The 144,179-nt window shown below is 41.6% G+C and overlaps 1 protein-coding gene across 1 annotated transcript; it reads right to left on the reverse strand.

Annotated features, from left to right (window-relative positions):
- Positions 1-40,422: 40,422 nt before the first annotated feature.
- Positions 40,423-91,468, reverse strand: dph1 (diphthamide biosynthesis 1). Its single transcript, XM_034548779.1, has 12 exons — positions 91,364-91,468; positions 90,318-90,467; positions 83,076-83,139; positions 63,127-63,248; positions 60,370-60,524; positions 59,163-59,284; positions 56,507-56,575; positions 55,894-56,050; positions 52,823-52,923; positions 44,481-44,559; positions 40,997-41,131; positions 40,423-40,626 (listed from the first exon to the last, which is right to left on the reverse strand). The coding sequence occupies exons 1-12, from the start codon at positions 91,413-91,415 to the stop codon at positions 40,546-40,548; spliced, it is 1,287 nt and encodes a 428-aa protein (XP_034404670.1). The 5' UTR covers positions 91,416-91,468; the 3' UTR covers positions 40,423-40,545.
- Between the last annotated feature and the right edge of the window lie 52,711 nt (positions 91,469-144,179).

Raw genomic sequence — 144,179 nt, forward strand, 5'->3', positions numbered from 1 at the left:
CACTTTCAGTGACACAGTTTCCCAGGCTTTGCTCCGGCGTGCGTCTTGCGTCACTACTTCTGGTCTCATGTGGTTTTTCTGTGGTTGCAATTGCTCCAGTTCAGAGAGAGAGCACTAAGCTTCTAAAAGAGCTCTCATGATCCTGGATCCATCCTTGTATACTCACTCACTGTGTAAAGCCTTAAAAAAAAAACATTTGTAGACTACCAATCGGATCAAAAAGAACTGAGAGAAATTATTTCAGGCCCGGCATTCCCACGTGGGAAATCTCCTCAAGATTTCCCTGAATGAAGTCCAGAGCCACTTGAGTTCGGACTTGGGCCCAGTCTGAATGACCTTAGCAGATGCTTCAGTCGGAATGCTGGAGTCACCGTGGTACTGTCTTGTGCTCCGGCCCTCCTCCGTACGGATGTGAGCCACAGCCATTTCATTACCCCTCTGCCCTGTGAGACTTAGCCCTAAGGAGCAAAGTGAGTGATGAAACCTGCTCCCTTCCCCAGAGTACCTGCCGTCTGGCCATCCTGTGTGTGGATCCAGAACGACAGTGTAAGACAGCTCACAGCTAGTGATGAAACAATCCTTTGGCTCTGTCGTTTAGGATATATGTGTGTCAATAGTTTTCATATGTGTCAATCGAGAAATGAAACATTACCGGCTCTGATCGAACAGCCATTATTTTCTCAATACACTGTCACTCTTGTCAAATACAGACGGTTGGTTGGTCATTTAACTAACTTAAATGATAATAGTTGGACATTTCTACTATTAAAACAAATGATTTTAAGTTGCTTTAGTACACAACCAGAAGATATGGAGCGAGTCATATGTATAACCACCTGCCAAATGGAAGTCTCCACAAGTCCTGAAGAAAATCTTGCTCTTTTGCAGTTAGTTGTGCCACTATATTTAATAGCTATTTGCTAAATGTTGGAAACAACACTGCAAAAAGCAGTAGAATAAGCCGAGCTGATTAAAGTTGTTACAGCTAAATGCAAAACCATGATTGGAAATACGCTAAAATGTTGAGTCAAACAGTTCATTTCCTGAATTCTGGCTTGGCAACTCCTCTCTTCTCTACAAATGTAAATCTGTTAATTCCTTTCACAATGAGCTTGCGGAAGTAAGAGAAATTGTGAGGCTCCACGGGATGTGTTGACAGATTACACTTAAATTTTTTGTTTTTGCAAGTTAGAACAAATATTAGAGCAACTTTGCTCTGTTTGTGGCGCAGAAGCTTCCGCCAGCTCTCCCTGCACTATCTGTCAAAGTAGAGCCTCTTCTTCTTTGTGCTTTATGGCAGATTGCAACCATTGTTTTTGAGGTTGTATAATGCCCCCCACTTTACAGGAGACGCTATGGGCATTCTAGCAATTCTTCAAAATAAAAGTTCTCTGCTAATTTCATCTTTTTATTTGGGGGGTAAAATGCACGTGTTCTAAATATAAAGGGGGGGGGGGGGACATGCCCTCTGCATCCTCCCGAGAATCTACACCAATGTGTATGCATGCTCATGCATCAAATGAAGCAAGAATAAACACAATAAAAGTGCACCTCTGTCTTTTGTAGACAGCTCCTCAAACCTGGGCGCCCTCAGACGGGGCAGTCAGCCAGGATGAGCTATCGCCCTGCAGAATGAGTCCATCCACCAACCATGTGTCTGTCCCAAGCAGTAAAGAGAGAAATGAGACTACCCAGTGACCGCTGGTTTATATTCAGTCAAACACAGGCGTGTCAGCTCTGCACCCCGCGACACTGTACTGTGCACATTAAGCAGAGCTGGCGTCCCAGCGAAGTCCCGAAGTTGCTAGATTGAATCAATTCATTCTCGTGACCCATGGCAAGTCATCGGGACCAATGTGCTGTCTCAGCCGTTCCTGTCAGCGCAGCCCCTCTGGTACATCAGGCAGAGATACAGGTACTGCCAGAGATGACAGTGTGGAATTTAAACATTTCAAATCGTGGAAAGTGTAATATTCATTTTTCTCGTAACTTTGTCCATACGGGATTTGGCACATTCATCACAGAGACAGTAGAGGAGGACTAATGCAGCTGTGGCATGGCACTTATCACAGTGTGGATTATTATTGGACCGTGACACAAAACTCTGGATTATGTCTTAGTCCTCTCTTGTAATGTAAAACTTGGATTGGATGTTAAGAGAGAAATCTCTAGCCATCTTCTTCTTACAGTGTAGCTCTTCTGCCCCAGACACTTACAGGCACAGATATTAGTATGATCAGGTTACATTCTCTGCAGGCTTTAAATGGTAAAACTGACCTTACATGACAGCTTAGGACCAAGTTGAAATATCCAGGCATTCATCTGTGTTTGTGAGAGAGCTGAGGGGTAGAGAAAGCAGAAGGAGTAAGGGAATAAACACAGCTAATGGGATTGAGCAAAGAGGGATGAGAAGGGAAAATCCAACAGCGGATGGCCGCTGAGAGAGAAGACGTACAATCAGAGGCATATTCAGATGAGTTCCTTCATAAGAGGTAGCTGCTGCACTTGTTTGTGTGTGTGTGTGTGTGTGTGTGAATACATGTGTCACTTGAAGGGAACAAATCATTCAAAAGGAAAAAACTGTGCAGAGAAAATAGCATGTGTACCGGCTCTGATATGCTGATACAATTTACACATGTGTACAACTCCACATCTTAGAATAGAGGACTCTCATGAAGAAACAGTGTGCGCTGTGAACACACTCATAATGCATGTTGCAATGTCTGTGAGTTTTGTCTTGTGTGTCTGACTGATTGAGAGAGTTGCCTTTTCGTGTGTGTGTTATGTTTTGCATTGTGTGTGAATATGTGTGATTAAGGAGGGAGGGGGGACTGCAGGTGGCTCGCTCCGGTGTTCTGCCAAGAAAGCAGAATACCCTGGGGGTGAGGTGGAATACATGTGAGTGGGAGAGGTGAGGGAGTGGAGGAGGAGTGCAGCAGGGGAGGAAGGGAGAGCAGAGGGGACTTGATTTAGATGGTGGTTATCATAATCGATTAAAAACTGTTTTCTCTTTAGTTTCAGCACTGTGTCTCTTGCTGGGACTCGGGTGGGGCTTCCAGGGAAGGGCCGGGCCAGGCCAGATGACTTCATTGCCATATGGTATCTAACCTCTCAGTCACACTCATTTACAACAATACAGCGCATTCCCATTCTCCAAACACTCCCTTTGTTATGCAGCACTCAGTGATTCTGATAAAACCATGCCCATACTCACCGCTCAGTCAGCCTAGGTGGAACCTACAGTGAGTGGCCTCTAACCACAGTCAGCCTCCCTGATAGATTACTGGTACCTCCTGTGAGTTTCTCAAAGATCAGTTTCCTCGTGCTTTTGCAATCTGTTGTGTCTGAAGCCACACTGTTCGAGGTCTGCCTGATCTCGCAAGCAACATTTCCTGTAGTCTAGTCATGGCTGAATTAGACAGTCATGGGGCCTCAAGCCAAACCGTTGCTGTTTGGACCCTCACCTTCCTTATTTGCTCAGACATCAACTAGAATATTACGTTTTCATCGATTTTTTCCCTCTAACTTTCAGCAAGATACTGAATAAGCCTATTAAATTTCATTGGTGCAAATTCACAAAAAAATGGCAATTACTAAATGCCATTTTTTTGGGGGGGAGATTCTGGTGTTGTGTTGTAGCCCTCCTAACTTGGTTGGTAGTCCAGCCTTGTGTAGAGTGCAGGCTGAGATAACAAGTCAAAAGTCAATCCGGTCCTCTGCGGATTTAGTCATTTAGTGTCTCTATTTATTCCTTCAAGGCCTCCACCATCCAGCTGGCTACTGGCATCTATTCAGCAACTGGTCCAGCAGTGTTATCGCATGATACAAGATTGTTTACACCTAAATAAAGGAAACCACATAATTGTACAGCACAAAGTATACCTGAATATTACCAACCACACAGCCACAGCATATCTAATCCAAATCACAGCATTTGCCTCAACTGCTGTCATAACCCCAAACCAAAAGATCACAAAGTGTACAGTTAAAGCATTCCATACTTCTGTAATTACTATGTGTTTTAAAGAAAGTCTTGCCTCTATAGAAGTCAATAGCATTAGGTGTTACAGTAGGCTGTGGGTATTAAGTGGGGAGAGAGAGAAGAGTAAAAACGCTTTGAAATGCTACAGCACGCCAATGAACTCTTGTTGGTAACAGCAGAAAATATGGAATGCATTACGGAAGTGACAGAGTTGAGGATGAAGACAAAAAAACACATAGAAAACTGACACATAGACGGTTTTGGACGCAGACTCATTGCTGTCTCTCTACATCTGCTCAGTCACTCCTTCTCTCTCTGACTGTATCACACCATCTTGCAGCCCTATCCCTCACATCATTGGTATTGCTCTCTCTCTCCCTTTTGTGCCCCAAATCATCTATCTTGGGTTTCCGTCTCCAGTGCCCAGGGTGGACTGGGTCCCACTCCCGTTGTCCATCTTCCTCCTCTTGTTTTCCAGCCTGAGGCCCAGAGAGAGAGAGACAGAGAAAGTATTTGCCCTGTCTCTCCCTCTCTTTGGCTGTGTCTTGGCTGCTCTATAAAGGTTAGTGAGAGCATGGTGTGGGTGTTGGTGTCTCAGGGTGAGTTATGGGTACTACAGCCAGGGGACCCCAGAAAAGAATCGAGTGAGCGTACTGTTGGGAGAAGGATGAAAGAGAAAAAGAAAGAGGGAAGGATGGAGTTAGGGCAATTTAAAGGTTCAGAATGCCAAGTGCTGATGTGTTTGTTTTCAATCATTGCTGTTCCGGGCAATGACAGAGAGAGAAAACAAACGGCAACACTGATATATTACATACAGACGTTCAACTCTATTCTCAAAACATTATTTCTACGATGGAAGTGTCTCGCTTTCGTCTTCAAACGTTGGTTATTTCTTCATATCAAATCTTCACACGTGGAAACTTGGAAACAGTTCTACAAAACAATGCTTAATAGTTTTGCTCACAGGAAGAAAGAAGAAAACCTAAACAACCAATGTGTAAACCCTTAACTGTGAGTGCGTCTTCACAGCAGACTGCAGCTGCAGAGATGAACATGAACAGACTGGTGGTGTTGGTTACATTAACCATCACAGAGGCTTGACCAGAGCGCACATATTCACGGCATGGCGTCTGTTCAAAACCGTGACTTTTACTGTATCATTTCAATGGTGCCTGTCAACTTTTACACTGTGCAGTAGGGCGTTATGCTAAGTGTGAATACCTGTCTTTATAAGGTAGTGTGTTGTTCCTGTTGCGTGCAGAGACAGCTCCAGGCACGCTGATATGTCTAGCCGTGGCGCTGTAAGGTAATGTATGGGACAGATCGGAGGGCGGAGGAAGAGGTGGAGAAAACATTGGAGCAGTAGAGATGGGGAGAGAAGAGGGAGGCTTGGCTCTATCAGTCCCTGCAGTTCGATGAAGGGAGGAAAGAGGGAAAGAACAGGGGGATGAGGGGGAAAGGAAACAAAGGAGACAAGAAAGTGAATATATCGTATACCCAACGACCTGCCGCTTGGGTCAGTCATTGGATAAGTCCAAACATTGTTCAAACCCACACAACTTTATTTTAAATTGTATAGTGGCGACCCCAAACTTTCCAAGGATACCGAATATTACAGGCTGACTTTTGGGAAAACATGCAGAAAATGATGCACACGGTTTTTAGGTTTAAACAAACATTTAGCTTCAATAATGAGCCGGAGCATTTAGCTTCAATAATTTCCCATAAATGTGCTTTATGGGAAAGGAAAAAGGGGAAACTGGATTTTAAAGTGTAGAAGATGAAAAAAAGATGAAAAATAAGTAAATGGGACAAGGAGACAGAAGAAGGGGAAGACCCCCAGCAGCCCACACAGACCCAACCTGTGTGCTGTCTGACCCACAGCATTTCTTATGAATGGAAGGAAATTGTATCCTGAAAAAAAGCCTATTCAAAAAGAACAAGTAATAATAATAGAATCAAGCCAGCTTCTGAGAGCAGGACAACAGTATATGGGACACAATACGTGGGGCAAGTTGACAGGAAGTAAAGAAAGAGGATAAAAAGGTAAAATGCCAACAAGTGAGGTTTATTTGATTAGGCTTAAATACATAACTGACAGATTTCCTGAGGAAATATTGGAGATCACATGTAAAATAGTTTAAGACTGATGTCAACTGCAGCAACATATGAAATCTATTAGCGAGAGCAACAGCAGACACAGAGTGAGAGGGAGTGAGAGAGCAACAGAGGAACAGAGAGAAAGAGAGTGAGCACTGCTGAAAGTCATGCAGGAGAAAAAATCTCACAGCCTTTCCAAATTCTTCGAGAGGTAAAAAAGTCAGCCAAGACGCAAAATCAGAAAAAGGAGGAAAAAAGAAAAGAACAGAAGCACATGCCCGCGCTCACACACACACACACACATGCACGCACACACACACACACACACAGATCTCCACATCCTGCTGGGTCCAGGGCCAGCAGTGAAACGAGTGCCCAGACACCGCTGCCAGCCCCAGGGAGGGATGGAGAATGGAGGCACACACACACACATACACACACACATGCGCACGCACGCACACACGCACACACACACGCACAGAAAAACAGAGAGAGGAAGAAAAAAAGGGTTGGCAGCAGGAGTAGCCTGCCAAGAGTGCTACCATCTGTAAAATAACATGACTTCAGGGCAACTTTTTGAAATGTACCTCTACAATTTAGTGTTAACCTTTCACCTACTATTGTTTACATGAAAATTAGAGCTCACTGTCATCAACTCCGAGAGATTCTATATGCAAAACTCATTTAATGATATCAGTTTAAAGACAGAGATACTGAAAGCCACACAGGCAAACACTAAAATCTGAAGATGGTTCACACACACATACACACACACACACACACACACACACAGCGTGGTGGTTCCGTATTTTGGAAAGGGGAACTTGTAGTGGCTCAGTGGTGCCAGTATGTCTGTGGCAGTGTGGCAGCCACGGTGTTCCGCCACCCTCACCCTTGCTCTCACTAAGACCAAACCACAACCCATTTCCCACAAGCCAGAGACACACACACACACACACACACACACACACACACACACACACACACACACACACACACATACAGTTAACCAACCACACATACCAAGTAAAGAGGTAGAGTTCTAGAAAATGAGAATGAGTGAGGTTTTTGTCTTCCTTCTATTCCCCCCTTTTTTGATCATCCAGGCCTGAAAGGGCACTCAGAGTTCAGCGGGGACAAGCAGGCGTGTAGGCGGGGAGGTGCCGCTACAGAGATGAGCAACAGCCTTATGACATACTACACTGCCTAGCCTAGGAAACAGAGGTGATGACTGTTCTTATATACGTCTCTTACAGGGCATGAGGGTGACAGTGTGTGTGTGCGTGTGTGTGCGTGTGTGTGTGTGTGTGTGTGTGTGCTCAGTTGATGTATATAGACATCTGTGTTGCTTCCATCCCATTCATCTCAGTGTCCCCGTGTCAGAGTCCCTTTGGTGGGGAAACAAGCGGAGGGAAGCTAGTCAACATCACATCTTTTTTTTATCAAACCACAAGGGGGCGCCAACGTTAGAAATTTGCAAATTATAGCGTAGTGGAGTAATAAACTTGCAACATAAATTTCTCTGGAATAGTGAAGCGAAAGATGGTCCAGATCCAACTAATATATTGGTTGATAATCAATTTTATCGCAACATATGTCTCAACATATTTCATGAGCTTATCGTATTTTTTTTGTTGTGAAATCCTGACCTGCAAAGTAACTGAATTCTTAAATGGGGTGCAATAGAGTTTAAATGTAAATGTAAAGTAAGCTACAAATCCCTAAAAATTAGACTTAGTACTTGAGTAAACTGTGTTTGTTACTTCCCAGCTCTGCATCTTGTTTGCATAAGAAGCAAAGCAGCACCTGCATCATTTCCCTTCAGAATGGAAAAGAGTGTACACTACCCAAGGTGTCCATTTAAATCTACACCCAGAACTCCACAGCTCACTAGTGTGTATGTGTGTGTGAGCGTGTATAGTAAGTGTTGAAGATTAGGGTTCCTGTATGTGTTCCCCAAGTTGTGTAATGGCCCAGTGGAGTAGAAAGTGATGAGAAGCCGGTGTTCGAGCCCAAACAGGCCCTTATATGGAGCGCTGGAGCTGTTTTCTCTCCTCTACGCTGTCTTGCTTCTCTCCAAAAGTGCTACAAGGTCGGAAGAGAAGAGGACATCCTTCCAAGTCAACATATTTACATATTTGCAGCGATGTGGGGATATTCAGCCAAGTGTTGGCAGGCGAGGCAGTGGTCAGCCAGGACAGCTTAAAGTGGACATCTGGACCTGGCCTTGGCTGCGACTCACTCCCTCACCCTTATCACCTTATCATCCCTTACAGCCGAAACAGCACTCGTTTGACAGCTTTGTACAGTTCACTGGACAGTTTAAGATTTTATCTTAATGAAAACTTGGAATGAACTTAGGCATGTAGAACTAGACCTAATATATGATTATCATCCATAACATACTGTGAAACCACAGAGGGCATATTGTATGTGTTTTCCTGATGACATGTAGCAAGTTTTACACCAACAAAGATTTTCTCTTGTGATCCACGCACCAGGTTATGCCTCGTATCTTATACATATTTTGGCGACGGCTCTGGAAAGTGCCCCAGGGAACCCCTCATCTCCCTACCTCCCCGCACACGCCTTCTTTCCTCTCTCTCTCTCTCTTTTGCCCATCTCCCTCCCCTCTCGCCCCCATAGCTCTTGCAAGGAACACAGCTCCATGTTTCTCTTGGCAGAACTCTGCAGGCTGTCCCTGCGTGCCTGAAAAACCATCGTTCTCCCCTTGTCCCTGCATCCAACGTGCACATTTCTCACATTTTCTGACTGCTCTCTGTGAACAGTTCACTTCAGCCTCCTCTTATCCTCCAGGTTCCCAGGCACTGCAGGACAGGGTGGGACAAATACGTCCTCTCGCTTACATTATACTTTCACATCCTCCCACGTCTCTCTTCCTTTGTCTCCAAAGTCTCTTTATAATTCGCTTTCACTCTATCCAAATCCATCTCCCAAGTGGTTGCTTGCCTTTTTTTACTTTGTCTGAGCGAGCCAGCTGAGCGCAGGTGTGAGGGTGTATACGTTAGTTTGATGAGGGAAGGTTGTTAATATGAAAGTGTCTGAGCTAATAGGGAGGAAACCGGGTGTCTGGCAGGCACTGTCTCAGAGACAAGTGTCAGTTTGGGGGCACACAGATGTCTCAGCCAGTTAAGGAACTGACTCAGATTAGTCCAGCAGCACAGGTGCAAGCTAAGATACAAGTCATATGCAGGAAGTGGCGTATACGACAATAAAGAGGGTAAGCTTACAAGAGCTGAATGAAATAAAGAGAGAGGCAGGATGAACGTGTGGTCGACTGCACAGATGAACACATTTGAGATGAACTGGGCTTGATTCAAACAGCTGGAGTTGAATACATTTGCTTCCAACTCTAGAGGATGGATGTTTAACCTCTATCCCACAAACCGGGCAGTTTAGCAGTGGATCACCATTTGTATTTATTATTCAATTTATTTCTTCATTTAAACTTTATTTCCTCTGTGAGTCTTTGGTGTGGGTCTGGGCATTGCTACATAAAGGAACATTCTCAAAAAACAGCGATGGGGGGGGGGGGGGGGGGGGGGGGGTGAAGGAGGAGAGGGGGGAGAAAAAAAGAAAAAAAGTGCAGCCTGTCTCTTGGGTGCCCTTTTTGCCATCCCATTTCCTATGCATCTGGTCTGTGTTTGTGCGGAGAGGGAAAGGGGGAGCAAATGGGGGACGGCCGTCTGGGGCCGATTAATAACCAGTGATTTATAGGAACTTTTATAGAATAATACAGAAAAAATGTGTGCGTACGTGTGTGCAAGCGCATGTGTGTGTGCGTGTGTGCACGCGTTTGTATGTGTGCTTGCCTTAGTGAGAGTGCACACAATGCTTTTATAATTCTGAGGAATCAAAAACAAATTATCGGGAAAAAACACAGGCTGTGCTCAGGATAAATTGGGCACAGATGGAGGCAGGAAACAAAAACGAGAAACGCAGAGAAGACACTACGAGAAAAGAGTGTAAAATGAGGACCACGAGGAAGAATGGGGGTACCAGAGAGAGAGAGAGAAAGAGAGAGAGAGAGAGAGAGAGAGAGAGAGAGGGCAGGACAAGGTGACGGTGTGATGGAGAGAGGTAAAAACTAAAATATAGGAGAGAGATGGAGAGAGAGGGTGAGCAAGAGGACAGGGATGATGTGGAGGAAAGGAGGAGAGTGGGAGGAGAGAGATCAGGGGAGTTCCCATGCCCCGTGCAAAGGAAATGGGCTTAAGAGAGGGGGTTAGCATGTGTATGTACTGCATATGTGTGTGTGTGTGTGTGTGTGTGTGTGTGTGTGTGTGTGTGTGTGTGTGTGTGTGTGTGTGTGTCTGTGTGTGAGAGCGGGCAATGAGATGAGCAGACCCCTCTCTGGCACAGAATACAACTTCCTTGCCAAAGAGCAAACTGTCCCCTCAAAATCCTTGTTCATACCCATCCATTTTCACACACACACACATACACACACACACACACACACACACACACACAGAGCTTTTACAGTTAGCTCATTAAGCTTAATGTTGCACTGCTAACAGCAACAAAATCTCTCTCATTTAAACCTAACTAAGCATTTGTGAAAAGATGACCAAACTGGAGTGTGATCAATGCATTTGAATGGTCATTTTATCGGCAAATTCTAGTTTAGGAGAGATACAGTCAACATACATGTTTGCTGATGATACAATTACACCACAGCAGTGACAAAATACAATAAGTTTAAAGTTATTTAGAAACAGAACACCAGAGTGAATTGTAATAGGAATGTAATGTTTAATGTACGTGTTCAATTGAAAAATCCATATCGCCTGATCATCATTATAACATCATTATCTAATCTTGTAAACTTTAAAATATTAATATTGGTATTCGGATCAAAATAAAGTTCCTGTCGAGCGCTACCCAAAACCCATTGCATGACCTGAGAATTGTGGCCTGCGATTCTAATCACGAACTGAATAGAAATTACAGCGTGACTTTATTAGAAATGCAGTGAGTATATTGATGAATGTCATATTTCGGTGTCAATGACTAGTCTGATGCATTGAGTGGGAGCTGTTTAGTCACAGGATCATCTAAAGTTGTGTAACTGTGCACTCTTACTTTGCTCTGGAGTGGACAGTGGGAGCCAGCAACAAGTACTTCCCAATATGAATGACTTCCTGTGCTGTGGGCCTGGACTGTGGCATCTGTCAGCCCTCCACCCCTCCCTGCTCCGTCACTCCCTCCAACTCACCCCTCCGCTTTGCCTCTCCTCCTCCCTCCCCCTCTCCATCCCTTTGCCCTCTCGCCCACTTCCACTGAGGCCTGAATCACATAATGTTTCACTCAAGTTGCTGGTAAATACTCCCCCTCCCCAAGTCTCTGGAGTACCCTCCTTATTTTCTCTTCTTCCTCTCCTTCCCTTCGTCCATCCCTTGGCACTGCCACCCACACTCCGGTTCCCGTTGATCCCTCTGACCTCGTCGGAGCCCGCCCCCCCCCCCCGAGCCCAATTCTGGTTACCCCCGGGTAGTAGCTAGAGCCAGGAAAGAGAGAGGGGTTGCTGGTTGTTGGCAGGGCAGCAGAAAACTGAGAGGTCCATCACTGGAAACTCCATCAGTGGCTGAATCACTCTCAGCTGCGCTGTACTGAGAAGTGAAAAGCTGGCCATGCACTTCTAGCCCTCGAGTATTTGTCTTTCTGTCCAATTTTTATTTCTTCATATCAATTCAAGTGGCCAAATATGGCATTTTATTATTTTCTCTAGAGAGTGCATATATTAATGAATGAGTCATAATGAATTGCCAACCCCCCCAAAAATTGACATAAAACTTTTTTATTTTTAAATAGTTTTAGTTTTTTCACAGATCCCAAAGGTAGGTACCAAGAGTATCATGTGGCAATATTGCTTTATGGACTCTGAAGTCTAATGAGTAAAGTCAAGTCAGAAAGTGAAGGTAAGTAGATGTGAGGTTTTGGTTTCCTTTCATACACGTCTTGCACTAAATGTGTTTATTTATAAAAGCATTGGAAATTACAGACAATACATAAATATATATATAAAACCAATGCAGCATTAATTGTTTTTCAACAAATAAAGCCACGATAAACAAGCATTTTATTCTCTCAACTTATGTTGGAAATATTTTTTTGATTTAATATAATCTACATTTGACCAATTAACTGCAAAAAGAGTCCGTCTGTACAAGTTGCCCAACAGCATGTGTACATGTAATTACACCACGTGCACTTTGCTTGACAGTTGATAAATTATTATCAAAACACCTCGCTTCTCAACTGGTTTCCAAGAGATACTGACAACAAACATTCAAACAAAGGTTTTCAACCAACTGTCACATTGTATTCAAGGTTACCTTAGTTCTGTAATGTTCTCTTTTGATCTACATGACATGGGAAAGAAACAGAGGCATTCAACATTCTCTGTTTCTGTTTTTCTCTCACACTGATAGAGGCCAATGGACAGCTCATATTTCTCCATTTACCACAACAACACATGACAACTGCTATCTTTCTGTGGACATGAAAAACAAATCATGCTGCATGTTAGGCATAGAGTTGAACTCGCTTTCATAACCACTGGACTGACAGTAAATGAGCATGTGAAAGTGTACACTTGTGCCTCCCCATGCAACGGTGGCTGCTGCGACTCAAAAGGGGCAAAGGAGAGTACGTGTGCAAATCAGGTTGAGTACGTGCCGACCTGCCACTGTGTGTATGCGAAAGTGTGTGCATGCGACTTTCAGCCCCAGTAAGACCACAAAAGTGTACGTATTTGTGACCACACTGAAGTGAACGTGCCCGCCACAGAGACAGAACATTAGAGAGAATTGGAGAACAAAAAGAGAGCCGAGGCGTCAGAGATGCAGCAGAGTGCCGTCTGTACGAATGTGGGTATGAACAGACACACACGTATCGGCACATGTTTAGAAATACACACACAGCAGGCTGACACAAAGCCTCACACCCACAGGTTTCACTTCTGCCTGGTGTGGCAGCACTCTTGAAACACCAGTGCACCGAGGTTAAGGTTCATATAAAGTTCAGGGCACACACACACACACACATAGAAAAAACACACTTAGAAGATCTTATTAGGATTTTTATTAATCCATGTAACACAATTATAGAGTAAAAGGTTATACAAGGTCACAAAAATATAGACAGGGTTAGGGTTACAGACAGTAAAACTGAACCTGCTACTCTGCATGTATCATTACAAGTATGGATTTGAAGTGTCTGTTAAGTACTATTGAGAATACAGTTCATTTCAATAGAAGATGGTGAGACGGCCAGCAGGGCACCAAGGGAGGCACACACACCCACACGGACACAAAAAGACCAACAGAAGAGTGTTGATTACTTCGCCAGTGTGTGCATGCCGCTCATTATTCAGCAGGAGAGTCCAAATCTGTCCAAATCAGTTTGGGAAGCAAAGCTCGTGAAAGTGCTAATACTCGCCCACGTTGCTACAGGGGAAACAAGCGCATGAGAAAATGTGTTTGTGGTGACGTTTCAGAGTTAAACTGAGATGAGGAACTTGACCCTGGGAAATGAGCATGAGCATTGTTGTGCCTCATTTGCATGGTAGTTATGTATTTATGAGTATTTCGCAATAAACCCATGGTGCTTATCTGTAATGCTGCAACTTGTAGTTATGAAAAAGTAGTAGAGTATGTGACTTCTGCTGCAGATTAGATGATTCTTTTTTAGCAGTTTGATACAAGTAAGTGTGTGTGTGTGTGTGTGTGCTTCTGTTTGTGTTCAGTGCATGTGACAGGCTAAGTGTGTGTGTGTGTGTGTGTGTGTGTGTGTCGGAGTGTCGGCAGGGGTGAGAGCAGCGCTGGTTAAGGAGGGAGAGGTTGCGGGCGTTGGACGGGTAGGCGAGTCGTTCTCATGGCCTCCGAGCCCTCTTTGGACCAAGTCCTCGTCTTGTGATTGGTTAATTCCCAGACACTGTCACCGAGACCAGACAGAGCATGCATACACACACACACACACACACACACGCACACGTACCACAGAGAGCGAGAGAGGGGAAGAGAGGGGAAGAGAGACAGTTAGGCAGGCTGACACAAAGACAAGAGGACAGAGAGAGAAAGTGAGCCGTGAAGACAGGGCGGCAGTAAAAGAACATGACTGAACGTCAAAGAGTCAATGTGTCAATCAGTGTCACAGTTTATGCAGCAGGGCAGCCAGTGCGGCCAACACGACCAGAGTGTTTATCTCTGTCAAAGGAGGAGTCTGCCCTCTGCTGACCACATTCTTGAACTACATTTGTAACACTTTAACTTGAGTATGCAGCTTGACGTTGACTGTGAGACGAGAGGGCCCGTTCTCATGAGTGAACTTGCTGTAAGCAGAAGTAGCGCACACAGGAAGGACTCCTTATCTTTGATGTCAAACTCTTTGCAGCGAGCAGAAAGCTTGACAAGACAGCTGGCCCACACTATTTTTAAAACCTTTTAATGCCACAAAAACAAAAAGAGACAAACATTTAGTTGAAAGCTCCAATTAGGTAAGAGAGCAGCTTGAGAATGACACATGGGAAAAATGTTCTGGTTGCTGATTTATTGCTGTTTGCCATGTGTGCAGGAAGATAATCCTGGTGAAAGTTATGCTGGTATATGGCCGGTAGTCACTCATTCAGAACCAAATTTGTAGGAATGGAAAGACTACCACAAATACAACTCAAGTAGCAGCACTGGTAGTAGTCAAATACAGGTTTGAAAAATACTTTAAAAAATACTGTGGAAAAAGCACAAATATGAGCTTTACGCTGACTAACATTTCTTAGGAAATGCATATTTAATCACCACGGAGGGCCAATGTGGTTGTGACCATTTCAAATGAAATACTACTGATGGGATATTCTTGTTTTTGTGCACCAGGAGAGGCTTACCCTGTAATTCCAGTCGTTCCTGAAGTAGGTAAGAACAGTACTTAATACAATGCCATGTGTCAAAATATCCTCCTGTTAACCTGACAATCTCTCAGTAGACTGAACTACAAGCAGGGCGGCCATCAGCGGTAATACTGCACCTTCATGTGTCACACACTGCTGAGCCAAAGCTGCTTCAGGAGACAGGAGTCTGTTTAAGCGTAGCCTCGGGCACCGAGGACCAGCCATTAGTCAAAAGCTAATGGCTGTCTTTAATATGTAGAGTCATATAGACAGACATTAACAAGGCAGTGACCCTTAGCAGGCCGGATTAAAACAATAGTTTATGCTGTAGTCTCTGTTGAGCCGGCTATATATCACCTTCAGTATCAACACACCATAAGAGTGTTTCCATAGATTATACACACTCTCTTGTAGGTGTGTATACAGACGCCCTCAAGCAGGTCTGGCACTTTAGTGTTAGCACAAATGGCAAGGTTGTTTATGCCATAGTCAGCTGGTGATCCCTCTGTAAGGCTAAGCGCTGCCCTCAGAAGTAAGAGATGCACACACGCGCCACACGTGGGCACACACACAAGATCGTGTGTTTAAAATACAGTGAGGGGATGCGTAATCTACTTCAAAAAGGTCATTATGATTAACACGAGTTAGAGAATGGACTGGAGTTATTCTACATGTATCTTATTGTCCATGAAAAAATAAAAACCCTCAATACCTTACTTTAACTCACCACTAGAGGCTAAACTCTAACACTAACTCATAATCCCCAACCTTATGTTATGTAATTGTAAATCTCGTTTTACAAAAATGCCCCCATTACAAAAGTGTAAACATCAAGCAAACGATAAAACAAACACATGCAATGTACGGACATTAACCCCGCAAACATGTACAATACAGACTCTGATGCAGCACAACAACAACATGACATCAACAATGTTAAGAAGCATGCTGGCCTTGTAAGAGCAACTCTCTTGTGTGTGTTTGTCAGTGCTGACGAGTGGCGGTAACCCTGGCAACAGCTGCCGAGGTACCGCTCTTCTCCCTGCCCACTGTTACCCATCTCTCTACCTCTCTACCTCTCTCTCTCTCTCTCTCTCTCTCATGTAGTGAGTCATGATGGTGCTCGTAAACTTCCTGTAGAACAACTGACAGCGCACCAAGGATATGTTTTGTGTTGTACACACTTGTCAACATGTGCTCGTCACAAATGAGTCTCTTTTTTCCAATTAAAATATGACTAATTCGTTTCACGATTTCATAATTTAGTTCAGTTAAACTGGCACAAAATGTGTTTCATAACCACCCCACTTAAAAAAAACTATTCCTTTACAAGAGTCAACCTCAGACGTCTCCAATAATGCATCACTTCTTCTAATGTGGTTTTCTACTTCCTCTGACGTTTCCCAACAGGTGACACGAGGTACGTGTCAAGAAGTGTTGATCTGTGTGTTTCCGCTCCCAAGCAGGCCACTATATGGCTGTCACTGAAAATAGACCACACGTTAAAGATTGATTTTTGTTACTGCTGAGGATGTTAAAACCAATGGAAAAGGTTATTGGTTTAAGCATCACAGTTAAACGGACCGTAACACATACAATACATTTATATGTGTGAGCTTTAACACAAAGAACAATATTGATACATAGATCATAATGATATACAAACTTGTGTGTGAACACGTATTCTCACACTCTTAAGAATACCTGCACAATTTTCCCTCTTCTTACGCTTCAAGGGATTTTTCTCTTGAGACCAGCCGTCTATGCGTCTGTGTGATACATGTGTACAGGTGGAAGATTGCTATATGGTTTTGAGCCAGCGCTGTGAGCCAGGGACTTCCAGTATCAGATCTGCAGAGACGATAAGGTCTGCTTGAAAGGCTAGCCACTCTGGTTAGCCAAGAACCTTTCATGGCCAATAACAGCTGGCTTGGCATACACACACCTTCTCATCCATCTGATCTTGCCCCAGACTCTGACAGCAGATCATAATCACGTACATTCAAGATTCAATCGCTGTTTCTGGAACAGCGGGACGGGCGAATGAAATGTGTGCGTTTTAGCTGAAGCACGGTGCCTTTTCATCGACGTTGAATGACTTCTTAGAGCATAGTGTACTTTTTGTTGGTGGGATACACACGTACAAATGCAATGAAATTGTAGATCAAGGGTCTGTGTCAGTGTGCACGTGTGTGTGACCTACTACCACGAAGTGTGAGCACAGTTCGGAATAAAAGAAAACTCCAGAAACAGGTCACCAAATGCTACCAAAGATAAGTGAACACAGAAGCAGATCGAGATGCCAGAAAGCAGCACTGCTTCCCTTTGCTCAGAGACACCCAGAGATAACATGCCAAACCTACTTTAGGGCATCTGTATTTATTATGAACAGTAATGTCTATTTATACAATTATAAATGTTTTTGCACAAATAAATTCAATGATGATTCAATCAATCAATTCAAAAACTGACACGTGTCCATTATTAAACTTTTTGCAGTTCTCCAGTCATGCCATTACAGTTTTGACAATCTTAGATGCCAGTTCATTTGCAAGTTGAGATTTTACATACAAAGCATTTAATCAACAAATAAAATGTCATGCATTTTTATAGATGGAACCACCCATGAGCATAAAGTAGTTCAAATCAGCCACACCTAGATGTGTATCCATCAATAATAATAATCCATTGATTTATCATAGTATAAAATGTTGGGACATTTAGTACAATAAGAACTTTTGTAACACATTTTACTTGTATTTCTATAGTATTGTAATTCTAATTTTACTTAAGGGATTAAGGGTTTGAGTACTTCTTCCACCATTGCTCATTTTGTATACCTTTCTTTGGATAGTATTGTGGTAAAAATAGCTTTCTTCAGATCATCACCATTCTTGTTTTAATGATTTGGCCTCTGACCTTGTGCTCTGCTTTTGCCCTCCTGTCGTTGTTGCGGTGGAACTGTGTGTTTACCTTCGTAGACCCTCCCTGTGTTATCTGTTGTATAGATGACGTGCTATGTATATTGTGTCTCTGTCTTCGTCGATGTGTTGTGTATGTCCTTGTTTTTTGGTGACAAACCAGTTTCCCATTTGGAGATGAAAAAAGTTCATCCTGTCCAAACCTGAAGTAACATGTTTTAGTGGAGAAAAATATATATCCATGCAACACCTGAGATGGGCAACTTACTTTCACACCTGAGTGTCTTGCACTTGGAGTAGGAGAAAAGGAGAGGCCTAACTGTAGGTGTAGTGTCATTTATAATTTGGTCCATGGATGCCTATAATACCAACATTATAATACCCTGTGCAATTTAACTAATCACCCTACCGCAGTGAAGGAAATGTACATGCGTATCAGCTGGTATATCAACTATATCTTTTTGCCTCGAGGTAGAGAAGCGAGAATATGTGCATGATCCACTTCTGTGCCAAACAACACTTATAAACATTGAGCACAATCTTTGCCACATGACCTGAGACATTTATATTCCTCAAAATATGATAAACTAATCTTTTTTCAGAAATATAAATTTGCTTCAAGCTATGCAATTCATCATTCCTTACACAACAAAGTTCTCTTAAGATCATCATTTACAAAACGGATATGAAAACACCACGAAAGAGGTATGTTTACACAGATTGAAAACTCCTAACTACATCCTGTGGAGCAAAAAAGAACGCATCACAAAAAGATAGAAGGTACGAGAAGATGCTGCTAATGATTTTAGATTATATCTATTGGCTCATGACTAAGTTAATTTATCTTGTGAGAGAGGATTGTGACATTTATGGCAGGAAGAAGGCCTTCCAAGGGTTTGAGGGCAGAGCATAGTTTTGGGACCTCTGGAAATTGGTGAAGCCCCGTGGAGCCAATCACACACACACACACACACACACACACACACACACACACACACACACACACACACACAAACACATTCACACTTACACACAAACCTAGCATGTGGCGTCATCGTTGCATTTGCACAACAAGCAAACAACATGCATGCACACACTGAAACACACACACACACACACACACACACACTGTATATGGGTACAGTGAAGTCTCGATTTAGCTTCCACACTTATAGAAGCTAAATCAGTTCTATGGTCAGCAATGAGTTCCATGGACTGTAATGATGATTAAAACATCCAACAACCACTGATTTACTTTTGCTTGTAATTATTGCTTGGCCCATACACTGTGTGTGCGTGTGTTTGTTTGTGTGTGTGTGTGTGTGTGTGTGTGTGTGTGTGTGGGAGTGGGACCCACAGAGTGCACTGACAGGGCAGAGATACTTCCACCCTCATTTGTGCATCGCAACACAACAGCAGACCACACACAAAGTCACTTCTGCTACCTCTGCTGGAACAAAAGGTCAAATATGATCCTAAACCTTCTTTTAGTTAAGTCAAGTTCCCTTTGACAACAGATCTTATCTGTAAGATGTTTAGTTTCTATTTTTTTATTTGATGTACAGATTCTTTGCAATCCTTTAAAAAGACTGTTACATTCGCATTAAGAATGAAAAGAAAAGAAACGGACTTCGTAAACTAGAATAATGCACCTTTTGACTGTTAAATGGCTTTTTTATATTTGTTTTTAGGTTTTGGGTCTATATTTTGTTTCTCACTTGCTTATCATATCTTATATTTTTGTTGTCTGCTTTCATATCTTCTCCACTCATTCAGAAGCTGCTTTAGGACACTGAGTATGACTGTGACCGTCATACTGTACTAATCTATCATGTTGCAACATGCAAACATGCAAGAATGATTTGATCAAGTGAAGTGAGCAAAAGCATCTTTCATAAGAACTTCATTCTTCTCTATCGAGGTGAAGTGAAACTGGTCACAGAGACACCGCAGCAGCCAAAAGCTAAAGGTCCTGACCCCCGGGTCAGCTGAGCAGCGACATGTGTGGGACTGAAAAAAGCAGCAATAGAGAGAAGCTCCTGACGCTTGCCTCCTGTGTGGCTTCCCCATCGGTTGCTGCTTCCCTGTCTGCAGGGGAAGCAGCACAGTGCCAGGGTGCAGTGTTTTATGAGCTGGTCTCAACCAAACTCACCACATTCCCACAAGCATTGCACTGGAGGACGTGACTCTGGGCACGCAGCCGCTGCAGTCAGACCACGGGGAGCGTGCACCGTGTATCACAACACATACACACACATATACTTTATATATATATATATATTTTTTTTTTTTTTTTGATGTGTGTGTGTGTATGTGTGCACATTTCAGACTGGGGCAGAAGGGTTGACTCACCAGACTTTCCATAGAATCCAAAGAAATTGCTCTTGTTTTGTTTAATTAGTGAGGAATAATGAATCCTCAGGCCCTTGAAGTACTGGATTCGGTAAATGGACGTGATCCGGGTCCCCTTCACCAAGCTCCGCACTATGGACGACCGGCCTTTTGCCTTTTGCTCAGCAGAGCCGGGCTTATGGACCAGTCTCCCTGACCACCTGAAGGCAACACAGACCCTGGACTCTTTTAAGACTGGCCTAAATAATTATTCAGGAAGGCATTCATGACTTTGAGTTGAGTTTTATGATTTGTCAACTATTCCTTTTTTATTATAGTTGATTTTAACTATGTACTGGCTCTGTGGCACTCTGAGATTCTTGAATGAAGAGTGCCTTACAAATAGAATGCATTATTATTATTATTATTATTATTATTATTATAAAGTGCTTTAAACTCAAGATTCACTAACTGGCTTATTCTAGAGCTTTCAGTTGTATCGCTGATATTTTTACAATTTTACATACAGATTACCTGTATGTTTTCCAACCGCTCATTTTGTTTGTGGTGTTCTATCTTTTTTTTATTTGGGGTATAACTTATGAGTCATCCCCTGCATGTCATTTTGTTTACTTTTCAGACTGTGACTTCGGGCTTGACTGACTCACTATTGATTTTTTGAGTTTTTGGTCTTTATTTAAAAGAAGGTAATTATTCAATTTCCACAAGTACATTTTTGTATTGGAAAGAGAAAAGGCCAAAAAAGCAAGACTATCACTATATATCATGTTTTATATTTCAAAGCAGCATTTGAAAGAAGCTGACGAGAAATCTTTAAATAATTCATTGTAGAGTAGCTTCTATGTCTGTAGATTTCCATGAGGCAACTTTCAGTTGACAGCATCAGCTTACTAGATAGCAAGTTATCCTGTGGAGTGTATGACAAGCAATAGCACAATGTGCATGATATATACAGAAATATCCCCATATCGTGCACGCTTATAAGGACGCCAATAAAGTATGATGCCTGCTTACTTGATGTTTTCTTGCTTGTTTGACCTTCTTTCGCTACCTAACCTTTGAGCTCCAGGACTCTCTGGTTGAAAAGAGCTGGTATTGAGATAATGTTGTCCCCCTCACCATGTGAGAATCCTATGTACCTTAACTCAGGACAAATATTGCTCCCATCTAGCATAAACTAGTCTATAAATCTATGAAGGGTCATATACTTAATTTCTGTCCATGTGCGTTCTCTGCAACATACTGTACTCAAACAAAGCGATAATTACTTGACAGTGCAGTGAAAATAATGAGGGCAAATCACTATAATCTACCCCCCACCCCACTGGCTCAGATTGCAAAGTATGAAGCAGATTTGAAAAAGGAAGGCATTCAGTGGGTTTTGAGTGTGTGTTGGCATATCCTGTGTGAGGTTGACCAGATATAGATTACACACATATAGATTGCTCTCAGAGAGTGTGGTGACCTGTGCTGCAGCCAACCAGTAGTGTTTTAGATTGTAAGTAATAATTTCATATCACAGCCATATCTGCTCTTCTCATGCAGTTAGGAGCCTCAACAACCGTCTCAACCCACACAGTCACTACAAGAATGTACGATTACAAAAACTGGGTTTCAACAACTTTAACAAGAAAATTCATGCTATTCACACACATCAAAAATTAGTGTATGGTACTTCCAACTAGCACCTATAAGCTAACTGCTGACACAATGACACGCTGTAGCAACATACACCTGCAGCGCTCCGTGCATTAAATACACATTAACGTGACAGTGACAGGCTTTCCACTGCAGGTGCCTGGAGCCCAGAGTTCTTGCTAGATGCATCCAAACAACATGTTGCTGTTCTCAGTTGAACATGCATCACTATTCGAAAAAGGTCTGTGGGTTTATGGTGTACCTATTTCTTCTTTTAAAGGGATGTATTAAAACGTAATAATGTACTGGAGCTCTCAGTAAAAAGTTGTCAGACCAACACTGACATCTGTTGGTGGCTTATATCTTAACATGTAGAAATAAAGAGGTTCCATCAATGCCTCTCCATTCATATATTCATATGTGGGGTTAGCCCAATTTAATTTGGCATGTGGCATTATGACAAGAAAATTAAAAAAATATTGAAATGTAGTATCCCAAGAGTTTGAAAAACATCTCACAGTGAACTGGAGATACGAGTAGATCACACTGTACTTGTTGTCTGGCTTAAAAATGGATTGATTCAGAAATGAACAAAATGTGTGAACAAAGACGTATTTTGTCTACACAGAATTTAAATGGCAACAAATCAAAGGTGAGGGTATCATTTACTGCATTAGCAATATGTGTCAGTTCTTAATACATGCAGTTCAAAAGTACCTGAATTAAAAATAATGTTGAACATTGAAAATTGCTCCAGATGCCCAAACAGACACTTACGTTGCTGAAATCGTGGACAATTTTGCATTTGTCGCCTACAATATTTATATCACAAAGTTTATTTGACAACATAAGCTATTTTTAAGAGGGTGATAAAAATGCTAATATTTGGCATTTGTGGGCTTGTTCTGTGGGCCACTTATGTAAAACATGGAGGTGGCATATAGCAGCAAATCTCCAGCTCCGTCTTACAATACTAGTGCCTTTCTGTGCTCCTCTGTCAAGGTTAGCTTGGGGAAATAATACAAAGATGTGTGTGCGTGTGAGGGAGGAAGGAGAGGGGGGAGGCGGGGGGGGCGCTGAGTCATCTGGATGAGTCATATACGGTGTGTGTGGACAGCTCTGGGAAGGATGGATATGGAGACGCAGACTGGGGTGTGGAGGCCAGAGTGGAATAGCTGAGGTGTCACAGTGCTCCATGTGACTTAAACGAACTATAGGTAAAGATAACCGACATGTTAAGTGACTGTTGTTGAACAAATAAGTATTGCTGCCTGTTACATTTGTTATGTATTCCTGAGAGACAGAATGACGAATACAGTTTAATATCATAACAGCTCTGGCTTGCAGTTTGTGTGTGTAACCAGCAGGGGGCACCTGAATATGTAGATTCAAGGCAACATCTCAAAGGGAGCCATGCAGAAGAGGAACAGAAAGAGTCTGGGGACTGTGAGAAAGTTTCACTAGAAAAAAAGCAGCCAGATAAGAGAAATAAGATATGTTGTTTTTCAAGACAAGCTGCTGAAGAGAATTTGGATAGCTGGAAATTGTCATGGCAGTATTTTATTGATACAGGGTTTCTGGATTTCATTCTGAGCTCATTCTTATCCTCTCCACATTTTCTCACCTCTCTTTCTCTCCCCTGTCCTTTCCCACCCTTGGAGAATAGTTTCACATCAACGAGTGCTGTATTTCCCTGATGCTATACGCCTCTCACTTCCCATTACATAACCTACAGTAGACATGTTGTATGTCACTCATTCAAACAACATGCAACACACAACCAAACCGATTTAACCTCAGTGGAAGACATTAGGTCTATACCTCGATCGAATAGCCCTCTGCCTTCAAACGTTCAATGACCAACTACTGTATCCATAGGCACAAGGCAGGAGAGCAAGTTTACATGCTGCAGCTGACTTCAGGCATTATGATGCACTGGCTGCTGATAGGACGACACATTCGGATGGGTTACAGAGACCCCCCCCCCCCCCCCCCCCCCCCCCCCCCCCCCCCCCCCCCCCCCCCTCTCTCTCTTCGACAGAACCCACACCTGTATCGGTGAATGAACAGTCACGTTTGATGGAATCAAACTGCCTTCGGGTGATCCTGTTTAATTAATTCTCACCCAGTTACAATGACTTTCTAAAAGGTGGGGGTGGGGTGGGGGGGTTAGGGGTGTCATGAAAGAGTCATGAGCAGTGGTGATGTTAAAATGAAGATAGGGGCTGTGACCACGACTCACCAAATAAATATGCATGAGAACTATACATATTCATCACAATGCATATAATTCAGAGGAATGAGTATGTGGAACAGTACATAGTGGGGAAAAATACCCTCATTGCTTTGCTTTATTGTTGCATTGAGCAACGAGTAATTCTCTTTTTTGACACATACTGTAGCACCACTTTTGACATGCTTCAGGCTTTCAGTTCTAACAAGCTGCAGATTGAAAACCAGGCTGAATCATTGTCAATGTTGCGCCTCAGTGCATGTAAAACCATGCAGCTGTGGTGAAATGAGGTACAGAGATGAGGAAAGAAGGACCAAGTGGGAAGGGAAGAGGAAGAAAAAAAAGGGAAAACGAGCAGGAAGAGGAAGAGTGGTAAAGCAGAATACTGATTAGTGGTGTGTGCGAGAAAGGGGGGGGTAGGACAGGAGCTGCACTCTGCAGGTGAATTCCGAGCCCTGTGGGGTCTCGCTCTCCCTTTCTTTCTATCTGCAAAACAATGCTTGTGTAACCGGCCCGCAAAGAAATTAACAGATATGCGCCGGATATGAAGAGATGAAGAAATAGATAACGAGGGAGTGTGGAGAATTGCAAAAGAATTAAAAGACTGTAGTAGTGGAGGGGGAGAATCACTTACACTTTCAGAATAAAAATGACACAAGGGATCAGAGAATGTGAACAGAGACGTTCCCACAGAGGCATCCCCACAGGCCCTCCTTTAGCTCTAGCTGTCTCTTCTTTTTCTCCCTCTGACACTGTTGCCTTGGAGATCAGATACAAAATTACAATGAACACATGAACAATAAACACGTGAACAATGAACACATGAACAATGAACACATAAACAATAAACACGTGAACAATGAACACATGAACAATGAACACATGAACAATAAACACGTGAACAATGAACACATGAACACACATGAACAATGAACACATGAACAATAAACATGTGAACAATGAACACGTGAACAATGAACACAGGAACAATGAACACATGAACACATGAACAATGAACACATGAACAATAAACACGTGAACAATGAACACAGGAACAATGAACACATGAACACATGAACAATGAACACATGAACAATGAACACGTGAACAATGAACACGTGAACAATAAACACGTGAACAATGAACACATGAACAATAAACACGTGAACAATGAACACAGGAACAATGAACACATGAACAATAAACACGTGAACAATGAACACATGAACAATGAACACATGAACAATGAACACATGAACAATGAACACAGGAACACAGGAACACAGGAACAATGAACACATGAACAATGAACACATGAACAGTGAACCCATGAACAATGAACACATGAACAATGAACACATGAACAATGAACACAGGAACAATGAACACATGAACAATGAAGACAAGGCTCGGCCAAGTGGAGAGCAGCGGACTGCAGGCCGCTTCCTGTAGAGGAAGATGTCGGTCTGAGGAGCGTCCTGAGAATCACAACGAAAGACGGAGCGTACGAGCCTCAAGACGCACCGTCGATGTGTATGAAACGGAGCGGACTACAAAGATGGCGGCGTTACAACGGGCACCAACTGTTGCTCTCACTGGAGACGACTGGACATCGCTGGGTACCACAGTTATCTCTGAGTCACAGTTCATTATATTGATGAACTGGGAGCTGCATTCACGTGCTTTGACTGTCATGGCAACAGAAGACAGACATGCTTCAGAAACGTGGACGGAACATTGTAATCATGTTGGAGAGCAGTGGACCGTTTATAATAAAGTCAGAACACTTAGCGGTGAAAGAAATATGATTGCAGGGCGTTTGACAAAGTTCTGAACAATTCAGAAAGGTTATGAAACACTTAAACTCACTGTTGGTAACTGTTCACTCTATATTTATCTTTCTTTGACTGAGATTCTCAAAAGGAAATCAACAGGCTGTACAGACTAAAGGTCCCTGCACAGTCAATTCCAGCTGTGTACTTTCTTTAGTGCTAGACCACTTAATGTCACTCTACAGGGACCCTAACTACTGAACAGAGACTGTAATGATGTTCTCTGATAAAAGACAAATGTTTCTTCTGGTACCTGTACTTGCAATACACTAGTTTTTAATTCATTATTGAATTGTGCTCATTATTGAATTTTGCTCGCTGTTAATCACAGAAAAATCATGCGATTAATCGATTACATTTGTTTATCTTTGCCCAGCACTATATATATATATATATATATATATATATATATATATACAGTACATACATAGATATATGTACTGTATATAGTTAAGAGATGATACTGTACATTGTAAGAAATAAGGGAATCTGAAATTAAGCCTTAGGGTGAAACAAGCATAGGAAGCATAAGCATAAATCATTTCTACTCCCAGTGACGTACTACATGTTCATACTTAATTCATGTGAGAGTATCGATGGCTGGTTCTGGTATTTGTGTGATGTGTAAGCATATGGACCATCCTGTATGACTTATTAATGTTTGGTTCATTAGTTTGTATAACTCATCACATCGTTACGTCTCCCTTCATGATAACTTTCAGGGCCTCAGGATAAAACGACCATCTGGAGGGAGATGGTGAAGGAATCGCTTGTAGAAAACGGAAATCTAAATCATTAACATCTTTGAATCATTAGTAGGATATTTAACCAACGTGCATCAAATAAGTAATCACGTTGGTAAAGTGCTGGTATACTATAATGTTACAGGGATACCACAATTATTGTTCTGATTAGGTACATTTTGTATTAGGCAAAACATTAAGAAGTTTCTTTGTCAATGTCATTATAAAAATTAATTATCTATAATACAGTTTATAATATAATACAATATAGCACAACAATGCCTGCAAATACGATATCATGGTGATGGAGTTAATGCTCAATTTGAGACTTAATTTAAGAACCAGATTTTGTTGAGTTGTTGGTTTTTATTTTATTGTAAGGTGTTTCTGTTATTTTGTCTAGCCCAATGATATCCCGAACACAAAGTAATCCATTTAATTCAGGTGAAGAAACAGCTTCGCAGGACATACTGTTAACATGATAAGCGAAGAAGCTCCATAGGATGAACATTCCTGTCAGTCACATACTGTCGGGTTACTCTGTCCATGCCCAGTATTTTTCTGTCAGCCCCACATGTGATGGCCCTCTTTATTATAATGCTTATGAAGTGTTTGTTCATCAGCCCATCCTACCTCTTGTTCCTTATCCCGTAGATATGTATCTCCTCTGTGTCGCTCTCCTGCTTACCCTAAACAAGTGAATCATCCCTGTCACTCCCTCCCTCTTCCGCTAACTGCAGCTTTCTGGCTTGTACACGCACGCATGGAAACTCAGCCATCAGCAGCCAGTCAAGCAACACCACCTATGAGAAGGAGAGACGTACGTGAGAGAAGCTGAATGCTAGAAAACAGGGAAGGTATTGCAAACGTGTTGAGAACGCATCGTAGATCATTATATAATTATATACTGTTTACACCTTTTTTTAAATTTACAAGTCATTTTGTATGATGGGTTCTTACATCCTCCAACAATTTATAGTAAAACAAGTTTCACTAAGTTCAGTTAATGTTTAACCGTTCTGTAAAGACATCATGAAAAAACAAAAAACAAATAACACAACTGCCTAATTCCAGAACAATACTTTCAAAGAGATATTCATGAATAATCATTCATTCTTCTTTTGTTTTTTTAATGATGTCGGGGCCTGAATAGGTAAAAGTATCCAGTCCATAACCACTGATATGAATGACTTTTTAAAAGCTGAACAGTGACACACACTTAGAGATTTGCAGGTGGATAGAGTGTCAAGTAGGGTGGTTGTTTTGGTTTTTGGTTCATGCGTTTCTATTGGCTGAATCCTCATTCCAAATTGCCTGCTTCTGGCAGCAGACTCTGTAACTGTGTGTGAAATTGGTGCTTGAGGCACAATAATCTGTTATGTGGGTCATATTGTTCCTTTACTGCATAAACTATTGAACTCAGTGCTTCTAGTGAGTTCTAGATTCTGACTTAAATCATGAGTTTTCCCCAAACAAAGAATTTCTTCAATATCCAAAAAAGAGAGAGACACCAAATTAGGACCGTGAAGAGACCACAGACCTTTATAAAAGCAGACAATAGGAGTTGTTAAACACAGCTGTAACCTGATGATGTTAATAAGTCAAAGAGTTTAGAAAAAGTCTTATTGAAATTGGCTCAATCTCCACTCAAGGTCCACTTGTGTGTTTGTTCTAAAGCTTCCAAACATGTGCAATATTATTTCTAAAATCATCTTACTTTACTGTTTTCTAATAAGCACTAGTGTTAATAATATCCCTGTCACACTTTATAGTTGTACTCTTGTTTTTATTATCATGTTGCTGTAATACATCTTTTTATTTTGGTTTACTTCCATTACATTATCCAAACCGCTATTTAGGGTCGCGGGGTGCGGAGCCGATCCCAGCTGACCTTGGTGGGGGCAAGACATGAACAATACACACTGGAGAACTTGGTCCTCAAAACACAAGACAATCTGGCAGAGGACAAGTGCAAGTGAGGGAACCTAAGTAGTGAGTGACTAACGAGGGGAATGGGCTGCAGGTGAGATGGCCGTGAGAACCAGGTGAAGGGAAATGAAGGATGATCAGGTGTGAATGACCGGGTCTGAAATGACAAGAGAGTTAATAGACAAACAGATCTAATGAAAACAACTATTAACAGAAAGAAGGTGTGGAGCTGAACTGTTACAGAAGGAAGATCATTACTGATTATTTACTTGGCACAAAACACACAAACGTATCCACACAAGTCAAGTAGACAAATAGTTTAAGAAGTCAAACAACAACATAGTCGAGGTGACTAATAGTTCAGTCCACTTCGAAAGCCACTTCCTGGGGGACAATTAATCCACTCGTCTGAATACGAGCTTGACGAATTGGACTAGTTATCATCACCGTACCCAATAAGAAGTCAAAGAATGTCCCCCATCTCCCCTACACAATCGCTTCTCCACTTTTTTCCCCCTCCCGCCCCCTCACGGAACCCTGAGCATCCTCCTGTTGACTACATTTCCTCGATGACGTAGGAGTCCACGTACGTCGTACATGTAGGTGGATGCTTCCATCTCCATTACTCGTACTACGAGATGTCTATAAGAGCAGATCGCCGGGACAGCCCGCTGAATCTCACGGACACAGGCTGTGAGCTGCGAGAGCAAGAAGCGAGATTGAATAATAAATCAACATTTGAACTACTTTCGGCGAACATTACGCACCAGTGCTGACCACGAGGTGGGGTAGGAGAAGAGTTTGATATATGAACACATTCGCCGCCGGTAAGTTATAATGTAACGAGGTAGGAAATGGTAAATATGTGCTTTCTTTACAGTTTTATTCAAGTCGTAAACTGAAGAAATCTCAGCTGGGCCGAAGAAGACCAATAGGTAAGTTTTCCTTTTCATTGTGCCATTTTTTTTATTTCTTTTCTTGTCGTACACACATTTTGATTACAGCAGCGGTCTTGATCCACGTGTGGCAATCAATGACACGGATGAGCTCGTTAAATCGGTGTAAACTCACTCCTTTTTTTCCCCCCGTCAGCGAATTTTCCTCTGCGTACCATGTCGTGAATCTACGACAGATTACGGCTGCTGGAAGTTACTGCAGTGTGAGTCACTTTGGCGCACATGGGCAGTGACAGCTGTAGAAAAGGATGGAATGGCTTGTAGGGTGTAGGCTGCGCGGACTGCATGTCGACCAGGGCTGCACGGCCGCAGAAAGTCAATATTCGGTTCATTTCTTTCTTCTTCTTCGTCGTCGTCGTCTTCTTCTTTTAAGGGTATTAGCCGTGTGGGACGTGTCCTGTCGAGTTGCTTCTAGGACTCATTAATACCCAACACAGCCAAGAGCGCTTTGTAAGAGTTAAGCTGAACCTAAACATAAAACACACAGAATGAATCGTACGGTATCCGTTTAGGGAATGACGATGTGTGCACCCTCGATGGAAAGACCTACTTTAAATAAAGTGACTTATTATTCATTGCTTTGGCGGCTAGATGATCTCTTCCTTGGTTCGGCAGTTGTTATTTTACCCCTTTTTTTTCATGTTGCAATGACATCGTGACGCGTTCTTGAGATGAAGTCAATTTTGCGTCATTCCTGCGCACATGCAGACGAACTCCCGATCCCCCGTCAGAGGGCTTTAAAGAGACAGCGCGAGTCGCCTCTTCAACCTGTATTGCGATGTGTCTCCATACGAGGGGAGAAGACGAGTCAGGTGAGGGGGTGGGGAAGCACTGGGGGTCTAATGAAAACTCCCCAGTGTAACTCCTGGTGGGGCTGTGACCAGAATGTCAATGAGCATGGTTCAATAACCTCTCCAACTGTCTATATCGTTATTGTTATTGTGTATGCTGTGGATATGCTCTAGCAGCCATGTCCGGCTGCTAGAGCATATCCACAGCATACACAACACGGGGCATAACTAAAAGATCTGCTCTACACTGAAGATCTTTCAAAAAAGCTGGAATAACCAGCGGCTACAAACGCCACGTGGCGCTGTCCACGGTGCTGAACGTGGTCAGTGGGTTGACCCTCATGGGGGTTGAATTAAAACCACATTGTAATAAACTACGAAGCGGCAGTTTCCGATATACAAGCACTAACAATTATACTGAGCTGACTTGTGTCCATACAGTCAGTTCATTTGACATTTCGCCATATAGACGTTTTAGAGGTTTTGTTACCAGGGTTCCTTATCAGTTCACTAGTAGTAATATTGTAAACTTCCCAGCCTCTACCGAGCATGTGCAAGCCTCTTACAGATAGAGAGACATTTACGGGTCACGCAGCAGCACTGTTTGTCGGTCAGCAGAACATCTTCAGGAAAATGGAGAGCGACAGTCTACTTTCGATTGACAAGAATAACAAAGATCAGATTTTCAAATGTAGTTCAGAGCTACGCTTTGTTAGTCCTAATGAAGTATGGCCTAAGTGGTAGTGACGCAGACACAAATATGACAAGTCCTGTGGTAACCTCTGCTTTTGCACTTGCTCACTCACAGTGCTCCTTTCCTTTCTTCATCACCAAACTAGATTTCTTCAAGAGAAAAATAGTTCACATGAGAACACACAAATCCCCACAGTCAACACTTTACACATCGTCAAACTGCCTAAACAGCCATCATATAAACATCAGCTTGTGAGCCCTCAATATCTGGACAGCTGACGTCAGTCCTAGAGTTACTCAGCTGAGCTTGCATATGCCACCAATCCCTTTGTTCCATATCCTGTGGCGGACTCATAGATAAATCGGCTATGGACATTAATACTACAAACAAAACAAGTGGGCCATCTGACCATCAGGCTGGCCATATCCTCAGGCCTCTGACCGGAAAGGCCACTGTAAGCTCTGTGTCAAGGTGGATAATCTGATTTGGCTGAAGTAGTGCACCTCAGAGATATGCCAGGTGATTATAAAGAGCACGTAAAGAGCTAATTTCCCCTTTGCACCTGACACCTTTAATTTTGTTATGAATTGTAATCACCAATGACATTTAATTGTATAATGAAGGGCAGCATCATGGTGTCTCTCTCACTCTGCACGGCCCACCTTTCCTTCTGCATGTTGCTCCCAGCTTGTATGCTTTCTTAGTCTAATTTAACTCCATACTGTTGCTCTGTTCTATCAGTCAGTGCATCAATACCTTGGCTCTAGACTGCTTTACTGCTAAAAAACTCCTCCAAAGTACAGTAACAGTCTACAGTCATGGCTACTGACGTCTGGCAAACCTCTGCTCTGTGTGCTACAATTCACCTTTGTGACTATAAGAGTTAAGACGAGTGGGAAGATGCTGCTGTACTGTATGACGTTTCCTTTCGCAGCCCAGCACTACTGACGGCTGCATCACCAACATCATCAAACCACGAGGACGTCAGCGGTTACCACAGCCAATCATATTTCTCCCACTGTCTCCATGGTGACCGTGGCATTAGATTGTTACTGTAGCAACACCACCAGTGGTAACAGTCTACAGCCATGGTCGCTATGGGGCAAAACACACATCTGAACCAGAGTGGTGAAAAAGAGCGAGCTGTTGAAAAAGACACACAAGACACATAAGAATCAGCAAAGGTGGGAAAATGACCAAATAAATAGTACTGTTTGAATCAATGAAACAAATTGTATTGTATTATAGATTTGGAGTGTATCATTTACGTAATTCAATTGATCAACAAACCACCTGAATTCCGGTGGTAGGAAATACAATTACATAATGTACATCTATCTATATATCTATATATAAGTAACTGACCTGACCATAATTTAAGCACAGGGGTAGAAATATGGACAACATATTTCAATATCGTTAAGAAAAGGCTTCACATATCTGCTGTAGATTTGAGAAGGAAAACTTGGCAGGAAAAGAATTCAGGGAACCTCCTGAAACTACGGTTAATGCCGATATTCACTCCTTATCAAAGGAGAATTTCTTAGGAAGGTTGTTGGTTTGAATGATTCCCAAATGTATTTCCCCTGTTTGAATAAGACTCATGTAATGTCTGATTTCCTATTAATAAATTGATTAATCATTAACATATGAGACTTTGTATTTTTGTAGGTAATAACGATTTAAACTGCTTTTTAACAATGAAGTGAAAGCTGATGGTCAGCCACACAGCAGTGCCTTTGAGTTTGTCAGACACTTCAGCAGCCCGGCCAATATGGATGTGCTGGTCATCAGAAACATCAAACCTCATCCTGAGGTTGAAGTCGCCACCCTCCGGTTGAGGGTCCCTCCTGTCGATGAGTGTTTATTTCTCTGCACTGTAAGACTACATGCTGAACTCCTTTCCAGCAGCACATTCAGTCTTACTGTTCAGAGACCAAGACTGGTTAAAATAATCAACTTGACTTTAATTTCCAAGATTTACTTGGTAAAGTTTTAATAACTGTACCTTACATTATCAGCCGTCTTGGGCACCACAGATGGAGTAAATGCTAATTGACGATATACAGATTTTTACGACACATACACATTTCTTAGTGTTTAAACGTGTTGCTCTCAGAGGTACATAACCTTTATGTCAGAGCATTTCCACAAACTGACCTTATCCAGTAGCATTAGAGCTTCCACTCATCAGGATAAGAGAGAGCGAATTTAAGAATAACTTCTAATGCCTCTTTAGTAAACAATGAGATCATGATGAATTCATAATGAACTATAAATTCCTTAATATGTATTATTATATTTGATTAACCAATTATATCTAACAGATTAGTACATCATTAGTAAATTACACACTACAGATAGTTTAATGAATAATCCTGTTTAAAGCACATTTACATTAATATTCACATCCATATGGCATTGTTAGCCAACACAGCCACACTAATGGTGAGCTGGTAAAGGAACATAACTTCCAACAGCTGCATACTTATTCCAGCTTTTTAACAATGAGTCAGGGTCTGCTGCCCCCATTAAACTACATCAGTGGTTCTCAAACTTTTTCTGTCGCGCCCCACAGAAAAATATTCGTGCCCCAACAAAATTGTAACTAAATGGTCTATGTTGAATTTTTATTGAAATAACAACTTTTTGTGACTCCTCCATCTATGCTTTTTCAAATAAAAGAATAAAGAAAATTGCAATCACTTTTAATTAAACCAAATTGCTCCATCAGACAAAAACAAATAAAAAGTGCAATCACTTTGTTAGAACAATGCAAATAAAGTTGTGCAAAAAAGAACTAATATTTGGCAAATAGCTTATTGTGGCTGCATTAACATGTTTTACACTGAATATCTTTACAAGATAATAACAATAAGTGCAACTTGTGAAAAACTAAATAAAACAAGTTCAAATATTTGGCAATAAAGAGTTTTACACTAAATATCTTTTCAAAACAATAACGTGCAACCGGCGCAAAACAAACTTAATGCAGATATGTGTGAGCCATCGAGTTGTATCAGTATTAGTTCAAATTCACAATTCATATTCCCTGATCGAGTCGCCTGACCCACATCTCCAGCTTCCTGAGGAAGGTGCTGCTCTCTGCCTTGAAGATGAAGATTTAATTCATTAAGATTTCAAAATATGTCACTGAGATAGGCCAATTTCATCAGAAAACTTGCCTGCAAATTAATAATTATAATTGAATTAATAAATTTGACTCCAAAAGGTATATGTGTAACGTTACAAAGATACAAATAAATAATACACTGAGTCCACCTCCTCTTTGTACACATATTATTCTGCAATTTCAATTATATTGTACTGTCCTGTATGACATTTGTCATGCATATGACGCATATGAACCCTTTCCCTCGTGAGAGCCAGAGCTTCGTTATGAAGCAGCTGAAAGCTCCGCTCCCGTCTCCACAGAGAGAAAACAGTGGTGCGTTCAGGGGTCTTGTTTTTATGAACATGTCCACGCTGATAGCATCGGTCAAAACCTTGTGTAGTTCACGGCTCATCTGTCTGGCTGCTAGCGCCTCTCTGTGAATGACAGTGTGTCCATTGCACATTTGGAGAGACTCTTGACCAGCGCCTGCACGCCCTTCCTGTTCCCTGCCGTGGTCTTGACCACCGTCTGTGCAGAAACCCACAACTCCCTGTAGTGACTCCTGCGATATGCCCTCCAGCCTGTATGTTAATATCTTGAAGGGAAAAACACACACTATTGGGCTACCTGCTGGTCTGTTTTCAAAACAAAATCCGAATCACTTTTAAGGATTTAAGTTGATTTTGTTACTTTACTTTCTCTAAAAAAGTTATCAGTTATTCACTTTTCACTTCAGTGATTTTCGTTTCTTTTGTCTTTTAGGCTTTGTTCAGTGTTATCTTGTTGGTAAATGTTGTTGTGGTTGTCTTCAGACTAAAAGGTACGTCCTGCAGACACCTCAACTCAGGGCTAGAAAAAGCACTTCACCGTCTCTGGATGCTTTTAGGTTGAAAACAGTACAGGGGTGTTTGTAATAAAGTTAAAATGCAACATTATCTATCAGAACAAAATATATCTCGAACAAGGAAACTCAACATAATGTTTAGTGTCAATACATGATAACCAATTTCATCTTAATTTGTTAATTCATTATAGATTTGTCCCGTAACCCAACACCTAAAACAAAACCTCTACCCATGTGTTCAATTCAATTCAGTTTATTTTGTATAGCCCAATATCACAATTTTTTCTCAGAGGGCTTTACAATCTGTACACATACGACATCCCTGACCTTTGACCTCACATCGGATCAGGAAAACTCCCCAAAAATTACCTTTCAGGGGGAAAAAAGGGAAGAAACCTTCAGGAGAGCAACAGAGGAGGATCCCTCTCCCCGGATGGACAGAAGCAATAGATGTCATGTGTACAGATGAACAGAGTTACAGAGTTACATAAACACATTACATGAATATGACAATGTATGAATGGACCTCCACAGTCCATGGAACAGAAGGAGGTAGAGAGGAGGGGGGGCGGGGCGATCAGCAGGGCCATGGCATGGTCCATGTATAGATGAGAGAAAATAAAGTATCCAGTCGGCACAAATTGACCTTAATTGGTACATTAGACAGCTTGAGAACATAGCAGTAAATGGTGGAGATGTGGATTGTTCTTGTATGGTCCTGCATTGTCTCTGCAGCTTTTACATGGCCAAATTGCTTTAAAACAGGTCGGCAGGCATGAGCATAAGTATGGAGGAGAGTTTTCTTTTGAAATGTTGAAGTGCCCCCTCATGCACTAATTACCTCTTTTACAGCCATTAGCAGCTGAACAGCCTGTCGATCAGGTGAGTTTGGTATGTTTCCTTTGTTGTTGGTACGTAGTGAGTCATAGGTTGAAGCCTTGGAGCACTGACCGAGTGGAAGTTTCTGATGCCCTGAGGTGATAATGTCTGGAACTTCATATCAAAAGATTTTTTCCGACCCCAGCTTTAGAAGGTCGTTTAACCCTAAATAGAGCATTTGTTTGTTGCATTGTCCACATGAAAAAATGTAATTAAAATAAATTCAAGTATTAAAATGTTTGTGTGTGCATGTTTGTGTTTCTGCAACAATGTAGCAACAATAAAGTCTTTTGAGGATATATTTTGCTGAAGTTGCTTCCAGAGCAGAATGTCACTCAATACCAGACTCACACAGAGATTTACAAATGCAAACACAAAGATTTACAAATGCGCACAGAACAATTTACAAATATGTTTGATTTACAAATGCACACAGAAGGATTTACAAATAAATTAGACATCTGAGGGCGACATCTGATTGGCTACAGCTAGGTCTATGTTGAAAAAACGCATTTGCGGATCTAGCCACGGCAGGGGAGTCTCATAAATCCACACACACATGTGAAGAATTCACAAACAAATGCAGTGCGATTGACAAATAAATAAACACAGACATGTCGTTCTGCGTGCATTTGTGAGTCTAATTTATTTGTAAATCTCTCTGTGTGCATTTGTAAATCAAACATATTTCTAAATTGTTCTGTGCGCATTTGTAAATCTTGTGTTTGCATTTGTAAATCTCTCTGTGTGCATTTGCAATTATTTAGACTGATCTGACCCCATAGACCTCCCACGCAGAATTAGTCATCTCTTTACACCACTTCTTTTTCCCACTAAAGACTCTTAATCAACCTTCTAGTAACCTCACACGCACGCACGCACGCACGCACGCACGCACGCACGCACGCACGCACGAACGCACGCACACACAACTCGAGACATCATTATGTCATTTTTCAAATTTCCACAGGGATGCAGATCAGGGGTTGTTAAACACATAACTGCTAATCTCCAACGTGAGGATAGAATTACCAAACTAAATCAAAGACACACTTGCAATTAGACTATTTTTAACATGAACACAACACGCTGATTGGTTTGATTAAGTTAACTGTTCTCCTTTCTGTTTAATTCTGCCTTCAAGGGACCCGTTACCTTCTTTTAGCTTTTTATGTATACAGGTCTCATTTCCTCTTCTCTTGCACACCTGATGCTTTGTAGCAACACATGAAAACAGGACACAATACGAGGGCTCAGCAAATCCAGTTTACTCAAGAACAAGCTACTTCTTGAGTTACACAAAATATGTGTAAACGCAAGGACAAGCTTTTTTTAAAAATTCATCATGCCTCTTCAGATAAATGTTTACTGAAATAGCCAGATCATGCAGACACATTTTGTACACTAACAACATGTAGCTCTTCTTCCTAGGCCCTTCCTCTGAAATTGAAATTACTGGTGCACTGTCACATGAGGTCCATTATTATCGCCAAAGCCCACTCAAAGAAACCTTTCAAACTGCATATTCCTCTGCAAACAAGCATTGATTTATTTTTCCTTCATACATTTATCGAAGCAGTTTCTCACCGACCTCGTGTCTCGACAAAAGTGAATAAAAAAATATAATGTGCAAGAAAAAACTCTGTCTCTTCCGTTTATTTTTGTTGTCATAAAAATAAAAAAATAAAAATATATTCAAAAACTTCTGTCTCTTTTCCACCCATGCCAGATTTCCCGTTTTGTCAGAAAAGTAAATGCTAGAGTATGATAACAAGGTATAGGATAATGCATTTACTAAGCGAGTAAATGTAAAGTTGCCGGACATTCAAGAAGGAACCGACTTGTGAAAGACTGCTCCGACTCCATGGTTAGATAAAGGAATTTAAAAACATCTTGGGTGCTTACATACAGTATTTCTTTCGCAGGTATAGCAGACAAAGACATTGAACCAGGCAAACAGTTCATATTTACTGAAATATATTATTTCAATTAACATCTCTGAATGTTTAATGTGTGGTTGTTGAGGGTGCATTAGCTGATGTCTTTTGAGTCATATCACAGCTTCCTGCTTCTACGCAAACAAGTGCTGGGGCACCAATGGCAACCAGCTGACCGTGCCGTCAGGGTATATCGGTATCACCTGAGCACCTGCTGTGTAAAGTACAGCCTCTAACCCGCGTCCTAATAAACAAGTCACAAATTCGCAATGGTGAGCTGTGCCCTCTGAACAAGAAAGTGGGGGCTGATGACAGAGGAAGTGTGATGGCCAACACATTCAGAGCAAGCAGGGTGCAGCCTGGGAGACCAAGGAGCATGAAAGAGCGTGGAATCAAATTCCAACCACATCTGGAAAGAATTGCGTACACCAGTTACAGAGGTACGCTGGGTTCTTGCACCTTCCAAGCACACTCACTCCCATGCTGCCATGCCCAGCAGAGCCTTTCCACACTGTAGTATGTGACTTGAATGCCTTATAGGACTGCAAATAAGGTATGCAAACAGTGCCATCTAGTGGTCACTTAGCTGTCTGCATAGCTGGAAAGGAATCCGAGACGAGACAAGACTGATTGGGGTTTATGCTACTCACAAAGCTGTCTGTCAGCGACTGGTAGAGTTAAAACGGATCTGTGGATCAGAGCCTCAGTCAAGTGAACACAAGATGCTTTGAAATAGAGCCACCCGACTGCTCAGAAATGCACTTTTATTGAGTTTAATTGGTGCAACTTTACCATTTTGTGTTTTCTAAATTTTCCATGTTTCCACATTGTCAGAGCAATTCTGACTGAACAAATGTTCATTAGTTTTATTAAAATAAATGGTTATTACAACAAGAACAAACACTGCAGCATGTTGATAAGTAGGAAAGGCTGGGTCACATACGGCACCGCAATGCAACGACAAATAAACAAACCAACAATACATTTATGTACATATTCAGCCATACATTGTACAATATTTCCAGAATTTGTATATTTAACTGTAATATTTCGCAATAAATTACACGATCATTCCTTTCTTACTTTTACTGAAATATTTCCAAATACTGTACATATGATTCGTGATATCAATGCAGGGGAATTATTACACAAAAAATGTCAGTTTGAACTTCGTGAAGCATTATGGGATGACTACTGTAAATATACAACAGGATACCGCTTTGTCTGTTTCGAAATGTCTACACTTCTACTATTGTCTAATATTGTTAACAATGTAATGGCCCTATTTGACTTCAATTACAATATTTAAATCCCCATTAGTTCCATCTCTAAAATTGTGTAAATTCTACACCTATCGAACAAAATGTCTTGCCAGCTCGGACATTTTGTTTTTAAACACATCCTTTTTTTCTGTTGTGCAAATCAGCAAGTTATTAATATCTCAAGCAAAACAAATCCTTTGGTTTTGAGATTAAAAACTGCACATATAGATGGGGAGAAGAGAGGATGTATTAAACTTCTCTTTTCTTTCCCCCTGATAGAGTGTGCCACAAAATAAGTCAAACATCAGCTGCGAGTGAGCTCTGCTGCCCAATAATTTATTCTTGGCCGCATCACACACTGTACTGTAGCAAGTACTGAGATCTTTAAAATAACAGCCAGTAGTGGGACACGTGAGACACATCATGAGAAAGATATCTGGCGTGACGGGCTGCATCATAATGGCCTCTGTTGCCAAGGAGATATGACGGTGGAAAGTAGAAGGAAGGTCTGACTGGAGAAGCCGAGTTGTTGTAGGCGAATAACAAAACTCATGTGCTGCAATCTGGGGAGAATTTGTAAATTCTCGGGATCACATGAAGCCACAGTCGCTGCTGTCAATCAGTTTCTACCGTGGCAGCCAAAATAGAAGGTTAACTACTTATTTATTGACAGCCTCCTCCATCAATAAATAATGAGAATGGAGAAGAGTCGTGACTACAGTAGCACTGCACTCACCGAGGAACCAAGACAGAGGGCTTAAGAACAAACCCATCCCTTCAGCATGGCACTGACTTCATCAAAAACACTCAAACAAGAAGCAAGGTTCTGTTTCGGATTTATTGTTTCAGAGTTTGACTAGAAAAGCAAAACGGAGAAACAAGGGTATCTCTGCATTTTAGTAGAATAATCTCGAGGAAAGTCATAGCATGAGGGGAGACATACAGTACTTTATCCAAGGACACGTAGACTGCGTTTGACGAGATCCACCCAGATTAACACTTTAATTCTATTTAACATACTCAAGGTCACCTCACATGTTCTCTCTATCACAAAAGCTGCATGTGCATTACAGAAATACCCACACGTTTCTTAGCACCCAGCCGAGAGCAGCTCCTTCATGGGAATGTGACTCACATGACCTCAAACACACAAGCTATTCTCTCAGTTGCTTGCATTTTGAGCTCTGAACACACGCAGAAAATGTGATAAATTAATTTGGTTTGATCTGCTGTTCTGTAAAATGAGGGATTATTTGTGGCTGGTAATCCATTTGAGGAGTGGCTGCTCTGGCTTTAGCGCTGCTCACTGATAGACTGTCTGGACAAATACCCACTCTCCTCTTCTGGCCTGACCTCCCTCCAGCCATTAGCAGAGGCAGAGGCACCGGCAGGCACGAGGCGAGTCAAAGACTGAGCTGGACACGATGTATCATTCCCCTTGACAGCCACAGGGGGCGCACTGGTTCTGCGCACACTGCTTGGTAGGAAGAGCAGGCTCCGAGCCTTGTTTCTGCAGGCAGGCAGAGGGATAGTATTAACACTTGGAATAGTGACAGTATCTACCTCAGACAGATTAGTGGTAATATTAGGCAAAATGGCGTCTGCACGGTGTATTCACATTGCAGCAATTAAATGCATATCTATCTGTCTATTTTACATTTCTTAAATAAAGGAGAACATTCGTGATGCAAATCAAGGTCACAACCACGCCCTTTGAGGGAGACACCCAGATACATATTTTGCTGTCATTATGCCACTGGGTGTCAGTGTGGCGACGTACTTGTAAAAGTAGCTTCACTCTTTCACAGCGTTTCTTCTCCATCCCCTCTCTCCTCTATTTCCTCTGCCACTCACTCTTTTATCTCCCACCCCTTGCTTACCCGAGTCTGTCTTTGCGTGGACCGCACAGGTTGGTTGTCAGGGTGGTTGGGCGCCCATGGCCCGAGGCTCTGATTGGAGTAGAAGTCCATGGGGTAGACTTCCTTCCAGCCAACCTCCTGTAGAGCTACAGCTGCCTGAGAGATAGTGAGACAGATAATCACAAATAAGGTAAAAACAAAAAAAGAAGCTTGACAACCTAAAAGTGCAATACCAGCCCACTTGAATGGCCATACACAATTCTGAAGTCCCCCCTCCCCCCTCCTTGTTATCTAGGACTGTATTTGTAGTTTTTGGGCAAAGCAGCTGCAGGAAACCACACAGTAATGAGAAGTCGCCAAAGACAAGACAGGTGTCATAATATTAAGCTTGGATAAGAGGCAGAGTTGTCATGTTATCCCTATGCAGCTGCACTGCATGGCACAACAGCTGTTGGAGGAGAGCAGCAGCACAGGCATGACAGTGCAGTGACACAAGTGCAGACTGCTCCATATGGAAGACAAGTGCCTGTGAATATTGATTCTAAATGACTGAAGGAGCAGCCGAATGTCTGAACAGATTAATAAACAAGTGTGCTGAATGAAAGAACAAATCGTTTGATTGCTCATTTATTAAGTCTTCCAACTTCTCATACATCTTTCAGACTAGTTCGATGCCAAGACCTAACTTGAGCTTCATAAAATACGGGAGCATTTCAATGATGTATGGAAGTGTGATGTGAAAACAAGTCCTGTGACGCATTAGAGAATTCAGTTCAAAGAAAACAAGAACATGCTTGAAAGTGATGAAACCTCTATTCAAGTGGGATGTAATTCATCACTGATATTGTGTTGGTATGGTGTGTACAAACAGTGACACTACTAACGAAGGTAGGGTACCGGCTGTAACTTCAAATAGAAACACTTCCCGAAACATGCTAAACATATTTTTATACATCCATGTAAACAAGAAACAAAGGATAATTACAACGGCTGTGGAGATAGAGATATTATTTTACTTTCTCCAACCAAAAATTAAGCTAATATGTTATTCTTTCTATGGTTCCATATTTTACAAGTGTAACACAGGTGTCTACCAAACTTCGACCACTTCCCGCCAGAGAACTAAAGGCCTATTTCTAAACCCCTTTTCTTTCATCAACATTTTAGAAAGGGTTGTTGAAAAGCAACTTGTTCAAATACTGGAACACAGGGTGTTTGATATATATACATACAAACTGTACTCCTTGAGATCTAAAATTATATTTGAATTTGCGCTGCAGATGATGTAGATTGTAAAGTCTTGTTCGATTGGACCCCTTTTGATAATGTTGACCACCACATTGTAATCTACAGGCTAAATCTTGAGTATTTATGGGATGGCATTTGAGTAGTTCTCAGATAGGACTTCGTCGGGGTCTTTAGGTGAATTTGTGCTGGACATGGCTGCTTTTCCATTTGGTGTTCCCCAGGGATCGATCATGGGAACCATTCCATTTTCCATATACATGCTGGCACTAGGGCAGATAATCAGTTGTTGTTAGCAACATCTCCCCTTATTGTACGCTGATGACACCCATCTGTAATTTTCATTTAAACCTGATGAGCCTGATACCATTTTTGAAGTTTATCTGCAGACTCCTATCATGTTTCTTTTGACTAAAACACATAGGCAAAATAAGGTCTGTTGTGTCCAAATAAATACTAATGCTAATACATGTTCTTATCTCATCATGTGGACTACTATTTACCTGCCTTCACTTACAAAATGCTGCCGCATGGCTCCCAACACAATCCTGTTAACAGATGGTCAGATATTACACCTATTTCCACCTCTCTATAATTGGCTTCTTTAGTATTCAATTTAAAATGTTGGTGCTTACTTATATAGCCCTACATGGCCTAGCTCCACAGTACATCATGGACCCGGTGCACCCCCATGCCACGAGCTGAGCTCTTAGGTCCTCTATCCTCCAGCACATTTTAAGACTCAGGAAGAACTCTATGAACTCTACAAGCAACTTTGTGACAGGTGTCTGTGAAAGGTGCTATATGAATATAACTTGCTTGCTTGCTTACTCTGCTTCATTCTATGTCGAGTCATTTATATAAAAGGGTAAATGTAGCATATATCTTCTTTTGTATGCATGCGTCGTTGAGGTAGAACAAAAATAATTACAAAGTTCTTCCTTAATATCCAGCTATTCAAAAAACTATATGTTGCTCAAATTCCATAGTGTTTCCTCCTAATTAAACAATATGTATGCTGGGATACATCTTTCTTTCCTGTCCGCAAACATTCTTCTGCTAGAGTTTTCTGAATTTTCTTTTCCTCTGCCCCCATTCCACCCGGCTCTCTTTTCTTTAGCTTTTACCCTTTTATCCTCTCTCCCCTTTCACACCAACTGCCTCTCGTTGGAACTAGCTTCTTGCTAATCCCTGCTCCGACAGGAGAGCCAAGTGTGTCTTATTGACTATAAATATAACATGAGACGCACTGAAAATAAATGCTGCTGCCCCCCCCATCCCCCATCCCTCTCCTTGCTCACTCCACCCTCTCATCTCGTTCCTCCTCGTCTTCATAGTAAATGCCGTAGCACAGTGCACTGAGACATATAACACTCAGAGGTATGAGATGTGGGTGAATTAAGACTCATCACAACCACATATATAGACAGCGGCAAATTATTTAAATGTGCAGACATTGTTCCCAAATAGCTAGCGGGTAGAGCAAAGTGAGCTTGAACAGAAAAGGCTTCAGAAAACAGATTGCTGCTTTTCCTCATTACAGCGGGGTGAGTTCAGACTTCACATGAACCAGGATAGACCTCAGTCAGAAACAAAACAAAATGATCATCACGTTTTCTCCTTAGGTGAACGCTATCATTATTCTTAATGGCCTCATACTGAAATGTATGAGCAGCACAAGCGGTGCACACGGATGTGTAGTCGGAGGGAAACAGCGGCCATTTGAAATCACACTCCAATATCCAAGGCAGCAATTCCCCTCAGAGCCATTTCACCAGGTTTTAAATCAGTAATTTTGGAGGAAAATCATTGAATGAATTACTAGTTGACATCAAACGCTAACCAGTCAAGTCACATAATGGCACATAACTGCCAGCACATCACAGTGTCTACACCAGCTGCAGCGGCACACAAACAAATGCTTGTTTTGAATTGGATCTTTATGGGTTGCTGTCCAATCTCTCGCTCTCTCTTTAGAAAAACAAGACAGCTGCAGGAGGGGAGGGGGGGCTGTATGGTCCTGTGGCCAGAAGGGGGGGCTAGTCTTCTGCTGATGCTGTTTTCTGTGCACGTGTTTGAGTGCTGTTGAGTTTTATAGCAGGGATAGAGGGAGAGAAAGAAAGAGGGAGAGAAGTAGGCACGATTCCTCATCCCCAGCACAAGCAGGCCTTGATGAGTCCTATACAAATGCATAACTCTTCCCCATAACATTGCAGTAGTTCCTTTATCTCATGAGACTATAAAAAAGGTGCAGGTTTACCTCATATGGAGACAGCAAGGGCTTCGAGAAGGCTGTGCCCCAATCGATAGAAAGGCGCGGACAAGCGATCTGGACCCACCTGTAGGGAGGAGATGGAACAGATTTGTGCTCCAATGTACATCCGTGAGAGAGTGCAAATGTGTGTGTGCAAAACAGAAGCAGTCAGAGAGGGCGAGACCAAGATCCTACTCAACAGGCAGGGCACATCTTTGACTGCACGCTGCATGTGGATAAGTGATGCAATGGGTTGTGCAGGGAGCCTCCCTCCACCTGATCTACAACATTTGTTGGAGAGATCTGTCACGATTTGCAAAAGCTCTAAAGACAGCCACGCTACAGAGTCTGAAGGCATAGCCAGCCAGGGAAAGAGGGCGGCTGAAGAGAGAGGGAGGAAGTTGTGTGGCGGTGGTGCTGGGACGGCGGGGGCTAGAGGGAGGATTGGTTGCAGGAGGAATACAAACAATAAAACAGGGAAAGAAGTGATCGGAGGTGAAAATAGAGAAAATGCACGGAAAGAAAAGAGGGAGAGGTTAGGTGAGTGTGAATGGAAAAACGCTGCACCAGCCCGGTCTCCACGGAGGTAGCCTACATAGTTGGCAGACAGGGTAAGAGGGGGCTAGGGGGTGGGGGGTTGTATATGAGAGACGTGGGGAGAGCGGGGTGAGAAAAAGAGAGAGAAGGATACAGATATACAGCGATAGGAAGAAAGTGGAGGGAGGGGGATTGAGAAGGCACACGCACAAAGAGAAGAGAGAACAGAGGCAGAAGAGAGGAGGAAGATTGGCAGGGAGAAAAGTGTTTACTCTAGAAAATGCATGAGAGGGATGAGAAGGGCGTGGACGTAAACAGCTGGAGGGAAAAAATGAACAATGGAAAAATGAAGACGAGAGAAGCGTCCGGGGCTACGGTGGTTAGCTTTCACGGATCAATGCTATCCATTGCTCCATCTTCACTCAGGGACCGGACCCTCCCTTGTCCCTAATCCTAATGATGTATTGACGAATGTCAATTGAGTTGCAGTGCTTTTAGATATCCTGTAGATGATGTTAGAACTAGGTAAAGAAAATGTTTTGCCGTAATTACTTGAATATGTACGCTAATGCGTCAAAAATCCCCATCTGTCTAGTATTCATCTTCCGACTTTCACACAATTTCTGCAGAATTGATTGCACTGTTGATGCTTCTCCCCCCCTCCCCTCAGAAACTGTAAGCCAGCTGAGTCAGAGGTATTTGCACCAATCTCCTCAGACCTACAGTTTTCTGAGTGGAGATCGTGTGACGGTTCACTAGCCTGTTTACTGGTCTGTCTGTCTCCTGCACCCAACAGGTAACTGGAGGCGTGGAAAGCCCTACTTGGAAGCGCCTGGGCCCGATGCGCTCCGAGGATACAGCACATGTATCAAAACCACTTTAGCCCAAACACACAGGAAAAAAAATTATGAATAGTGTGTAATTATAACGGGGGAGTCTGACAGTTTCACTTTGTGTGTGCTCTTAAATGTGCGTCGATGTATATATGCACTTCTGCTGTAAGCATTTGTCTATAGTGTGTAGAATGAGCTGAAAAGAACACAGGAGAGGTTAAAAGAGGGAGAGTTATTAATAAAGCAAACCAAGACTCCTCTCCTAAATCCTTGGGGCTGGCGTTGAAAGAAAAGTAAGGTAGAAAGCATGAAAGAGAGCAGATAGCTGATTGGCACATAGACCCAGCAGGGACATTTCTAATATAAGCACTGAGACTGAGTGAATAGTGCAGTTCAGTAAAATGCATGCTGCCATGGCAGGTAGTGCCCACCAGAATTTGGCCCAAATTGTATTTTCCAGCCCTTCTTTGGCCTTTAATTTCAGCACAGTTGAAATTCCACATCATGGGGTGCAGTGGTACAAAGAGAGCTGGAGGAAAAAATATGTGGAGAGACAAAGCAAAAAGATGGGCTCTCGCAGTGGAGCCTTACAACTTTTTCCAAGACAAAGATTTACCGAAATGATGAAACCTCGTCTCTTCAGTCCCTGCAGGAACTGTTTACTTAAATAGAAAGAAGAACCCTTCGAGACATGCAAGGAGTTAGAAGAACAGGATGCAGGACTGGCGCAGATTACTCTGTGATATATAAAAGGTAAGGTTGCATGACATTTATCTCTGCTATGCAATGTGAGCTCCATGCCTGTCCGAGCTGCATTACCTGCTGTGGCCCATTACACCCTGATAGTGTTCGGGAGACCTCCACCTGCATGGCTTCGGTTCAATTACACAGTCTTGACCTGGCAAAAAGCACGTACGACCAACCTTTAAGCACTACCGGGCAATGTAGAAGGCTCAGCTTTAATCGCAAACCTGATTGAATGAGAAAACTTTCATTTCAGTGGAGTCAAAAAATACAATTCATACAGAAAGATAAAAGACTGCAATGCACAGGGTGGCATTTGAGTCTAGTTGAGATAAGTGTGTGGGTGTACAGATATCTGTACAATAGTTTAAAGCCTGCTTGGGGAAAGCCTAATTACACACTTAAGAGCATATGCTAATGTAGCCCCTCTGTTTGTATGAGTCTAATGACAGAGACAGCCTGGGGGTGGGCTCTGTGCAGGGTGCTTTGCCAGCTTGTGCTGAGCACTAATGTGTCCTCTACCACCCGACTGTCTAACTCTCATTCGCCATCTCTCTCCTCCTTTTCTTCCTTCAACACAGCTACACAGACCTGGTGGTTTGTAATATATATTGTATTGCCTAAGTATTTAGCTGTGATGGGGGGGAAATTAAACATTGACAAAGGCATTATTATGATAAATAAATGCAATGGTTTCCAACACAGCTGGACATTGAACTTCCCTACATTTTTTGCTGTCGACCAAAATGTGGTTGTTCAGATTCTTTTAATTTTAAATTAGATTCTGGTACATTTTAAGACAATTATTTGAAGCTTAATATCACTCTATACACGCTATAAATAAGGGCTGGGCATGTTAACGCAGCAATCCATTAACGCCGACAATAATTATATCATACCAAAGCTGCCAACTCTCACGGTTTTGCCGTGTGACACACGCATTTGATTGTTTTCACACGCACTCACACCACACAACCAATTTCTCACTGCAAAAAAAATTCTGATTTTGGGCAAAGTGGGGGGTCTGTCCCCGAGACGCGTTCGTTCCTTTTCAAACTCCCCGACGATAGGTGGCGCTAAGGAGCGCATCTGTAACCCTGTTCGCTGCATAGACATCCTATTTATCCCAAAGAGTCCCGAAGTTAGCAACAGAAGAAGATTTTCAAAGAGACACTCTGGAGAAGCAGAGACTAAGGTATGTTAACTCTCTTAAACTTAGAGACTACGGTATGCAGCAGGAGAGCACCTTGTTAACCTCTTGGTATACTGCATGCTCAAAACATCATACAATTGTTTATTAAGGCTGCTCACATAGCATTTATCTTTTTATTTACAGGCCAAAGAAAAGGACCCTCTTGAACAAGTAAGATGTATTCCAAAGCATTTAACATAAAGACAGGAAATGTGTGCAATAGAATTAGGCATGTTTTTGTAAATGAGAGTAGTTAATAAAAAACATTGTAATTCTTTAAGGTAGCAAAGATGTCTCGTAAAAGACCTTTGCCAGGCCGAGGACAAAAGCAAAATGTATTATATTATTTAAAGAACCAGCCACTGTCAGAACAGCTAGAACAATTTATAGAAACAACAGTGCAACAGACAGGACAGAGAGAGATATGGACAGATATGGACAGCTTCTGGGCTGGAATGGCAACAAGGAAACATAAGGTATACATTTTGTTTGGCAGGTGTGGCTTGACTACATCCGTTGCTTTAATTGATGCATGCATATATTGTGTCATACATGATGCAAACTATGCATGTTGTATCTGAAGTTTGTTACAGTACACTTACAGTATTAATGAAAACAAAATATGGTATGTTTTCCCATTTTGTTCTTGGTTCATTTTCAATAGGTGACAGGAGCCAAAGAATTTCAGAGGCTTGCTGCCGTCGCCAAGCTGGTCCTGGTGTTGCCCCATTCAAATGCAGATGCTGAGAGGGTGTTTTCAGTTGTGGGACTAAATAAAACAAAGACCAGAAATAGCCTGGCATTGGATGGCACCATGTCCTCCATCATGGCCATAAAGAAGGCCGACCTGGAGCCCTGCTTCAGATGGGAGCCCCCCTCAGCGGTCATCAAGGCCTCCAAGAAGGCCACAGGCCAGTACAACCTTGCCCACAAATCGTAAAATATTCTGATCTCTGATACCTCATTTTTTGTTATTTTATTTATGTGTTGAACCATTGTTTTGGTTAAAAAGGCTACTGTTTAAGCACTTTATTTGTTGCACTTTTTTGTTTCATAATGAAAAATATTTCTCCCTAACTAATCTTGTGTCATTTTTTGCTTTTTTGCTCTTAAGAATACAATTATTAACAAATAGGTTAGGTTTCAGTTAAGAATTAGTTGAATACCATTGTAATCAAAATGTGAATCAACCTATCTTGGTCAAATCTTAAACACAGGTCTATGAATTTGGCTATATTGTGGTACATAGACAGACAGTCATTGAGGCACAACAATAGTTTTCTGGTTGAATGTTCAGATTAAGTCTAAAAGGCCCTGCAAGTCATGAGCAGATGGACATGAATCAGAATAAGTTCAGGTATTGCACATCTTTAGCATACCACCCAAAAATCCACTAGAATGCATGAAATAACATCTACTTAAACCAACATTTCCTGGAGGCGGACCACCATGTCTTTGCTTCACAGAATGTAACCAATGTTGTCCATCTCCAGTAGGCCGCCCCTATCAACGACTATGGGCCCCACAAACCACCAGAATGCAGGGCACAACATGGGTACAACGCCAAATTAATTCAAATTTCCTGATAGTTGAGCCACCAACATGTGTAAATGTTGGTCACCCCCGACAAAATCTCATTCCAAGGTTTTTTGAAAAGTTGGCAGCTCTGGTTAACAGCATTTTTTTTGCATTGGGAGGGGCTTAATGCTGCACACATTAACTGAGAACATGGAGAAATGTACTTTTAAATGGACATTTTCATTTTAAATCTCTACCAGACGGCGTACTACGAGCATTAAGTACCACAAGCATGAAGTACGTCTTAAAGGCGTCACACAGCATTGATGCCAACGAGCTACCAAACAACCAGTGGAGCGAAACCTCGTCAGACTACTTTGGATGCGGCGTGCGGGAGAACTGTGGATAAACCAACGCAGGAACAATGAACACATGAACAAAGAACACATGAACAATGAACACGTGAACAATGAACACGTGAACAATGAACACGTGAACAATGAACACATGAACACGTGAACAATGAACACATGCCTCGGCCAAGTGGAGAGCAGCGGACTGCAGGCCGCTTCCTGTAGAGGAAGATGTCGGTCTGAGGAGCGTCCTGAGAATCACAACGAAAGACGGAGCGTACGAGCCTCAAGACGCACCGTCGATGTGTATGAAACGGAGCGGACTACAAAGATGGCGGCGTTACAACGGGCACCAACTGTTGCTCTCACTGGAGACGACTGGACATCGCTGGGTACCACAGTTATCTCTGAGTCACAGTTCATGATATTGATGAACTGGGAGCTGCATTCACGTGCTTTGACTGTCATGGCAACAGAAGACAGACATGCTTCAGAAACGTGGACGGAACATTGTAATCATGTTGCACAGCAGTGGTCCGTTTATAATAAAGTCAGAACACTTAGCGGTGACAGAAATATGATTGCAGGGCATTTGACAAAGTTCTGAACAATGCAGAAAAGGTTATGAGACACTTAAACTAACTGTTGGTAACTGTTCACCCTATATTTATCTTTCTTTGACTGAGATTCACTAAAAGGAAATCCACAGGCTGTAAAGGCTAAAAGGTCCCCTGCACAGTAAATTCCAGCTGTGGAGGGACCATAACTACTGAACAGAGACTGTAATGATGTTCTCTGATACAAGACAAATGTTTCTTCTGGTACCTGTTCAGAAAAAAAAAAGAAAACAGATTTAAATACTCTATGTTAATTTGCTGTTGCTGCGAGAGTGCCTGTTATATTGTTCTGATAACATTACTTTAAAATAAAAGCGTGTAATACACTATTTTTTAATTCATTATTGAATTTTGCACATAATGCGAATAATCGCTCTTAATCACAGAAAAATCATGCGATTAATCGATTAAATTTGTTCATCTTTGCCCAGCACTAATATATATATATATAATATTTATTTTTTTAAGAACGGTATGGACACTTGAGTAGTGTTAGTCACTATTCTTGAACGTTTTCGAACAAAACCCAGCCATAGTCTTTAAAAGTACAAAGAAAAAATGATTGTTGCCTTCTGATGAATATAGTTTCCTGTTTATTTGGTACACCTCACTAAAAACTGATGCAGTCTCCAACAACAGCACCACTGCAGTAAATGCTATGTTCATGAAGCTTATAATGTTCAGTGTTGGTTGAAACTGTTGAAGTGTTAGTTCAACTTCATGATCATTTTGGAGGCTGTGGTGTAATTACATTTTCATGAGTTACACTGAGATATCATATACATTATATATGATATATTAAAGGGTTATTAATAAAGGAAAATGAATTAGCTAGTTGTACTTTTTAAACTGGCCACTGACTATAAAATTATATAGTGTATTTCTCAGATGTTACACGATACAGATAAAATGGGCCTCATTTAGTATCTTAACACTTTAGTTTTCTTGACAATGCCATGAATGCCTTGTCAGACCTTGTTGAAAAGCTTTTGTCTGTAATAGTTTGTTTTGGTTGGGTGAATCGTGGCTGACTTACATCATTTCAGAGTTTAACTCATACGTCAGTCTAAAGAGGAGAGCCAAAAAACAAAGAAAAACATTACTTCTACCACAATCGCGTGCTTTCCAAACACAGCCCCCTCAACTACCTCTGCATCTCTCTCTTTGTCTCCAACTCACTCTCGATCTCACTCAGACCTTCTGTCCTCTCTCACCCACTCCTCCCTCACACATCACACTTCTCATTACTCCACAGTGAGAGGCCAGTCCGAGGGAGTGTGAGGAGTGTGTGTGAGTGTGTGTGTGTGTGTGTGTGTGTGTGTGTGTGTGTGTGTGTGCATGTGCGAGTGCGAGTGCGAGTGGAGATGTTTCACATCAACGTCTCACTAACCGCTTGTCCATCTTGGAAGTCAGATAAATTGGAGAAGCTGCACCTTGAAGCCTGAGCACTTGATATTTCTTTCAGGAAACTTAAAGAGTGAATTTCTTTGAAACCTGTAATAAGTGTTGTTGGGTTCATAACAGCGTTAAGTGACAGGGCTTTGATCAGAACCTGCCACTAATTATCATGCATTAATAACAAGATCAGCAAGTCCATCGATAATGTAATCATGTAGTCATAGTATGTGAGTAAATGAGTAAGTGTTGCTTATGTCTGATGGGTTTGTAGTTTCTATGGGTTGCAGGAATGTTGTTTTAATCATGGTAAGATTAAATTAAAAATAAAAACACATAAAAAGCAAGGGGCATTTTAGTTTTTACAAAAGTACATAGTGAAAAGTAAGCACTTTAATAGATTATTCATGAACAAAATCCCCCTTTCTGCCTTTGTCTAAATTGAAGAAATTGTGCATTATGCTCAACTATTAGTTGTTGCTACAAGGGCAAAACTATGGACTCTCACAAACACATGAATGCCAATTTAATTTATGAGGCAATAGACTCCAGACTTCTGTGTTTCTGCCACTTGTTATAGTGTTCACTTGGAAGTTAAGCTGAATCGCAAGTTGTGTGCAATGATGCTTACAGAATACATTAAAAAAGTTGTTGATTGAAACTTTTAGGTGAGTACTTGGTGTTGAACATAACAGTCCTGTCAGTATCCATGATGTGAAAGATAAACTAGCCATTATTTTAACAAAGGCACAGCAGTGATTAAGAATTTGCAATTGAAGAAAACAATGAGCCAAAGGAAGAAGTGTTTTAATGATGTGTGGAAGACAATGAAAGTAATCCAAACTGTAAGGTCATGGCAGGTGGTACCAAATGAGGCTCGTCAAGTCTTTGCATTAACAAAAATAACATGGCAACCTTTTCACTGTATAAGAAAAAATCTTAGCCTTCAATGGTTCATGCATTGCAGCGTCGCTCAAACGCTTTGGAGGTGTTGTCAAGGAGAACAGACTAAATCACTAGCTTCTGCAAGGCTAGGAGAATATGGGCCATTGATGATAATCCATCTGCCAAGGTCAAGCTGTTCTGATTCACTGAATAGGACGTGTCCTAACTGTGTGTGTGTGTGTTCGATTATGTATAGGTGCATCTTCATACTCACGCATCTACATCCTGCATCAAATCCAGCTTGCCTGGGAAAATCTCAGACAGTAGCACTCGAGTGAAGGATTTGCCCAATGACTGGAGCCTTGACTCCAGGTGCTAGGGGGAGAAAGAAGTAAAATAAAATGGACAAATGGAAAGGTTAGCAATCCACACGTCAAGCAGAATTCTTTCCAGTATTGTGAAACTTAACAGAATCAAATGAGAAGTTACAACTCCCAAAAACCCATGACTCCCTCCCACAAAGACAGTGCAATCTATATACGCAATCTAGGGTTGTCCAGAAGTTTCTGCTTTACTGTTAATAATCTCAGCAGGAAGACTATTTCATCCAGCTGTTTCTGAAGCCTCATATATCCATTGCAAGGTAGCAGACAGATTTGTGTCCTCAGCCTTGTCCTCCAGCTTCTCCTGCATTCTCACGCCAGGTGGGATGTGTAATCCGTGTAGCACCAATAATGTAATAATATCCTGAAATGTATTAACACCTGAAAATGTAATAGCATTTGCACTTGATGTGATCTAAAATATAATAAAACCCAATAATGTAGCCCAATTAGGCGAGTCATTTTTGTTAAAAACTGTTAATGTACTCATTTTGACAGATAATGTAATGTCAAAAAGTATGCTTTTTTTAAAATCTTAATTGTAAAGTGCACAAGGTTGCAACATTTATGATACAGTGTCATGATAGCTTATTGAAGACCTAACATTTGACATGGATATAAATGTAAACTCTAAGCTTTATGTAGAATTAGAAATATATGACTGATGGCAAGTAGTACATTGTTATGGGAAGATGAAACTAAAATCCCCATCAATGGGAAATTAACCCTCCCATTCGCATGCTGATGGGATTTTATGGAACCAGTTTCCACTTTCTCTCCTCTTCTCTCTCTCCTTATGGACATTACTAACTCTACTTCTTCCCCGGAGTCTTTGTGCCTTCTCGCCTGATAGGGTCCATTGGACCTGGCTGTGTCTGAAGCTGGTCCTGGGTGCTGGCTCCTGACTCCTTGCCCCTGCTTCCTGCATCCAGCCCCTGATCTGGGCCTGGCCTCCCTCCCAATGGCCCTGCCTCCTTATCTGTGCCTCCTGCCTCAAGGGCCTGGCCTCATTGGTCCGGCCTCTTTCACGATGCCTCCTGCCTGGTCGGCCCTGCTGATGCCCCCCCTTCTGTTTCATGGATTGTGGAGGTCTGGATCGTGGTCCATGCCTACTACTCATTATTAATAATTTCTGTCATATTCATGTGTTTATGTAACTCTGTTCATCTGTACTCATGACGTCTATTGCATCTGTCCATCCGGGGAGAGGGATCCTCCTCTGTTGCTCTCCTGAAGGGTTCTTCCCTTTTTTCGCTGTGAAAGGGTTTTTCCGATGTGAGATTTTGGGCTATACAAAATAAACTGAATTGAATCTTAAACTCAACACCATCAGTATTCCATTTCCCGCATGTTAAACAAAGGCAAACCAGTAGATTCAATATCCATGAAACAACCAATCCAGAATGTTAGTTTAATGAGATAGTTAGTGAGGGAAACTGTTTGGGCACTTGTATAGCCACAATCCCATTCTCTCAGTTTCCCCCTGGAGTTTAAAACTGCAGGTGAAGGGAGGTCAGAATTTCAGATCAGGCACTGCTCCAGACTCCCTCTTCACAATGCCCACATTACTACGAACACGCAGCAAATTCACCTGTCAAGATCATACTGCATTTCATGTTCACAAATGAACAAGACCCTGTGGTACTCCTTCACTTTGGACAGCAATTTAATTCCCAACCTAAAGAGAGGAATCCCGAGTGCCCAGCCTGGAGATTGGCTCCAGAATTGATGCCATGTGTACAGGTGAGCCAAACTACAGTATGTTTTCATAAGCATAAGCATTTTGCAATTCACCAGATTCCAACACCACCCTGGTGGATAGTGGGCCCACTTTACTTCCTCACATTGAGCTGGATCGGGCACCTTGGGTACAAGCTCAGACACCAGGACGTATATAGCATATCAAACAATTAAACTGTTTAGCCACTTCAAGGAATTCTTCACTTTGCTGTCTCTGCCTTGAAGTTTTGGGCTTTGCTACTTGGACTAAGGTGTTATTCAGGGATGCATAAGTCAGCCAAACCATGTGAAGAAACCCCATACATGTTCTTTTAGTAAGATAAAGGTATGAGAGTTGCTGATATCCACTGTCCTTGGGAGTATCATGAGACGTTTCTACCACTGTGCTCTTATCAGAGATAGTTCTGTCCCCTAATTTGAGAGGATATCCGACACTGTACTTCCTAATCTCGAAAGATCGTTATGGGAGAGCTGGTGGGTCTTTTTATACATCCTCTCCTGCCTACTCTTTTGGCTCTCTGGTTGACATTTCTACATCAATGTTAACTTCATCTTTCATGTCTGGATATATTCAAACAGGAGAAGTGCACCAATAAAAGCCAAACAAATATATACTGCAGGCCTAGATCTGGAGTGTTTTTGTTTTAACCGTTTACATCTAAAAGGTGCATGCATTCTACCAATTATATAAAGCCGGTATAGCTACTACACAAAGTCAACCACACAACAGTACATAAAACAAAGGAGAAAGAATAAAGAGAATGGGCAGTGGAGGGAAAGCAGCAGGAGAAGAAACAGTGGGTTAGTAGTGACCGAGGAGGGCTTCTTCGATCAATCAGTACTCCCAGTCATGGACAGACTTGTGGGCATGCTAATGCATAATCGCTCATACATGCAAAGACTTTGAGTTTCTCACTCGACACATTACTGGACCAGCAGTAGCGTACACACGTAAAGAATCTATGAATACATTTCATGGGATTATTACAATGAGATTATTATAACATGAGAAGCTATTTTAAATGACAGAATTGTTCATTTACTATAAATTACTATGTTGTGCTGGGAAGAAAGGCAATTGTCAATTCCACTGAGGAAAAGCCTGGATTTCATATGGTATATTTTAACCTTATAAATAATTATTTGTAATTATTGCTGAATAGTACAAGCCATTGCACAAGTGGCCTCAGGACATGTAGACTGTGAGGATGCAGACTCTCACCTCCATGACTTTGGGGCTGCCCTGCCGGCCCAGGGTTCCCATGATCAGGCCCCATCTGTGGGCAGACCGAGCCTTGTTAATAGCCTGGAGCCTCAAGGCACGCATGGCTTCGTGGTCATAGTACTCCCTGGAGAAGACCTTACTGTATGGGTCATATCTAAAAAGAACACAGGCAGGAAAAGGTAAAGACGCACCGATGTCAATGGAATGTACACACATAAAATGACCATATTATAAACAGTACCAACTATTGTTCAGCTATCTGTCTTGAAAACAGAAATGAAAAAAAAGATGAAAAAAATCCAATCATGAAAAGGTATCAAGTATGACAGGAGTTAGTGTATTTTAGAAAAAATGTAGGTATTGCTGAGCATCTAATCTCCTTTTCTCCGGTACAAGAGGATCACTTGAGATTAGAATCTTGTTTATGAGAGAGACCTGTGATCTGTGCAGCAGTGCATATGTGTATAATGACACAATTTCACTTTGCATACAAACACGACCTCATCAAAACAGAACTTCATCCTCCTCACAAAATGGGATTATGACACTGCAATAAGTAATATAATCGGAAATATTTGACAACAAATGGCGTCATTTTGTTCCACAATACCTGTAAGCAGGGATGTCTGGGTTTGCGATCATGATTGACTCCAGGTGAAATCTTCCATCTCCCAGATAACTATAGAAAAACACCATGCAATTCAATGTTAGAGGTAAAAAAAAAGAGGTAAAAAAAAAGAAGAAAAAAAAAGGAAAATAAACAACCCTCCAGACAATAAAATTCAATGTGAAACCATAATAAATACTGGCCTATTATTCTCCTACACCGGCTTTCTCCATTCCTCTATGCACAGCCTTTTTAACAGAAGACCAAAGTGTTACCAGGCCTGAGGCTGGGGTGGAGGGTCTTCCCATCTCTGCTGTCTGGGAACATGAACCCAACGATTGGGGCATGCTGTTTACAGAAAATGCAAGCCCTCGCAATTAACCCAGGGTCTGGTGCTGGGGATTCGCCAGAGCCCGAGTGGAGGCAGAGTTCATCAACCATAAGTACACGGAGGAATGTAGGTGCCTGAAAACACAAGCTCAGGCGGAACGGTCTCACATAAACTCCCTTCTCAGAGTCGGCTGAGAAGAATCCTACTGATAGTGTGAGGGGGGCTTAGATCGGTACCCCTGCTCATTAATGTACAGTCTCAGTGGGCCTATTGAGACTGGACATGCAATTCAATCCACTAATTGGTCAACTATTAGAGCAGCTTGAATCAGGCTGTGGTTGGTTTACCATGTAGGCTACCTGGAGACATGTCAAAACAATACTTTATTTTTAAGTGTGTGTGTGTGTGTGTGTGTGTGTGTGTGTCATCCAAGGCCTTTATACAATTATGTTCACAATACACCTGTTGCACCGTAGCCTTAGGTGGACCTCAGCTCCCTGAAGCTTCAAGAGGCTGGTGTGCTCAACTCTAGCTTAAACTACCACCCCCGCCCATTCATATTCTACTGTTCTTTGAAAAAGTGCTCTCGCTATAATGGTGATGCTACTTATGTGTCTTTGAATTATGCAACGCCATAGCTTCAGATTCACATCTTCATATTGTTATATTACGAGCAGGAGCTGGAGTGGAGGCGGCGGATATGAATGGTTAACTGATCGTAGCTCGTTTCATTGCAGCTTTTAAAAACAATTTTCTTCATTATAGAAATGAGACAGCTTGGGACATTTCTAAAGCTTCAAGATGGGCCTCAAAGACTAATACACCACTGCTCATTTTCCATAAAGCTCAAGTAGCTCAAAGCTTATGCAATTACAACAATAGAAAGTTGGAGCACTGACTCATAGCTAATTAATGTAAGATAACACAATGTTAAATATGAATTTACTGTGAAAAATCATGCACCGTTTAAAAGCGTTTGCTCTGTGCTGCAATTGTGTCAATACCTCAACAGTGATTCATTGAGGTAGAAAGAAGCTTGTTAATAGAGGGGAACTATGAATTAAGCTTTGGAATGCTTTTACAGCTGAATAGAACAATAACGTATATTTATGTTTATTATTAAAATTGTACATAGTGGTTGGATTAGGGAAGGAGGTAGATACAGCCCACTTCAGGAGGGTTGAAATCCTGACTACGTCTGCAATTTGTACATGTGTACTGAATGTCTGTGAAGATTCTGAGTGTGTGTGAGAGAGAGCAAGTGAGCATGCAGTTTAATCGATTCTTTCTCCCATCACACCACTACACCCCCCGACTCACACATCAAAGACAACGCACATTGGATTAGTAGGTGAAGCACACCCTAACCCTTCCACTTCCAGGTCTTTCACAAGTACAAATTACACTAAGAAAGACACACACACCACCTTTGCCTGGCTTATGCATATAGCAAAGCTTGTCCTTGTGTAGCCATTTTAATCTCATGCACTGAGAGGTTTGAATCACATGGACTAACACTAGATGTGTGCAGATCAGACATACCAGGTGATGCACTTGAGACACCCGTGGTATTACTTCAACTCACTGTGCACCACAGAGCATCAATGGATTCTCTCTCCTCGACTGCAGAGCTGCACGAGATGCATAGTCACAAAGTGGCTGCGGAGGCGTTGCTGTTGTTACTTTGCCAGAGCAGTCTCTTCCCTAAGCTTCACTTTGACAAGTCGTGCATGCGCACAGCATTCATTTTGATGTAAAAACGCAGATGAGCTAGTCTGTTATTACCCATCATACCTTTCCCCTTTAGAGGAAATAAGACGTTATAAAACAGGAAATTGCACAAGCTGAAACAAATGTCCAGACGAATGGCTGTTTATCAATTCTCAGCATTAACGAGCCACAGTAGGTGTCATACTCCGTGGTAACATTTCTTAAAACATAGACGTGGATGTGTGCCGTTTGTTTGAAACAGCCAAAGGTTTCTGGGTCTGTCTGGCTTTACACCATTGGATGCTTTGCCCGGCATGAATTTATTTTTAGTCTTGCTGTTAGAGATCAGCATCTGGCCGGATATAATAGAAGCCTGATTGGAAGCGCACAGACACAGCTATATGTCACTGCTGGCTATGTCGGGTGTGAATGGTCATACTGATCATTCCAAATGTCACATGGGTGGGCAGGGGTAAATATAGCACCTGGTGGGCTCTGGATGAGTCAAGGCTGAATGTCTTTGGTAATCCGAATATCTCTCTGCTGACTAACAGGAAGAAATAATAGAATATGTGCTGAAATTGTGAAGTGGGAGACAGGAGGATGGAGGCGTCTTACATTATGGCATTTACATTGCGATCCAAGCGAGGTGAGGTACAGCCCAAAATTTCTCCTGGTGAAAGTGGTCGGCACTGTGGTACCAGCACATCATACTCTGGCTTGAGGGCTGCACTCACAGCCTGCAGCATAGAGGAGGGAAGAAGAAAAGACAGATAGAAATGTACATGTTTTTGGGTGCTCACATTTGACCCTTTCTCTTGTTTTAGAGTAGCACAAGGTTTGGAATGCTTCCCCAAACAAGAGAGCTTTGAGATAGTCTTTAAGTAACCCTTGAAACCATGAACTAAAATGGACACATTTGTTTTTCTTTTTGTCCTCATCTTATGATGACACAATAAAAAAAAAAAGTGTGAGCCATCAAACGCAAGAACATTACAAATGCAGAAAATATGTGCACAAATACAGACACTCAGTGCCATGATGCATTTGCTTAATGGGGAATTAGAAATGTTGTTTCATCTAAACCAAACATACAGTATAACCTATGTGTAATACGATTGTACTGTAATTTTGTATATTTGCTTTGATATCTACACACACACAAATGTACTGTACATATATACACAGACGTATATATATATATATATATATATATATATATATATATATATATATATATATATATATATATATATATACACACACACACACACACAGATATACAAATGTACACACACACACACACACACACGTATATTTGTAAAGGCAGAGCATGGTGTAAAAATAGTGAAGGCCCAAAGTGGTGATTGTTCAACATGATAAACGACAACAACAGAATGCATTATAGAACAGATTCTGAAAATAAATAAATAACACATTACTTAATACTATAGCTGCTGCCGCTGCCACTGCTTATGTAAACGGATCACGACGCTGCACCGAGAGGCCTTCCGAGTTCATTCCACCTTTCAAATCCAAAATAACTGCTGCCGGATTTCTCAAACCCACACTTGAGCTGAGCTTAAGTGCGGAGTACGAGCTTGTTATAAAAGAAAAGCCAGGAACCAGATCAAGTATACTGTACAAGTACACAGAAGAATGTATATATGTGTGTGTTCCTATACTGCACACACAAAAAAGGATAGATGTAAAACAGAAAATACACACGTGGCTATGACCATTCAGGTCAAACCCCAGAACCACACCCTGACTGAAACATGGACTCATCCATACAGACAATCAGACAGACCCAGTGCTTGATCACCTGCAGTGCTGCCACAAACTGAATAGTGCTGACGAGTGCCAGAGATTGTGCAGGAGGGAAGTTGAACTTGACCGTGTCCAGGAAGTGTGCGTTGTCCATCTGGATATCCACAAACACATACAGCATCTTAATACCTGCCGTGGAGTCTATGGGGACTGCAGGGAGACAAAAACAAAAGAAACACGGATGAATAATTCACTCTGTGATGCTGGCTCAAATATATAGCACATGCTCAGCAATAGTGCTGTATGCGAACACATCACATGCTCACATATACATCTCAGCGGATGGCCCTGTGACATAAGTGAAGCTCATTCACCGTGAATCTCCAGCACATGCAGGAACTGATGCAAAAACCTCATTTATTTAAGGAAGGAGAGGGACACATGCGCTTACTATTTCCGGCATTCAATTTCACAGGCCATTTTATACGCACCCGGGCCTAGGAGAGTTAGCTGGAACACGTGCCGAGTAAGATGCTGAAAAAGTTGGCGAGAGTCCAAGAAAATAGGGGCAAGGGAGAATTATCGTTGTCGCTGATCAGCGTAAGTATTCTTCCTCTTGTGTTAAATTTAATTTGGAGATCAGGTGTGAAGGGACTTTTTTGTTGTTGTTAAGATTAAGAAAATGGCCCATTATGATGAGGATGTTTTATGAGCGAGTGCAGCTTGATGTCAAGATTAAAGCAACATTGATGTCAATTAACTGGAAAGAGAAGTGATGAATTGGCTCACATCTCAGCAGAGGAGGGAGGGAAGAAGATGGATAAGGATTTTTTAATTTTTTAAAGGGAAGGGGAGGTGGGAGGTTGGCTTTGCTGCAGCCTGCAGGCCACATGTTGAGTGAGAAACCAATGAGTTAAATATATCATCAGACTAAAAAGGACCAAAGGAGTTGAGGAAAAATCCAGCCTGCTTGTTTATAGGCACTCCCAAAACGTAAAAGGGCAAAGAAAAGTGACATCGATCTGTGTTCACATTAGCATGGTAGCCTGAGAGCACTTGCACACTGCAATTAGAGTCAGTCAATGAGATAGACAGGACTCACTTGCCCCGTCGGTGGTTTTATATATCCATGTGTTATAGCAATAAGGTCACTCAGTACAGCTGCTTATTAGCGGCCAATCGTAAACAAAAACACAGGCACATTCATGACAAGTGAGACTGAGAAAAGGTTGAACATCAGGGTATACTGGCTTATTTACAAATCAATATGTACTAACAGGTTCCATTCTATATTGTGCTTCGGTGGAACTTCATGAATAATGCAGCAATCACTTGGTGTCTGAACTGATCTATATCAAATTTGTGGCAGTACGACAGAAGACTTATCAGAATTCAACTTCTACGTCTCTCTAATGCAAACGTTTGCTCTCAGCCTTTGTAAAGCACTAAGGGCCGTTGTAGCGGAGCTGTTCTGTGGTGAAAACAAGACTTTCGGCCCCATAATTATGTGTAATAGGCTAACTGTTTACTGGCCTTTTATGTCACCCTATGGCAACTTTATGGACTCATGCTGGACCACGTCAATAACACTAGCTCAAACTAAAGCTGGTGCCAAGTTTTGCTTTGCAAAGCTCCTCCAAAATGAGTCCATCCACCAAACTATTGAAAGCCTGCCTGTGATGTGGAAGAGGGTCCAGTAATACTAACAGCTATGGCAGCAGGCCTGACATCTCAGCACGGCTTCTGTGGCTCGCCAGTTCTTTTTCTCTTTTCTCAACTAACTCCGACTCCCTTCTTGTCGTGTTTTATTTTTATTCAGACTAGTCACACACAAAAATGTTGTTAAAACATCAAGGAGGTTTAATAAAAAATAAAATATCAACAAATATTATTATAACTTCCAAACATACAAAAACATGATTTTATTATGTTGCCCATATTGCCCTGCACTAGATGGGTGTGCTTTATGACGACAAAAGATGAGATGGCACCAATATTCGCAAAAGCAGATACCGCAGAGGAAATGAAAGGGATGCAGGGGAGAAAGGTTCTCGATGAGTCAGTGAGAACACAGTGTCTTTAATCTCACACAGGTAGCTGGCATCATGGGGCACAGTGCATATGATGTCCTCATGATTGAGTGATGAAGGTCAGGAACACAAACAGTGGCTCACGGAAACACAAGGATTCTTTGAGAATCTGTAGGTCATCTCATTTCTTTGAAAATCTCTTCCATCAATTAACATCTGGTCGAACTTTACAACCCGCAATAAATTGATCTTCGGGGCCTTAACCTTTGCTTTCCTCAGAGTACACATACCATCTCTTTTATAAACATGCACACATGCAATCAGAGAAAGAGAGCTTTTCTGTGTATTAAAATTGGTCATTTCTGGTATTTGGGAGAGGTTGTTCTGGCCAGGATAGATATCAAAACTATTGATTTAGCATTTCCTCGCATGTTCTGCAAGAGACAGACGGGGGCGAGGTTGAAGGTCCTCAAGAACTGCTTGAGGTTTTCAAAAGGACAGCACTAACGCATGTTCTCTATTGATCTGATGGGTAAATGTGATGTTCAGGATCCAAAGGTCCGATATGCCTTCGATACTAGAGCTGGCCGGGCTCCACTAACTAGTTACATTTTAACACCGTCTGTCGGCCCGTCTGAAGTCCCGGACTTCTTTCTTGTGCATCCTACGCTCAGGAGGTGGAAGTCCTTGATACTCGCCCACTTCACGTTCCTTTGTGTGGTACAATCATGCATGCAGAGCGACGGAGAGACACAGGCAAACGGACAGGTGATGGTACTCACTGAGACAACTGTGGCCATAGTGCACCATGAAATCAGCTCCGAGGGCTCGAGCGGTGAAGTCGTCTACGCAGCAGGCCCCGTACGTCACGTCCCCCATCACAATGGTATCTGCCTCTGTGAACCTAGGATGTAATAATAATAATAATAATAATAACCCATTTAATTTATATAGCGCTTTTTAAGACACTTTACATGTTATATTATACACCGTAGACACAGCTACGGGGAGCAATGCAGGGTTAAGTGTCTTGCTCAAGGACACATCGACTAGGACGGGGATTGAACTGCCAACCCCCTGATTGAAAGACGGACATGCTAACCACTGACCCACAGTCACCCTATGCACACGCACACACACACACACACACACGTTTGGCACATAGCGATCAATAGAGAGCATGCCAAGCACGATGTGATTATGAGAGCGCTGAATAGGATCGATCCCTATCTACCGACTACAAATAGAGTGCATTATCTAGTATCTGAAAGCATTGTCAGTCAATGACTGACTCACAGATTAAAAGCATGACACACTCCCTGTGACCGGCAGCCAAAGGCCTGAGTGCGTCACAAGTTGTCCGGTAGTTTAAGACCTGCCAGACAAGGGTTACTATGTCATCAGTCAGCCTGGTCAAAGAAAAGAGGCTACACAAAAAGAAGAAGCGGACGTAGAGGGGGTGAGGACTGCTACACATAAGCAGATCAGACTTTGTAGGGGACTGGGAGTTTCTATCTGTGGCCCGGATTTACAGCACATCTGTCTGGGAAGAGGAGAAACAATCTCAGCAAAAGTTAATGCTTGCAGCATTCTAATACACTATTTAGACAAGATGCCTGATGCCACAACTGGAATGTGAGAGTGGCGCACTGATCGTGTGGCGCTAATGTTCCACTTTGCGCCTGTAATAGAGAGAAACAAATTCATGGCATTCTTAAAGAAAATTACACAGGCATCGGTGGACCCAGACCTGTTAGAATGAATTGCTGTTCACGTTGCTGATCACTTTCTTTTATTGCCCTTTATGGCCGAATAAAATGCTAAGTAAACTCGTACAGGCGAAATGAATAAAGGCTGAAAAGTAGCAGGGAGGAAGAGCAAATGAACAGAACCTTCATGCATTGTTGGGGAGGAAAGATGGGTAGATGAGGGGGTGGTTGTCAATGGTGGTTGTTGCCAGGTATTTGTGGCTGTATTCTGACAGATTTAGGCTAGACATAAGGGGGCGAATAGAGATGAGACAGAGGGCTTGGAGACAAAGAGGAAAGTGATAAACAGACTTGGCAGAACAGCATCAGTAGCAACCAACAGACTCTTAGTAATGCATCTCCTGCTTCCCAATCTTTCAACCCACATCCACTCTCTCCGTTTATTTCTCACTTTGCGCCATGCATGGGGCTTCAGACAAAGTTTTCTATTTAGCCGTTTCCTCCATATTTTCTCTGATGTAATCTCAGAGTTGCACTCTCTCCGGGCTCCTCAGCACCGTCCCCCTAGCTTTCCATGTTGTTTCTCTTTCTCTCTATTTCGCTGTTCCGTCTCCTCTAATGGTTGCTCTCAAGTGAAGGGCAGTGCCGCCCAGCTGAGCATGGGCAAACATAGACTCATATGGTAAATAAATATTTGCCTTGGAAGATTTTAATCAATTACCCTTTCTCTTGTCAAGGTTTTGCCTCTTCGCACTGCGTACACATGTGTTTGCAGTCGCCAGCAGGAAGGTAATTATGTAGTTTGAGGTCTGTAGACTTGTGCACTAGTTTCCTTCTTCACTGTTCTTTCATCACAGTCCACTGACTTGTTTGAGTTGCATAAATGTGCATGAACCTTTCAGCTGAAAATACACAGCCTGCCCAACAGAAACATAGAAAACTATTCACCTGCAATTCACTGCAGAATTGTCTACAATGCAAAACACAGCACCACATATCATATCCAGTCATCCATCTATCTGCCAGAAATACCATCATCATATCATTTTCATTGGAAATACATTTAGTAATTTCCAGAGTGAGGATGCTAAAGTTTCATGGTAATAAATGCGAAGAATCCAATAAAGAGGCCCATGAGAGACAAGTGATTCTACTGGGACATGGGCCGAGTAATTACTGGGCAACTTAAAGTCCCATATCTCACTGGGAGAGGGAAAGAGGGAAAGAATGTCAGAGCGAGAACGACAGAATGAAAAGTATATCGATGTTAATCAACTCCTATTTCCAACACATGCTCTCTCATAAAAGACATACTGTATGACTGGTGGGTACATATAGAGCACAACTGCCCTCATTTCCATGTATTCCTCTCTCTATCTCCTCATCACCTTTCCTGCATGCAATTGTTTCTAGTGTTAGGCACTTTCCTGTTTCCTTCTGTATATCAGCACTGGTTTTGCCTCATCTCAGGGTGCTCAGTTCAGCCATTCCAACTGAAATGTCATTAAGATCTAATTAAGATGTCAGAGACGCGTGTGAACTCCATAACAACCCTTGTTAATTATCTCTTTAGCATACAGCTCAATATGCGTGAGAAATAGCCAACTGATCTGAATCTTTGTTATAAAAAACACTGCACTAGTGTGTGCCGCAAACACAAGTCTGAGCAAAGTGCAATATACATACATATGCCAGCATGAGTGCAAACGCGAACACACACTAACGCAGACTATGAATTACATGCCAATTGATTCTATCATTGTATAAATAGCGTCTCATTCAGCTCCACCATTTAGGATTTTATAAGGATCCATATTAGCTGACACTTGCAGACAAAACAACCACGTTAGACTAAAATCTGAGAAATAAATATATACACATACACACACACAAACATATATGCATATACAGACATATATGCATACATACACATACATACATGCATATAGGCATTCATACATTTGTATATACATACAGTTCATAGTAAAAAAATAACACAAAAGAAACTGCTCTACGATAGTCTGTGATTATAATGTCTATTACTCCCATTATCATGCAGCTCTTTATTGAGGGTTGCAGGGATTTAATTTACCATGGGTGCATGCATGCATGTTGTTATATCATAGTGGATCAAATATAGAAGAAGAAACAAAAGAAACAAAGTAAAGGCCCAAGACAACTTCCTTGTTGTCCTAGCGAGGGAAAATGCACACAAACGTATATTAATATTTTTTCTGCTGCTGTCATCTGGACACTTTTCTGACAGCTCCGAGATGTTTAGCAGCAGACAAAGAGAATGAAAAACGTCTGTCTCAGAATATTCCCATTGGCACTCACAAAGCCATTATGTTGCCAATGACAATTATCTGTTGATGAAAGGTATTGGACTGAATTAAACCAAAGGGATGCCACTATGTGTTTGAATAACAGTTGATTAAACGTTTGCGGTGTTTTGAGGTGTGGGAAGTTGCAGGTCATTTTCAGCATTAGTCTTGGGCCCATCGGCTTGAGAAAGCATTACAGTTCAAAAAGGCTCTTACAAGGACATCTTAATATTCAAAAGCTTCAGAGAATTACAGCATTCTATTAAAATTAAAATACTGTATTCATCTTGGGCTGACTGAACAATACGGACAGATGATGTATTCTACTGCATTTACATTTTTCTTCTGCATACACATTTTCAGTTGAAAATGAGTATTACTGTGCATGTGGTGGTGGTAAGACAGTTCTGCACAGCAGATGTGTTTGTTGTTTATTTATTCTATTTTAGGCAACAATGCTTCACTCTGATATGTTCACAGAAATTCATAACTGGAAGGCGTCATACACAATATCAGACATCAACTTGAACAGTTGCGTTTCAGATATTTCTGGGGTCACACAGACTGAGCTGTGTCAAAGTCCGATGCTTTACTCAGATGCAGGGCCCCTAAGGACGTACAAAATCAAATGTCATTCATATCCATGTGCAACACAATTTAATGTTGTAAAATATCTAGATTTGATACTTGAATAGTTAAGTTTTGAGGCAGTAGCCATGCATATGACATATTTACACTGAATAGCTGGAGCTTATTGGACTATAACTGGCTGAAGGAAAACGTTTTTATATCTGGATTGTCCTCTAAATAATTGTCATGGCTTCAGCTAATTTGATTGCATTGTTAATCAGTCAATCTACCCACTTGGCAATATTGTATCTACAATACTTCACCCTTGATTTAGATTATAAGTACTACAATGACCATTAAATTGAGGCTAAGGTCCTCACATGCTACTACTCCATCTCCACTGTACCAGAAAGTCAGAATGAAGAATGAAAGGAAAATGGTACTGCTTGTCTTGCCTACACTCGTGTTCTCCTATTGGTCTGCTAATGTAAAGGAAGCAGGAAGGAAACAAATACATATTATGACTCTGTGATGCTTAAAGCAAGCTTACAGAAACTTCAAGTAGCTTATAATGATGTCATGAGAATATTACTGAAGACACCGAGATTTCACCGAGTGGTGCCAGTGAAATGTGTGTGGCTGCAGGAGTTAATACTTTCCAAGCTGTTTTAAGAAATATAATGTATGAATTTATCTGCCAGGTCATTGACTCCGAAAAATGTAATAATCATAGTTTTATCAAACATAAAGTTTAGTTCTACGCGCCAGTCTCAGCTGTGGAGACACTAGTACAGCTGTCTATTTATAAAGGCATTGGTAGGTCTACTTGTGATTTTGTATGTATTTTATTCTATTTAATGTTTTGTACTATCTGGATCTTGAGTCTGAAATAAAAATGTTGATACTAATGGCGAGCAATCAAGGCAAGAACAACAAGCTCTCATAAGCTGCATTAGTGCTGCGTGTCATGCATTTAAAAGCAGTTGCTTTGGTGAGTGTGTGGATGGCCAACAAGTCTGGCAGGAAAAAAAAAACTGGTCACAATGAAACTTTTCACAGTCCTCTGTCATCGTCCGGTTGGCTCATCCAATTACTACATGCATGCTTCCTTATTTCCCAACTGACGTGATTTAATTTGTTCAGCAGTAATTTTGCAACATGGGTAAGAAAACAATTACAGCGTTCCAAAGCTTTCCAGGTTTTTGAGTGTTGCATCACTTGGGCTCAACGCTAAAAGTCAAAGTACCTTTATGGTACTTTTCATGGTACCTAATGAGCATTTGCCATCAAACTGAGTCATTAAAATGATGTTAAGTTATGGCAGGGAACACCTGCAAACCAACCACATGTTGCTCTGGCATCAGCTTGGCAGTTAGCAATGTCATTTCACAAAAGAGTGTCCTGGTTTTAATCTTTGGCCAAAGCTCGCTCTATATTAAGTCTGCATGTTCCTACCGGTGGGTTTCCTCCAGGGGCTCACATGCAAATGGATTGTGACTCTAAATTGCCAAGCAGGATTGTGAATATGTTGACCCTGATGGATTGAAAATCTATCAAGCCTGCCTCACACTGAGTGCATGCTGGGATGGAGTCCAGACTATGTTAGCATCCTCTATACTGTGCACTTAAAATACGGAGTGCTACCATATTTGTCTTTAAATGTCAGGACTTTCATAATGTATCGATAAACAGTGAATTTAAACTTTGTATAAAATTAATTTCAATAAATAAGAATGAGAGAATATCCTGAAGAATACAGCAGTAGCAATCAGAATCTCTCACATTATAGCTGATCGGCAGTTATTAAAAGGCTAGTTTACTTTGGCCAGAGCACTATTAATACCAAAATAAACCAGCACATAGTGCGACCTCAGACAACTCCCCTTGGTGCGTTAGGGATCAGTCAGTGAGCATCTCAGCTCACTTTGTGCTTTCTCTCTTTGCCACAGCATAGTAGAAAGACATGATCTCTGCAAATAAAGACATCCGGATGTCCCAAACTTGCATGGGGATAGTTAAGATTATCCTTTGAGCTGCTCGTGCCCTTATTTGGGATATAATGAACAGTGTCAGAAGTTTCCAAAAGATCTAACCAGCTGCTCCGATCCAGTTGGCTGTTCTTCAAAGAATTTCTATCCGCTCTGCTTTTGCTCATAAATCAAAAATAAAACAGAGGTCTTGATAAAATGCCTTTTAACTTTGTTTTTGGTGAATAGTGCATAGATTATCAAAGTTCTTTTTTGTGAACTTCATAAACATATGAGAGCCTGAACTGAATCCCTCTTAAATGGTTCGAGGACAAACTACTGTTTGCTCTGATTAGTCATTGCAATAATTTTTAGTTAGATAAGTGATCACCAAGTCATAGACCTGATTCAACCAGCAGCTTATGTTATGTATTACAAGTATATTATACGTTTGCTTAAACTTGACTTGTATTATGTACTATAAATAATCAAGAGCAACAGAATATGACACAAAGACTTCACAAGAGGAGTTTTTACAAATTCAAAATATGCTGATTTATGTGACAACACAAATGCATGAATCTGCATGAATGACCAAAACACGATGGAGTGTAACGTTATGTTTCAACTAGCCACCCAATTTGGCCCTGTGCACCCATTTAAAACCCAACCTCTTGCATCCTGGTACATGTGGGTTTTTGTTGGTGTGAATGCCGGTTAAGGAAGGTTGCAGTACCCTCCACAGTAGGTTGTCTGTCCATATTTGACTGTGCTGATAACATGTCTAATAACAGCCGAGATAGCGGACTGGTCACTTAGGGAAAAAAGTGACAAGTAGGTCAGCAAGGTGGGTACAGGTGCAGCACTGCTCAGTTTCCACTGATACACTGGCAGACAACTCAAATGAGCATATGTGGCATGTTTGCAGACCATGTGTACACACGCACGCGCACGAGCATGCGCACACGCACACACACACGCACACGCACACACCTTTCCCTGAACACAAAATACAAGTGTGAATTATTTCCTACATCTGGCAAAGGCTCATCTTTTATTCCATTACATTTCAGACATCAGCCCCATCAGTGTGTCGGTGAGTGGGCTTTGGCACGGGGCACGGCAGATTGGCCCAGGAAAAGAGGCTTCTCCCAGAGGTTGCCGGGTAGTTCTGCATACACGAGCCATCATTATTTCCCTTCTTAAATGAGTTCAGTTTAGGCAAATTAGGTGGGGGGGGAAAGATTACATTTAAAAGAAAGGAGGAAAATGAAAGCCCTGTGGAAGAGATAATGTTGAGTGAGAGATGATATAGAGGGAAAACAAGAGATGTGATTTGATAAACGGAACAAGAGAAATATTGAAAAGGATGGCGACAGACAGAGGAAGAGAGTGAGGGCTTATAATGACTAGTAGGAGGGCAAACTACGTAAAACAGATGAGCTGTTTGCTGCTGCGGTTGTAATATTAGAAAATCTGATATTGATAATCTGCTTTCTGCGCACATAGAAAATACCCTGACAAAGTGCTCCCCTCCAAAAATAAATTTGGCAAGAGGCACTAGACAGAAGGATTAAATGATCTCGACTCCTCCCGTTATGTATGTCTTTTTTTCTATGTCTCTCCCTACATATTCCCCTATATGTCATATTGACAAGTTGTGTATTCAACAGAGAACATTTGGAGTCAAATGCCCCTGTAAAATATGTCTAACTGCAGTTATTGAACATAGACCAGGAATGAGAGACGTGAGGCAGCGAGTGTGGGTTGATGCTTACACAGATGTTTTCAGTAATACCATTAGATAATCCTTTAACACCCTGAAAAACAAGATCATTACTGCTATTTCATGAGTGTATCTAATCTATTTGTCATGGCATGTATTCAAAAGCCTGAGCCATGGGTCATTAGAGAAAGGCCTACAGCTTTATCAAGATTGAGTCCCAAACTGTACAGGAAAGCAGAGCATGCTTAAAAGAGACGGAAACAAAACGACCATGCAGCAACAGTTATTACAAGTGCGACTGTTGTTTTGCAAATATTGCTCTAGGAGGTGAAAAAAGAGTGGTTATCAGATCTGGGTGGGTATCAAGACAGGGAACAGGATAAGGGACTTGAGAGGACAGATAATGGTAGTATGAAGTGTTATTGTATTGTATTTACAAGAATAGAACAGTAAAGCTTCCTTGAAGCTGCTCTTGTTGGCTGAAACTTTATTTGCCTCTTTTCCAGCCTGAAGTAAACTAATCATACCGTAAGCATACATGCGTTCACGGAAAGCCAACATGTGAATAAGTTTAAAGCGTCTTCAAAAAAACGTGTTTGTATGTACGATCTACTACTAAATATGTACTATCATGAGCCCAAATCAATATTATTGTTCTGAAAAATAAGTACTAATGTTATAAAGCGGCTATAAATCAATACCTTTATAACAAAAGATCAAGTTGTTAGGGAAAATAGGTTGTTCTTAGTGAACTCAAATCTGGATTCCCTCGTCGCCTTTGGGTAAAGAAAGAAATCGTTCTCCGTTCTCGAGGTGAATTACTTATATTCATCAGGTGGACAGAAACATGGCTCCAAATGAATGCTAATATTGCGCTGCATCTGCTGGATGTGCAAACTGTATGCTGACAAGTAGGGTTGGGCAATCATTTCTGCTCTCATATAGTTCAATTGTGGTTACTTGAGATCGCAGACGATCAGATTGCCAGGAAGGCAGCGGTGTGGCTGAGCTCTGATGGAGCACTAGAATGATACAACCTTTAAGCTCTTAGCAAGCACCAAGGCCAAAGTAAGGCCTAAGTAAAAACTTTCTGTAAAAGAGTGTTCACATTGTAATGAAAATCTATGCAATAGCATCGCCTCCTTCAAACAACGGCTTCCTTTTCAATAAGAGTCCAAAAGTTCAAATTTAGCGTGGAGCAAATGTGTGGTTAGCAGGCATTTGGAGAACAAAGATGATCAAGTCACTGAAAAACGGTGTCAAACATTCTTGTAATGTAAGAAACTCGTGCTGATTAACGGGGTACAGTGCAAGCTGTTCCACCAGAAACATATGTAAAGGCACAGTAGGTTAACAACTCTATTTTTCTCTATTATTTTTATAATATCTTGGTTCTGATAGAAAATCACCTTAGTATCGGTGTGGCGAAAAAAACAATCAATCATCCCTTCAATCGTCCACCCACGATGCAATAACAATAGGCACAGGCCTACTGACAAGTCTGTCATACATCATCTGAAAAGGTGATAACAAGTCAGCGTTGTGTTACCAGCTCCTTTCCTCTGCCCCCAAATACAAAATGTTATTGTTATTGTAAATGTATGAGTGAAGTAGTCAAAGACTCTGTGCTCATCTGCTTCATCAGGACAATGTGGATGGGTGGACTGGCTGACACTGTTGATAAAACTAACAAACAAACCAACAACCATCATCATCATCATCATCATTGTGTCTTGATTAATATGTTAATAAACTCCGGCGCAAAGCCTCTAACCAGTGAAAAAGCACAAATACAGAAATATAGAAATCACTCCCCTTTTAGCCACAATCCTCATGACATAAAAGTAAACTAAGGGAAATAAAGATTATATCTTGTAGCGATTGATGAGGTCACATCCATCTAATTCCTCTTTCATTCATCCCTAAGGCTTCCCTCCGTCGTCTGTCACTTTGCTCCCTCAAGTCATTTCACAATCTCTCTCCTCTCTTTATTTTCTCAAGCTGTTTGACTCCTTTCCTCTCTTCTTGTGCTCCTTGTTATAATTTCTCTGTGCCGCTGTCTATCATTACATCTCTCACTTAATTATTGGGAACGCCTACTCTATGCTTGATAAATCTCGCTGGGTCGCAGTGATTGAGTTGTCCTTCATTCATCCCCTAACGGAAAATAATGTTCTCATATGAGCTGCTGTTCTCTCTATTCCCCACCCTTAACATGAAGTACAGTTACATAGATCTTTGATAATCACTTTGTGCAAATCATTTATTGTCCACTACTTCATGATGTACACGAGGTACTTAGATGTTAGTACATACTATATGTATAGACGTCTGTAGAAATAGATCTGCAAAGTAGGGCAAATTATAAGAAAATAGGTCCATGTTTTCATAATAGAAACGTTCATGTTGGATTGGAAAAGAGGTTTGTTTGTTTTTGTTCTTTCCAATTTAGGGATTGTGCATCACCCAATTTGTGTCTTTCAACTGCCAGAGCAAAGTCAGTGGACTTACTGTGAAAGGACATTTTAAAAGCATATGTAATAGTCTGTCAGCATACAGGCTGTGCATAATATTACACAGCTCTCTGTGAATGCAATTACATGGACATGTGCCTTGGACAGTGCCATCCAAAATGAGAGTGATTATGGCTGACTGGCTGTGCTTGAGACAGGACAGAGGGGAAACGAAGGACTGCAAGCTTCAGCACTCAACATTGCTTATCTCTTCTACACACTGCTGAGAAGAGGGGATATGTGTTTGTATCATGAATAAAAAGCATCTAGTTCCAGATAACACCAGCGGTCTCTTCACCGGTGGAGTGAACATCTACCGCCTTCACACAGGTGTTTTCATTACTATCTTCACATTTCATTTGGAAGTCAAAGGCCGGGCATTAAGAACAAATACTCGCAACCTCTGGCTCGCCCAGTCTCGTCCAACTTACAGCCAATGCAACCTCATGTTATTATTACTGTGTCTCTAGAAGGAATGAATTGTACTTTCATGACAGCTCAGGCAATTTTCAAGGTGCGATCTGTCGCCGAGATATCATATTACACAATGCCAGCACCTATGAGGATGTCTGGTCTGCCTGGGCATAATGTCCCCCTGAGAAGAGATGTGATTAGCAAAGCTGGAAACAGCAGGTCTCCTGGTCTTTGTCCGTGAGGTGCGAAGGAATGTAAGTGTCACTGATTCAATTCACCCTCTCCTATCTGGCACTACAAATCAAATCAAAAAACGATGAGATGGCATCAGAGTCAATCAACAGCAGGAAGTGACCAGTACCTGCGACGACAATACTACCCAAGGTAGTTTTGAGTTTGACCTTTCCTTTCCATGCTCAACTTTGTGTATCATTAATAAAGAAAATCATTGACAATGGAAGTATTCAAAACCGCCTTCTACGTGCCGTTCATCAGGAGTACGAAACTGTTGAATCTATTCATTTGGCAGTATACAGACAGAGCACATTTAAGTCCCGCCCACACCGGAGGGGAAAGCAATTCACCTCTCAGTTAATTTGTATTGCGTGAAGGTGCTGCCCATCGTCTACTGGCAAGCAACAGAAAAATGCCTAAAAGCTTCCGTGTGGTGGGACACACTACCAACAGGGTAAAGAACTTAGAACAATGTTTTCATAAGCTGGCGAAACTGAAAAAAACAAGAGTGAGGCATCAGCAGGAAGAATGGAAAACTCTGGGATCTTGATACTCAGTACATTGTTTGATAGTGGAATGTGGATCATACAGAAAGCTATGCAGTATTATGTTTGCAAGTCCCGCATAACTAACATTAGCTTGCTAACTTGCCCCCATCATTATTTGTGTAGACATAGAATATTAAAATAATCAATAGACATGCTGAAATCTGATGTTCTTAGATAGCTACATGTTAGCGTTTTATCCCTTGTATGCATATTGTGGGATTTTTGGTATACAACATACTTTGCTTTGGTTAGAATACTACATGCTACATTTTGGCCAAATCGGTATGAACTGAGAGTATAGTATGCAGCTTTGAACACAAAGCACAGTCACATTAAGTATGCAAGACAGATACACAGTTTGTTGCTGGGTTTGCAGATCTAATACCCATGAGCTTGTACAAATATAACAGAACATTTACGGACAAAAGGCTCCGCCTCTCCTCCGCTGTACCCCTCTAAATACAAATTTGTCAAGGGGCACTGGACGGGAAGTCTAACCGTTCTCCTCTTTCATTTAGTCTGCAAGCATGTCTCTCCCCACACTGTGGAACAGAAAAAAAAAAGGAGGAAAAAAAAGAAATGACAGGTTTCTACAGGGTTTGCAGGCGGTCGCTGTCAATGAGATATTGTTGCGTTCAACATAACCTTTGAGTGGGCAGTGAGGGTGTGCCTAGCAGGAGAGCTAATTAGACAGAACATGTGTGTGAGCTGGGAGTTCTTATAGGATCTCATATAGCCAAAGAGCAGACAAGAGTCGGAACAGACTCACAGCTATGGTGCACATAAGCACACGTACATACACCCTGACACAAAGACACACTCACCCATCTCACTTACACCCAGATATGTTGCTACAGCTCAGCTGTGCTGTGGGCCCCATGATGACTGTGACAATGTGAGGCCAAGAAGGCGTTGGGAGGCACCGGGCCCCTTCCTAATGGAGTTGACATTTACCCTGGGAGGCTGTGGGCTGTGGGTGCTGCTCCTACACAAATGATTCAACCTGCCGTCATCATAGGAGAAATACTCTGATGGATGAAGACTGCTACGTTGAAGGACCTGGAGATGTCTGGGGGCAGTGTGTGCATACTGTACCTTAATTTAACAACACATTGCATCTGACATGACTGTTACTTGAGCTGTCGAGGGCCTACGTTGACAGATATCTGGGATAGTACATGATGGAGAGAGACAGAAAACAGGCACATTGTGTCAGTGGGTTCACCAAGTAAGCGCTTTCCATCACATGTTGTGTTCAATCATACATACAAGCATACAACTGCCTCCACACCAGCTCTCCTTATGCATCTCAATGTATTGCATCCTACAGTTTAGTGTACATTGCTACGTTTTCATCAATTAAAGCAAACAATCAAGTAAATCGGAACTGTTTCTATTCAGAAATATTCTAAAAATCTAACTAAAACAGTCTATAATATAAAAAGCTGCATCTTTTTTGTTTAATACCAGTATCTGTGTGACCCACCAGAAAATGTACATTACAAATAAACATAAAACCACAAATTTCCACAAATCTGCATTGCTTTAGAAGTGAATAAGTTTTTAACATAGCAGCTCTAAGACAGGGCACTTCCTAAATGCCTATGGCATTATAGACTACATTAATTAGCCTTGCAGCTAGCAGACTTTGCTTTAAATCATAGAGCTTCCAATAACACCAAGTTTGAATTTCAGCCCGCATGTACATGTTATCAGCCCAACATTGTTGAGAGACGGCAGCTAATCATGGTAGCAATTCGCTTGAATGACGTTGCTCTACTCTGCTCACGGAGTGTGTGCAAAGCTCCGCCTTCAGTGAAACACAAGTAAAAAACCTCACACTGAACTGAATGAATTGCTATGCATTTCCACTCCTGTATAAAACTGCATCTCAAAAAGTCCATGCACAGATAACCTGCACAGACGTTGATATCACTCGTCAAAAAACACTAACCAATACATAGTGTTCACTTTCTTAGTTAAACATGCAAGCACTAAACAGAAACGTGTGATGAAAAAAAAAGTAATAAGTTATGCAGCTATCTGGTCATAAATTAAAAGTATCGGAAGCTGGTGTCTTTTTTCCAGACATTTGAAGATTTCAATGGATGGCTGCCATTTGTTTAAAGCCCACACTGAAAATATTGCTCAAAAGCATGCATACGTGTTGGAGTGTTTAACTTTCCCTTTTTTTCCTGCAGAGCCAAATTTGTTTTTGCCAAATGTAACTATTGTACGATTATGGTGATGTGTTGAGACTCGATCAGTTCAGCATTATTGGATGTTGGACACTATTTATGATGGTGCTTTGAGATTGTTACAAATTGCATATTCCTTACTCATCACTTTATGCTCAATGCCGGGGCTGCTTGGCCATCTCTGACAATGCGTAGGCTTAGTTACTAAACTATCTTTATTCATGAGGCCATTTTTGGGAAAGCTTCCTTCCTAGTCTTGTTTCTATGTTAATCACAAATGTGGGCCTCATTATACTGTAGTCTGCAGACAAGGGCAATTTTTTGCTGACTGTTATTCTGCGGAAAAACGCGAAACTAAGGCAATTGTTAACTGGTGAGTGGGTTTAGGGCAACTGCCAGATCTTGGGAAAATAAATATTCTGGTGACTGTTTAGTCACACATTATATTTGAACGGTCTCAGCTTCTCTCTGTTCTTCCTCTTATTTTTAACTACCTTTTAATGCAACATTTTGTTCACTGTATTAAACCAGTGACTTTCATGCATCTCTAATCAAACAAGATTATGAATTAGAAAACCTAACCTGAAGTGCCAGATGGTTTGTCACACAGAACCATCTAAAAAGCAGTCGTCGGAAAAGGGCCTGCGCTTTCAAAAAAATACTTGTCAGGTGACAGGTTGAACAATCTGTTAATAGGAAGTCCTTGGAACTTATATTAAAAACAACAGTATTACCATTTAATCATGTATATTGTCTATTCATTTTTCACTATTGTTTTTTGCGTCAATAGCAAAAGGGTTTGGCCTTGTGTGGTCAGCAAATTTGTCTTTATGGATCGGGACACGGCACCATCCCCACATACCCTGCGACTCCCTTTATATCACCCCACTGTTACAAAAGAAGCAGCAGTAAATACTGAAGTAAGTCCATAAAAGTATCATTCAAAGCTAAGTTTAGACAGCTGGCATACCATCAAAGGAAATAAAACATATGGTACAGTGACAGCACATGCATCAGTGCCTGCCTGCACAAGACAGCCATTATTTCTTTTATACTGAAAGCTTTTTCTCTTGTTTACTAATAAAAGCAGGGTTCACAAGTCTTTGAATTTGTGACAATGTAAACACAGAGAGTAAAGAATGAAGTGAAACAGAGAGAATCAGAAAAGGGAGAATGGCAGTGAAATAACGCTGCTTTACATATTGTGACATGGTTATTTAGGCGGCAGGTATTAGTGGAATTTACAGACCAATCCAACAGAATACAAAGTATCAAGTGGGGATCAGTGACACAAATATGATATGGAGCACTGTGGGCGGAAACATCTTTAGGTTAGTAATGTCAAACTAAAACTACTGATACCAACATTTAAAATTAACCTTAAAAATAATGTGATTCACAGAGCAAATAGGTCCGCAACATACTCGCTCTCTCTGGAAAAACATAATTGTTTTAAATGCATGGTAATAATGAAGGAGACAAGCTGGATTTTGATAGCTGGACAGTAAGAGGACGCTGTTTAAATATAAATTTAACACAATTTAAATAAAAGAATAATTCTGAAAAGTGAGGGGAACTTGCCTCCCCACCATTCCCAGTGGAAAGTATTGCATTCGTCAGGCACATATTGGATTGGCTGACCATCACCATAAGAGCTTGGTTGTAGTCTGAGGTCCTTTGGTGAGCCTTTGGCCCTGGCGGAAAATGTATTACATTTTACCTACAGTTGCCAAAGAGTATCAATGTAAGTTCTTTGCAGTTACTATCCCCAGTTGCGGAAATGGTTGATGGTGGAACAACGGAAGTAACTGTGGAAAACACAAATGCATATTGGGGAGGTCTTCACACATTATTTTGTATAAAGCTTCGTGGTTGTGTCAGTTGCAGTGAGGGAGAGACGGCCAGAGCACAGAGCAAGAGGAGAGCAAGAGACTCCATGCTGTTTGGAAGAAGAGTTGTGCACTTTGATTACTCTGAGCAGCATTGGTCATGAACATAATGTAATTCTGGATTTCTCCCTGATGGTCTGAATGAGTCTCTGAATTTGTCGCTAGTGGCTTTTCAAGAGGATCTGAGAAGTCGCTAAATCTAGTGAGAAAGTCATCTGTGTTGTTGGTAGTTGCTCAGAAAGTGATCTGGCCGTCTTTGCAACAGCAACGGCAACAATTATACCAATTGGAAACGCTAGTCAAAGAAATTTGAAAACGTGTCTATTGCCACCTTAATTTGTCTAATTCTGTTTATTTGAAGTTGGAAATGTGTTGCCATGGGTGCAAATATAAAAGGGTGTATGTTTTGTATTAACATGCAGCATTGCCATAAATCAGAGCTGCTTGTCCTCATTAAGATTTAGCAGTCCCTCCCACTGAAGCGCCTTACTCTGAGGGCAGCTTAGCCCTTTTATCCCCATTTTGATATGGACCTCAGCCCTGTCTCCCCGAGTACGAGGGACTGTGGCAGTGATGGTGATGCCAGAGCCGCCTAACTCCTGGGACCTCTGGGGGGGGGGGATTAAACAAACAGAGATAGACCGGGTTCACCTGCAGGTTACACCTGGGAAGGGATCAGCCAAATTCTGAGCTCTTGTGTTGAGATTGTTGAACCAAGACTGAGTTCCTTTAGCTTCTCCTTACAGATATTGCAATTTCATCCCCACATCAGGATCAGAGCTCATACAATAAGGAGCCACCAGACGGTGTTGACCTTATTCACCGTTTGCTCCGATAAGCTCTTGGACTTGTTGTGACTGTTAACTGTAAAGTGCCATTCTTGTGTCCGTCACATTAGCTACACCCTGCAGCTTCCCAACTTATGGGTGTAGACTTTTGCAAAGACCCTGCATATGTTGTGTTTTCTGAGGTACAGTATGTACACAGATTCATGATGACCCTGTTCCAATGTGTCATTGTTATGTCTGCTAAAAACAGATCTACTTCAACCTGCTATTGTTGCAGAGCTGCTGTCCTTAATGACAGCTGGGCTCTACACTGCAAGCATTTCGCTGCAAAATTAGAGTGTGTGAAAGGAAAAATAATCATTTGGTTGCTCCACTAATTGACACTAAGGTTCCCAAAATCCCCTCAGCTCAAGTGGTAACTAGGGTTGCACGGGGTACCGATACAAAAAATAAAAAATATTAGCCTACAGCAAAATATCTTGCTGTAGGCTAATACTAATGTCATTTGTTAAGTATTGAAAAAGCTGGGCAGGAACAAGCTGGTAAAAAGGTAACCATACAGATGTTTTATTTATTACTATTATAGATAAATATACCAGTATCGTATTGTGTTTGTGGTATCGTATCGAATTCTGGTATTGTATCGTAAGTATCGGGTATCGGGATATTTATGGCAGGTATCATATCGAAGTTATAATTTTGGTATCGTGACAACCCTAGTGGTAACACATCTGTCATCTCTCCTATGTCCCTCTAATAGTAATGATTAGAATACAAGACATTCAGGTAGCAGCCTTTCATTTTTAGCCGGTTCTTTTACAGGTTGAAATGACAAACGTCGCCAGCAGCAGGTCATGTCAACTGTCGCTTATTAGCGTTAATTCTGTGAGTACGTTGATGGCAGGCTATAATTCAACTTGGCTCTTGATGGTTTGCGTGCTCTCTCCGAGTCGCTATCTGCACTCAGCCAAAGATTGTTATTAAGATAAAAGAGGCATCACACTGTAACACCACTGTACAATTGCATTTGATGTTTTTTGCAGCCCCGACCACTTCAATAGAGTAATATGTCTTCTCTCTAGCCGATTAAGTCATATCAATTTCAGGACTTTATACATTGTATACTGGAATTTTAATCCCTGTTAATTTTGAAGATACTTTTAACACATTGGTGGTGTGTAATGTATTACTGTATAATTATACATACGAATGAAGTAAATGTATATCTATGTACTTAGAATTAATGCCAGCATTTTCTCTGGGCTAAATTTCAGTTTCCCTTCCAAATAAAGCGCTTTAGATAATCTGTCCAAACGATCATCTTTTGTTAAAAAAATGTCTGCATTGTAAATAGATCTCAGATTTGTTCAGTAAAATTGTATCATAATCACAACAAAAAAATCAACGCTGCCAACATAATACCAGTGTTTCCCCTAGGTCAAGTTAATGTTGTTTAATTTAATTTTCTATATAGCACCAGATCACAACAAAAGTCATTTACGGTTCCCTTTCCTACAGAACAGATCTACACCTTGTTCTTATATTAAACAAACTAAATGGCCTTATGTTATTTATCTAATTTCTGTCTCTACATGGTCGCACGTTTACAATTCTCCTCTGCTCATAAAAAATATGTCGCGTGAAAAGCAGACAGATATTTCTGCTTTGTTTTAAACACTCCCGGGTTGGTGAAGATGGCAACACTCCCTCTCCTGCGAGTAGAACACGGAGTAGCTCTCCTGCTCCAGGTTCAAGTACAGAAATTAGCTAAAGTGTTACGACCTGCCCCGCCGGCCGCCACACCCTGACAAGCAGCAAAAGTCCAGTCACCGCAGAATGAAGGTTTTGACCCAGCTTGGCTGTCAGAGGGGAAATACTCCCCCTGGCTGTACAAGACTGATGTAAGTAAATACAGTACATAAATAAATACATTGCATGAATGAATAGATCCACTCAGATCCAATCATGAACAATATACTATGTTCCTGACATCATTTTGAATCTTTTTAAAACAAGACACAGCTGGCCACACCGTCAGAACTTTGGTACTTTGTACCCAACAATGAGCCTGCTGGCTTCCATTGGTCAGCAGTGTAAACTATGAGAGGGACTTCTCAACCATGAACAGGGTAATAAATACTTTTCACAATGGGATTTGCTGCTTTAAGCTATCGCTATTGTAAGCTATCCCAAAGCTGTAAACCTAGGGGGAACACTGAATGCCCAAGTCGTACTGGACCAAGGGGAAAAACAGTGATCCTAGATGACCAACATGTGTATCCATCTTTGAGTTTGTCAAGACTGTTGATATTTTGTAGGGGGACAACAGAACTCAAACGCAGCTTATACCAATCAAATGATATACTCAACCCATCAATCTGTGCACTAGATAGCAAGTAATTTAGTACTTCACAAAGGCTCTGACTTTCATACAGGATTCAAAGAACCCATCTGTTCTAGAATTGACTAGACTAGAATTGAAAAAAATAACATATTTAGTGAGACAGCACAGACAGATGCAACATAGCTTAGGGGAAACTATATAGCAGGAGCTAATGAAGGGAAACCGTGAGAACCATCTTCTCTGCTGCAGTCTCAGGGAGAAATCATGTGGATGGTGAAGAGAGGGTGAAAAATGCAGAGGGATGAGCAATAGAGGATGCGGTGAGAGAAGCAATTACTGCCCGCTAATTGCTCTCATTAGAAGAGATGGGGCCGATTTTGCAGACTCCATGTTGGACAGTGACAATTCAAACGTATAAATGTGGACTGCATGGGCATGCAGTACAAAAGAAATCCAGCAAACAGCGGTAGCTCTCAGACTGATAGCAGCAGAACTGATAAGACCAGACCATCAAAACTTCACTCCATCATCTTTCTCATAAAAAAAAAAAAAAAAAAAAGAAGTGTAGAAATGACTGTAGAGATGGATCGACAACGTGATAGGTCTGATACTGCGGGAGAAAAGACTGAAGGCAATGGGGAAAGACAACCACTTTGACACACCTTACTGAGTAATATACGTTTTATTATTTTAAATAAATAAATGTGTCTTGGCATAGTTATATAAAGCCACGTCGGCACGAAGAGCCCAATGATGTAGTCAAACTGATGTGATCCAAGTTTCCTGTGTGAAATCAAATATCCTCCCCACCCGAAAGGTTTATGGCAGCTTTAGCCACTCAATTCTTCATCTTGTCCATCTCATAATCAGGTTAGTATTGACGAAACACCTATGCAAAGATACCACACTAGGTGTTTAATGATGGCAGCCGTTTTCTTAAAGAAAACACTTAGCTGAGAGTGCTCCAGAGAAACTGAGGCCTACTGAATGTGAAATGAGACCACAAAGACACAAAAAAGACACAAAAAAAACAGCTGATTGTTCTTGTGCTTCACTGTTACCCTCACAAAAAAAGTCATTTATTTCAGTATGTGCGTTACTATTAATTAATTAACCAAGCATACATTATATGCATCTCAGGGTGGGGCAAACCACAGGAGCACTTCTCACTGCAGGATGAACAAGAAAAAAACATTGTGGTTGTCTGTGTGGTAGAGTGCTGCTGTGCAAGAGGGCATATGCAGACGGAAACAAGATGTAATTAACAAGAATAAAATCTTTGTCCTCCTCCAACTGTGAGCAGGGGGCGCTCTGATATCGGCTCGGGCCTAAAACAGCGTAATCATGTCTCATTTTCTGCTGAATCCCTTATTGGGTCTAAGGCGAGGAACTGCGATAAAGGCTCTCGCTCTTGTAAGGAGTACGTAAGTGACTGCGGCTTGACTTCTACGTCTGCTTCCTACTCATACAGACTAATACAGATAAGCAATCAAAATAACCACCTTACCTCTCAATGATGTCAGCGATGACACAGGCAAACATCTGGAGGCCCTCTGGAAGCTGAAGGGCCACTGGAGAGATCAGTAAAAGGCAAACAAGAGAGTTACATACTTGTGTTAGTGAAAGCAACATGTTATTTAATAAATCCTGGACAGCACAGTTATTCATATCCTGTGCTACTGAGTGCTCCATTGACATAAAATAGTGACATTTCAGGGTAATTTCACCTCCACCACAGTGCTGGTTTATTTCAGCAAGTGATGTGCTGTTGGAGATATATTCCACACCAATAACCACAGGTCTATCTCTACGGCTCATGGCTTGTACAGAACATTTGAACTCTGCCACTGGCCATGGGTCACACGGTCACTCTCTTTGCAACTGACCCCCTCCAACGTAACACACGGTACATAGATTTTTTATGTGGAACAACTCATGGGGCTGCTATAAACATTGAAATCAAGCAACCAATTAACCGTTGGTCCTGCTGATGTTGTGGAGTGCTGACAACGGGAAACCTATAAATCTACTCATGTGTGACACCAACTGAGATAAACCAATTTAGGGCAGGATTTTACAAGTGTGTGCCTTGTTTCAGACTCACTCCTCATGGAGAGTTTTTTATCAAACAGACAGAAGAAGGGCCTGAAAGCATCTCAACTGCACCTTTGCTGCAATCAGTGAAGTGTGGCCCTTTCCTTTGTGCATATTCCTTGAAAGAAATAATACACACATGGTGACAGGAGATGTCATGTGAGATAGCTGGATTTGCTGCTAATAAATACTGGGATCAGTATTGCATGACATATTCTTGTAGTTGTAGTTGCGGTTATATTGAAGGAAGGTTGTCATGGGCAAAGAAAAGTGTTTTCTATGGAACTCTTAATTAAGAGTGCTTTGATTTGACTGGCCACTGACTTATCGGCCAATATTACATTTTAAATAGTTTGATTGATCGTCTCTATAAGAGCCAATCAGAAGAGCCGATCAGATGACTCTACAATTTCTCTACATGCAGCTAGAATGGCTTCACTGCTGTTGTAAGCGGTGACACAGCCTGTTCAAATTGGGTCTGTTGGGGCCATTGCTGCTCCGACACTTAGCCGGCAGTGGAGGATTGTTTAACATGACTTCAGCTCTTTGATTTTACATTTTTTCATGATTTTACTTTTATCTTTTTTTTTCAGTATAGTACATAACAATATTAATTGGAATTCAAAGAAGATGAAGATCTGAATGTCCTTTTGGGGATTTATTAAGCAATATGTCTGGTGTGTTTTGCATCAAAGATCTTATATTATGTGGTAAATGGAGAATTTAGAAACGCAGAACTTGCCGAACCAAAATGTCGAACTTGAGGCTTCGAAATGGAAGTCCACAAAGCAAAAGGAGACATCACAGTGACCGCATCACCTTCTAATATAGAGTCTATGGTCTGTAGGAGGAGATCTAGTTGGCTGACAGAGGTAGTAACAGCTAATGGGGCTACTAAAACTAACAGAACTAAACACACAGCAGAACTGACAGGTAGAGGAAGCATTACACAGTCAACATGAAGTGTTACACAGTGAACTGCAGTTAAGCTGCATGGTGCCGGAGCAGACGGCTGCATTGATTAAAATGAGAGCCTATTTGATGCGTAAGACGTGCGAGTGAAAAACATTTCCGATACCCTTGTGGTCTATATGGTGGGGGGCAATTGTGGTTTGTACTCCTTCAATACAGCACTTCAGTGGCACTTACTTGTAGCATTTTGTAGTTTGGATTTCTTGAAGAAATTGTACTCTTGATTCTTGTTATTCTGAGTTCTCATGGTTGAATGCACTTATTGTATATATTTATTGGATAAAAGTGTCAGCTAAATGAAATGTCTCCTGGCAGAGATATGCACTCTACAGAGTGCACTTATCCTGTTGATTAGTTGTTAATAAAATACCATAAAATGGTGAAATATGATTTCCCAAAAGCCCATCTAACGTATTCAAAGTGTTTGTTTCCAATGATCAACAGTCAAAACTCAAATGAATTCCTCACATTTGAGAAGCTGGCACCAAAAGATTTTGAACAATTTATTTTGATAAACGATCGGTTTCAATAACTTGTTAGTTGACTGATCCATTAATTCATATTTTGCTGATTGATTTTGATGTTGTCTGTTTGCCATTTTGTAAAACATAGGGGTTCAGCTGTTTGCCCTTTGGGATTACTTTTTACAACACTGTATCATTCCTGTCAACACTTGTCTTTTTGCCATCTACCCTTTGTAAAGCAGTAATTTATGTTCTGTGTAGATAGATTTGATATGATCACAAACATGCATTCATAAAGGTATGGACCAGTTCAGTATGGAGTCCCAGCTACTATGTCAGATACATTGAGTGGGAAGTCGGGGGCCAAAGACTTTGTTTCAATCAACCATGACATTTTCTCCCAGACTCTGCCGCACCTTACTTCAATAAATCCATCAACCTCTCAGTGGACACTTACAACTCGAAGACACTGAATTCAGCGCAGTGTTTACATATGTCAAGAAACTATTTCAACACTTCAGGGCCAGACGGCATTAAACAATAAAAGCCGGAACAGCCAAAAGGCCAAGGAGGTTGAGGCTGGATGGCCATGAGATGGAGTGATGGATGGGGCAGTGTGAGGAAGATGAGCGAAAGCACTTCTTACTGATGAAAGGTTATGGGATCACAAAGCGGTCATGCAGACAGTGAGAGACAGGTCATTACCTAGAAAAGGGCAAGTTTATTAACAGAGAAAGGTTTCAGAGCACACGTCGGCCACAGCTGACAGATGCAAAACGCTTTCTCTCCATCTGCTGCCCCCGGCGAAAGGTGAGTTCGATCCTGGAGGTGGGACTGGCTGTTTGAATGCATGTTTTCAGGCAAAAATGATAAAGTGCTTCTACCTTTGGAAGCGCTTTGGAAGAATCTAAACCACATGGACGTGAAATGGGACGAGAAGAGTTCATCTGACGGCTTCAGATGTAACAAGTGTGGGAGGTTTCTTATTCTTGGACACGTTACTTAATGTGCACCACTGCATGTACTATACATACATGCAGCTTTCTCAGTGTGTAGTGACAAAGATATTAGTTTTGGCTTCCATGAACTGTAAATCCCCGTCCATCTAATGATGCCGTTATATGCAAACCTATTGTTGTAACAGGCTGCAAGAAAGCTACATGTGGATTTATGTTAACTATCAAAGACAGGAGGTAAACTTGGAAAGTGCTAGACATACCAATTTATCAGTAAACGGCAGACTGAACGGACAAAGCCGAGGGATTATTTCGAATTTTCAAAAGGGGGGTTATGACTAGGAAGACTGGGATATGGATATATACAGGGTTTATTTATCCTGTAGTAGATTATATCTCTCTCTCTCTCTCTCGGGACTCTGTAAATAATATTATTACGAGTACAGTCTAGACCTGCTCTATATTAAAAGTGCCCTGAGATAACTTCTGTTATGATTTGGCACTATATAAATACAATTGTATTGACATGTGGGTGTGTATGCAGGTGGAAATGTGTGTCAGTCTTCTGTGTCCCTACGTATGTTATGCAACTTCAAAATAGCGAATAGTAGAAAGGGGGGACATAATGAAATAAGGAATTGTGTTTGTTCAGAACACATAGCTCAAACTAATACAGTAACAGAGCTACAATGAATCCTACATACATAAGAGTTATAATGTTTAGTTTTGGTGGAAATCATTTAAGACATGGGTTGATTCAACTTTATGGTAATGTTGGAGTCCACAGTTTGAATGATATTGTTCTGTATTAAACTATGCATGCACTATTTAGTATTACCTCATTTATATTAATTAATTAACCAATACATTCAGAAATAACATATTGAAATGTGACACTTCTTAAATCACACATTATAGTTGGAAAGTCTTTACAGTTTATGTTTACATATGTAAACGTAAATTCCCATGTGAAATGGGAGTGAATGGAAGTCCCCTGCATGTAGACTCAAATTTAAACACAAGACACAATACCACTCGGTATTGTGTTCAAATGTACTGTTAATAAGACTCCATTCAGTATCAGTAGATACTCCTGACCATGAGCTGCTTTAACTTAACACAACTATGTCTTCTGTTATTTCTATAAAAGGAACATGCTGTTCAGACAGAGGAGAAAAGGCCATTTTGGACTGAAATAAAAAAAAGTTCTGTTATTGGGACACACAAAGAGAATACTCAGAGAGGGACCATTACGTAATGGGGAAGAAAACCAGCCACCAGCCATTTGCTTGAATCTGTTTAGTGTGGTGGGCCATCTGTGGCTTAGTTGGATGTGTAAGTAACATTGGCATTGAGGAAATTCTCAAATCAAAATTGAATTTAAGATTCTAAATATTGTGTTATTACAATATTATTATTATTATTATTATTACTACTACAATCATCATCACTCTTATTTTCCCACACCCCACCCTCTAAAAGGTTACTGCACCTAAAAGGAGGAACTAAATGCTCTACATGTTGCTTTTTGTCTTGAAGCTGAAGGAAACATCTGAAGACCAACTGTCAAGTGTGCTAATCTTTTGATTGTCTGTAGTTAAGTTGTGAGAAGACCTTGGGAAACAGAACTCCCCGGGCATTTCACAATCCTTTCAGGGGAACACTTTCATGAATTCAAGGTTTTCCAAGACACTGAAGGCCGTACTGCTTTTTGCTTTCTTGACTGTATCGAGATGTCTTGCCTAATTATTCGGTTTTCCCAAGTAAGATTCGCTAGTTGAGTGCAAGGCTGAACAAGTGTTGTAAGACAAAGGACATCATTATTATTATTATTATTATTATTATATAACTGGAGGGAACACACATATGGTAATTTCCATTAGAGCTGACTGATGAATCAGCTGATTCGGCACATTCCTTGGACATAGTTTTCAAACACATTTAAGCAATCCTAAGAAAACATATTGTTTATTGTGTGTGTTTATGTGGAAAAAGAAAACCCAATACGTCCTGTCTGATATCCTTTTCCAAGCATCACTCAAACAATTGCTTTTCTATAAAGAAAACATTAGACTCAAGGCAGCTAGTTATTATCACCATGTTTGTTTTTGTCATCTTAACTGAATGTGTGACGTTTCTCACAGCAGTTAGAACAAGTCCGAACCAAGCTGCTCTTGTGAAGAGCAGAGATGTGCAACACATTATATCGAAAACACAATTAGATTAAAATTTGAAAATTAGGCAAAAAAGAACACAAAGCTTTTAACTATTTATGAACTCAGAAGAAAAGGAGGCTGGGCAGCTGAAATAAAATGTTTGCTGTACCTTCCACAGTCCTCCATTTCAAAAGCACAGGGTACACTCAAGAGGAGTTCAAAGACAAAGAAACAGATGGACACAAAGAGAAATTGAGAGACACGGGGGTGATAGGTGAGTTATGCTCTCTGAGTTCAGACACACAGAGAAAGAGAGAGAGAGAGAGAGAGAGATAAAAATAAAAAGGTCACACAACCAAAAAAAGCAGAGCCAGCAAGCTCTAAACCACACACTCCCCACAGGGGTATAAAAAATATATTAAATCCTCTTGGTATGCCATCTGCATATTGTCACCCAAGGAGATTGAAGGACTGAATACATTATTTTGACATTCACATGAATGAAGGACGATTTATTTCCCCTCAAGCGCCATTCAGTAAAAATTAGGCGAAGGTAAATTATTACGTTATCATACTGTGTTCAAATTTTATCTTGTCAATAAACGTTTGACAATAAACTTTATTAAATACCTTTGTTTGAAGGTGAGGTTTTTAAAGGAGTATTAAAAAAAAGTTATTAGAGAGAGAATTAAGACCTGTTGAATTTTGGTTTTGGTTATCGGATTGGAACTCGGCATCGGCCGATACGCAAGTTCAGGTACCAAATTAGGTATCGGGTTCATAACTCTCAGTACAAGCATTCACACCACCTGATTAGTCCTGAGTGAGAGTGAGTTTTTTTTAATATTATACCAGCAATACCTCTACAAATAGATAGTGTAAGTGGAGTGCTGTATGCAACATCCATTCTAATTTAGTTAAAACAGCTGACTTTGTAATTTTGAAAAACAGCTTGGGTAGTGCAGAATGAATAGGGGACTCCTCCTCAAAGCCTCCTGGTCGTATTTACATTGTAAAAATGGATTTGCCTCTCGCCAAAGACCACAGAATACAGCAGTAGATGGTGTCAGTGAAGTCAGTGAAGCCAGTGAAGCCTCCCACGGTGCCCTCCGTTAGTCCTGAGGCTACAATCCTGATGCAAGGCCTTGCTACTCAATTCAGATTTGTTTTGATTATTTGGTTTGACTATACCATTTGTTGTGACCCATATCTTGTGTCAGTTTAAATGACCTCCATTTCCAAATAACCCCAACCAACAAACAAAAGATATGAAGTCAAGGCAGTCTTGCCAGAGTCACTGTGGGATGACCTAGATGGCGTTTTGGAAACTGGGTCGATTTTCTGATTTGTTATAACACCGGATAAACTGGTGTGAACCCCGCAGGTTACAGATTGTACAAGCTGATTCTGATTCTGATTAAGTCAAAAGTAGGTCAAAGCACAGATGCACTAATGGTTGGCATATTTAATGGTTTCTTGCACACGTGTTTGCGTATAAGACGCTCAACCCTGCGTGCTTCCAGTGTGCTCATACATGAAATCTTTAACACGCGTAAATGAGGTGTGAGTAACCGTACAATTTAAAGTACAGTGTGGCACCTGCATCCATAACTAGCTGTGTCTTGTGGTGACAATGACATTAATGGGCATCAAATAAATATGTTTGAATCAAGATGACAAAAGGTATGGCGACACAGTTTAATGGTTGTCAGTGTCAGGTTTGGGGACAGAGATCCCATTTCATAAAGCATAATTTGTGCTCCAGCTCTGTTCGATAATATGACTATAAATTACAGCTGTTCATCTTACAGGCTCTGTAAAGACTATTTATTGCAACCATGTTACTTAAACCAGCATATGCTCCAATTCAACTAATGCAACTCTTTTCATAAATCAGTTGTGCAATGTATCCCATGGTTAGAGTTCACTCTCGCCGCATTAGGACATTGCAGAATACATAGTTGGCTTTTCTTAAGCGAGGACCAGCCAGACCCAATTTCACCATTGCAATAAAGCGTATTCTACAATTGCTCTTCCCATCTAAAATCGTGCATGTCCCCCCGCCCCCCAAATTGAATGAAGTGTATTAAGAAAGAACCAAGCTCACCTCTCGTAGCTTTCGCTTGTCTCACTCGCCAAATTGTCTTGTGGATTTCAAAGTTGTAATTTGCGGGCAGGGCTTTGATCGCCTCCTGTAACTCGGGGTCTTGCAAGATTTCATCTGGAATTTGATTGGCTACCCGCCGTGGTCCTCGGACTGAGGAGAGAGTTAAATGATTGAGCGGTTAGCAGTGCGGCGAACACAGGTTCAAGCATATTTATTATACCTAACTGAGACTAGCATGCAAGGGTCACAGTCAAAAGTTGAATCAGTGAAGCTATTTGTCGGGAGCAACCAGCACATTTCATGTGTGTGTCGGGTAATACAGTTCAGGAAAGTTGTCCGAATGTGTCTCCGATCTATAGGACCAAGCCACCTTATAAGAGTGAGAGAGCTATGGAATTGGAGAGCCCCACAAATGTGTCAACGTAGCATGACACATTTGGAACAGTAATGGAAATGTGACTCATAACAATAATAATAGCAGTCGTGGGTGTCAGAAGCAGGCAGGACCCATGGAGCCCTGCCACGGTGAGAAAGCACAGAGACTCCCCGGTAGGGGTGCAGGCGGTATTGTTTTGATCACCCTGTACAGTCTCATCTGTTTTCCCTTTGTTGTGTTCAACGGGAAGCTTTTCGGTTATTCTGCAATCATAGAAAATGGCAGGAATTGGAAACGATGGTGACGATGACACGCACCGGCTTTCTTAAACCCTTTGAACACACATCTCACCTGTCAGACTCGTGAAGTCCCGGTGAGAACGTCACAACACTGGACGCTGATTGGATGCGAGCTAGTCTCGGCAGAAGCGCACGTGTGTCTTCGTGAATGTTAAACGTACTGGACAGAGCTGGATAGCAAGTACACACCATGTACAGCGACGTGTGGTGGTTACGCAGTTCCTTGTTTGCGTTGTAGCCAGGCTACTGAGTAGTGCTGAAAACAGCTGATTATAACATTTCCTCATCAACGTGGAAGCCAGATATCTCCACAAAGTACACATTTTTATTTCTACTTTATCAAATATATATAATTGGGTGTTAATATTTACCTGTGGGCTTTTTTGCAGCAACAATCTGGACTTCACTCGAGGGCGCTGCCATTTTTTCTTTTTACCAAACATGAAACATGTGAGGAAGAGAAAGGCAAAACCAATCGACTGCAGAGATCAGTGGAGCACCGATGTAACCGATGTGACTGAACGGGACAGGAGGACAGGATCATATACTGTGTGTATATATATATATATATATATATATATATATATATATATATATATATATATATATATATATATATATATATAAAAGAAAGACTTAACATTAATTTTTTTACAGCCAAATATGTTTTCTAAGGCAGTTTTAGTAAGTACTTTACATAGGCCATGTAAAAATAAATTATAATAATTAAGTATAACAAAGAATATTAGTTAGCCAAACGTATACACTGAGCACCAGTGTCAAAGTGCAAATGAAAAACAGTAAACAAGAAAATAAAGTAAAACTTAAAAGAATAAATATGAAATTTAAATAAAATATAACAGGAAAGGGAATTTGCGCAGCACAGTTAATTTAGCAAGGCGTGGGATAAAATGATGAATTCATAATGAATTATAGTTTATACAACAACACATACAAATTAAATTGAAAAGTTAAAAAAATATGTCCTAACTAAATACATAATGTAATAATACGTATCATTGATCAAATGTGCAATGCAGAGAATGGGGATCAGTTTAATACATCAGTCCATTATCTATAAGATATTTATTTGGGTGGAGGCTATTTGATCAGTAAATCAGCGGCTTTTATGAAAGCGTTCTCCCTCTGCAGAGTGTTTGGTCTACGGGTAAATATAGTTGTGTTACATGTAGATTTGGTCCTTTTGTGTCACCTCATATTTGCTATGAAGACCTGGGGTGTCAGGGAGCCGTGTGTGTCTTGCTGGGGCAGACAGGGACAGAGACAGTGAGAGGATGGAGCAAGCAGCTGTCCGGTCGAGGGGCTGAGGCGCTACCAGCTCTGATCCATGGGTGGAAAGCAGAGAGGTCTTCTCAGACAAGATCAAGCTGGAGAAAAAAAGAGGCGATTTTAAGGAAACCGAAGGCATCAAAGTCGACACTATTAAGGAGGATTTGAGGAGTCTGCGTTAATAATCCGACATCAGAGGCGGAATGCGAATCCAAATCACTTATGTTAATTAGAGATTTTAACGAACATGATGCGATTTGAAAGGCTCTGAAGCACGGGGAGAAGAATTGTCGATCGGCCACTTGAGTTTAAACATCTGTGTGTGTATGTGTGTGTGTGCGTGTGTGCGTGTGCGCGCGTGTGTGCGTGTGTGCGTGCGTGTGTGTGTGTGTGTGTGTGTGTGTGTGTGTGTGTGTGTGTGTGTGTGTGTGTGTGTGTGTGTGTGTGTGTGTGTGTGTGTGGAGGGGTGGTGGTGGTGGTGGTGGTGGTGGGGGCTGCGTGTGTTCGCTGTCGACTTACCCCCAGAACTGATTTGCAGCCTCTACGCTCATTTGCGTCTAAAAAAAGGAGTTGGCTATCAGAGGTTGTATCGGACGACTGTGCGCTGATGCTCGTCACACACACACACACACACTGGAGTTGCTGTCATTTCGGAACGAGGGGATGATTTCAGTGCGTCCGTTTCACGATGATTGTCGCCTAATTTCCCAGGTCCGACGGCGGTCTGCCAGACTTTGTGTGAACGGAGAGTGGTGTCTGTTGTCAATGTTCACCACATCCACGGCGGTCTGCGACTCAATCCAGTGGGGTGACAACTGACATTTACACGACGAGCCACGGAAGCTGCGGATCAACTTCAAAACTGAGGCGCACAAGTTTTAAGTCTGGAATATAAGAATAGATGATTCTCAGAGGACAGAAGACGATACACACCTAGGCATACAACATGTTCAAAAGGGGTGAGTGAAACTCTACTTTTCTCAGTCCATCCTATTCAGCCTGAAAGGCAAACTGCGCGTTCTCGTAACGTGTGTTAAATGCAGTGCTGGTGGGCTGTACACTTTCTACGGTTATGAAACAGATGTTTAAATATGCAGCGCGTTGTCCCGCTGATGTGTTATTACAGACGATGCGCCATTTGAAGCGTGTCTTTAATTTGCAGAAGAAGATTTACGGGAATTAACATGTTTTTAAGGAAGCATGGGGACGACTGTGTGCTATTAATACAGCTGATGCCGCACTGCAGTTTATGAGTTGTACCCGGGTCACAAGGCTATCTCTCCCAGCATTGCACTCTGCTGAAGCATTATTATGTGCTGTGTGTCAGTAGATCTAGATGTGATAGATCAAACCTTAGTCCACAGGGTTATTCTCCCATGGCTACACACAATATGAACACTCAAGACCTTCAGCACCTCATATAAAAAGGAAGAGCTCCTCAAACTTTTAATATCAAGATCCCCGAGATAGAGACACGTTACACACAATATCTTCGTTGCTGATCTCTTGTCCCAAGGAACAGCCTCTTTCTCTCTCAGCTTTAATTGGCCATGCAGCTGCATACATGTCTGCACTGGATGTCTGACAACAGCAGGGAGAGGAAAACTCTAATCTCCAATGAGAATAGATTCCAGTAATACATGCTCCCATTGTGCTATTATCTTGGGAGTGAAATAATAGTGAGAGACTGTTCTTCATTTTGCTGGGGTACTCGGAGACCCCCCACACATACTTTAGAAACCACTGCATTAGACCAAATCTTGTGTATCACTTTGTGAGAACCAGCCTGCTCCTTTGTTTTCATATTTTATGCCGTTCATATTTAGCAAAAGTGGCTTAAAAGATACGCAAACCATAAATTAAAACCTTGTACACAAACATACACTGAGGCGTGCTTGGTGAGGTTCATCATATAACAATCGCTGCTTGTGTTTACGTTTGTTTTCATTCTGTCTTGTGAAAAAACATCTGTTTAGAGTGTGTGTTTGTTTTTGCTGGGTGCCTCAGGGGCAGAGAAAAACAACGTGTTTTTCTTGCTGCCATCAGATCGATTATTGGTATTCCAACAGTCAAGATGGGACACGGTGATGAGTGCTCATAGCTATTACGGCTTTTAGGGAAGGCCTATATTGTCTAAACTAACGGCCTCTCATAACGGACCTATTTATCATTCATGAGAAGTGTTACGTCTGGATATTTTAGGGTGAGTCACGGTTTGCGTTCCAGAAGAGGCTCTTTACCGTTTAATGTATGAGCAAACATATCTGTCTATGTTTTGTGTCAAACTAATGGACATGCTGGTAAATCACTGTTGATAATTATCATCAACAGATTCTCAAAGACATGATTTCCCAAAGCACACATTAATTTTCCATTTATTTTTGAGGGTTAAATAGAGAGCTGAAACCAGAGGTGATTGGCATTTGTGGATGTTGTACTCCAGACATGCTCCATCCCTGCTCTGTCCAAGGTTTGTTGTATGTAGATCAACTGTCTTACCTGTGCTGGAAAGAAAATCACTTAATTTAAGACAAACGACTTCGAAGCACAAACTTCACCAGTCTGCCGAAAGTGCTCAGTATGCCAGCATGTCTGAGTCCACAATAGTGAGGCAGAGATGCGTCAGCGTTGGCAGGAACAGCACAGAGGCTGAATTAGAATTGTTTTGCACCTAAAATAACAAATTCTGAGGGAGCGCGGCAGATGCACCGGGCTCTGCATTCACTGTCACATATCCGCCATTCACAAACACATAGAAGGAAGGTGTCTTAGTTGACACACACTGGCAGCACCTCGCAAATTGACGTCACATTGCCTGCTGTGCTTGATTACCACATTAATGAAGTGGACACGTAGATTTCCCGATGGCCTTTGGGTTCACACTTTGTCTGACAGGCTGCTGATCTCTTCATCTGTGGGCCGTGAGTTTGTACAGGCTGATCAATGCTGCGACAAGGTGTGATCATGTCCATGCCATCCACAAATATGTCTGGGCGTGTGCATTAGTTGCAGCGTGTATTCAACTGCAGGTGAGACAACATAGTCCTCATATCGTTGTTTGAACAGTCAGAATGCTGTTTGTGATTCTGATTGCGTGTCTCTCTATGGCTTATAGGACAACAACGTGTGTGATTGAGTGCGTCTCTGGGCACATTTGCGTAGCCATGCAAGCATACATGTCACTCCATCTCTGTATTGGCTTTTTCTGTCTTTCTGACTGTCTCGCTTTCACAATCTCTCTTTTCCTCAAAACCAGTCAGCCATGGAGTGGGCACAAGGGATGATCTGTCAGAACAGCTTTAAGATGGAACGGACGAGATGTCCACTGAATATACCATGCTATGAAGTGCTGTAATTCCTGCTACATGATATTCAGGATTATTAGAGAAGGCTCAGCTGGGGCTTTTTTTTTGCCTTGTGCCACCTTTTGGATTGTAAAGTGTGCATCTCATGTCCTTGCTGAAAAATAAACACTTGTGTCGCTGTGCAACTCCATTTAAACTCAAAGACATATGTATACATCCTTGTATTTTACTATGAGGATGCTCTGCGACAAATGTATTACGGACTTGATAGATTATCTAACTCCCATGGGCAGCCAGTGTTTCAGAACAGCATGGAAATCAATTTTCAGAGACTGGAAACTCACTCACACCATAAATGTGCCCATGTTCTTTATAATCCTCTACATCATTGTTGCATGACTATTAAATGATTATTATATTAAGTTGGTGCTGTCAAGTACAAGTCAAAGTGCACACTTCAGAGCATTGCAGAGCCTCATTCCATTTATATCCACCCCACAGAGACCATGTAACCTGCAAACAAAATGTAAGCAACTAAATCTACATTGGAATGGATTACTTGTCTCAAGTAAGTTTTGAGTCTCTTTAAGTAGATCTTCAAACTGTATTTGCATGAACTGAAACTGACGGCTACCTGGCATATAGGAAATCACTCAACACCTACGCCGTGCTATGGAAAACCTTTATGCAATGTAATATACACATAATGTGTACTTAACAGGTTAAACCATGCACAACAACTGATAAGCAGCTTTAAGCACTGCATGCATTACCTCTCAACCCTTATACCTGGACTAAGCTAATCCATCATCAACCATAAATCTAAGTTCTTAACCTTAAAGTAGGCTCACAAAAGCAGAAGTGTGTGTTTGTGTGTGTGTGTGTGTGCACACACACAAACACACTCATATACACACACAATTAGTGTAAGGTTTGCTTTTTGGAAGCGTCAGACTTGCAAGATAAGACTAATTGGGAAATGCATTTGCATTGACTACATTTAACGTGATGAGCATTTTTTAATGGAATTTAGCTCAGAGAGAACAAAGGCGGGTTGTAAGAACACTACAGATCAGGCATGCTTTATGTTTGTGCAAGCTGGCAAACACATCAGCAATGGTAATACTAATTACTTGACATTTTTAACATTCTGTCCTCTAAAACAAAACAACAAAGTACCACATTCGGTTCCTTAATCTTCCATCTCCAGTGACAGACAATATCCAGAGATAATTACTTGTAGCGATTATGAAGTCTTGTAGCATGTAGTAATCTCACATTGTAAATCAACCACAATTAAGAGCCCTGACAATAAAGTAGCATGTTGCTTGTGTTGTTACCAGTGCTAGCAGACAGGGTTGAGGGATTTTCATTAATGAGTTCAGCACAATGAACACAACACAGGGGAACACCTGTGGCCTCTGCTCTTCAGCTTCCCGGCTCTGCCCACTTGTGCGGGCCGTGTCTCACGGTGGCGTCAAAGCGGCTCTGCATTAGCCAACACAACTCTCATCCTGCTCCCCACAATACCCGCACACATCATGGGGCTGCTCTTTTCTGTCAGGGAGATGTTTTTAACCCAAAGATAATATGACTCATAGATCACAAGTGCTTTGCTGATGATTGTGCAGCAACATATTGAAGGCTTCAAAACAAAATGGTCTATCTTTGTTCCTAAACAAACAGGCTTTTCCTAATGAGAATACACAGGCAGCGCCCTGAATCTCACCTTGTGCAAGTGATTTGAAATGACTACGTGACATCGCACACGAGCAATGCATTCCCATCTGTCTCTGTAGTAGGTTTGCAAACTTTGAGCCATTGTCAGGGCCCAGAGAGAGATTTATTTAAAGAAAATAGATTCCCCACTCATATTATCATCTTCCTAATCCTCTCACAGTGTCAGGCTTCTGCTATCCCTCCTTGTCAACTCTGCATTGTTGTACTTTTCAGCCAGGCTTGTGTTTCCATGCGTGTGAGAGGCAGTATGGACTGATGACTGAGGGTTTCGAGGAGAGGAGGTTTGAAAAGAAGTGAAGAGGATAATGTAGAGAGGAGCAAAAATATAAACCTTAAACGGATCCCCTAAATCTATCTAAGCCGCCTAAAAAATAGAAAACAAATCTGAGAGGAGGACGACATTTCTACTGCTGTCTGACATGAAAAATAGCTTCTTCTGTTTAAAATGCTAGAGTCGACTAATCACGACATCAAGTAGATAAAGGAAAGTGAGATAAGACAACCAAAAACTTAAACAAATTGACTCATTGTGAAGACTTTAGATCCATCCCAGAAAACACAGCGTCAAGGGTAATTGACGGAGGAACATTACCAATTATTGGATAGCAGAGTCATATTCATTATAAAGCCACACAATGCACCTCTGGCTCTGTCAGTGCATTCCAAACATCTTATTTTGCCAAAGGAGATTGTTCCAATCCAAAAGCTATTTATTTAGTGGCCAATACTCAGGAGTGTTACATGGAAGCCTCTGGCACAGTTTCACCACGTGACACGCAGATGACAAATAATTAACAAGTGTGTGTTTGTGTGAAGAAAACAGAACCGACTGTAGTGCATGTCACTTTTTGGAGTCTTTTTCTTCCGTTTTTTTTCTTTCTGGAAGCCATTTTCACACTGAATTACAGCACGAGGGCTCTGAGTTCAGAAGTGGATGCAGTGCTCTTACACAGCTGAGGACTTTCTTATTTATGCAGTCTGAAGAGACATCTGTGATGGAATCCACATGACATTCCAACTTGGAAGGGGACTAAACATTTTTGCACATGCACAGAATAATATGTCCATCTCTGTCTTCCCTTTAAAAAAAAAAAAGAATCACCTGATTCTTGTGCAAACGCCATCTCCTCAGACTTTGTTGTGGAAATGAGATGCAAGGATGGTCATTAGCGGATGATAACGAGGTGAAAAAGACAAACAACCTAAGCCCTGTTGGTTTTTTAAATATTAATAATTAATTTCTGATTAAGTGGCTAATTTGAGTTTAAAAGGTCAATGTCAATGCAAATGCCATGGATCTTAGGAGACAGGAGGGAGGTGGGGGAGGGGCACAGGCAGACGGTTGACAGTGCTCTCCTGTTACTTTGACAGCTCTCCCCCTTCCCAAGATATCCTCCCCATGCGACACTGCCTTTGTGTGCTGAGGACAGCAATTCAGTTACACCAGCACCTGGGCATCTGCCCTTTTGGCATTGAGAGTTAGCAGGTCCTCAAGATGGAGTGGCATAGCATTGCAAGATAGAGCAGAGGTTAAGAAAAGGGGAGAAGGGAGCATCTGTCATGTACATTTCTGTTGCTTACCAAGAAAAAAAAAGGACGTAGGTGTAGTTTGGTTTGTATGTGAGCTCGAAATCAGAAGCATGTATTGGGTTTTCCCCTCCTGTGTGGCATTAAGTCTGAACTGAGCTGACTCCTGGCATTGATTCATCTTGTTTATTATTCCTCAGATTAATCTCACCCTCCATCCAAGTCACAGTCAGAACTCATTTATTTCAAGATGGTTGACGTGAAAACAATGGCTAACTCAGTCTCTGGAGTGTTCATGTTTAAAGATGCCTCCAAATGAAAAAATGTCTGCTCTGGCTGCTGAGTGAAATTAAAACCCTAAGTGGAGGATGATGAAGAAAAAGTAGCAACAATCGTCTTTCCATTCCATTTTTCCAAGGCTGTGTCGCTCCACGAGAGCCCGCCTCCTCGTCCATGGCTTTAATGAGACAGACTGGTGTCACAGTCACATCTGAGCTCAGTGCTTGTAATATCTGCCGTGTCTGTGTTCTGGCAAATGTTATCTGTGCTCATATGTCTGTCACAGCTCAGACTGACTTTTAGGAACAGTAAGGGCTCAAGGTAATTGCTGCTGCGTGCTAGAATAAATTATGTCCTGCGATGTACATGCACGCTGTGGCCTGTGATACTGCAACTGCAGAACCACTTAAAAAGTCAGCCCCACTGTAACCTACTGCAGGGCGATTAGGCTAATTGTGGGGTGCCATTGCAATCTTTTTTGGGGTCTACTAAAAATAGGCTTGGACTTTTCCTTACAGTCATCCAACAATTAGAAGATCTGCTGTATATACAACTATTCCTTGAAAGCAGCATGGTATAATTGTATTAAACATTTCAAGAGTGAATTGATAAGATGTAGGCTGACACCAGATGTTGTCTTATATAATGCCTAGAGGAGGACAAGAGGATTTACTCTGGAATCCAAAAGATAGGATGGATAAGTGTTATTTAAAAGTCAGGAGTGAGAGACAGATGGAGTTGTAGTAATTACAGAATGTAGGCCAAGGTCTTTTCCACAATCAAACATCTTTTTATATACAAAACCCTCACAATTGTCTTACAGTCTTAAATTCAGTCATTTACAGAAGCAGAACCATATTTTGACCTTATTAAAGCTTGTACAATGGGGATAACCATGTAATGGACTCAACAGTTTCAATATTCCCTCTCATTTTTATTTTTTTAATTTAATTTGCTATTTTTGTTGCAGAGAGGACCTCTCGCACAATCTCTCCATGTGTGTTTCACTGCTGTGAATAAGAGTGAAGTCCTTTTCAGCATTGGCCCTCACTCATAGAAACCATTCAAGCCAGTATGACCTTGCATCATAAACACAGGGCATCAAACACACAGTGGCGGTGCAAGGTGCGGTTTTGTGTGCCAGAGATAAGCAAATTATTCCAGTACTTGGTAAAGGGTACAGACCCCAAGCTGCACTCAAATGACACGCTGAGGCGGATTGTGACACGTGTGTTAAGAATGTTTAATGCATGTTGCTGCTGTGCTGCATTGCATCCTTGGCCTCGGTAACTGATGTTGGGGTGCCTTTTACTTTAATTGTGGCATGTGGTGTGGCTAGGGACAACCTGTATCATGATGGAGACGTAGACGCAGTTGTGAGAAGTAGTGAAGCCTGTAGCTGGTCGTTTTACATTCCAATCACCTTGATCCTGCAGGGTTTCGGTTGTGCATCCTAATAAAGCACTTTCCTTGGCACATTGCTCAGGCTAAAATCCAGGTGCATTTCTGTTTAAGATAAAAACTGTTTGGAAAGCAAACTGCTCTCAGAACGTTTTTTCTCATCTGGTTGTTGGCCTTCAACAAAGGGACAGATGTCACAACAGTGTGGTCTAAAGGCGGAGTAAGTCCAGTTTGTATGAAAACACCATCAGATGTGGATTTACTTCCCTTGGCAGTGGAGGGGTAGTTTTTTTGTTGTTGGGATTTTAATGACGTGCAAAGGGGGAAAGCTCAGAGCTGTTTTTATTCCGAAGAGAGTTTTCCACCCATCTGCTGTGGCTGGCAAGGGACCTTGAAGAGAAAGCTGCATTCTGCCTCGCCTGCACAAAAAAAAGGTCAGGCTAATAGATAGTCACTGCCATGTATGCGGTGTCTCATAGCCGCCCATTCAAGGCCTAAATCACACATTGCTCAATTCCCATGGGAGGCCGGGGAACACAGATGCCACAGTCTGACAGTGAACACGGCCACGGCTCTGCCCCAACACCCCAGCCTAAGATCACTCTCTGAGCCATTTGTGTGCACCTCTGACAGATCCAACTCTTACAAAAACAACAAGTCTTTTTATTCCCCAGATGGCCGGGAACAGCCAACAGTTTGCCCTCAGCAATCCCGCTAATATGTCCCCAGCCCCAATGCAGAGACCTGCCTGACGTTAAAATGTTGTTTAGGAATGGAACGTAATCTAGAGGGTAAATATAGATGTGATCCACTGCCAGCTCTCCAGCAAAATAATAAACAGAACATGCTGGCGGAACGCACTTGTTATATTGCTGAGCTGGGGTTACGTAAGATTTATGAACTGCCATGGTGGTAACAATTCTAGGTAGAGGGGATTGATAGTGTTTGGTGCTAAAACTGATCTGTCTGGGACATTAACTCAGAGCAGATTTGTCCCTGTCTTGACAAGCACAGCCATGTCAATTATTTAAAAGTGCAAAACAACAGCCCAGAAAAGACACCACTTGGTGTGTGGAGCTAATTTACACATCTCTATTCCCAGAAGTGTGCTCATGCGCTAAGGCCATAATAAGAGCTAGTCTTTCATCCCAATGCGTCTGCGTGCTAATTTGCACTATTGCCATTGTGAGCCCCCTCATCCCTCAAAGACGAGGGCAGCAAAGTGAAACAAAGAGGATTTGAGGAGAAGGTAACAACATCTCTTTTTATTAAATACTTGCTTAGTGGCTCACTTCATAGGAACAGAGGGGGGCAGAATACTTTTTATTGTAACAGGGAGATACAGAGCCAAAGACAATAATTAGGCTGTGGCAGGGCTCTAATGGAAGAAGCAGTTTTTTTGTGTCACGGCTGCTCTCTCCAATGATGGATGGGGAGGTTAACAGTCGGTGTGAGTTAGGCAGCCGAGTACACAACATCCACTGGAGGCACTTTTCAGACAGAGCCCTCCTGTAGCTGCTGATCAGTCAAGCAATCCGGATCTAACTTTTAGCTATTTACCTAGCTTCCCCATATTGTGATAACAAACCACAACCGGGCCACGGTGTCCCGGTAGTATGTTTTGACATGTTTTATGTGTCTGTGTTTGGCATGCTGCGTTGTTTACTGCTTACAGCCCTTTACATATTTGTTTCGCACTCTCTGGGGAATGTGAGACATTCTCTTTGAGAGACCACAAAGCATGCCAAAGAGGTATAAGGTAGATGTCTGCACACATGCCAGTGGTATTAAACTCTTTTCCGAAACACAGATTGTGTTGCAGAGGGGGAGCCTGTGACGCACTGGTCAAAGGGAAGTAAATAGATTCAATGACATTGTCAACAATGAAAAAATAGCAAGTACAAAGAGTTGTTGAAATGAAGAGTTGGTAAGGAGAGACTTACAACGGTGGAGAGTGGATGGGACGGCAAAGAAAAGTAGATAAAGTGGGCTGTTATGATGTCTAAAGTAATATATGTGTGTGTGTGCGCGTGTGTGTGTGTCTGTGATGGTATCATTGACATGAAAATCCCACTGACCTCTAAGACTGATTTGGACCTGTGCCGATGAGGCTTTTCTTCTTTTTCAAGGAACAAGCAGACATGTATTATGATTATGTGTGTTGCTCTGTTGAACCAGGATATAAAAGTACACAAAAACATGCAAACATGCTTGTAAACCACGGGAAAAAAAGGTAAAGGTGTTAAGCTTGGCGTCACTTGACAACATGGTGAGACAGAGGATTGATGGAAAATATACAAGGTGCTTGAAGCACTTGTGTTGCCGCGAGATTGCTTTAAAGGTATGCTGTTTATACTAGAAATATCAGTTTCATTCTCCTCCTGAATGTCCTGGATTTCTCCAGGAATGAAAAAAGAAAAAGATCGAATGAAAGAGAGAAAAAAAATCATCAGTTAACATGGAGGATCTGAAAAGAAACCCTAACAGTGCCCCCTCCCCTTCCTTAGATTACAAAGAGCTGTGTTTGTTTCCAAATGTCACACCTTGTTTCTGATTAAAATATTATCCTTGTCGTTGTGTAGTCTCCACGACACATGACGTGGCAGCGAGAAGAATGCTCGCCCACAGCCCAATCTGTCAGGGCCCCTCACAGCCGGCCCCGCCACACACACACTGCACAGGTTTACAACTGCCTGATGCAATGCATACATTTAGTCCGTTTCTCATCTCTGCACGGAGTGCCTCGGCTTATGAAACCATGCGATGATGGCACTATTATCCGCTGATCAGAATAGCACTTGGCGCTGTGTGGGAGAAGCTGGGGTGATCTGGCCGCAGGTGTACAAACACACACACACACACACACACACACACACACACACACACACACACACACACAAACACACACACACTCTATCTCTCTGTCTCTCCCTCTCTTTTGGAGACTCACACCATTGTTGTTACATCAGTATATGTATGAGCCCTCTTCAGCTCTCTGCCTCCCACCTAGCAGGTGCAAGCACTTCTATAGAACTAAAAGGCTTCAGCTTTCTCTCTCCATACACGACTCATCCATGGCCTGTATAGTCCTCCTGAAGAATGTGATATTATGATTACATATTAGGGACAAAAAACTGTTTGTACTATAAAGTTCTGTTTTGTCTCTGCATACATCAAACTGTTGTGTTAAGTAATGAGTTTGAATTGTAAAAGAACAACTTTCGGTGAAACGTTCTTCTTGTTCATGCGATGACTCACATTGCTGTTGGTGAGGTGGCTGTAGTTGAGCCAACAGCTGAACTTTAAAAGTGCAATGTGTAAGATACGGCCAAACCTTCAAAAAAGAATGTAAAGAGGTAACAGTGCTCTGAATTTTCTTTTTTTTCTTCTTTTTGTCCACTGGGAGACTACTTCACCGGGTGAGGGGCGGTTCCGACCTTCAGTTAGCGGTCAACTGTAAGAAAGTCACATTCAGCCCAGTGCAAACCCAGGTTAGACCAAGCGCCAGCCTGCTGCGACTACCGGTGCTGGGGTTTGCGCTGGCCGAAGGGAGTTGCTATAGCTGACAGCTGTTGCCAGTAGGGATTGAATCCAACGAACAAACTATGGCAGCGTACATGGATTGTAAAGCTAACGTCTAGATGGCTAATGTAAACTGTAGGCCGACACCACATGGGAAGATCATAAGATAGCAGTGTTATTTTGACAGGTTCTCTGAGTTTCAGCAGTTTGGTTGACATTTTTTTATTCTTGCCTATTCTTGTCAGTAGTTGGCTTTTTTTATATGCAACTTTTTTTAATATCTGATGACTGTAAATGTAGTTTGTATTGACCTAGGAGTAGAGGTGAAATGCTGACCTCTATTAGTTTGGAGAATGTGGCCAAATCTTATACTTTGCATCTTTAACATATTCAGAGTTTTGATCTGTTGCATCTCGACAATACAGCACAGAGGTCATCTTTTAAGGCGAAAATATGCTGAAGATGGAGAGTCGTAATGGGATGTTCCCCTCCGCCTTCTGCCACGTCACTGCGGTTTGTGCCACACCAGACAATATGCATGTTAGCAGAGCACCTCTGTCAGCATGGATTGTAGAATATTGAGTGATATAGCCTGGAAGGTGTCGTGGCATTCAGTACCTCGGTCTTAGCAAATATGTCAGCGCCAAAATATAAGTTGAAGTTGACACGGCAGAAAAATGACAGAAATGGCAGATGTCATTATGAAAGACAGCTTTGAAATAAAAAAAAACGAGAAAAGTATAGGCCTGTGTGTTACAGATTATAGAGTAAGAGTTACAGTGTATATTGGAGTTTATGTCTTGAATAAATGGATATTTTATACAAATGCATAAGTAGAGGGCATTCTTTATTTAATTTAAAACAAGGATTTGTTTTGCATCTTTTCAAGAGCAATTTTCACCCCGTCTCTGATTCGGCAGAAATATAAAAAATATGTCAGACCAAGTCTTGCTGATATAATAAATAAAGTCCCAATTTGTAAGAATTAAAAGTTCCATTCCCCCCAAAAAATCTCATTCATCAATGAATGTCAGGATTCTCTCTTGATTATAACAATGTGTCTAACTTGATGTATAAACTCACTGATGGACTTCTTCCATCGCTGTTTGTGCAAATTAGTCTTCTGTCTGGAGAAGCACCACGTATGCAACATCTGTCTGTGTTGGTGCTGATTCACACCAGGTCTGCTCTCCGGGCCCGCAGTCTAGCTCAGTCCTGCTGCCTGTATTCCAGTTATCTCCCTTTTCTCTAGCTTGTCATTAATAAGACATATTTAAAGTGTGTGTGTGTATGTGAGTGTGTGTGTGTGTGTGTGTGTGTGAGAGTGAGTGAGAGAGAGAGTGTGTGAGTGTGAGAGATAGTATTTGTGTTTAGACATACACTGGGCAAAGAAAGCCAGTTTCCCCTGAAGAGTTTGTCTGAACATAAGGGCCGTGACCTCTCAGCACCAGTCCTGTGACCCCTCAGCTCAGCATGCTCAACCACCTGCAGCACAACATTCATATAGCTCCGGCTTATCTCCAGTCACAACAATAAACAAAGCATTGTTTTTAAAGAGATAGAGGTATGAACAATGAGCCTAGGTGTTTTTTGTCTGGTCCGTTGCCTCTTGCGAAACACTGCAGGATGATTGGCACTGTTTCATTGTGAAAGCAGATTTAGGACAGAGTTAACAGGTGACTAAGGTCACATAAACATATTATCCGAAGCAGCACCTGGTATACCGACGTAGACGCATTCTGCAGACAGACGGTGGCATTTCCACACACATCCAACCATTTATTTCCCATTTGATGCGGAACTCTTAATCATAGATTTTAACACGAGTCCTATAGAACATTATCCACATAAAATAATCCGACATAAGAAAAACAGGACGACAGACATGCTAAGTGGTGGTATTTGAAGCACAACAGCATCAACATAAACGATTAGATCTCACCGCAGAACTTCCTCTCTTTCAAGCCCTTCTGGCAACACACCGGCCTCACAATGAATAATTAATATAAATTGGAATTGTTTGCAAGAGTGGTAAAATCACAAGGGCTCCGACTAATTGGCAAATGTAGTTTTTTTCTTTTCTTGCTACCTTGTTGCCAGTGGTAAGAAATTAAGAATAGTGGAACTTAATGAGATGTGGTTTGGGACAGGGTTGGGAGAAGTAAAACAACCAAATGAACTGATTCATTTGAGACCAAATTAACTACAATTTAACACCACGGTAAAGGAAAAGACTTGTCTGAGAAACTGAACAGGTGCATTGACAAATTGAAAAAAAATCTAACCACGATTTGTTTGTTGCTTGTGTGTCCTCGGGTACAGGCAAAGCTACCACCCACAAATAGTATTTAAATGACATGTTTACAACGTGGAATTGATAGTCAATTGGCAAGTTAATTTAAGAATTCTCTCCATGTTAAGCATAGCCACAGATAGAATGAAGACATTGTGGTAAGGTAGACTATTGCTAGGGAATGTGTGAGTAATCCAACATCATTGTAACAGGTTTCCCTGTTCCCCGGTGAGTCTCGGACTTGCACAGAGGCAGCACACAGCTTGAGGTAGTTCCAAAATGCTTTTATTATCAACAAACACACATACAGGCTCGGTGACGCTCCTCGCTCTTTCCTCTCGCCTCTCAGTCCCTCCTGCTCTTTATTGAGAAGACACAAACCGATTAACCCCAGCTGAGGCTGATTAACCCTCAGCCCCAGCTGAGACTGATTAGACATCATTCCGGCACTGTTCCCTGAGCCACACCCCCGCTCCACCCACTCTACAGCTGAGTCTAACCACACCCCACTGCCACAGTCATAAATAACAAATAGCATATAAATTCTACATGCAAAAATAATTTGCTGTAGATCTGTATAGCGTAACCATATAGCAGTCATTCAGACATGTCTCCAGACTGGGATATTTTCCTCTCTTTCATTTCCTTAGCTTCCTTACTTGCTACAGAATTTTTTTCCTACCCTATTTATCCTGAATTATTCAAAAGTGTTGTGAATCCCAGTATGATTGTGAATCTGGGGCTGCAGCACTCAACTGCGCAGTCGCATGTGCTTGTTTTTTTCTCGCTCCTCACAGTGCTCTGCCCTGTCTTTTCTCGTGCTTTCTCACTTGGTTCACAAGCCGGAGCAGGATGCTGCAGTCCTCACGCCCAAAATCTCACCTTGAAGGAGAAAGAGGGGGATTTTAGATGATGAATACTCAAAAAGTTGTGTCTGCCCTCATCTAGAGAGCGAGTATTATTCGTCTGAATCTGTATTCAGGTCAGGGTGCTTTTCACAGGGGAGGGAAAAGGGAAGAAGGGATATTTTTTTCCCATCATGCACCAGCAGCAGGACCCAAATTGGCACAGAGGGTTGGGCAATTTCTCCAGGGATAAGCATGCTGTCTCTTGCCTGACTCCCTCGAAGGGAAACCTGCCAGGGACATCCATTCACCACAACACCCATGTCCGCTGTCTCCTGAAACAAAACCAAAGACCCAAGAGACCAACACATTTGTCCCCCCGCATCTGACCTGCCACAATGTCCAACGACCCCACCTCTGCTGTTTTTCATGCTCCTTCAGATTCCCATGGCTGCCAAGTTTGACGTGCCAATGACTCTCTGGCACTGCAGAAACCACAGTGGCTGCCCTGAGAAAAGGTTATGAAAACAGCTGCTGGCAGATGAAAAATTCATGCAGTGTTACCATATATTTGTGTATCCCCGCCTTATCCTTTCCCTTTCGCTTTCTCTCTCTCTTTCTGAATGATGCACAGATGACACACCAGTCAGTACAGCACATGGGTCTGGGGATCTTTTGTCTCTGATCTGTGGGAGAATATTAATGTAGTGTGTGCTGTCTGAGAGAGATCAACATAAAAAGAGGGATCTCTATCTGAGTCACAAGTACTGGGTTGTAGGGATTTTAACGTGGCACTGGCTGGATGTACCCTCTAATAGGCCAGTGCAGGAAACATGAGAGGGATCCTCAGAGAGAGCGATAGAGGAAGATATGGAGTGAGGGAGAGGAGAGAGAGAGAGATATGGAGAGCTAAAGAAGCTATTTCTATAGATAAGAGAGTCTTAGCTGTAGCTGAGCTACTGTGCTTGACTCAACGATTTAATTCCACCATATATGTATCTCCTCAAAAATATTTAGTGCCAAGCATATTTTTGCTCTCCAGTTGTTTTGCATTACATGCCCATCTATGGCAGACATGCAGTGTAATGGATGCTCACCACTTAATGAGCTCCTTAACTTGTATCTGAGCTCAAAAAGCTTTGAGTCAGAAAATTATAAGACACATCATTTAATATCTGTAATTTTTTTTAGCTCATTCTACTAGATTTGCTGAAGGGATTTTGTTTTGCCATTATACTTTGGAGGCATAAATGAACCAGACTCAATGCTTTTAAATGCTTTGACCAGGTGACCTTAATCAGTCCAACAATGTACTGTATGTGTGGAGGCAGTGCACATTACACGCCTCTCCTATGATGACATAAGAAAGTGTTGAGTTGAAATGGATTTCTTTATTTTCAGACTTTAATGTAGTTTTAAAATGCAACGTGGATCTGGCTTATATGAATTTCTGGTGTCTTGTAAGCCCAAGCAGGTTTTCTTCCTCCGTTTATATTTATGTCCAGTTTACACCCACATATCTAAATATTCAAAGCAAAGATAGATCTATTTGAGATAGTATTATGAAGTTTCCAAAAATGATTGTACTCCAACCAAGTAAAGAGCAAATGTTGAAGTCTTCATTCAGCCCAAAGAGTGTTTGAGTTAAACATTGCTGTATTCAATATGCTTCAAGCTTAAGGAGGCTCTTCATGCAATGTTGTGAATTTGGTTGATACGTTGTGCTCCTGGATGGCAGAGACACATTATGTATTTTGGTACGATGACATTTATTGATGGAATCACGTTGCCATTCTGAATTTCCTTTAGTTTCAATCAAATCTGTGGATATAATAGATGGATATTAGGCAACACATATTCAGTGACGTACATGTGCCATAAACATACAACCCACGTCGAAAGGAATGGTGCGCTTATGTCCACCACAAACATTTTGAAATCACATTTGCTTTAAGTATTCACTTTTTCAAGTGTTTCAAGTATTTTACAAAAAACACAAAGGGGATACGTTTAGTATTAAAGGCCACAGGGATTATTAACAGTAACTTAATGAGGCAGGAGGTGGATGTCGTGGGACTGTGCAGCCCAGAGCCGAGTCCTTTATTTCAATCAATGTATGGTAATGAGGGAGCAACAAATGGTTGTCCAACAAAAGGAGTGGGACATGAATACAGGGTTACAGGTTGTTAAAGCAACTCCAGTAAGCTTCTGAATAAGCAGCGAAATACTCTAGATGCCGGTTGCAGTATGTGTCCTACTGTGTCATTACTCAACTGATGCAGTAGTAGGGGCTTGGCAACAGGTTATGATAAAGGACGGCATTTTGAGCAGAACCCTGATAACACTTCCATCTTGCTCTGGGGATATCATGTTGCTTAGTTACTCTCAATGTAATCTGCAGGCATCTCACGGCCATGCATTTATTGTAGTCCTTCAAAGCAATATTAGATAGCATCTATTCATGCTTGCTGCAAGCTGCATGTTAATGTCAGTACAAGCTCTCTGCGTGCACCTAATCACACCCCGACAGAAGCAGAGAATACTGAACTAGATCATCAGAGGACCAGCTAAATTGCAGCTCTGCTATGAAACCCAGAGGCCTCTCCTCCCCTGGGCACGCCTCCAGGGCTGGATGTGTCCCCAGTGAAGCAGTCTGTGATCCGCCTCTGTTCAGAGAAGACTGCTGTGCTGAGCCTATCATGTGGTAGCTGGGGTGGAGGTAATGATAGATGGGCGTGGGTGTATTAGGATGGTGGAGGATAGAAAGTAAATTTCAGAAACAAAGAGACTCAGTTTTCAGCGTTACAAAGTTTCTGTATTGCGAGGCTTGATCAGACGATTTAAATATTATTTGATCTTTCTTTCATCTTAGTTATCATCCTCTTAACCTCATATATCCCCACTGTGGGCTCAACTTAGCTTTCTCTTCTATCCCTTCCCTGTCTGTCTCCCACGCCATCACCTATATTCCGCCTTGCAGAGTGGAGAAAACACTTGTTTTGACAGCTCTGGTAACTGACTAAATGTCACATGTCTGGAAGAGAGGGATCTGCAAGTATTGGATATCTTTGCACTCGCTTTCTTCCCACTTCCTCCTCCCTTCTGCTGTTTGTGTCTGTGAAACCAACTAGGGGTTGATCCTGCACAGTGTGATGTGATGGCTAGCTGATTACGTGTCCCTTAAAGTGTGCCTGACAGAGGATGAGCAATCATGTGCATGTTTGGGTTTGCAGTTGCATGTGCTCGACTACAAATGGCATCTTGTTGAGAAAGATTAATGAGGTCTCAATGCTTTGACTTCCACCTGTGCCGTTACTTGTTTTCACCATTTACTCACATGCAAATATGAGCAAGGCTGCAAAATATTGAAATATAACGCAATCAAAAAGCACTCCATTGTGAATGTCATAAACCCAGGCTTAATATGAGGATAATAGCCGTTTAAAATTCACACACTTTGATGTCTCATGAGAGACAAGTTTAATAGAAAAGGCCAAATGTAGAATACATAATTTCACTAACATAGAATTCCTGGCACATAAATATGTGCTTCTTGTTATTAAATCCACCTTCTCGGCTGTCAGTCATCGGGTATTGAGGAAGCAGTCGAGAAACATATGTGTTGACACTAATGTAGACGAGATATGTGACATGTGTGGGAATTTTCCTTTCAAGTATTGAATTAATGTGTCCCAATATTCATTATGCACCTACATTTGGTGTAATAGAAGGCATCTTGGAGATAGGTTACTGCCTGTGATGTCTTCTTTTGTGCAGGCTCACCAGGCTGTGAGAGAGGGTAAGGAGAGAGGCGCTATTAACATGGCATTGAAAAGACCTCCCTAATGTTTGCTTAATGACGTTCTGGTGGTCAGAGATGCAGGGAAAATTCATTCAGTACAGCAATAATTGCAGTGCTAAGTTTAGTTTTGATTCATCGACAATGTGTTGATACTATTTGGTTGTATTTTATGCCCATTAATCTAAAACCGCATAATGATCTTGCATCCATTGACTCAAGTTGTCCTTGAAGAGTCTATTCCCCCACCCCTCACTCAAACACACACACACACACTTGCATTTTATATTTGTGAGGATAATGTATTCACATTCATTACCTGGAGGCTTATTTATAAATTTAACCTGAACAACTTCATACCTAAAAGGCCTCAGTGTTTCAAACAAAGTGGTGTACGACATATTGTCCAATACAGATCTGAGGATACTGATACTATACATTCACAACTCCACACAGCTGGCCCTTTTTTGTGTGAGGTGGCCATGATTGTCTGATTTTCACTCGTGGAAAGTTATGAAATGGAACGACTAGCCATCGTCATCAGTTCCTCCCTCCCTTCTCTCTCAAATAATTTAGTGCTTGTAGTCTCAATACAATGTCTCGACGCAGTGACAAGAGAACTTGTGTGGGGGCCACAACCCCCTGAGTGCCCTGCAAGTACACATGTGAACACACAGGCACACACAGAACATTACAATTGACAACTTGACATTGACAGTAGAGAAAAGATTGGGACTATATGTCATCTGTACTACACAGCTCGTTTCCACAGGGAGCACACTTTCTGCTCTTTTCATGACTCGCTGGGGATCAAAGTTAAATCCACTTTTCATTGTCATTTAATTACAGCTCTTTAGTTTCTGCCTAAACTTAGAGTTTGACCTTGCTAGTCATGATGCAGTGCGAAAAGACCTTATGACATGATTGCCTCGCTGCGATCTCAATGTCTGCTGTGGCTGCAAAATGGAGAAGGCAGAAAATATGTGCTACCAAAAACTGTGGATGGCCATGAAGGATGTGAGAGACACTAACATGAAGTGGCCCCTTGGTGCAGCCTCCCCAAATGGACCACTCAGTTGTCTCTGTTGTGGAATATGTGAGATCAAGTGTCCCTTCACAGCCAAAGATTTGACACTGGTGGACGACACCAGAACCAAAAGAAGCAGCTTGATGAATGAAGGACTTGTACTGGTCTGTTACCATGACAACTTCCAGCAAGTACAGTTAGTTGGTTGTCTGCGAAGTGACATAACATAAATATTACCCAGCAATAGTTGCATATCTGTATTCAAAACAAAATGAATGACAAACTTACTTTTGTTCAAGTTTTTTACCAAAATATAGAGGTTTCTTTGTTTTGTTTTTATTAACTGGGTTATGATTCAGAAGTACAGTTTTCATAGCACTCTTTAAAGAGTAGCCATGAAAGTTATACTTTTACACTCAAATATAATAGAGAGGTCAGAGAGGTCGCTCATACGAGCACTGGAAAGATGCAAGATGAAATCCTCTCCCCTCAGAAGTCCAGTCACGCTTTCCACAAGTGCAACGATTTGTAAGGTCTTTGGTGTCCACATCTTTGGCAGGCATTTCCCTCGTGTGAAGGCCAATACTTTAAGAGATTTGTGTAAAAGGCCAAGTGTGTCAACAACATTAAACCTCCTGTCCGATGGGAGAATGTCCCCTGATTGCATTTTTTCAGTAAATGCACAAAGTACAGCAATATTTTTGTTTATGCCTCCGTCCCACTGCGATTGTTTAAGTTTTCTCACCAGCTGACATTGCTCGGCTTCAATGGACTACCTGGTTGACCCTGATGAGTCACTTTATAGATTTTTATTTAAAAATCTATAAAGTGGAAAGACTGCTTGAACAGCAAATGATTACTGTTAATGTTTCTTCTATTACGCCAAAAAAAACATTATATAAGTAAGTAGCTCTTTTAAAGAATTGTCTAAGTAACACTAACCTAATGTCAAAATCCTAATAACACATTGAAGATTGCGATAGAAAAGTAATTTAGAGCAAACCTACTTCAGGCAACAGTGGAAAGCAGGTGTGACGTGAAATAGTGAGGACAATAGTTTGTATGCTTTAAGTTTGGGACCTATACGGCTACCAGGCAACAACTGCTTTCACAAGTTGAATATTTTTACTTTGTCAGGAAACGCTTTATTGTCATTATCTTCCTTCATCGATCTTGCCCTTACTGCATCCGAGCAGCATCCCTCCTCCTCTGCTGCGTGTGATATTCTGCATGCTCTTCTCCCACCTTGACTCCCTGTCTCCTTTGCAACATGACAGCCTAAAAACAAGGAGAGACAACCGAGCAATCCCTGAACTTGTTTAGCTCTCTGTCCTCTCCAACCCTAAAGTTTCTGCTGATGAACGGTAACATCCAAGCCATTCAGTGTAGACATATTGCCACTACACATGAAAGAAGTGTGGGCGATAAAAGACACACAACAGATTGTGTGAAAAGGCTATGCCAGCAGGGGTGATACATTACAGCTCCATATCCTTTCCCCGGCTGGAGTTTAGGTGCATGTGTGTCAGCGATTATGTGTTAGTCTGTGCATCTAGGTGATGTGCCTACGTGAGTTGAAGAGGCAGAATGGTGGACAATGTTGCACAGAAGTGAAATAAACCTGTGATAGCTGATTCAGTCTACTGTGGGGAAAGCGAGGCCTCTTGTGACTCTGGGCTGACTAATAGGGTTTGAAGTATAAACAGGGTGAGGTTGTGAGCCGTTATGAGTGTTGTCAGGGCACAGGTTGTCGAGAGGAAAGAAAAGCAATCATGACTGACATTAATAAGAAAGAGCAGCAGTGCAGCAATAACAAAATAAACCTAGACCTGCAGACAACTTGTAAGTGTGTGATATCAGCAGTCGTAGAGGAAAAAACGAACACAAAATAAACTATAAAATTGTCCTGACCAAATGCAGATCTTGGCCTAGTGTGCCTGCAATGACCACTGCTGTAATGGTTTATTGAAAGAATACAAACCACAATTGCCCCTTCTAGACTGCAAGCGTATCAGACAACCCTCAAGGAGAAGGGTGGTGGGTATGAAACAATGCAGATGTCTTAACGGACAGATATGGATTTAAAAAAAGAAAGAGTGAATGTCATGCGAGACTAAACGGCAGTTTGCACCGACTCCATGCAGTTAAATTGCAGTTCATTGTTTAATGCTTCATGTTGACTGTTTAATGATTCTTCTTCTGTCAGTCCGGCTTAAGGGTTTAGTTCTGTTAAGTGTAAGGTATGCTAGCTGTACTAGCCCTGCTAGCCGTTAGCTCTGTTAACCAAACACACCACCGGCTGCTAACAGCTGACTAGCTCTCCTCTTAACGACATTAGAAGACGTGCTCAGTTTTAGTCAGCGTGTGTCATTTCCTAAATTATCATCCAAAACTGAAGCGGTTGCTGATCACTTGGTGGCCGGTTAGAAACAGTTAAGAGTCAACAGTCAATGTCAGTATAAAACAGTCACTAGAAATATGTTTTAAAAAAGAGGCAATTGAACATTCACTCGTAAATGAGCACAGAACAACGTACAGACAGAAGTGTTTTTTACAGTGCGCTCGTTGCTTTATCTAACCACTTTTCCGACCTCTTAATATGACACATTGGCTCAGACTGCTTTAAGGTTTTGAGATGCCATGGTCTTTGCACAGTTATTTTCTTGTAACCACAAGTAACAGACAGACGTGACCGTTACTATCCAAACACAACAAAAGGCAATAAATGGAGGCAAATACTTTTGCATGTCATTAGTAACCCTTGATTAATGGTTTGCCTAAAACAAACAAGCTACTGTCAACATACATCTGAATTAAGACATAGATGCACATGCACACACACACAAGCACAAACACACTTTCTGTGTATTGCAAACACAGACTTTGAATGAGTTTACAGGATAATTTTCTTTCTATCTTATCATGATAGATATGACATTCAGTCATGTCTCAAGTACTGTAATTACAATCTCAGATAGATAGCCCTATTTTTCTTTCAGTGATACACCCTTTGCCGGATTTGGCATTGCTCTCTTTGAGCCTCGTATCCGCTTGTGAGACTAACTTCTTGCCCTCTTCCTTGCCCCTCACGCTACTTGGCAGACAGTTGGATTCAGTTTGTTGGGGAAATAGCGAAGGAAACCAATGAATACTGTGTCTGTCTCTGTGAGATAACGGCCTAATGAAGTAAACATTCCTCACAGTAGAAACAAATGTATAAAAAGAAAAGTATATATACATATTGCGGCAATTTAGTTCTGAGTTTAGAATAGCCTAGTTTCCTCTTGAAATGTTGTAATGTACGGATGCTTAACATTTATTTCTTTATGAGTATTATATAACTGAAAAACAGACAAATCTAAGCTCGTAGCTTGAGCTTTAAAGCAACCGCAATGCGAGCTGTTGCTGTCAGTGAATCACCATGTCCAGAGGGAATGCCTGGATTTTAAACCCCATTGTGCACATTGTTAAACCCACACAGGTTCGTTTAAATAGGAGTGCTATGGTACAGACTCGCTTTAGGGGTTAAGGGTGTGGGTTGGGCCTCAGCTCTTTGTAATAGGATCTGTGGTGTGTAGACTGTGGACATGACTTCATGTTCCTTAAACATGGAGTCATGTCGTGCATGCCCTCTCTCTCTCTCTCTCTCTCTCTCTCTCTCTCTCTCTCTCTCTCTCTCTCTCTCTCTCTCTCTCTCTATCTCTTCTCTCTCTCGCAGTTTTCCCTCTCCTTACATTGCTATTCTATTAATAGATAATTCTGCCTCAAGAGGATGTAAACTGGGGAGCAGGGGATAGAAAGAGCGACAGCATATAAGGGTGGAAGTGATTTAGATGGAGGAACCGGAGCAAAGACAGAAAGGGAGTGGTTGATGAAGTGAGGATGGAGAAAGAGGGCAGAGAGCTGGAACGAGGAGGCCAGTAGGAATAGCTAGAAAAACATGCCATAGAAAAAGCCATAGAAACACAATGTGAAGTGAAGCTAAACAGCATCATCGAAAAAAGTGCGGCATGCGTTAAAGTAAGACTTAGGAACTCAGCTCGAAAATGTTCTGCATGTGCTGGCATTCAAGAAGGCAAAAACATTGAATTCAGGTGGAAGCTCTTGTAGGTCAAGACAGTCTTCATGTCATCCTTATACTCTAACTAGCATGCTTTAAACCATGTGACAGACAAGTTTCCATTCAAATGAATCACAAGGACATTGGTGAACATTTAGCTAAATAATAGGTAATTTAGCGCATTCCCAATAAACTATTCCATATGCAAATATCTGACATAATTTAAATAATTGCTTTGTTTGCGAAAGACAAAGCAGAAGCAGGCATAGAAACATCAAGGAGTTTTTGAAAGATCTGTTTCCAAGAGCCTTAAACATATCCGCTGTTTATAGATTTGCTAAATTTTCCACCACAGACGGATTTGTGCACTTTTATTGCGTATTTCTGGAATTTCTTTATGCTTGGTTTTAAAATGTGCACAGAACCAGGTAAATGGAAACATACCTGTTGCTGTCATGATCTGGTCAGTCTTTTCCAATTTCAATTGTGGTTATAGCCATCAGTGCTGGAGGTCTAATTTCCAAAGGAACACCTTTAAGCACATCAGCAGGTTTATTTTTAAACTCCTCTATGGCTCAATTTCATGGCATTCAAACACTTGGGTCTGCAGGTAATTGAAAATAGCCTGCTGTTTGACAAGCTATAAAACCATTCACAGTCATTACCCAGCCAATGAAAACCACATTTTACCAATTAGGCTGCTGATAATAAAGCCACCTGATTTCTCTGTGCTACAGAGGAAAGGCAGGCAGGCCACATGTGAAGGTAGTGATTGTAGTGTGACCTTAGAGACCTTGCTTCCCTCCAGGGCCACAGCTCCCACTGAGCCTTAATTATAACCACACACGGCCCTAAAATGCACAGCCATATCTGATTCTAGATTAAACCACTTTGCCACACTTAATTAAAATGAGAACTTTCTGTGAAAATGAGCCTGGCTCAGGCCGACTGCTCGGAAATGTTAACGCTAAAAAATCACAATGGATGTGTGGATTGAAGGGATTGTAAAATAGGATGCTTACTCCAGCTGCTGCAGTAGCTTAACCAATTACCTGCTGAATGCAGGATGGATCATGGCAGGATAACCTGTCCATAGATAGAGTCTGTGGGCTATACACGACAGGGAGGGATGTGGAATAGGTTGTTGTCCCATTTCTCTGTGAGAAACTATGTGTGGGCACATCTGTGGCCAGTTAGCAGTATTGTTGTTCTCATCAGACTGGGTCACCACAGGGACAGTGCTCAACGTATTGCACCTCCCTGAGCCTTTTCTACCTTGTTGAGCCTTTTCTCTCAACGTTGTCCCCCACGCAATCCTTTCAATGGATGGCTTCCTCCATCTTCTACCCTTTATCCCTCCACAGTGAGACGTGACTCCGCCGTGTCACAGTGGGATCAGTTGAAGAGATCCTCCGCTGAATAAAACAAGACAGAGAACATCAGCATGTGACGGGGTACAAATTGCTTTACCACCGAGATCTTTGCTGTGCTACAGGTGAAGTGTTGGAATCATGCACTGCACCTCGAGGTTATTGTTGTAATTCACCGCAGCACTTGATTTCCCTTGATGATAGCTGCAGCTCATGACGGGTGGTTAGACTGAGTTATTTGCTCTTAAATAGTGGCAGCAGAAAAGATAATATCTTCCTGCCATATAGAGTGTTTCATATGCTGTCATTCTTCAGCTTTGTGTCTTTTAAATGACATTGAGGGGCCCTTGGAATCCACATTCCCTCCTGCAGTGAAACATGGGCTTATTTCACATGCAATGCTGGACTGTCTGCACCTGGCAAAGTCATTCTTGGTTCTGTGAAATTTATCACTGACATTGTCTGAGATGCATTACAGTTACTTTGTGCTGCTCCTCTCTGATATTACCATTCAGGAAACCTTTGCGTGTTGAAATATCTGCCCAGCAACTATGGGATTTCGCAGCAGTTCAACAGACCAATTGGATTTTAAGGAAAGGACACATGTAACAAATGCCTGCACCAAAACCACGTCACGCTGAATTGTATTTATCTATTTTTGTAATTTTACCTTGGTAACCTTGCCTTCTTGGAAAATAGTGTGCAGCAGTTGTTGGGATACCTGGGAAGTGTAAGGAGCTGCTGGATTGAGAGCTAAAAGATTAACTGTGTGTATGTGTGTGTGTGTGTGTGTGTGTGGGGGGGGGGGGGGGGGGGGGGGTCTTCTTTTTATACTTGCTCACTCGCAAACCCTGTGGGACATTCAACATGGCAAAAGTGCTTCAGGACTCACTTCCGCAAAATCCATTTTCCTTTAAAGAACAGAGTGGTGTGGCCTATGCATGTCAATACGGCAGTGTGTGTGTGTGGATAGGGGAGGGAAGGTAGGCACATCATTGGCTTATGAAGGGAGAGAAAGGCAGAAAGGGGTAACGGAGGGGCGGCATGCAGTGAGATGTGAGAGAAAGCCCTTTCATCTCTTTCTGACGTCTTCAAAGACAATGAGCCTCACCGACTGCACTCTGTGTTGACATTAACACACCGCGCACACACACACACGCACACGCACACGCAGGCCTTATGTGTGAGTGAATGTCAACGGGGACACTATTGATAACCTTAAAAGGTGTTTGCAGCGCTGCCCCTAGTGTACGGTCACACAAGTGCATGTGAGCAGTCAAGTGTACTTACACACCGCGAGGAAGAAGAAGATTGCGAACGTACATGTCAGAGTCTCTCTTCTTGTCCCTGTCACCCCATTGCCGACTTTAGTGATGGGAGAGTACATCAAAAGGGGAAATGTTTTGAGACGAACACAGGATGTGGGTGGGAGGCAACACAAGATCCAGCTTGAGGATGACAGACAGAGCAAGAATTATATCATTGTTATATTGCCATTTTCATTGTTTTCATTTTCACTAAATCAACATCATATTAGATCCCCTTGCTTTCTTGACACAGACAGTTGCTCAAGCTGATGCAGTCATGCAGCACACTAATTAGACATCGCCTCACATCTCAAAGTCACTTGTAGTCTGCCAGACCAACTGTGGTGGGTTTGGGCTTCAATGTGGGTGGAAACAAAAAATCTGTGAACCGGGTTTGAAGCAGCAATAACTGATTTATTGATGAGTGCAGCTTTTAGCTTTATTCAACACGGCAACACATTGTGTAGGTGGTAGTGGTGATGATTAAAACATGAATCAAAAGCCTGTCGGCGCAGCTTTGACAGCACCAAATCTCCTTGCGATCCACGAGCACAGTTTCAGCTAATTGTCATGTCTTCTCATCATGAAGAGAAAGAATCCCGTCTGTCTGTTTGAGACGAGCCTTCTGCAAACGGACCAATCATAGCGTGATGAACCCCAACATATTAAAAGGAATGCATCACATCATAAGCGTATATATCACAAATCCAATTTGGAGCCGCTACATCTATTTAATCACTGATACAGTGACATATATTAGATAATACAGATGATCACGTCAGTGCATTCAAGTGGACTTGTTGACACCCTTTCTAGTGGCTGCATATGTGTCTGTGTTTATCTGTGCTGGAGGCTCCTTGCAGTTAGAAGTGTCCTATGCTTGTTATTGTGAGCAAAATGCCTTGTATGTATCTCTCTTTCTCTCTCTCTTTTTCTTTGACTATCTCCCTCACTCTCTCTGTCTCGCCCTCCACTGCTGTGAATCTGCAGAGTGAAATGCTGCGGGGCACAGAGTGTCCATATATTTGACTGTGTACTATATATCTTCTGAGGAGGCGTGTTACATCATTTGACAGACTGGGAGGAAGTGGCGGTGGTGTGATGGACAGGGAGGAGGTGACAGAACAGTTTAGATCTTAAAAAGAGCAAACGCAGCAGTCGTCGACAAAACACAAAGTGCTGGTGGCAAGTTTTCTTTTTTCTTTTTTCCTGCAGTAATGATAAAGAAGATAATTAAACTGTTGAATTGACTTACTGTAAAGGGACTTTTTGTTTGTACTCCTAATCATTGGCAAAGTATTACACAAGCAAAACACATTTTTATAACCATGTTATATTGTGTACCCTACTGTGTCTAAAACAATGTGATTTGTTTTGAAAATCGTATCCAAAATGTCATGTATCTTTTATATGATTCAACCTCTCAGTGCCACTAATTTGCGATATTGATGCAAAATTACAGTATAAGTATTTAGTCAAAAAACTATGTTTGAATAAGTAATTTTGATTAATAGTTTATTCATCTTTTATTAAAATGGGGAATCTCAATAGGATCAAGACAACCACGCAGACTTATTATTATTATTATTATTATTATTATTGTTAAGTGAAAAAATGTTGTGACTTGCAGAAGATTTACATGACTTTATCTATAAATAATACACATTTGACCTTGAATTTTCTAGTCAGGCATTCCACATAGTAGAAGGTGAGTGATCAGTAGACATACAGAGCATTATTTGTGGTGCACAGTTCAAGGCAACATTTGCATTTGAGGCGTTCATCGGTGTATTGACCAAGAGTTTTTTCTAATGAGTTGTGTAAGAGCTTCCTAGCTGCACTGAGGTGTGCCTTGGACTGTTGGGCACACGCCAGCTCTCAGCCCTGTCAGTTGGCTGTGTGGCTGGTGTGTGTGTGAGTCTGCGGTAACAAGGTGACAGCAATGGTACCTGGGTGAGCAATGAGCAGCGAGGCGCATGCAGGCCATCTGTAGTGAACGCAGAGAGAAATGTAAACCACAGGGCTGCTATTATTTCTTTGGCCTAAATGACCTGCACTACCTCCTCTCGTATAACTCCCCATACCCCACCGAGGGCCGGACCATTTGTCCACGTGATCCTGTATCCTATTGGCATCTCTGGATCCACGGAGACTAACTAAATTCAAACTCTAAAATTAACTCAAGAGAGTCTTGGCTTACATAAAAGAGCCCATGGCTTATTTAGACCAGGCAGCGCTAACAAATATGGTAGTGTTTCCCAAAGTGTGATGTATAACCCAGTCATCATTCCCCAGAGAGAAAATATTATCTCTAAATTAGAAAACTCCACTTGAAATAGACTTTGATACATATTCATTTATAACAAACAATATTTCATCCACAGTCCATGATGTTGATTTGCAGACACATACACAAGACATGATGTTGATAAATGAATGTGATAAGAGACATTCATTCTTAGATTTCACTGCCATTGTAATTAATGCTGAGCAAGTTTTCTCCCAGTGTAATAATCTCAGATATCTGTAATTGCTGATGGTAATGAACAGTCATGCTTGGGATTAGAGGGTTCACCATATTGCATTTGTAAGGAGTTTGATAGTTGTAAATAATACCGCAGACATTTCAGAGAGAGAGAGAGAGAGAGAGAGAGAGAGTGAGAGAGGATTCTCTACTCTACAGGAATGCCAGGAGGTTAGCAGGATGGGGTGGGTGCTGAAGATAGAGTGCCGCCATCTAAGCAGAGATCTGTAACTACTGTTGTCACAAGCAGGGTACCAAAACCTTTCATCTGCCCATGTCCATGCCCATGCATGACATCCCACATGTCTTTTTGCTGTGCAGCTCATCCGTACCAGCCATGTCAGACAAGAGAGACTTCAAACGGTAGAAACGCAAATGCAGTTTTATCAGCCTCCGACAACCCACCGCCGATCCTGCGTTTGTCCCTGTTACCCCAAGCGGAACAACGATGTAACACCAGCTGATGTGTTTGTTCTGTAAATCAGAACAGAGCAAAACAAATAGCATACAATGCAGCATAACAATAGATGTAACGATAGCTCCAGTTCAGCTCTTGTGCCCACACACTTTTAGCTTTGCATCAGCCGCTGGCACAACAAGAGCCTCGTCGAGATCTAATTGAAAATTCAGGTTGATTACAAATTTAGACCTTAGTCTGCGTAGCTGAGTGTGTGACATATATTTCCCATTACCACTTTGGATCCTGTAATTACTTTCTGTGCCTTCTGACACACACAGCAGGCAGCCCGAGCAGCTCCACTCAAATACACTTTCACTCTTGTCTGCCCTCTTTGGCATGCAACATTGTTAATATCCCGCGGAGGAGTACAGTATCTTAGTGCTCCACGGGTGTTGATGTCGAGAAGCCAGAACTGGTCTCGTAAAGCTCACAGAGGTCTGGAGCAAATCTCACAGCAAAATGTGCAAGAGAGCGAGACCTCAGGTACTGTAAACCTCAGACAGCTATTCAATTGACTGTAAGTATAAAATGTTAGCCTCGGGAAACGGCACCTCTAGTCGGGCACTAACAAATTCAACATAACATAACATAATTGGTTGAGATTTAAACATTCCACTCTGTGTACACTGTTTATAACCTACTTGTGTTTTAAAGCCCAGGACTTGGTGAGACAGAAGCCTATCCATGCAATAATATTACACAATAGCATCCCTGCTACTGCATCCATATCCATTCATTATGACCTCAACCCTCTGTGCAGTCTGTTCTAGCATGTGCAGTGTTTTACCCTCCTCTCACGACAAACAAGTTGCTGCTACTTATTTTGAGAAGACACTTACAGTACTCATCTACTTTGAAAGCATCCTCCATCCTATTCCTTAATGATATTAACCCCCCTAATAAGCACAGGTAAGCCCTGCCCATCAGTGGTCTATTTCCAACAGGTCAGAGCCAAAGGAGCGCCACTATCCCGCCTCGGACTCCATATGGCCGAGTTTGAAATCTGGTTTGTCCTGGGGGGGATAAACGGAGTGGAACTGACCCCAAAATGGACTCATCATAGGAGTGTGGCAACAGATGAGGGAGTTTAGTCCACATGGCTTCCCTTTGCTCATTAAACCAGTCTGCACCTGTGGTCCTGCTGCACAGCACATCTGCCAACCATAGCCCTGCTCCTCCTTTACTTTTCCCTCTGCAGCCCTCTCATGGGGTGATGCACCCTCGATTTGTGAATATAGACACACATACATATCTCACTTGTAATCCTCCTCATCAGCATATGTGCATCCTGGTTTTATGATACACAATGTTGTATATAATGTTCTCTACCTGCTAAAGGTTAGACATTGGATACAACATCAAATGTGCATTATTCCTTACCACCACCAGACTATTAGATTTGTTTCTCTTTCTAATGTTCTATGATCTATGCTGATAGTGGCATCATACACATTCACAAGTAGAAAGCAATATGGTAAGATATCTACACAGTGGCTTCACAGTTATGCTATAATAATCATGTTTTTGTATCCCACATTTTACCTGGGCTGCTACAATATTGTGTCTTCATGTTTATTCTGGTGTCTAAACTCACGTAGGTAACTGTCTGACCTATCACATCCATTTGTTTGGAGCATGCTGTGATTAACGGGTCTGTGCTTCCCAGACGCAGCTGCAGCTGCAGGCCGGAGCATTCTCTCTTCACTAGCAACCTGCAAGTTGTAACCACATTTTCTATTTTGAGATGAATCCTCTTTATTTGGTGGCACGCTATGAAGGAACGAATACTGAAACTAGTTTTATTCATTATTTGCTTAAAGAAGGCGCATTGATTTCAATTGAGGACATGTACAGGGTTATGGAGATTACTGGAGTAAGTTTTATCTATGTATATTATGTTAATGACAATATTTGAGGCTGTTATTATTTTCACAATGATCGTGCAACCTTTCTTGAAAGCACCCTGTTTGTGTCCCACATATCATATCTCTGCAACGAATTATTTGAATATAGGCTATCATGTTGAATAAAACTATTTTCTATGTTTTTATGTAATAAAGTAAACATTTGGGTGAGACTATGTCTGACGATAATATTCAATATAATTCAATCGACCATTATAGTTTGGAAGCTCTTGGGTGTGGCCCAGTCTGCTTCCAGCCACTCATCTTCATGTCTCTCTGAACTCAGCTCTTCTACTCCAGGAAGAAAGCCACGCCGAGCTTCAGAGCTTAAATTAAATGCATGTCCCATATGTTCTTCAAAGAATGGCACAGCAGTAGTCCAATAGGGTATTCACATTAACTTCTGAATTGCTTGCATCAAAGAGAGTGGTGTCTGCATCGTAGCTCGCTAAATAAATTATGTTTGTTTGTTTTTGCATTGATGATGGTGCTTATGTTCCTTTAACAGTGGACCTGTTACACAAACTATTATCAGACCAACAGAGACTCATCATCAGCGCTGCCGTTTTTATTTTCTAATGTTCATTTCAGAGTTTTCCCTCATCACCCACCCAATCGTGGCTGTGCACCTGGTTTGCAGACTGAGCCTGTCTTTGGTTTGTGTTTGTGGTGAGCTCAGTGGCATTTGTCATACATCCCTATGTGTTTGAGTGCACAGGGCACGGCTTTGCGGAGCCACACATGATCTCCTGACAACTGCATGTTGTGTAACAGAAATTCACGATGATTCAATTGCCACAATCATGTCAAGTGGAGCTCATTTTCCTTTTCTCCCCTTTTCCATGGGGCTTTGTAGTGATGTCAGAACTGTATGAGGAAAGCCACACAGACGTGTTTATTTTTCATTTATGGTGACAAGCCTCATCAAGGGCACCAAACAAAACACGGTCTGCTTTCTTCTTTTCTCTCCTCCACGTAGGCAGAAGAGGGGAAATATCAACGAGATGAGAAAAAATGATACATGAAAATGCCGGGTGTAGTTTGGCCTGATAAAAATGTGCATTTTCTTAACATCATTAGAGGAAAAACTCTGTGAGAGTATGTATGTGTGGTGGTAGTCATGGTGATGATGGAGGTATCTGTAAGGGTATGTATGTACATTGTTCATGTGTGTTTGAGAGGCACATAATGCCATAGAGGGGAAGTGAGTGAGACACAGGAATGGTGAAGTACGAGACAAGAGCCAGAATACAAAATAATGTCACAACCTGCAGTGACATGAAGCTTGACAATGGCCTTATTTGTTCACTCTTGGGGATATGTGACCAGATAAGACATGACTTTATCTGCTCTAAGAAGGCTACGCAATTCTACTATGAATATAAGAAGGACATTACTCTACATATGACAGCGTTGATAATAGTTGTAAAGTGTGCTGCAATGTGGGTGTCAAGTCAATATTGATGTGCGCGAGCATTATTCTGTGTGCCTGCTCCAGTGGACATTTTCTAATAGCTCTGAAATGTGTGTTTAGGCAACTGAGGGATGGAAGAGAAAATGATAGGGATAGGGAGAGAAAAGCGCAAGAACAATCTGAGAGGACGTGGTGTACATAGCTGCCTCTCAGACTCCATTAAGGCTGATGGCGCCCCCATAAAGCTGCTCTGTGCTTGTTCCTGCTTATGTTTTATTCCTTATTGTGACGTTTGAACCTGACACATTCAGGCCACAGCTGGTTTAGGCTTTCATACACTCATATTTCCTGTTGTACGCATTACACTGACTCACTGAAATAAAGGCTGAAGCATTGCAATTCTTATTCAACACTATGAAAGGACAGGGCCTCAAATCCTCTCTGGAGCTGTACATGGTACCCGACTAAAACAATGCAGCTCCCGCATGATTTAAGCTTTTCTTACCCCCTACAGCCATCGGGATGCCATGTGTCTAGTCTGACTGCATGGTGCAAGATGGCTGCTTATGCAGAAGCTGGATGTGATAATAAGAGAGATGGCAGGGCCCCTCGTCTCTCAGTGTCTTCCTCCTGTCTTCTCTCAGTACCTGTCACTGTTAGAAAAGACAGTTGCAGCCTGACAGCAGAACACACAAAGCAACACTTAACATAATGACATCAACTCAATTGGCCAACAACGTTACTCTTACCTAAGCAAGCCCACTGGCTCTCAGACAGCACAAGCAAGGCAAACGCGATCAAACAAACAGGCCTCCCTATGAATGAACATGAGAGAGGAAATACATGTTGTGTCGAGAACAGGTTGTAAGAAGTGCACCTGGGGGGTAAAATCAAGTTTATTTGTTTTACATACAGTCTTTCTTGACAGTCCTGCGTTAGCAGTCGTTGTTTTGGCACAGCTCTCAAAGGAAGCATGCATGCATAACTTTGTGGGTGTTTGCTTGCTTCTGTTCAGCAATCATGTGTATTGTTATTTACGACTGCAACTCACATTTATTTCACAATTCAATTAATTATAATAAAAAGAAAATTAATTATTTAGAATAGACAATGTCAAAACTGAACTACACAGAACTTTTCTGTCCTACAGGCACTCATAATATAGAATATCAATGATGTATAATATCACATTTGCAAAATGAGTGAAGGACAAAAAACAATATGCTTCTTTCTTCTTTCTTTCGTTTAGCAGAAAAAAAGTAAAAAGGACACAAGCAAGAAACAAATGGATAAAAATACCAATTGCCCTTGAGGAGAATAGAAGAGATGAAAATATGACAGATGGGCAAGAAGTTTATTTTAAACATATTAGGAATAGACACAGGCAAGTTCATGTCAGAAAACAGAGTAGTGGAGGAGATGAGCAGTGGTCTAATGGGACATGTACCATGGCATAGTCTTTACCCATAGATCTTTAATGGGTTCTGTCTTCCATCCCTGTTGGGCTTTGCTGTTTACTGCCCTGCAGGTCCGCTATTTCAATAGCTGTTATCTGCAAGAAGGACCAGTCGGTGTCAAATAATTCTAACATGTTTATGCCACAGGGCATAAAACAGCTTGTTTATTAAAAGCTATATTGACAAATGATATTGTTTATTAAGAATGCAAAGATAATTTTTTGAGAACATTTGACCTTTTGGACTGCATTGAATAGGCTGTTTTAATTGGTTGTCTGAGTCCCAGTACCTGTAATGTATGTCACCATGAACACCATCGCAGGCTCAACGCAGAATAAATGAGCGTCCATGACTGATGTCCATTTGCAGCCTTGTGCTCTCTTGGGTAGCGACAGAGTGCAAAGAGAAGGACAAAAACATGTATCAAGTCCCGGGGGGTTGATATCAGTACATGTGCATAGACCATAGAGGGGAGTGGGCAATGCTGACATTTATAGCGCAGTGTGAACGAGGCAATAAGGGCGAGAGATGCAGAGGTAGGTTGGTGCAGGGTGATGATGAAGTGACCCTGGTGCAAGGCACCGCTTTTTATCCTCCCTGCCCCTTTGCCCCCCGCTGTAGCCAGGATTGATGAGCATTTGCCAGCAAGGAGACACTGGGCTAGATTACAAACATACCGCTTTGTCTTGTGTGCAGCAGTTCTTCAAATTCTAGCACTGTTCCTTTTTAATTGGTTGCAGTCCTTCCAAAAGCTATTCTCTCGACATGACCAGCACACATTCTGTGTTTTTCTGAGGGGTAAGGGTCAAAGGAATCGCGGAAACGAGACACCTTGGGTCAGAAAATAAACTAAGAGAAGCAGAAGAGGAAGCATCTGAGAAACGAACAGCTCTGAGTTGCTGGAGTGTTGTAATTTTCTTTTGCATAACCTCACTGATGGGTATGCGCGTGCATGTGTGTTTTCCAAAAGCAGAATATGAAACATCCAGATTTTGCATGGCCTAGATTCAATGTTTTTCTCTTTTTTTTCCCCAAATCAGGCCAGAAACCTGAAAGCTTGAGAAATAAACTGTTTAAACGCAGCTTGTTTAGTAGTAGCACTGGGATGGATAAAACATTTTTTGTTGTTGGTGGAGATGGAAAAAGGATTGACTATGTTTCTGAACTATTTTAATTACTGGAAAGATTGAACCTGCTCTCATCAAATGAGGGTACATAGGAAAGAAAGATTAGAGGACAGGTGCTGGCATATATTTGAAGAATTTCTCCCATAGAGAAGCAGGTGCAAGTCATACACAGGTGCTCAGTTGTATCCTAGCAACCTAGCTGTGGGAATAGGCTGGTCCCGCCCATGCTCCGGGGGCTGCTGGGATTGAGATTCTAATTAAGGCTTCAGGCCCAGTCAGAGAGGGGATTGCAAATCATTAGCATTGCTCTTCAGACCTGTGGGAACCTGGCAGCTCTCGAACCTTGAGGGTCCAAAAACCAAACCAAGCGACCATTCAAGAAAAACCTTGATGACTCAGCAGGCTACATCCTTATAGCCTCATGGCCTGGTGATCATGTGCTCTAAGGAGGATTCACAGAGACAGAACAGAGTTTTTATAGCATGTTTAAGCATATTCTTACACAGCAGGGGGATTTAGTTGTGAGTCCATGAACTTGTGTTTGTTGAAAAGCCTTTGAGTGTGGGACTTTGTTTGTATTTGTGTGTATTTCACTGTGCAAGTGTGAAATTATGCATTTCAGTGTGTGCCCTCCTGTGAGCACTATGCATTTATTATTTTTAATGTGATTCCTGAATCACATTGGAAGGCTGCTAATGAAGCTCATTGGGTGTCTTCTCCTGCTGTTTACCGGCTACCGACATCCATATTCCACTCTCTCTCTCTCTCCGGCGCTTTCTCGCCCAGGCTGCGTGGGTAAAACTACAGAGATGCACGAATGTTGACGGGACGATTGGGGGATTGCCAGGACAAGAGGGATTAGAGTGACAAGGCTTGGGTTGGCGTGAAGAAAGCAAGCTACGTTTTAGGGGAACAAACGAGGGGCAGAGATGTGAGAGGTAAAAAGGGCAACTCAGGAAAGAGGGTAGATATGTGATGACACAGATGTCTGACAGAGACAGTGTTGGTGCAAGGGCTGCATGGTGAGGCGTGTGAGATAGTTACTGGGAGAAGAAGCAAAGAAGGGAGGTAGATAATATGCTGACCCACTTTGCAAACACCAAGCTGAGATCCTAACCATTGCGGCAATAAATAACTAATAATATAATAAATAACGGCAGGCCAGCAGAGCCTAACAGCTGCTTGGTGGTAGTCTGTCCCTACAGTGCCCCCCTCGTCCCCTGCCACCGCCTGGCCTGCAGCCTCCACCCATAACCTCATAGCTCTCCCCATCACTTCCACTACTCATTTATTCACACACCCTGGATCACTGGGTGTTTTCTTTTGTGCATTTGCATTTGTACAATCAAAAACATGCCTTCGGGCATTTGTGTGTGTGTGTGTGTGTGTGTGTGTGTGTGTGTGTGTGTTAAGCAGACAGTGGGATACCTGGGATTGCTCTGTGATATGTGCAGGCTAGTCACGCATTGACTTTGAGGTTTATGGATTCACATAGGTATAGTAACACAAAAAAACACCTGTTTTGAAATGATAAAAGGAAAGAAGAAAAAGAAAAAAATTAAAAGAGAGGGTTGAGAGATGGAGAAAGAAATGATGAAGTTAACGTGATTATGTTCACTGATTATATGTGTAGTGTTCTCGTGCAGGGTGTTGGAACTCTGGACTAAACACCGAGTTAAACCACAGTCAATGAAGACGGAGTCGTAATAAGTTTCACCCATTTACTGTAACTCTTTTCCTTCAATCATGCTGGTGAAAACTGCAAACAAAGACAATACAAACATTCAGTGTACATACGTAAATATAACATTTCACAGTATAAAATATAAATATACATTGCATCTTTATACATTTACAGCACTCACGAAATTGCCTCTACGATGCTTCCCCGTGGATGCTAGCAGATTCTGGAGCATGCGGTCCACTGTCAAATGTTAACCCGAGCTAGTGAAACCAGACACCATTTAACCGGAAGTACCGGAACCGGAAGTGACTAACCCGGAAGTCCCGCCCCGGAAGTGAATTAACCGGAAGTGACGTCATAACATGCCATGAACAGGAAAATCATGTTACCAATAACTGTCTTGAAATAAACCCCATTAATTAAACAAAAATGAAATAGAAAATGCCGTAAAGGCAACACAATATGTACACAGTGTTTTTTATGAAAAAGACAATGTATTAAAGCAGTGTACTGTTAAAAAAGGCGGTGTCGTTTTGCTCGTCAGAAGAATGTTGTCTGTAGCTCCGCTTTTTTGCAGATGTTTAAAGTTTGTAGGCCAACTTAATTCTTTCAATATTGTTGCTTTTGGGAACCATTGATTTGCACTGTGTTATGGCCCAGAATCGTGTCCCCCGTGAACACGATGGCACATTCATCAGCGCATTATGACAGATGTACACAATACTGAGGCAGGCTATTTGTTTGCATTTAATGGAAACTATACATGTATGTTAACACCCATACACAACAGCAAGATGTGATTCATGGATGTCTCTTTCCAAAACGGTTGGCGTTAATGTGCTTTTTATAACAGCCAAAGCTCTTTCTTGAAGGGTTTTCGCACAGATTGAGGAAACCGGTTTGCCGCATTAAGCCACGTTAGCGAGGCCGGCCACCAACCAATAAGGTTCACAGTCAACGTTCAAGCTGCTGGATCGGGCTGAGGTTAGGGTGCAATTATTCTGCAGGGTGAATAACTGGGAAGACCTTTCCTGTACAGACTTGGCTTTGTGCACAGGTGCACTGTTATGATGAAAAGAGTGGGCCTTTCCCAAACTATTGTCAAAAATATCACTTTATGCTGTCGCATGGCTGTCTAGAGCCATGCCAAAGAATACAGGGACGCTTTTTGATCGCAGATGCTCCTTTATGAAATGTGTCATCAAACACAAAGCCGAGCACAATGTACTTTAGAGACTTCAAAGCAAAAGCTGCAGTGACCAGTATGTGTGTGCTGCATGGGCGTGTGAAGCTACTTGTCCTTGAGAGGGGGTTTAGCACTGGTACTGGCAATCAATCAATAAGCAGCGTTGTGTGAAGGGGTTATGGAGACATGGCCTTCTCTCTCTCTCTCTCTCTCTCAACAAAAGAAGGCTGTCTTTTTTCTAGAGCACACAGAGATGATTCGACAAACATGAAAACAACTAACGCAAAGCTTCCGTGGCCCAAAAGCAGTGGACTTATGACAATTTACATTTACAGGACATATTATCTGATGAATGATCAAATACTCCAACGGGATTTTACGGACTCACAAAATAAATAAAGTCTTTTGATAACTTTTGTTACATGTATGTCACACAAATGAGCTGCTGTAAATGTCAGACATCAATATGTCATATAAACCCTCGAAAAGGACAATGTTCACACAATGTGCACAATCTAAATGACTAACAGGATTTCCTGCCAAGACCCTTAATCCATTTACTCTATGAGGTAATTAACTCTGTGATTACAATAACACAATGCATGGAAATGCAGTAGGCAATTTGAGACATTGTACTGCTACACAGAAGGGCTGATGAACCCAATCTCTGTGTTATTAGAAACCGTCTATTGTTAGATTAAAAAAGAGAGAAATGAACAGAGGGGAGAAGCTGAGGTTCTGGAGAAAGGAGAGAAAATTGGAGTGATATAGTGCGAAATATTGAGCCGAACAAAGCTAGGTGGGTGTGGGCCTTTAATTAATCAACATTATATAAAGAACTGTTGTCATTGACCCACACACGGGTGCATCATCAAAAGCAAATCCACTTCATGATGTTTAAATGTAATTGAATAGGTCAGATTGTTAAATTTATAATTAAAAGAAGAAAAAACATTACTGGTCTGTTAAATGGACTGCTTAGGTCTGTACTCTTTGCTGTAATTAAATCTAATCAAATCAAATACTCCAAATATCTTCAGCTCTTCACTTCTTGTGTGTGTTTTTGAGAGAAAGAGTATGTGTAAATGAAAAACAACACTGTTCATTATTGGGGTTCCCAGTAGGGAGGATCAAAAACAAGACTAGCATGTGTTCCTTTTCTCAGCAGTGTTGAGTGGAGACAACATTAATCATCTGATGTGTCTACATCTCTGTGATGGATGGCCAGCAAAACATAAGGCAGTCTACGTTTTGTCCACCGTTGGTACCTTTACAGTGAATCAAAGAAGTTATATATAAACATGATCCCAGTTTCCCCTCCGCTGTTGCGATTCATTAACGGAGATGCAGGTGTTTTGTGGCTGTATTGCAGCATTCTGTTCTGGTGGGCGGGCTCTGGGCTGGAGATGACATGGCTGACTGTGAGTCAAAGCGATGTCAGGCAACCTAAAGGCGTCAGAAGGCCATGGATCAGGAGAGTGATAAATAGTGGCGTGCCAGCTGTTTAATGCACCATAGTTTCTGGAGAGCTGTCTTGATTTATGTCCTGATGTTTTCCTTCAATGACATTTTGTTTCCTTCATCGCCATCATAAAGGTGTTTAATGAGGACAGTACGCATGCGGTAACTGCTTACAGTGTGTCCTCTGGGGTGTGAAAGGTGCAGCACAGAGAGAGGGTTATGCAGAGAAAAAGAACTTGGACAGGTTTAATGTAATGCATTAAACCTGCCCCCCCCTCCCCAGATCGATCTTTAAGAAGATGCCTCATCCTGTGAATTATAAAATGGGAAATGTTGACCTTTTCTTGTAACCATCAGGCCCATTAGTGTATTTATTTTCTTAAAGCCCCACTCTCAAAAAAGCCTTGTGTGCTCTGATTAGCTGGCGAGAAAACTATGATGTCCCTTTGTGGGATGGTGGGCTCTCCAGATATCCAAATGTGCGTGCACGAGCACAGAAAAAGTTTTCATTACTTTTTTTGAAGAGTGAGCCAGTGTTGGATGTGTTCTACCTTCTACAAGGCAATGTAGAAGGCCACTGAGGCAACACTTTTATGTTCCTTTATACCGACATACCTGAAGTATAACTTTTGTTGACTTACATTTCTATGCAGGTATGTTATCTATGCATGTAAAGTATATAAAGCATAATATCCTTCATATTATTAGCTGTCGAAAATATAATCCATTATATGATTTGTAAGTACATGGTGAAAAATCCATCATCAGTAAAAAAACAAAAAACAACCTACTCCATTAATACCTAATAACAACTGAAGATAACGTTATTGTCTATATAAAGAAGTGCTGTGTGTGATGACGTGTCAAATAGTTTTACAATGAATGAACCTCGCCCCAGCTGAGAGAAGGGGAACACTGGTCGTGTCTTTTATGAGACGGCGTTCTCCGGCAGCTGGTTAAGGCCATTCTGGAAAACCACTGACTGTTGAAGTTCATGAGGCTAGTTGAAACAAAGTGGGCGCAGCAAAAATTGATTTGAAAATTATCACATTTCATCACAAAGTGAAGATCACAAATTGATGGTGACGAGCAGTGTGAGAGCATCGGAGGCATTTCTTTTTTCTATGAGTTTATAATGAAAAAGAGAGAGTCAGGTTAAAGAGGCATGGGGAGAGATAGAGACAAAACATATCCTAGTACAATTCATTGTCACCACGAGCAAAAAACACCCTCCTCTTGTTTCTACCAGCCTCCACTGATTAAAACTCAGCTGCACGTTGTCATAAATAAATGATCTCCATTTCCTTTTTTACCAACCACTGACCATGGCCAGCCTAAATAATTGAGATTGATACTTGAATAAACCTTTAAAGCCCTAAAACAACATGAGGAGAAGGTGTACAGTTGTGTACAGCTGTTAACTGTATAGCTCTACACCACTATTGGCTGAATACTCAAAACCGTGTATACAGTGAGCTCCTGTGCCAGAGAGAATGATCCAGAGAGGGAACTCGTGCTCTTGAGTTGGTGAGGCCAGTACACACATGCCAAGTGCCTCGGGGGCTGCTGGATCAAGTTTGGTTTTTCCTCCTCATACTGGAGGCTATTCACCATCTCACTGACTTTAGAGGTTACTTCTGCTGCATCGGTGTGGGTGGAGGTGTTTGGAATAAAATCAAAGCTTTTGGCTCTGAATAAGAAAAAAGGCTTTTTATTCGAGATTTCCAGATTTAATATCACTAATACCTAGCCGTATTAGCATCTGCTGGCGGAAGTTTATATCAGTTTTCTACATTCCTACATTGTTTCTTCATGCACATGAGTATGGAGTAAAGTAAAATGACTGAAATACTTAATTGAATTACAGTATGCGCTGTGGCGAATGTCCCACCTTTTTTCCCAAAATGGATCAGCTGAGTTACATTTTCTGAAGCCAATGCAGAAGTTCCGTCAATGATCCAACTTCATACTTGATTTATTTCCTCAGTAAACATTGTGAAGATGAGTTTATGGTCTCAATCGCTAGTTTCAAGTCCTCTTCAATAAAGCCTGATGTTCATTTAGTTTATTATGGTCCTATTTAGAGTAAATAGACCATAAAAATTGAGGGCATGCCACTTTGTGATTGACAGGTCACTACAGCTATCCGAACCGTGTACGGCATCCCTACATCACTCCTTAGCAGTCCAGAAATGGTCACTTCCGTTCATTGGTGGCAAAAATCTAAGATGGCGATGGACAAAATGCCAAGTTTTAACACTTCGAAACATCAGTCCACAAACCAAAAGGTGATATCACAATGACTACGTCCACTTCTTGTAAGCTCCTAAAATATATTTTGATCTCATGCAATCTGTTATGCTGAAAACACATGCAAAGTACATTTGACTATAATTTCCAAAATCCCTGCAGTTGTATCAAAACTGGTTCTATTCCGTGGTCCAAGTGCTTTTCAACATGATCTGATCCATCAGTCTAAGCTGCAATTTTTGTCTGCAAGCTGCAGTTAAACAGAAAATAGCATATTATCTTGAGACCATTGGTTGTACAGCTTTACAGTTACTTTTACAGTTAGGTTTTGAGCAAAGATGAAGACGGGATGAAACTATTTAAAAATGTGCTCTGTGCCAAACACTCCTTGACTGCAAACATTTTGAAAACTGGTCTGCAGTCATAAGGTTGACGGTTTGAGAGGTTGTGTCTTTTCGTGAATAAGACAAGCATCGGTAGACTCTGTGGTCAGTGGGTTGTAAAGATTTTGAAAGTGTAAAGCTCTCTTCTGGGACCTATAGAGGAAAAAGCATGTGATATCTGCAAAACCCGTCTTCTCGTGCCCATGGGGCAAAAAGGGGCAGAGTTTAAGACCTTGAGTAGACCACTTAATGGCCTTTCCCCCCCTTGAGACCTCACAGAGATTTTTATGGTGGACCTTTTGCTCGCGCAGTGAGCAAAGGTTAATGTAACGGATGGTGGGCCGGCAGTGTTTTGAGAATACATGATATGGCATGATACATAGTTATGGAATGGGGATAAGGGACAGAGAGCAGAGAGAGAAAAAAGATACTTAAAGGTCATAGCTATAGTAATTAATACTTTCCCTGGTTTTGGCTGCATGATAGTGTTAATGGGAATCCTAATGCGTTAGGCAGATAATACAAATTGATTACTGTCTTAGGTAACCCAGAGAGGACAATAACGTATAATCCGTGAAGAGAATAATTTCATGAAAATGTGTGGTTTGGAGGTCAAAATTATGATTTTATTTTATACATAATCAGTATGTGTGCTATGAGGTGGTCAAGCAGCTAGAAAGGACCAAAAAAAGGTTAATGTCCCCCGACGAGCAGAAACAAAGACTAAAAGGGGAAGTAGTGAATCAGGTGCCTTCTTCCCTGCTCTAACAATCACTGTTAATGATCCTTTGAGAAAAGTGGTGAACCCACAATTGACTCAAAGTGACGTTGTGTGTAATAGCAGAGGTTTGCAGTCGCACCTTGTGGAGCTACGACTTGCTGGGCAGGCCACTATAGAGAAAGGGCAAGCATGCTCTGTTTTTGAATACATGTTCAAAAAATGAAAGAGAGGCAGTGAGAGCAACAGAGAAATAGAGTGCATCAATGCAGTGCAGTTAACCTTTGAGTCACACATATCTGAAACATACATTCTTAAACGATAACCACAAAGTTACCCAGGCATCAAATATACTGTACGTATCTGTACATTTCATATGATATATATATTGATACTGTATTTGTCACTTGATCATATTTTAGCCTTAAGAATAATGATACAAAAAGGGTTTATCCTTTTTTTTCTTCACATAATGCAGTAGTACCATGATTCTTTGAACACAACGATGTATTTATTTGAAAACATGTAATATAATAACATAATGTATCCCTTCTATGCATAGAAGTTGTAAATGGCTCCATTTCAGAACTGGAGACTGAAGAGATTTGTTATCAGATCTCTCCTTGTTTTCCTGAACATCTTATTGCTCAGGTAATCACCACTGATATCTGCACTCGTTGTTCCCAGAGCACAATTGACACTTGAGAAATGAAATGTTGAAGAAGCGTTTATTAAGACATGGGATATAAGAATAAGCCACAGTGGACCACCAGTGTATCTACATATAAATATTTCTATATCGAGCTGCATGTGTTCATACATTTATGTATGTACGTAGTCAAGGTCACTTGCAGGCCCGGCTAAAGCTGTGTGACCGAGCAGAAGGATTTCTGACAGTAGTACTTTGTAGCTTTAACTAATTCGAGCTCCTCTGTCATGCTTAAATATTTTTTCCATGTACCTTCCCTTCATTCTGGAAACACTTCAGAGGGAAGAACAGAGAGCCGTAGATGGAATACATTCAAATTAGCTTCTTTTTTTTTCAGTCCACTAATCTGAAGTATTACCCTCATATCATGCAGGTTTTTTTTCCTCTCTGACTGTACAAGTGTAAAAATAATGAGTATTTGCTGCACTGCATTTTAATGTGGCCTTGTGTGTGAACTTATAGTTTGATTTTGTACCTTTTTATATACTTCCTTTTTCTTTAAATAATCTATTATTGCGTTGTCAGCGTACGATGAAGAAAATCCGTCATACAAAAACATCCATTTTTTAACCTTCTTCAGTTTTCATAATGTGTATTTTCTTCAAATTGTGGCTGGCAGTTTGTCCACTTAAACTGCTGCTTCAGTCCACATATTCACACTGCAGATGCCTTGATTGTAAAAGAAAACTGTTGGCCTCACATCAGTTAAATTTTTTTTTATTTCTCTGTCCTGGAAACTCTACATTTAAACTAGCTTTGTAAACACTGAGTGATAAGGACTCTTTCGATCTTGGTCACAGAATGAGCTCATTCAGGCAAAACAGCGTGTCCAGTGGACACATACCGATACATAAAACTCTGGTCTTCTCTTTTCTCATCATCTCTATGGAGTAAGAATACAAAATACAACCTGAATGATGCTCTCACCTCAGCGCTTTGTAACACTTTCAACCTGTTAGCTACAAAGCCAGAGAAAATTCAAGGGCTCCATCAGCAGTCTATGATAGTTAAAGTAGGAAAAATAAAGCATGTGGCAGGGGAAAATATCTCCCTTAGCTGTGAGCAGAATCATCTCGCTCTCATCAAGGGCTCTCCCATTCCAATTACCCAACATTCAGAGCTACTCAGTGGCGCTTATACTCTAACCATCCAGCTCCTTCTGTCTTGATACTATTATTTTTTTTCAGCTTTCCCATTTCCAACACTGATCCCTGCTTCATGACTCCGAGGTAGTTGGCAGGCGTCCATCTTTATCACCTCCCCATCAACACCGAGTAGGTCTGGATCAATGTGGCTCTTGGTTTGAATTCCCCTCTCTGATCTTTCCCACTTTATTTAGGAGTAGACACACATACGTATATGTTTATTCTTGCATCAGCCAAACTTTTCAAAACAGAGCCAGGCTTGCGTTCGTCAGATACACATGGGTTCACTTTACAGAACCCTATGGCAAAAACATATTTGTTATTGTCAAGGCAAAGCATGGCTGTGTGAACATTTTGTTAGAGAAGTTAGATTTCTAATGAAAGTTTTTCTTTTTGTTGTACTCTGACCTCTGTTTGTCTTGGCATTTACTTTGCCCATATGCAGAGAAAGCAGCCAAAACACCGCGCCAGGGAGATGCTGAATTAATGATGCAAGACACTGTGGCTGGAGCTTGAAGCCTACCACAGCCGACACTGCATGGACAGATTGTCACATGTAGATCGAGTCACCGTATCAGTGCGGCTCAAGCAAACGCTGTCACATTTCATACCTCGGAAGCGAAGCCTTATGGCTTATCTGGCAAGGCAGGCTTTTCATTCCATTGAATTAATTCCTCCATTTGCCTTTGTTTTGCAGTGCGCTCACATATTCATTTATTCACAATGGAATGTGTATCGTGGTAAGCGGATGCCTCGTCATTGTCATTCAGCCAGAGACCGAGCACGTACTTAACAAGCAAAAGCTCGTTAGATTAATTTTGTTTTCCTTTTTTCTTTTTCTTTTTGCATGTCGCTTCTCCTCATCCAATTGTGAAATATGAACACAAAATGACTCCGTGATGCACAGTATCACGGTTTTGAGCTGACACCATGTCACCAATAATAATGGCATTACACTACATTTGTTGCCATTGCAGAGCCCTCATGTTGATATTGTTCAGTCTTGCTGGAACAATTGTGCAAGTGGTTGTTTGGATGTTTCCAGCTCTTTTCTCAATTCTTGTCTTCATTAATCAAAGCCATCTTCTAGCAAGTAATCTTTTCAAGGGTTGTGTTGCCAATTCTTTACTCCAAAAATGACTGCTTCTTATTGTGACTAGTTTTTTTTTAAGCTGATGCCCTCATTTTATCAACCTGCAGGAAAACCTCATCACTGCTACATATTTATTTTGTCCAAACATAAATACCACCCCTTAGACCACCATAGAGCAATGCCAACCTACAGCAGATCATTAACTGCCTTGATCTGAGGCCCACACTTTCTTTCACCACGATATCCCAACATAACACCTGAAATAAGTGCAGCTGACACTCACCATTAATCCCGTGATCCTTCTTACTGTCACACACAAGTACGACTTTGAAGACATGTTATCCCCTCTCACGTGGCTGGAGAATCCAGAAAACCTCACACCAATGCTCATCCTCACTCAACACTGCAAAATGCGCCAGGGCACACTGAAGGTAAACGTCCAGTTGAAAGATGGAGAAAGGTTGATATTTCAACTCAACACCTGAATCACATGCAACGCTCTTGTCAGTGCTCCTTCAGAACATTAGCATGTGTCAGATTTACCATCCATCTCACACACACTGCCTCACTCTTTACACGTTGATGGCCTTTTCCCTATCTTGGCAGGAAACGTATTGAAGTTTAATCCAAGCCACTTTGTTTGTTTTCCATTAATAGAGCCAAGGCTGTGTATGAACACTTGTTCTCATAGAACACTTAGCTAGCGGACCAGCCGTTGAATTTGACAAAAAGAGGTTTGGATTTTAATCCAGAACAATGGCATCATCTGCAAACAGCCATCCCAGCTTAATCACACAGTCTTTAGCTTGTACAAGCAAGAAAATACTCCTTATCATTGAGGCTTACAGTCAAAACTGGTCCACTGTGTATGGACAGTCGTGGAAACAGCTCTAACCTGTCCTTTCATCTCATCCAGGTGGATCCAAAGGTGTTTCAAAGTGTAGCGATATATAAAATCCACTTCAGCTTGGTCTGTGTCAGTCCTGGGTCTCCTCCCAGTCAGTCTTCCCCCAGTCAAAAATGCCCTCCAAACAGAGGCATCTGTGAGGGTTTCTAATCAGATGCCTGAACCCACTCAATTGCATCTTTTTTGATGCGAAGGAGCAGTGTTTTCACCCTAAGCCCATCGCCCTCTCACTGAGGATCAATCTTATTGTCTCAGTCACTAACCAGAGCTCGTGGCAGTAAGTTATGTGTAGAATATAGATCACCTGGTAAATTGGGAGCTTTGCCTCCAGGCCTTTCTTACTGCCGACTTTGTCTGGTACAATTTCTGCATGACTGTACCTGCAGCACTGAATTGTCAAACTGTGTTTGATCAAATGTTCAATTTTACTTTCACTTATGAACAAAACACTAAGATATCCTCTTGGTCCCCTTCATACTGTATACAAATGGAGCCCATCACCTCTGTCTGCAGGCCAAAGACAGCTCCCCAAATCAAAATGCCATTTGCAAAGGTTGTTTTTCCAACTTCAAAGCATAAGCTTTTATCTCTATTTTCTGTCCCTTTAATTGTCATAACTGTGTGCTGATGATCTTGATTGCCAGCTCATGTAACTGTTCTCAACACAATGATGCTCTATAATATAGTGGGGCTTCTAAGATTTCTCCATAGAGGAAAGAGAAAGCTGAGGTGGATACTGATGTATCCTGTAATTGAAATTAACAATATCAAACACATGGACCCTCAAAATCACAGACTAATTGCCTCCCTCATTAAAAGACATGTGTTGCGTCTTTATTATCTGCACCAGGTTTCATATTAAACTGGATTATTGCTGCTGCCTCATACATACAGCGCAGTACATCATTATTTTTTTGTTAGGTCATTTGGTGACGACATGGTCAAAGCGAGATAGGACTGCATGGTGGCATGCTATATGCTTTATATGAATAAGGTTCATTATAAAGGTCTCGCTCCTCTGAGCTTTAATTCCACTCGGTGTCCAATTCCCCTCCGTAATAGTGCCTTGATCGTTAGGAAATTTAATTACAGCTGCTGGAAAAAAAAAAAAAAAAACTTGAATCAGATGGATTATCCACAGTGGCTATGAAGCTTTGTTTCAGAGTGGGGGTCTTCCAGGAAATTATCAGAACACTGCTAAGGCTTGCAAGCCTCCGATTAGAGACAGGATGTAGACAAAAACGCACTATTAAAAGAGTCCATTTCATGTTCTGCTGGAATAAGGCCTGCAATCCATTATGCGACTATTGGACTAAAGTATAGCATGGCAACCAAGCCCTCATATGAAAGAGATATATTTCTAGCATATGAGCATTGTGTCAGTTGAAAAGGTTGCAATTTCAGTTAAAAGACGCTCCAAATGATAATAATGTAATGGCATCTATGTTGACCCTTGAGTGGACATGGATTTATTTATTTTATTACTGTGCTTGTATGACACAAACAAAGTGTCAAAAGAGAACATTATTATCGGTTTGTTCTAGGTCATTACATGAGTTATATATACAAGCACCACACGCACACAAATATAAACACATGCACCCACAAGCTCAGGAAATGAAAGATAAATGTCTTTAATAATACATCTTTCGACTGAAGTGTTGAAACAGGTGTCAAAAAGAAACAGGTCATCGGTGTTTGCAGGTTCAAATGTGTTGATGGATTTTCTCACTTTCAACTGTGCTTTTCTCAATCACAGTCTGGCAGTTCGGTTTGAAATGCTGCTCAATATTTGATGAAGCCACCTTAGATCTCAGTAAGCACCCCATTGTACAAAGCAGCCCAATCTGTGCGACAGTCTTCTCTGTCATTATAAGAGTTGAACTGTTATATCATCAGATCTTATATTGCTATGTTTTCAGTTTATTTCAAGTATTAAAACTGTTTGATAATGTTCGACTAAAGTCAGGTTCACTTAGATTTATCAATTTGGGAATCCTCTTCTCAGCAAATAATGTATCCCTGTGTTGACTCATCGACAGGCTTCGTTCTCCAAATGGCACAAATCAACATTTGAAGAGCTTGGAAGAAGACATTTCAAATCCTGCAGTATGACAAATCTGGCCTATGACGATGAGTCTGAGCTCGAGGCATATAATCCACTTGTTCCTCAAATATTCTCTAGCAATGCTTTTTCAGACCTACTTGATAGTCATGCAAAAACCTGACACCGCTGACAGCGACACTTAAAGGCTTCCTTTTGAAGAACAGAGAGGGTTGTCACTTATTTAAAAAAGAAAGTTCCAAAAAGCTCATGTGTCTCCGGATTCAAAGGTTTATTTGTCACACCAGATTCTGTTTGACGGTGATGCCGTGTCTTCAAATTTGATCACATCTTATTTGATGTCATAGACATTCAGTGTATTTTCAATAGTATCTAGAACGAGTGTATAGCATAGCATCGATCAAAACCTTTAAACTGCAGAAACAATATAATTAAATGTAGTATTTTCTTAACTTCTCCCAGTCTGCCAATATTTGACAATAAAGCAGAATTTATCAGAGGTTATTAGAGTTGCTATAACATAAGATAATTCAGTGTTAATGTTGCCTATAGTCAGTCACTGTGTTATTTGTGCTCAATTTGATCCACTTTGTAGAAAAAAAGAGACCTCCATTGCAAACCTGTCTCTAACAAATCCCATTCGTTTGCAACTAATTTGCAAATGAAATTATATTCAGTAGCACAAAATGTTAAAACAGGAAGTAGTGAGTCATTTATAAAGGGAAAGTCTATGAGGTGGATGAGCGTACAGCTGCATGACTCGGGCCCAGATGTCTCCAATCTCACTTTCATTTCACCAGTGTTGGAACAAGTATTCAAATCTTTTACTGAAGTAAAGGTAACCCCATAGTGTATAAATACCTAGGCATCAAAATGTACTTAAAATACCAAAAGTAGCAGTACTCAGTAAAGGGCTGTGCGATATGTTGTTTTAGCATCGACGTTGAGATGTGAGCATGCACAGCAGTCACATTGCAGGATGTGTGATGTCAAGTAAGGCAGATTAAATCCAAATCTTCACGCTCCAATTTGTTTCCACACTTGATACAAAAGAAAAACTGTCACTGTTCTCTACACAGTTTACATGACTGATAATGATGCTTTGATGCACAGAGTCTGCTACTAAGTGACAGGCTCAGCATGCAAAGCAAACCACCAATCGGATTCACGTCTCGTCACTTTATCAAACAAGCGACGCGGGCCCCCGCTAGTTGAAAACCGAAATCTGAAAACAAGCAAGGAACAGGAGAAAAGACTAAAAGGGAATATTCAGTTGCAAAAAGAAAAGCAACACCTATTGTATGGAAATATATTAGTTCTAGAAAGGATGACAGCAACCAGAAACAGGTAGAAAGACCATCAAGGTGTTTATTTGTTAGCTCGACAGGGTGGGGCCCCGCTGCTTGCTGCACTCTGCAGCATCTCTCTTGAATTATCTTTTGTCTGCAGTCACACAGTTTGTCCTTTTCCCTCATCTTTTCATTATTTTAACCAAGCAAATCTCAACCAAACCGTCAGTCTCTTTTACATACAATAAGCTTCTTTTGTATCATCTCGTGCAGCACAAGACCATATTTACCTTTCCAGCTTCCTTCATAGTGTAGGCTCATTGTCATGGTATACCCCCCTCTCTGTTTTCCACTCCTCTCTACATCTGTTCCTCCCTGCATCCTGCCATTGGGATTCCGCTCACACTGGCCTGCCTAATTAGAGTGAGGCAGAAAGAAAGAAAAACAAAGGCCTCCTTTTTTTGCTTTCCTCTGTATGTACTCTCCCTCCTTCCAATGCCTCTGGTTTTCTCCCCCCCCCCCCCCCCCCCCCCCCCCCCCCCCCTCCTCAGTCATCTGGATCACAGGGAAATGGTGCTAATTGATTTGTTATACGCAATTTCGTTTCTCATTTGCCTGGGTCTCGACCTTTAAATCTGCACACTCCACCAAATTCGACTGATTCGTCGCATTGGCAATGTGACATGAAACAGCAATAGAACCAATGAGCACCACGGGGGGGGGGGGGGACACGATTAGCCAATCAGCGGGACCATCGTCACTGCCAAGCGTTGTCAAGCTGTGCGTGATAGACGGCATGTCTGCTCAATATCCGACACCGGGGTTGATTTTACTTTGCACCACTCCACTCTTAATACCCTCTCAAAACCAGTTGCTACGCATCATTGTCGACCCAAAATGCTATTAGGTTCATGCAGATATGTTTGACTCTAGTGATCAATAATTCCCTTCAAATGACAGGAAGTGCGAATGGACAGCAACTCTTTGTTTCTTCGTTGAACATCATTGTTCCGAGCTACACCTGCAATGTGTGTGTGTGCAAAGTATTTGAGATTACAAATTGATTGTAAACTGAATAATGTATTTGCCTGGAGTAGACACACTAGCTGCTACCTTTCCCTTTCCAGCACATTGTCTATTTATGTATTGAAAGTTGTACTACATATCACGTCCCTCCATATCTCTGTTGTCAACACTGAATCAATCAGAATACATTGAGCAGCACCTATTGACCTTTAATCAAATGATCAGTGGATTTCAGAGCGTAAGAACAACAACATGTTTATGTAATGCTCTGCACCGCCAGAAGGTTTTGTTGAGAAACCTATTCCCTCATATCTGCACTACTCAGTTTCATCTATCTATCTTTGTATCCATCTGTACTGTCTGTGCACTCTCCCTCTGCTGTAGAGCATGATCAATATTTCAGTGAAGGGCAATTTATTGCCTCTGTCTACATCAAGAAATTTGAGAAGAGCTGCCCCCGATGCTTTCGTCCTTGCCGAGACATGTGCATACATGCACAGCAGTGGACATATATGTATGGACACCCACTACTCCATCCTGTGACCCAGACCCATTTTACCACTTCAGCTAACACAGCTGGGCCAACAAACCGCTCTCTGCACAGTTCTCCAAATTACCCA

The sequence above is a fragment of the Cyclopterus lumpus genome, chromosome 13 (genome assembly GCF_009769545.1).
Source record: "Cyclopterus lumpus isolate fCycLum1 chromosome 13, fCycLum1.pri, whole genome shotgun sequence".
Lineage (NCBI taxonomy): Eukaryota > Metazoa > Chordata > Actinopteri > Perciformes > Cyclopteridae > Cyclopterus > Cyclopterus lumpus.

What these genes read in the sequence shown, in the direction of transcription:
- dph1 (XM_034548779.1), bottom strand. Translation starts at nt 91,415, where the DNA reads ATGGCAGCGCCCTCGAGTGAAGTCCAGATTGTTGCTGCAAAAAAGCCC. An exon ending in ATCGCTGACATCATTGAGAG is followed by an intron (nt 63,249 to 83,075) that starts GTAAGGTGGTTA and finishes ATTACATCCTAG; the next exon opens with GTTCACAGAGGCAGATACCA. An exon ending in CCTTGCTGTCTCCATATGAG is followed by an intron (nt 41,132 to 44,480) that starts GTAAACCTGCAC and finishes ACTATCTCTCAG; the next exon opens with GCAGCTGTAGCTCTACAGGA.